This window comes from Schistocerca gregaria, chromosome 3, assembly GCF_023897955.1.
Source record: "Schistocerca gregaria isolate iqSchGreg1 chromosome 3, iqSchGreg1.2, whole genome shotgun sequence".
NCBI lineage: Eukaryota > Metazoa > Arthropoda > Insecta > Orthoptera > Acrididae > Schistocerca > Schistocerca gregaria.
This window is the reverse complement of record NC_064922.1, coordinates 689682134-689826312: the sequence shown is the minus strand read 5'-3', so window position 1 is coordinate 689826312 and position 144179 is coordinate 689682134.

Sequence of the window (144179 nt, the reverse complement as noted above, 5' to 3'; positions counted from 1 at the left end):
CACGGTGGCTCTTTTCCATCTCTTATGATCTTGCTTGGCTCATACTCATCTAATGCATACTGTACAATGGTTTTGAACCTTGTCCACTGATCCTCAACTCTATCTGTACCTGAGACAAAACTTTTGTGTTGAGCCGTCAAGTACTCTGAAATCTGCTTTTTGTCACTTTTGCTAAACTGAAAAATCTTCCTACCTTTTTTAATCGTCGATGCAATAACTACTTTATGATCACTGATTTCCTGTTCTGCGTTAACTGTTTCAAATAGTTCGGATCTGTTTGACGCCTGAAGGTCTAATATGTTATCGCCATGAGTCGGTTCTCTGATTAACTGCTCACGGTGGTTTTCAGATAATGCACTTAAAAAAAATTCCCTGGATTCTTTGGCCCTGCCACCCGTTAAAAATGTTTGAGTCTCCCAGTCTATATCCGGCAAATTAAAATCTCCACCCAGAACTGTAACACGGTCGGGAAACCTACTCGAATTATTTTCCAAATTTTCCTTCAGGTGTTCTACCACAACAGCTGCTGAGCCAGGGGGCCTATAGAGACATTAAAATTATTTTTAGATTTAATGCGTAATATAAGATAACAGACTCCTCTTTTTTCTCATCGTATACATAATATTCCAGTTACAGTTTCGTGATATATTTGAATATAATTTGTTCTAGAACATGAAGGGCAATGAGCTTAGTAATATTCTTGAAAACATCGAAATCTTGCAGTCATCATCTTATTTCTACAGTGACTTGATGGATGAGTTTATAGCATTCAGTGAGCTTCAGTGTTCTGAACTTGCAGTATATACTCATTACTATCACTTAAAGTAATGACGGAAACTATGACTCTGTGTTTATTACATTTAGCATCAGGTATCATACACTCCTTGAAATTGAAATAAGAACACCGTGAATTCATTGTCCCAGGAAGGGGAAACTTTATTGACACATTCCTGGGGTCAGATACATCACATGATCACACTGACAGAACCACAGGCACATAGACACAGGCAACAGAGCATGCACAATGTTGGCACTAGTACAGTGTATATCCACCTTTCGCAGCAATGCAGGCTGCTATTCTCCCATGGAGACGATCGTAGAGATGCTGGATGTAGTCCTGTGGAACGGCTTGCCATACCATTTCCACCTGGCGCCTCAGTTGGACCAGCGTTCGTGATGGACGTGCAGACCGCGTGAGACGACGCTTCATCCAGTCCCAAACATGCTCAATGGGGGACAGATCCGGAGATCTTGCTGGCCAGGGTAGTTGACTTACAGCTTCTAGAGCACGTTGGGCGGCACGGGATACATACGGACGTGCATTGTCCTGTTGGAACAGCAAGTTCCCTTGCCGGTCTAGGAATGGTAGAACGATGGGTTCGATGACGGTTTGGATGTACCGTGCACTATTCAGTGTCCCCTCGACGATCACCAGAGGTGTACGGCCAGTGTAGGAGATCGCTCCCCACACCATGATGCCGGGTGTTAGCCCTGTGTGCCTCGGTCGTATGCAGTCCTGATTGTGGCGCTCACCTGCACGGCGCCAACAAGCATACGACCATCATTGGCACCAAGGCAGAAGCGACTCTCATCGCTGAAGACGACACGTCTCCATTCGTCCCTCCATTCACGCCTGTCGCGACACCACTGGAGGCGGGCTGCCCGATGTTTGGGCGTGAGCGGAAGACGGCCTAACGGTGTGCGGGACCTTAGCCCAGCTTCATGGAGACGGTTGCGAATGGTCCTCGCCGATACCCCAGGAGCAACAGTGTCCCTAATTTGCTGGGAAGTGGCGGTGCGGTCCCCTACGGCACTGCGTAGGATCCTACGGTCTTGGCGTGCATCCGTCCGTCGCTGCGGTCTGGTCCCAGGTCGACTTGCACGTGCACCTTCCGCCGACCACTGGCGACAACATCGATGTACTGTGGAGATCTCACGCCCCACGTGTTGAGCAATTCGGCGGTACGTCCACCCGGCCTCCCTCATGCCCTCTATACGCGCTCGCTCATAGTGCGTCAACTGCACATACGGTTCACGTCCACGCTGTCGCGGTATGCTACCAGTGTTAAAGACTGCGATGGAGCTCCGTATGCCACGGCAAACTGGCTGACACTGACGGCGGCGGTGCACAAATGCTGCGCAGCTAGCGCCATTCGACGGCCAACACCGCGGTTCCTGGTGTGTCCGCTGTGCCGTGCGTGTGATCATTGCTTGTACAGCCCTCTCGCAGTGTCCGGAGCAAGTATGGTGGGTCTGACACACCGGTGTCAATGTGTTCTTTTTTCCATTTCCAGGAGTGTAACTTTACTCATTTTTCAACACTATCTGTCGTGACACAATGTGAGATAGCGCCGTATGTATTTGTATTATACCTGAAAACAAATCACATAGCTGCACTTTTCCTCGTGTGTTAAAGTTGCCTACACTGCCGCAAATGTCTTCCATTAACAGGGGCTGAATATTTTTTTTATTTTTTTTCAGTTGCATAAGAACTCTCAAAGGATGAACAGGTTGAAACATGTAACACAGCTCCCCTTCTCAATGCAGCAGCCAAGTAAGAAATACTTTTCAGCTGAAAACAGACAGATCTGGAGGTTACTGACACAAACATCTTGCAGGATTTTGAGAGACTCCGAATTGGCCCACTGCCTCGATCCATTATTTACGCACGAGCAGCACATTTCTGTGAGAGGACTCCTTAACGTATGACTGTGCATAAGCCCTGAAGGAAGTTATAAATTTACCATGACATATATGTATGGAATGAAGGTTACCTGCTGCAGATCACACCATCATAAAATGTCGCAGATACACTATGTGATCAAAAGAATCCGGACACCTGACTGAAAATGACTTACAATCCGTGGCGCCCTCCATAGGTAATGCTGGAATTTAGTATAGTGTTGGCCCACCCTCAGCCTTGATGACAGCTTCCACTCTCGCAGGCATACGTTCAACAAGGTGCTGGAAGGTTTCTTGCGGAATTACAGCCCATTCTTCATGGAGTGTTGCGCTGAGGAGAGGTATCGATGTCGGTCGGTGAGGCCTGGAACTAAGTCGGCATTGCAAAACATCCCAAGGATGTTCTATAGGATTCAGGTTGGGACTCTGTGCAGGCCAGTCCATTACAGGGATGTTATTATCGTGTAACCACTCCGCCAGAGGCCGTGCATTATGAACAGGTGTTCGATCGTGTTGAAAGATGCTATCGCCATCCCCGAATTGCTCTTCAACAGTGGGAAGCAAGAAGGTGCTTAAAACATGAATGTAGGCCTGTGCTGTGACAGTGCCACGCAAAATAACAATGGGTGCAAGACCCTTCCATGAGAAACAAGACCACAACATAACATCATCGCTTCCGAATTTTACTGTTGGCACCACACACTCTGGCAGAATATGTTCACCGGGCATTCGCCATACCCACATCCTGCCATCAGGTCGCCACATTGTGTACCGTGATTCGTCACTCCACACAACGTTTTTCTACTGTTCAATCGTCCAACTTTTACGCTCCTTACACCAAACGAGACGTCGTTTGGCATTTACCGGCGTGATGTGTGGCTTTTGAGCAGCCGCTCGACCATGAAATCCAAGTTTTCTCACCTCCCGCCGAACTGTCCTAGTACTTGCAGTGGAACCTGGTGCAGTTCCTGTGTGACTGGATAGATGTCTGCATATTACATATTACGATCCTCTTCATCTGTCGGCGGTCTGTCAATCAATAGACGAGGTCGGCCTGTACGCTTTTGTGCTGTACGTGTCCCTTCACGTTTCCACTTCATTATTACATCGGAAACATTGGGCCTAAGGATGTATAGGGGTGTGGAAATAGCGCGTACAGACGTACGACACAAGTGACACCCAATCACCTGACCACGTTCGAAGTCCGTGAGTTCCGCTGAGCGGCCCATTCTCCCCTCCCACGATATCTAATGACTACTGCGGTCGCTCACATGGAGTACCTGACAGTTGGTCGCAGGACAACAGCTAATATGAAAAACGTATATTTTTGGGGATGTCCGGATACTTTTGATCACGTAGTGTAGATTGGATAGATGGGGCTTTGTGGTAAGTATTACTTTACTGTGAAAGGGTACAGTGTAGCTAATATAAGTAGGGAGTAATGCCCTTTATTAAATTTAAACCACTAGATTTTCTCCCCAAGTAAGGGAAACACGGGAAAACTAGCCTTGGTGGGCAAAGTTGCTATTGGGGTTATCATGGTATATGTGTATATTTCTGTGTGTGGATTTGGCCGCTTATCACGGGTTAGTTATATATTTTTATTTTTATAATTATATTTAATGGTTTTGGTTGGGGTGGCTTTAAATACTATGGGGTAGCATGAATCTTTAAATTAACTTATACCGCTATAACACTCGTACGGACACCTGCTGCCCCGAAGTACGTACAATATAATATTTTTTAAACACAACGCGCGACTCACCGCCTTCTAATAAATTGTTTGCGTGAGCGCTGCTATTTAGAAAAGAAAATATGCGTATTCTTACGCAAACTGTAATTATTAATATGGGTCTCAGGGGTGTACTGGTTATTTATGTAACAAACTATTCAAAGATTAACTGAGATATTGCAGAATGTAATATTTTCAATATTTCTGGTTCATTATTTGCAAGGCAAAACTGGAGAGAATCTCGCCTGGCGTTAGGAGGTCAAACTCGAAACATACTGAACTCATTCAATATTCTAAATATTAATAAACGAAATCCATTTTTACTCTGTTAACATTGAGACTATTGTAATATCATGGTAGAGAAACCTCTCACATTTACATTTAATATTATGACATGAAATTTTAATTAAATAATACAGGCAGCATAATGGCCGACTAAATCCTGCTAGGGGAGATGAGCTCCCTGCACTACGAAGTTCTGTAAAAACTTTGTTAATTATAATAATGGTTGCGATCATGAGAGGTGACAACTAAGTCAATAATACACACTTTCTAATAACAATTTCTATTATATTTTTCAAAATACAGGGAAAACGTACGTTGATTATCAGACAGCACTACAATGGCGGCCTACCGCTAGACGATACAAAACAGGAGAGCTCGTCCAATCAAAGTATTGTCTCTGATATTCCTGGCCTATGTTACACAGAGGTTACACAAAAAACTATTGTTAATTACATCGATATTTGTGTCTTTGTAATAATAATTTACAATCTTTACTATTTGTTATACATCGCGCAGAAGTACCCAGTCTTTAGATAATTTATGGTTTCCACATCTCATAAAAATCCTTTTTCTTTTCTCCAAATGTCCATTTATGTGACGTACCGTCACAGGGTCCAGAGGGCTATGTGGTAGAGAAGCTAAAACGTCTGAAAAGCGAAATATAAATGTTTATCCTGGATATAGTTGTGGTCCGCGAAGTAAAATGGAAAGAAGACAAGGACATTTGGCCAGATGAGTGTAGGGAAATATCAACAGCGCAGCAGGAAAATGGCATAAAGGAAGTAGGATTCGTTACGAACAGGAAGGTAGTGCAGAGTGTGAACTACTACAAACAGTTCAGTGCTACGGTTGTTCTCATCAGAATCAACAGCAGTCCAACACCGATAACAACAGTTCAGGCAAACATGCCGACGTGGCAAGCACCAGATGAAGACACAGTGAAAGTATATGAGTATATTAACGGGTATTCAGTACATAGGCGATATCATTAAATAAATTAACATAGAATTTAAATAAGGGCTGGCTTTGGAAGAAAAGAATCTGAGAGATTGCGGAGGAATAGTTAAACCGAAGAGACGTAAATTACATCCGTAAAGCGCAAGGTGCATGTAGTTGGTAGATGGGGAGGAAGCAGTCTATAGTATGAAAGAGTGGTAGAGGAGTAGGAAATAAGAATCTGAATGTAGACGATGATTAGACTGTGTATTTCGTTTCCTTTGTTCGTGAATTTTGTTTTCTTGTAGCGATGGAGAGAGAAAGGTCAAACACTGAATACAGCACACCAGAAACAAATAACACGTGCTGAACAAGAAAATACTTCGGTAATTCATGCAATTACCACAATGTTTTCACTTCTGGCCACATTGTGCCAGAGTACACGTCTTTCTTAGGTTTTACAAGTGGCTGTTATGCATGTATTGCTATGTTTGTTGCACGAAACTACAACACCTATTGTCTCCTTTGAAATTCCATTTCCTGTAACAGACAGCCAGTGGGACGAATACACTGACAATTAACTTTTAGAAGTTCACGTTTCGGTCATTGGTTCCGAATATAACAAATTCTTGGAAGAACTCTTTGCTAAAATCAACAGAGCAATCTCTATTTCTGAACGTAAGAACACCAGTTGTCTTATAGTTGGTTTCTTCGTATTTGATGTAGCTTTTAATTCATAGTCAAGGTTCGGCCGCTGTGGTCGAGCGGTTCTAGGTGCTTCAGTTCGGAACCGCACGGCTGCTACGGTCGCAGGTTTGAATCCTGCCTTGGGCATGGGTGTGTGTGAAGTCCTTAAGATAGTTAGATTTAAGTAGTTCTACGTCTGAGGGACTGATGACCTCAGATGTTAAGTCACATACTGCTTAGAGCCATTTGAAAGATTTTGAACTATAGCAACTGCTTTTAAACGCCCGCTTAACTCCGCAGGGCAGAACACGTGATTGGGACTGTGGAAAGGGCCAAATAAGGTGGCGGTCAGTTTCATTTCAAAATTGTCATTTATTGTACTTTAATGACACATTTAAACCAAAACGGCACATGGTCGAACCTTTACAGCTACGCGTTTCAAAATCTAATTCTTTCACGGCTGAAGGCCTCCAAACAAGGTGCAATACAAACGGCAAACTGCCACAATTAAATTTAAATTTTTTAAAATATGTTACCATAATCTTTTAAAGCAGAAGGCTGCAATGTTTTTGTTTAAGGGGAAATTTTAAGATTAAGACCTTAAGCGACTGAAGGCCCACAATTGATTTTCCAAAAAATTCAAAATACCTTAAACCTTTAAGTTTGAAGTGGCTGACAGCGCACTAAATGAAAAGATAGTACAACAACTGTTACTTTCAGCAAAACATCCACTTGCCAGAATTGAAATTTGCTTATACGGGCTGAAGGCCCTTGATTTACAATAAAACAAAAACAAAAATTTTTTTAAAGCATTGGCTATAATAGATTACCAACTGACCATTAAACACCTATGAAAAGGACAGTATAGACAACGGCACGCAGACGCCTCCAGTAGGGGGGGGGGGGGGGGGAGGGAGGGCGAGGGCTGCCTTCTAAACATTAACGTTCACTTAAGTGAGACAGGTGGTGGGCCCAACTCCACTTGATCCATCTGTAACCTGTAACCCAACCAAGAGACAGTCACGGACCGACTAACCAAACGACTTGCTAGACACCAATCAGTACATGAAAACTCAAAGACCAAACTGTTACGGACGTCATTATCCACAGTTAAATATGTATTTAGCTGTCAAAACTACACACCGCGTTGGACAGCGACAGCAGGTGCGGAAAGGACACTGCCTGAAATTACATTAGTGGCTAGGGCAGGTAACCGAACACTAACGGCCACAAGGCAGAAAATTTCGCTGGCACACTTGAATTTGAAATAAGGTAATATAGTTGACTCCAACAACAAAGGACACCGCCTGAGTTTATGTCAGTGGGTAGGGCAGGTAATGCCGGCCGCGGTGGTCTCGCGGTTCTAGGCGCGCAGTCCGGAACCGTGCGACTGCTACGGTCGCAGGTTCGACTCCTGCCTCGGGCATGGATGTGTGTGATGTCTTTAGGTTAGTTAGGTTTAAGTAGTTCTAAGTTCTAGGGGACTAATGACCACAGCAGTTGAGTCCCATAGTGCTCAGAGCCATTTGAACCATTTTTTGGTAGGGCAGGTAACCAGAACACTAACGGCCACAAGGCAGATAATTCTACTGGTGCACTTGAATTGTAGTGAACCAACATAGTTCATTTCACCGCACGGCGGCTCTATTTCACCACTACAATCACTCTGTGTTGCTCGCAGGTAAAGCTCCCCAACAACGAATCACCAATACGAACGATAGAACATGAACGTAAGTGGTTTGGGTAGTTAAGACACCACTCAACTTTGACGTCCTGGGTCGGTGAGCCACGAAACTAGTAGCGATCGGACAGCTACACTCACGCTCCGACACTGCCCAGGGACCGCCAGCGGACCCAGCCGACTGTGGCGCACGGAGATATCATCCTGGTTCGCACCTACCGACCGACGACCGCACACACCCTAGCCCGAAACTATATGCACAAGACCAAAGATGGTACAAATATCGATACACACCGCTGCTGCCAGACATAGGAGGAAGAACCATCGCATAACCGCAACAACGCCAGGAAACCAAGCACAGACAGTCGAGTTCAAGAAAACACATAGTTCGGAGTGAACATGGCTCATACTTCTTCTTGAAACATTAAGATACCTGTGTAAAAGTCGACGGTTGTGGAATTGAGCTTTGGCGGCATTCTACGTAAAGGCAATATTTGTCACTGGCGAAAAAGCTTCCAAGTACTGTTAACTTCGTTTCGTTTGAATAAGGTGCGTTTCTTCCAAGACTTAGGAAGGTATTCAACACGTTTTGGGAAGACGTTTTAACACGTTTCTTAGCGAGATATTGACTGCGTTAAGCCAAGGTATGATGCGAGGCCCAGAAACACGTTTCAGCCTCAAAACCGAAGTCCCTAACGCACGTTAGTGATATGGCTTGCATACCCACATACTTGTTCTGAAGGCTAATGTATTGTCGCTGGAACCACTCTGTACTGTCAATGTCTGTTCGTTTCAGTTCCATGTGATTGCCACATCCTATACTCTTCTCTAGGTCTTCCAAATACAATGCTATGCAAAACGAAAGGACGAAATATCTTTGTTATGATAGTTATGTCACTGCCAAGTAACGCAGCTCGGAGTAACTTTGACAATTCATGGAAACAGCTACTACAGTGCAGTACAGAAGGTATCTGAAAGATATAGGCAATGAGGTGAACGGAAATGACAATTTTATTCAAACTCAACTGCACTGCAGTCAGGGGGATGTATTATGGTCCCTTGGACATTACAAAAGGCGGTACATGGCTCTTAGTAATGTGTATGATCACCACGGTCTGCAGTGGACGCACTGTCAATCCGGTCACGAGGTTCATAAGAAATTCTTTTGGTAGGGCGTTCCGTTTCCACAACGACGCGGTTGTCACCAGCCAGATGATCGTTGGCACATGTTTCCCCAATGCGTCCTACACGTACTCAGTGAGATTTCAGTCAGGAGAAGGGGGCAGATAGTCCATTTGTCAAATTTCGTCTAGTTGCAAGAACTCCTCCGCCTACGCTGTTCGATGCGGTCACTCATTGCCATCCACAAAAATTCAGTCATGGTCGAATATACTGCTGAGAAACTGCACATGGGGAATGAGTACAGTCAGAATAACCTAGACTGGTGGATGTTCAGTGTTTAAAGATTTTGAGATCTGTGTGCCGGCACAACATTAAGCCTCCCCAGACCATAACACATGGATCGCCAAAACCATCGTGTTCCACAGTGTTCTTGGGTGCATACTTGTTCCCACTTGAGGGTTCATCCAGCCCTGGTTGTTGTTTCTATGTATGGTCCAATTTTCATGGAAGTACGTTACTTGGCAGTGACAAATCGTGCAGGAGTTACTTTCGTTTTTATATACCAGTGTAGCTGCAGTCTGGTTTCTGTTCAAGTTACAGATACTTGTTTTCTTCCTGGATATTATGACTTCTACCCTTAATAGTTTTGAAGAGCGTATTTCAGACGATATTGTCAAAAGCTTTCTCTAAATCTACAAATCCTACAAACTTCACTATATTCAAATATAAACCGTTGGGTCAGTAAGACTCGGGAGTTCCTATATTTTGACAAAATCCAAACTGATGGTTCGCTAAGTAGAAATGGTTCAAATGGCTCTGAGCACTATGGAACTTAACATCTGAGGTCATCAGTCTCCTAGAACTTAGAACTACGTAAACCTAACTAACCTACGGACATCACACATCACCATGCCCGAGGCAAAATTCGAACCTGCGACGGTAGGAGCAGCGTGGTTCAATACTGAAGCGCCTAGAACCGCTCGGCCTCCGCGGCCGGCCCCAAAGTAGACTTCTACCAGGTATTTCATTCTTCTGTAAGTATATTCACGTTCGGAAAAAGCAGAACACTACCGGAAAATTTGTCTGCAGCACTAAATGTCGCTATAAACCGAAGGTAAGGGATCACTGAGACTTGAGCAGACGTGCAGGATGCCTCGCAGACGCGTGCGAGAACCGTACCGTTAAATCATCGAATTTGAAGGAGGGCGCATTATCGGCATGATAGATGTGATGCATCCATTGGGGAAATTACTGCTCATGTTGAACGATGTGTTTAGGCAGTGCAACGGGTGTTTGCAGAATGGTTCACAGAAGGCGTAGTACACGACGAGATGGATGAGATCGTATCACCTACACCACCCTCCGAGAAGACAGACATGTCATTTTAACGCCGTTGCATGAGATATTTGGGAGAGACTCGCGTTCTCTGGCACAACAGTGTAACAGTAGAACACATTGTACACTGTAGGGGTGACTGTCCGTCGCAGTTCAATCCGGCATGAGTTGCGTGTGCTTCGTTCACTTCTAAGCCTACTTTTGACGAATGTGCAGAAACATGCTAGACGTTAATGGTGTATGGAACGACATCGCTGGGGACAGGTATGGCGTCAGATGTTTTCGAACGAATCCAGGTTCTCTTTGTTTGAAAATGATGGCCGCATTACCGTTCGCCGCACAAAGAGGGAGCGGTATCACGGTGACTGCATTCGCAGAAGACGTACAACGCCACCTGAAACCCTTATGGTGAGAGGTACTAAGCAGTATAGCCACAAATCACAGTTGGTGCATATTCAGGACTCTGTTCCGCGTGACCTAAGTGAATGACAGGTTCCGACCCATAGCCATACCCTTTCTGCACAACACCCCCAGACGCCACTTTTGACATGTTGTTGTACGAACACGTGCCTTCTTGTGTGACACGATGTCAGTCCTTTGCCCTGGCCAGCCATATCAATAGATTTGTCGCCAATAAAAACCGTGCGGGATATGGTGAAATGACGGGCGCAACAGAGCTGTGACCCAATGCCAACCACCACAGATGAACTTTGGAACCAGGTGGATGCAGCAAGCTTGGCTAAGCCATAGGACGCCCATCGCGCCTCCTGCGCGTCGATGGACCCTGTGCTTACTACGCAACAGGATACACGGTGAACCGAGGTGAGTTAAATGCTAATCGTTTCTGTAAAACTTGCTAATGTACATGTCCTGCGACTATGAACGTCTTATCTCTAGCCCTTCAAGATTCCCGTTTTTTTCTAAACATAAATGTGATTCGTGTCAGTATGTTGCAACGATGTCTTGTTATGCGAGTGATTCGGAGCATGCACGCCTGTCTGTGTCTCCTTTCTTGGAGTAGGTATTATTGTATTATCAAAGTATAAGAGTTTTCTATTATCTGGTACATCTTGCACGCAAGGTAGAATAGTTTATCATGGCTGGCAACCCCAAGGATCTTAGTAATTCAGAGGAATTGTCGTTCTACTGTAGGGAACGTGATTTGACCTAGGCCTTTCAGAGCTCTGTCTGTTCTCTTAGCGACATCATACTTGTCGCCTGATTTCATTTACTTCCTCTTCTCTTTCTAAGACGGTAGTCAGAAAATTTCCGAACTAATAAAGAGAGAAGAGCTTTTTCCTTCAAATTTATATTTATTTTTCGACAGAATCACCTTGTAAGTCTACACACTTACCCCAACGATGCCCACGTATCTTTAACCTGTGAAACTTCTTTATTTAAATGAGTGTGTCTGTACCTAAATTGCAGAATGACTGAGAAGATGAAACGTCTACGTTATTTGATTCTGAAACAGCTGAGTAAAACTAAACGTACTGAACCTACTTTATATTTACTTTTTCTTGTCGTGTCAACACTGACCCACAATAATCTAACGCAAGGCAATCTGACTGCTCAAAAACATTACAACCTGTCTTCAAATAATTAATTCAAAAGAATAGCCCTGACCAGAAAGAAGCCGGCCTTAGTGGTCTCGCGGTTCTAGGCGCTCAGTCCGGAGCCGCGCGACTGCTACGGTCGCAGGTTCGAATCCTGCCTCGGGCATGGATGTGTGTGGTGTCCTTAGGTTAGTTAGGTTTAAGTAGTTCTAAGTTCTAGGGGACTGATGACCACATATGTTAAGTCCCATAGTGCTCAGAGTCATTTTTTGACTACAAAGAAATCGTAACAATAACCTATACATTTCATTAAGCACTTATCTTACAAAAATCATCATTACGCGAACTACAGCAATACAGCGAGCGTCCATACTGCCAGCTAAATAAAATATTCTAACTACTAAAGCCACTAATTACTAATAGGCATGTGGTTAGCAAAAGAAAGATTTTGTTACAAACCAAATAATGTATTTTTTACCTTAATAATGAGACCAAAAGATAAATACACTAAGCAGATTCAGAAGGATGTAGGTTGCAGTAGGTACTGGGAGATGAAGGAGCTTGCACGGGATAGATTAGCATGAAGAGCTGCATCAAACCAGTCTCAGGACTGAAGACCACAAAAACACAACAACAAGGCGACATCCAGTTCAAACACGAATATAAATCGTCATTGGCTTCTAGTACAAAGGTATATAGTCATGAGTAATATTCAATCCCCAAGTCGAACATATACAGATCGTTAGACTACGCTAACACTTCAGATCTCTACCCTCCAATAATGCTAACTTCTAGTATCTAACATCCATCACTGCTGGCTGTTTACCTCCAACTATCCAACAGCACTTCCATCACTGCTGGCGACTAACTTCCAAGTGCCCAACAGTACTGGCGATTAACGTTCAACGAGTCCGACCAGCCACAGAGTCTCTTACAATGAAAGCGCAGTCAGAGATCCAATGCAAAGCGGTACACAGCGCTGCCAACACAGAAGCAGCCCACTTACACCCGTCCAAATACTAGCGTATTTCTCTGTGAGATAGTTATTTGCGAAGGTGATGGTCTCTTCATTTCTATCCTTTCAGCTCAACCTTTAGCCAAAGTAAAATAGTCGTGACTTGCGCAATTCTATCATCAGTGCTCGCAGTTTTTGGTCGTCCCCGACATTCATTGTTACTCAGGATGGAATAGACACATTTAAATTCAACTGGTCAAAATTTCACGTCCGTGAACAATGGTGCAGGATGCCCATAAACGGCGTTCAACTCGTGTTTAATTTTAGTAGACACATTGCCTTTCAGAAACAAAAATCTGATGACAGTTCGCTACTCCATTTTGCCTATTTTCACAAAAATATCGACTCACTAAGATGACTGTCAAACAACAGCTGCACGTCCAAAATGGCTGAAAGTTTGGCTAATGCCTTACTAGGCATGAGGAAACAAATTACCCAACTTTTGTTGACAAGTGGTGCAAACTTCACGCTGAAGTCTGAAACTTTCCAGATTACCCATGTATAATATTGACTTCAAGTTTTCTCCCTTATGAATACAATATGTACACTCTCCACCTTTCAGCTCTGCCAGATAGTAGAGTTCATTTAGTAGTTAATAGAATATGCAAATGGAAGTTAATCGGGTTAGGGGTTTGCTGTGAGTGCTGCACAACTTCCGCTGGAAGCTGTGCGCCTAAGACAGGAGCGGCAACATTCTGCTTTTTGTGATCTCTAGCGGAAGGCAACTACGCTGTGGGAGTTACCGGCCACCAAAACACAGTTACGGTATGATCGCCGCGGGGATTTAAATGCTTGCCGGAAACCAATGAATCCGTCAGTTCACCACAAGACAGAAAGAGAATACGTGCCTTCCGAAACGTAGTGGGCACACTGCGCTGTCTGAGGCGGCTACAAACCCGAGACTTTTGGTAAAGAAGTACATGGCGTTACCCGTGTACGTATCTATTCCAATCTTCTTTCAGTCCAGCACATCCTCCCCCATGCCACACTCATTGTTCAGCTCGTTCACCGCCCCCACTCTCTCCCCCTCCCCGCTATCTGTGCCAATCTCCTCCTTCCCCTCGCTCTCTGTCCATGCCCTCCCACCCCTTTCCCGTTATCACGCTCACCTCACCTCAACATAAGGCTACTGGTTGTTATCCTCACAATATTTATTTCCAGATTGTGACTAACATGTGCACCAAATTTGGTAGAAATCGTAAACGTAGGCTTCTGCGACCGTTGTCACAGTCAACTACAGTTAGCAATACACCCTGAGGAAGGCGCCTTGCAACAGTCGCCGAAACGTCGGAATTTTACAGATGACAATGCGCCCTCAAACCCAGAAGAATTTTGACTTGTCAGAAATCGTTCCAGATTCATAGATTGAGATTTTTATACATGGCTTTGCCCACGTAAGCACATGTAACATTTCGCTCGTATCTGTACACACATTTCCACTGTATTTCTAGCGAATTTCGGCCTGCAGTTTCATTTTCACGCAACTCAGTGTTTGTGACGTATCTCCTCAACTATGTGCTGTAGAATGGTATAATTTTGAAAGTACATCCAGTGGTATGTGTGCATACTGTCTGCGAAATGTGTTGCGACTAGAGTTAGAAGTAAAGTAGTAATAATTTAAAAGGTCATGAATGATGTTGCAGTTTTCAAGCTTCACGATGTTTATAACATCCGTATCTCCTGAACTATTTAACTAACTACGATATAATTTTGGAAGTATATTAAGTGATACAGGTGAAGTCCGTCTGCGAAGTACCGGTATATAACGAAAACAGTTGATAGCGAAGAAGTAATAATCTGAAACGTTATGCCTCATGCTGTAGTTTCACTGCACGAACAGCAATCATCATTTTCATCAGTTTGAGAAAATGTTTCGTGAAGGTATTAAATTATTTTTAAAGTTTACGAACTTCCAACATGCTGCACTAAATTGTGTCAGCATCATCTGCTAATCAATAGAACGAAACACCACTCCAAGTTGCAAATATTTTGTCATTCACAGTGCTCACAAATAACTGTATGCACTGTGAATGCACAGTACACATTTTATTGAAATCTTCGACTTTACTATGTTGATTGGAAAATGGGTCTCGGCCTGAAGCTAGTCATCGAATGAAAAATTACATATTCGAAACTTGGACTGGTGTTTCGTTCTATGATTAAAGTTCGTTGCAAGTCTCTACGTGGTCTCATTCTCAATTACTTAAGAATGGGCATTTGTGTGTTATGGGGTACACTTATTTTTCATCCCTCCCTCCCCCCCTTCCCACTCTTCGCCTATGATAGGTAACCCATGTGATCAGAAGCATCCGGACACCCCCAAAAACATATGTTTTCATATTAGGTGCATTTTGCTGCCACCTACTGCCAGGTACTCCATATCAGCGACCTCATTAGTCATTACATATCTTGAGAGAGCCGAATGGGGCGCTATACGGAACTCACCTTCTTCGAACTTTCTCAGGTGATGGGTGTCACTTGTGTCATACGTCTGTACGCGAGATTTCCACATTCCTAAACATCCCTAGGCCCACTGTTTTCGGTGTGGCAGTGAAGTGGAAATGTGAAGGGACACGTACAGCACAAAAGCGTACAGGCCGACCTCGTCTGTTGATTGATAGAGACAACCGCCAGTTGAGGAGGGACGTAATGTATAATAAAATTCCAAACCGCATGAGGATCCCCTGCAAGTAATATGACAGTTAGGCGGGAGGTGAAAAAACTGATTTCATGGTAGAGCGGCTGCTCGTAAGCCGCACATCACGCCGGTAAGTGCCAAACGACGCCTCGCTTGGTGTAAGGAGCGTTAACATTGGAAGATTGAACAGTCGAAAAACGTTGTGTGGAGTGACGAATCACGGTACACAATGTGGCGATCCCATGGCAGGGTGTGAGTATGCCGAAAGCCCAGTGAACGTCATCTGCCTGTGCATGTAGTGGCAACACTAAAATTTGGAGACGGCAGTGTTATGATGTGGTCGTGTTTATCATGGAGGAGGCTTGCCGCTTTTGTTTGGCGTGGCACTATCACAGCACAAGCTTACATTGATGTTTTAAGCACCTTCTAGCGTCCCATTCTTGAAGAGCAAGTCGGGGATGGCGATTGCATCTTCCAACGCGATCGAGCACCTGTTGATAATGCACGGCCTGTGGTGGAGTGGTTACACCACAATAAAATCCCTGGAACGGACTGCCTGCACGGAGTCCTGGCTTGAATCCTATAGAACATCTTTGGGATGTTTTGGAACGCCGACTTCGTGCCAGGCTTCACCGACCGACATCGATACCTCCGTCAATGCAGAAGGCTGCGAGAGTGGAAGCTCTCATCAAGGCTACGGGTGTGCCAACACCATATTAAATTCCAGCATTACAGGTTGAGCGATACTTTTTATCACCTAGTGTAGCTGGTTCTTACTCCAACAGCGATGATTTACAGACAGTAAGTGATGTGTGTACCAAGTTTGGTTGACATTGGTCCATTGGTTTAGGAGGTGATGTGGGACATACATACATGCACATACATGCACATACACGTACATCCATAATTACGAGAGGCATTCAATAAGTAACACAAGACACCGTTTCTTTGGACCTATTCCGGTTGAAAAATGCGGGATTTGTTGTCGGACATCGTGCAATATTCCCGCTTCAGCTTCTGTAGTTCTTGAAGTTCCTATAGGTAGTGGCACTGTGCGCAGTCTTCAGAATTTCGTCTGTAACGGAGAAGCGTTCCAGGAAGAGAGCTGTCACTGAGTTTCATTTGGCGGAAAACGAGATGCCTATGAAGACCCACCTGTCAACAAAAGCACGGTGATCGTCGGGTGAAGCGTCTTTCGTCTTCGAGGAAACCTGTCCGCTCTCCAGAGTGTCTCAGCAGATTGAATAAACGGTTTCATCGCCGCTGAAATGGAAACGAAGTTCCCCTTTCCAATGACAACGCAAGGCCTCACGCACGCCTGCACTCCCGAAAGGAGATCGCAATACTTCATTGGACTGATCTTCCTCATCCACTCCACAACCGGGATCTCATAGTTTCCGACTTCAATTTTTTTGTCTCAATGAAGGATGCACTCCGCAGGCAGCAGTACGTGAATCACCTAGAGGTCATTGATGCAGCTCCGACATAGGCCAGTAGGATAGTACCATTTTGGCATACAGGTTGGCTTAAGGCCATCGCACTAAATGGAGATTATGTTGAAAAATAGGAATTTATAGCCAAAAGAATGGGGAATAATACGGCGTATCGGAATCCTGAATAAAAAAAAGAACAAAGAAGTTCCATTACTTACTGAAGTCCTCTCGTACAATACCTAAGGATTTATAGTGTGCCGAAACTAGGTCGGGTAGCCGCTGATTTCAGCCTCAGTCTTACTGAATACTGGTTAAGTACTCTAAAAGTGGAGGACGTTGCTGTTTACGCGGAGGGAAACTGCCTGTGGGCGCGGTGCCTGAGGGCGCGGCCCTCGCTCCGCCGTAGCTCCCGCTTTCTCCGGCAGGGCGCGTCGCCAGCGCAGGACTTTCGGTTTCGGGCGCCGCAGGACCGCGCCAGGTACCGCCTTTCTCCGCCAGATGGCTCCGAGCCAAGCGGCTGTGTGAGTCACTACTGCTCCACGGTCCATGCAATAAATAGTGGCATTTCCGACACGAAGTCTATTGACATGCATAGTTGGGTACACTACAGCTTCGTAGAAACCCACTGAATATGAGATTCACGCCTCCTCTATAAATAAAACAGCTTTTTCGATATGTTTTGAAGAGGCGAACAGGACAAACTATTACGTTTTTGTACACAACATGTAAGACGATCAGGCCAGTTGTCATACTCAGGCGGTGCAAACGACTGCTCGTTACCTGGACTGAATCCGAAGTATGTGGCGTATTTTTATATCTGAGTACGATTTCTGCCGCTCTCTGCTGCCGTAATGTGCAGTGTGTTAGGAAATACAGGAGGCGATCAAAACGTATCCATTTCAGGGCGTTGCCGCAGCGTATATCCAGCGTAGCGCGACTACGATGGTAGCATATAAGCACCGGCATGTAGGCAAGGGATTAGCGAGGCATTCATGTCTTTCTGGCATGCGTGCGATAAAAGCGGCGAAGTAATCTATGGCGGCGTTATTACCAAACGCTTCCAAACACTACCAACGTACTGTTATTCTATTCTTGTCTGCCGAAGGCAAAACGCTGGCAGACATCTATATGAGAAAGAAAAATGTGTGTGTGAAGCATGTTGTGGACAAGGGATACTGCTGCTTCCTGTAACGCACGTTCCCGCATAACAAATACGTTAAATGTATTCGCGATTATCACTATGGACAAAAACCAGCTATAGGATGGAATGACGACAATGAAAAGTTGTGGTGCACCGGGACTCGAACTCTGATTCCCGCCGTCGTCTTACCATTTGGCTACCCGTGAACGACTCACAGCCAGACCCAAACGTCTATACGTCATGAACCATGCGTCTATAACCTCTACTCGTACATTTCTATGTGTATTCCCGTACAGGCGCGACAATTTACTTGAAAAAATAGTGTCCATGGATCAATACGATAGTGCAGTATGAAATCAAATGGCTCCAAGCACTATGGGACTTTATTAGTATTAGCTAAAAACAGTCTTGGTTCCAATTTTAGTTTCCTACTTTTTTCAACGACGCGTTTCGCCTTGTTTAAGCATCTTCAGGTTACCTACATAGAAAACTGAGAACAAACATGTATTTAAGAACTGTGCAGACTTGGATAAACTGTAAGCACGTATAAACAGATCAAATATTGAAAGATCAAGTACCTTAATTTGGTATTTCTTAGAATAATCTTATAGTCAGTGTGGCACCGTCGAATATATCAGGCCAACATCGCCTTCGTTAAACTCAGTGAAAACTAGGAACATAAAATAGTAAAATCATTACCTTTCCTAGATGGACGCGAGAGGCACCAAGATCTGCATAACGCGTTCCCGTTCGCAGGAGCGAGTAACACAGTAAGATAGGGAATAAGGTAGTAAGCATAATGTTTTTACCGTAGATAATCTGAAGATGCCTAAATAAGGCGAAACGCGTCATTGAAAAAAGTAAGAAACTAAAACTGCAACCTCTACTGTTTTTAGTTAATACTGTTAAGTACTGGTTTGCTGTAAGCCACATATGGATTGGAAGAATTTCTTGCTATGAAACTTAATATCTGAGGTCATCAGTCCCCTAGACTTAGAACCAATTAAACCTAACTAAGCTAAGGACATCACACACAACCATGCCCGAGGCAGGACTCGAACCTGCGACCGTAACAGCAGTGCGGTTCCCGACTAAAGCGCCTAGAACCGCTCGGCCACAGCGGCCAGCGTGCAGCATTCGTGTTGTTCTGAATTAAGATGCAAAGTTCTTCTGGACATGCATATATGTTCGAAGGAACTTTGCATCGTAACTAGGAATAACACAGGCACTCCACTAGCGTATCATGTGACAAATGTCGTAGCGCAGAAGTTAGGCCAACTCAAGTGGGATACACTCGAGCACCCGCCCAGTAGTTCTGATCTCTCCCCAAGCGACTATCACACCTTCGGTCGCTTACAAAAAGCCTTGGAGGGTCGATGATTCATGCCGGATAGGGATGTGCAGCATGCAGTTATGGACTTCTCCGCACAGCAGTGGAACAAACAGGTATCTCCAACCTGGTGAGCTGGTCGCATTATTGCCACAATGCTCACGGAGATTTTGCCTGATCGGCATACTGATTCAGGATTGTACGGCAATGGAACGGAAACTTTTTGATAGCCTCTTATATGACGGGCGTGTTTGTAATGTTGAAAGCGGTCGATCCCAATGAAAGCTGGATATTTACTGGCTTTCTGGCAACGCAAATGGTATAGCAAGCTTCAGAGAACAGCAAAGTTCTTATCTGACTGAAGCTCCGGGGACTCTAGATGAGGTGTTGTTTTAAACATATATTCCTACTGTAGAGAATACTGGTCAAGACTAGAGAACAGCTCCTACAGTGATAGATCTGGAAACCAGTACCTGCCGAAATATGGGTCAAACTCATTCCGCTGCACGCAGTGACTGCACGGTTTGAGGCGCCTTGACACGGATTATACGGCCCCTCCCGCCGGAGGTTTGAATCCTCCCTCGGGCATGTGTGACTGTGTGAGTGAGTGAGTGAGTGAGTGAGTGTGTGAGTGTGTGAGTGAGTGTGTATGTGTGTGTGAGTGTGTGTGTGTGTGTGTGTGTGAGTGTGTGTTCTTAGCATAAGTTAGTTTAAATTAGTTTAAGTAGTGTGTAATTCTAGGGACCGATGACCTCAGCAGTTTGGTCCATTTGGAATTCACACACATTTGAACAATCTCATTCCTGTCTGTCCGTTACGTAGACGTAGACACCGTAAATAGCGCTAAATGTGGTTACCAAGCAGCCTGACGCATTCTTCAGCGATTCTTCGTAGTGAATCACTTGTTCTGTCAAATACACCTGGCTCCCTACGGATTGTGTCACATGAATTGGTCATACACTCTTGATGTAACAACTGTCTTTAAATGTTCTCATAGCCAGAAATCCAACGGATTCAGATAACAGGGAAGCCATGCTACCGGGCAGCGTCGTCCAATCCATAGACCACGGAACGTAGCGAAGCGCTGCAATAATCGTTAAGATGGTAAGGTGATTCAGCACTTTGTTGTTGTTGTTTTTGTTTTCAGTCCTGAGAGTGGTTTGATGCAGCTCTCCGAAGTTACTCTATCCTGTGCAAGCTGCTTCATCTCCCAGTACTTACTGCAACCTACATCCTTCTGAATGTGCTTAGTATATTCATCTCTTAGTCTCCCTCTACGATTTTTACCCTCCACGCTGCCCTCCAATATTAAATTGGTGATCCCTTGATGCCTCAGAACATGTCCTACCAACCAATCCCTTCTTCTGGTCAAGTTGTGCCACAAACTTCTCTTCTCCCCAATCCTATTCAATACTTCCTCATTAGTTATTTGATCTACCCATCTAATCTTCAGCATTCTTCTGTAGCACCACATTTCGAAAGCTTCTATTCTCTTCTTGTCCAAACTATTTATCGTCCATGTTTCACTTCCATACATGGCTACACTCCATACAAATACTTTCAGAAATGACTTCCTTACATTTAAACCTATAATCGATGTTAACAAATTTTTCTTCTTCAGAAACCTCTTTCCTGGCCATTGTCAGTCTACATTTTATATCCTCTCTACTTCAACCATCATCAGTTATTTTGCTCCACAAATAGCAAAACTCCTTTAATGCTTTCAGTGTCAAATTTCCTAATCTAATTCCCTTAGCATCACCCGACTTAATTCGGCTACATTTCATTATCCTCGTTTTGGTTTTGTTGATGTTCATCTTGTTTCCTCCTTTCAAGACACTGTCTATTCCGTTCAACTGCTCTTCCAAGTCCCTGACAGAATTATAATGTCATCGGCGAACCTCAACATTTTTTTCCTTCATTTTTATTTCTTCTCCCTGGATTTTAATACCTACTCCGAATTTTGTTTTGTTTCCTTTACTCCTTGCTCAATAAACAGATTGAATAACATCGGGGACAGGCTACAACCCTGTCTCACTCCCTTCCCAACCACTGGTTCCCTTTCATGCCTCTCTACACTTATAACTGCCATCTGGTTTCTGTACAAATGGTAAATAGCCTTTCTCTCCCTGTATTTTACCCTGCCATCTTTAGAATTTGAAAGAGTATTCCAGTCAACGTTGTCGAAAGTTTTCTCTAAGTCTTAGAATGCTAGAAACGTAGGCTTGCTTTCCTTAATCTATTTTCTAAGATAAGTCGTAGGGTCAGTATTGCTTCACGTGTTCCAACATTTCTGCGGAATCCAAACTGATCTTCCCCGAGGTCCGCTTCTACCAGTTTTTCCATTCGTCTGTAAAGAATTCGCGTTAGTATTTTGCAGCAGTGACTTATTAAACTGATAGTTCAGTAATTTTCACATCTGTAAACACCTGCTTTCTTTGGGATTGGAATTATTATATTCTTCTTGAAGTCTGAGGGTATTTCACCTGTCTCATGCATCTTGCTCATCAGATGGTAGAGTTTTGCCAGCACTGGCTCTCCCAAGGCCGTCAGTAGTTCCAATGGAATGTTGTCTACTCCCGGGGTCTTGTTTCGACTCAGGTCTTTCAGTGCTCTGTGAAACTCTTCACGCAGTATCGTGTTTCCCATTTAATCTTCATCTACATCCTCTTCAATTTCCATAATATTGTCCTCAAGTACATAAATTGATGTGGGAGGGCTATTAAATCGGCAGTGTGTGGTGGCGAGACAGTGCTATTTGGCGTAGGTGGAAGCAGTTGCAGTAGTTTACCTTGGACGCCGTCGATATTCTAACAAACTGATGCACAAGAATTAATAACTCTGGCATCGGAATTTGTTTAACTTTAAGTGAAAACCGATTCTGCATTGACTGTGCGACGTACACTAAAGGCAGCCAGTAAATTTCATCACTTCGTGAGTAGCGACCAACGTCAAGTCTTGCCAGGCTGAAACAGGCTAGAGAGAACATGTAAATCTTTTTATAGGATCAATTTCTATAGGTACTATGAACTAAGAGTAGAAATAAATTTTTCAAGTAACTCAATAATTATTTAAGAAATGATACACACCTTCGGACCTCGATATCACGGAGATGCTACCGAAGAAATCTGAAACATCAGCCTCACAGAACAGAAGAAGTCGTCTTCCTCTTGTCGAGAAGGAAGCACTTTACATTTCTTTTGCTTTAAAGAAAAGCACGGAGTTCTATTCCCTGCGGTCATAATTTACAGTAGCGTCTTACATTACCTCTCCACTGCGGAGGTGTACAGTGCCATGAATCTCTTTTATGGGGTGTTACACAATCCATTACCCATGAAACGCTGCGGTGAGGTATTGTCGCCCGACCCGTAGATTCGGGTGATCCTGCGCTGTGGATAAACCACAGTCGTCGGCTTCCTGCAAAGCTAACCTCTTCCAATAGCGCTAATAATTTATCGCGCAGAAATCAGCGATACTCAGTAACTGTTACTGTGCAGTGATACTCAGTAGCTGTTACCGTGCTTGGGGAAGTGTTTGGCTCTATGACACTGTCACCGACAATTCCAGCCCGTACACCGACTGATACGAAGCGACCCTGGTGCCTCACCATCATTGTTCGTGGACTTGCATCTGCGTTCATGTGCTTATTGTGGTTGTTTACTAAATCTCTTGTGAATTCTGCCAACATCAAGTACCATACATCACCCGGTACAAGTACATCGGCCCATATCTCACCAGGTATTGGTTTCCGGATATACAGGGTTTTACAAAAAGGTACGGCCAAACTTTCAGGAAACATTCCTTACACACAAAGAAAAGATGTTATGTGGAAATGTGTCCGGAAACGCTTAATTTTCATGTTAGAGCTCACTTTAGTTTCTTCAGTATGTACTGTACTTCCTCGATTCATCGCCAATTGGCTCAATTGAAGGAAGGTAATGTTGACTTCGGTGCTTGTGTTGACTTGCGACTCATTGCTCTACAGTACGTTTGGGCAGGCATTGTTGGTGATGTCTTGATTGGGCCCCATGTTCTTCCACCAACGCTCAATGGAGCACTTTATCGTGGTTTCATACGGGATACTCTACCTGTGCTGCTACACCATGTGCCTTTGCAAGTACGACACAACATGTGGTTCATGCACGTGGAGCTCCTGCACATTTCAGTCGAAGTGTTCGTACGCTTCTCAACAACAGATTCGGTGACCGATGGATTGCTAGAGGCGCACCAATTCCATGGCCTCCACGCTCTCCTGACCTCAACTCTCTTGACTTTTATTTATTGGGGCATTTGAAAGCTCATGTCTACGCAACCCCAGTACCAAATGTAGAAAGTCTTCGTGCTCGTATTGTGGACGGCTGTGATACAATACGCCATTCTCCAGGGCTGCATCAGCGCATCAGGGATTCCATGCGACGGAGGGTGGATGCATGTATCCTCCCTAACGGAGGACATTTTGAACATTTCCTGTAACAAAGTGTTTGAAGTCATGCTGGTACGTTCTGTTGCTGTGTTTTTCCATTCCATGATTAATGTGATTTGAAGTGAATAAATAAAATGAGCTCTAACACGGAAAGTAAGCGTTTCCGGACACATGTCCACATAACATATTTTCTTTCTGTGTGTGTGAGGAATGTTTCCTGAAAGTTTGGCAACATCTTTTTGTAAGACCCTTTATAATTATAGAAACTTTTATCTTTCACCAGAACTACGTCCTGTAGGAATATGTGACATTTATCAGCCTCGTTCTATAAGGATGTAGGAAAACATAGTTATCATTCGAAGACAGTGAGGTGTTGTAGTTTTAGGGAAAGCTAACGGAACTCGGGTTTGTGGTTTTAGTCAAGGCAGCGAAACAAGTTAGACCGTTGCCTGCAATATCGATTCTGGACCACGTCATCCACATAATGTTGTTGAAAATAGGATCGTTTGGCCCGTTTTAACCTTGAAACGTTACTGCCAGTCGTTCGGGGTAAACCCCATAACTCACATTAAAATATGTTATGTGATGACGCATGATTATCACTTATTCTGCCTGACTGAAATCATCAATCACCTTCAAGTAGAACAACATGTCACCATCCTATTTTTTAATTAAAATATTAACGACAGAGACTGTATCACTACACGACTGTATTCCATTTCTTTCGGTACGTGAATACAATGAAATTAGAAAAATGTAAAAACCTGTAGCACTGCTTTCATACTGTTGCCACGTTACATTAACGAAGAACGACTGTAACACTTACCACTGACAACAAACTGTTGCCCATGTGGGGTGAGCAATATGAAATGATCAATAAATGTCTGCTGAACTCTGTCATCTAGAGTGGAAAATCAGTGTCATATGTGGTTAGGGCAGTGTATAGGGAGATTAAGCTCCACCTACCAATCGGATTTATGTAACTCTCAACACCTTCAGATAACACGAGAAAGATTTTCATATTCTCTCCCTTTCTAGGCGACCACGTGTGAACTACTAGTACTACAGAAAAAAATTAACAAGACTTTTTTGTAGAAATTTTAATGTAGCTAAATTTTGCACTGGGATACGTTTTCACTAGAGGCTGTAGTTTTGGAATTATACAAAAGAATCAGTGTACTTCAAACGCGTTTTTCTTGAATAACTCGAAAACCATAGCCTCCGGTATAGACGTATCCCAGTACAAAATATAGCTACATTAAATTTCCTACGAGGAGGTCTTGTCAACTTTTCTTCTGTAACGCTACTAGTCTGCATGTAGCGAGAGAAAGAATGTGAAAATCTCATCCGTGATTTTTGAAGGCACTGTGGACTGCTTAAAACCTATGGGTAGGGACAGCTCAATCACCCTGTATACGAGATGTTATAGTTAAAGCGCAGCTACTTACAGGGGTCCAGCGAGGGCTGTAATCATGGGACGGCAGCGAATGTGTTAACGTGGAACAGATTGACGCTGGAGAAAAATTTGTTCCAATTTTGGCATCACATGCAAATCTTGTCGACGTCTCCAGGGCTCTTGTTGAGAAACTGTGTAAGCGATGGTTTAATAACATCAACATTGTGCCTTTCTCGCTTTTTACGAAATTTCAGTCACCAACTTTCTCTTCCGAATGCGAAAATATTTTGTTGAGCCCAACCTACATAGGTAGGAATGATCATCAAAATAAAATAAGAGAAATCAGAGCTCGAACAGAAAGGTTTAGGTGTTCGTTTTTCCCGCTCGCTGTTCGGGAGTGGAATAGTAGAGAGATAGTATGATCGTGGTTCGATGAACCCTCTGCCAAGCACTTAAATGTGAATTGCAGAGTAGTCAAGTAGATGTAGATGTAGATGTCGATATCCCATTTCTATTCTATTACAAATAGAAACGTTTTTATAAATCTTTCTTGCATTCACAACGCCAGATTTACTCCTGGTGGCCGAAATTGGAACTAATTCTAACATTGTAAATCTGAAATCTGCCTACCTTTACAGAGAATTTTAAAAATTTACGGGTACAGACAGAACCCATGATGTAGTCCTAGGTGATTGTAGACCGGCGACCCCATCCACAATTTTCGAGTCCTGTTGGCATATTGTTGTGTTTTCAGTCCTGAGACTGGTTTGATGCAGCTCTCCATGCTACTCTATCCTGTGCAAGCTTCTTCATCTCCCAGTACCTACTGCAACCTACATCCTTCTGAATCTGCTTACTGTATTCATCTCTTGGTCTCCCTCTACGATTTTTACCCTCCACGCTGCCCTCCAATACTAAATTGGTGATCCCTTGATGCCTCAGAACATGTCCTACCAACCGATCCCTTCTTCTGGTCAAGTTGTGCCACAAACTTCTCTTCTCCCCAATCCTATTCAATACTTCCTCATTAGTTATGTGATCTACCCATCTAATCTTCAGCATTCTTCTGTGGCACCACATTTCGAAAGCTTCTATTCTCTTCTTGTCCAAACTATTTATCGTCCATGTTTCACTTCCATACATGGCTACACTCCATACAAATACTTTCAGAAATGGCTTCCTGACACTTAAATCTATACTCCCTGTTAACAAATTTCTCTTCTTCAGAAACGCTTTCCTTGCCATTGCCAGTCTACATTTTATATCCTCTCTACTTCGACCATCATCAGTTATTTTGCTCCCCAAATAGCAAACCTCCTTTACTACTTTGAGTGTCTCATTTCCTAATCTAATTCCCTGAGCATCACCCGACTTAATTCGACTACATTTCATTATTCTCGTTTTGCTTTTGTTGATTTTCATCTTATATCCTCCTTTCAATACCCTATCCATTCCATTCAATTGCTCTTCCAAACCCTTTGCTGTCTCTGACAGAATTACGATGTCATCGGCGAACCTCAAAGTTTTTATTTCTTCTCCATGGATTTTAATACTTACTCCGAATTTTTCTTTTGTTTCCTTTACTGCTTGCTCAATATACAGATTGAATAACATCGGGGAGAGGCTGCAACCCTGTCTTACTCCCTTACCAACCACTGCTTCCCTTTCATGTTCCTCGACTCATAACTGCCATCTGGTTTCTATACAAATTGTAAATAGCCTTTCGCTCTCTGTATTTTACCCCTGCCACTTTTAGAATTTGAAAAAGAGTATTCCAGTCAACATTGTCAAAAGCTTTCTCTAAGTCTACAAATGCTAGAAACGTAGGTTTGCCTTTCCTTAATCTTTCTTCTAAGATAAGTCGTAGGATCAGTATTGCCTCACGTGTTCCAGTATTTCTACGGATTCCAAACTGATCTTCCCCGAGGTCGGCTTCTAATAGTTTTTCCATTCGTCTGTAAAGAATTTGAGTTAGTAATTTGCAGTTGTGGCTTATTAAACTGATTGTTCGGTAATTTTCACATTTGTCAACACTTGCTTTCTTTGGGATTGGAATTATTATATTCTTCTTGAAGTCTTAGGGTATTTCGCCTGTTTCATACATCTTGCTCACCAGATGGTACAGTTTTGTCATGACTGGCTCTCCCAAGACCGTCAGTAGTTCCAATGGAATGTTGTCTATTCCGGGGGCCTTGTTTCGACTCAGGTCTTTCAGTGCTCAGTCAAACTATTCACGCAGTATCGTATCTCCCATTTCATCTTCATCTACATCCTCTTCCATTTCCATAATATTGTCCTCAAGTACATCGCCCTTTTATAGACCCTCTATATACCTCTTCCACCTTTCTGCTTTCCCTTCTTTGCTTAGAACTGGGTTTCCATCTGAGTTCTTGATATTCATACAAGTGGTTCTCTTCTTTCCGAAAGTGTCTTTAATTTTCCTGTAGGCAGTATCTATCTTACCTCTAGTGAGATAAGCCTCTACATCCTTACATTTGTCCTCTAGCCATCCCTGCTTAGCCATTTTGCACTTCCTGTCGACCTCATTTTTGAGACTCTTGTATTCCTTTCTGCCTGCTTCACTTACTGCGTTTTTATATTTTCTCCTTTTATCAATTAAATTCAATATTTCTTCTGTTACCCACGGATTTCTACTAGCCCTCGTCTTTTTACCTACTTGATCCTCTGCTGCCTTCATCCCTACTTCATCCCTCAAAGCTACCCATTCTTCTTCTACTGTATTTCTTTCCCCCATTCCTGTCAACTGTTTCCTTACGCCCTCCCTGAAACTCTGTACAACCTCTGGTTCTTTCAGTTTATCCAGGTCCCATCTCCTTAAATTCCCACCTATTATCAGACGCAAAAGCAGCAGTGCAGCAGCTAGAGAGCAGCAGCGTAGCCCGACTGTAGGCGCATGGAACTCTCGTCTCGGGTTCTGTCTTCGCAAGAACATTTTTAAGGGTCACAACAAAGGCTGGGGGGGGGGGGGGGGAGCACCAAACGTTTTGAGGGTGGGACTGGTGTTCTTCGCCGTTTTATTCAGTTATGTGATGTGTCAATGTCATCCCCCCCTCCCTCCCTCCCTCGATCACGCCACTAGAGGACACGAAGTAGGACGGATGAAATGACAAAAGCACCCTTTGCTTCTGATCATGTTCAAACTTCTTCGAATGGTCTTGAACGGTTCATAGTTGTTCCAACCTGTATACGTGAGCAAAATCTGACCTCGCTCTGTGCTAAATGGGTGTGATCACTTTCGATGGATGGGGATGCATCCCCGAAACATCCTTAAAGAAGGATTGATACCCTACTAGGTGTCAGAAATGTGTAATGTTGTGAAGAACGACTTCCTGTTGCTCCTCGCATCACCAACTGTCGTTATCGTTGCGAAACCTGTGAGTGCCAACGCCCCAGAGAAAAGGGTAGTTTCATTGACGTCGCAGGGCGCCACACTTCTGGACTATTACACTGTACGCTTCTTTGGGCCAAATTTCAAATTTTTAGCAGAAGAAGGGAATCACGGGATTTCTAAAATGTTATCCTTTAATTCTGTTGTGCAGTTTAGTTGCATTGGTGCACTGTTTCGACTCCCTCCCCCTTTATTCCCACACCCCTCTCAAATGGACACGGAAGTGCAGGCCCCCATCCTGGCCCCCTTGTGGTAACCCTGAGACACAGAGCTTGTCCTTGCAGCTGCACATGACATTGTCAGCCACAGAGTACTTCCGCAGCACTGCAAACACTGGCATCGCGCTGTAAGTACTAACAAATGAAGTTAACCATGCCGTTGTCGGAGTCTCTTCCACAACATTTAGCATTTGTTATTTATAAATGTGTACAGTTCTTTATTTACACCTATGTACTATTATTAATTTTGCGTACATAAAACACATGACCATGTGCCTCGATTTCTCGTAAATATTCTGGTGGCCTACTTAATTAACTTTACGTTTATGAGTTCCTAAATTTTGATGATATTTTTCAATGTCTGTTATTGAGATTGTTTTCTGTTTCGACACATGTCAACAGTTTTACAGAGCAAGTGAATCTCACGCCGTATTACAAGTTTTTGTGACGAATGTATGCACCGATAATTTCTTATTTTTGATTGAATTTTAGAGTTCTGTGTTTGAAGAGATATCTATGTTGTTTGTATTGTGATGTACGGTAGAAATATATGTGAATGTTGATAAAGATAGTAAACTGTTCAAGTAACGAATGAATGCAATAATTGTTCAACCAAGCAATGAATGTGGACAATCAAGTGTGTCGTCATTAGAATGAGAGTGAAAATGAGTCAGAATCAGCAATAAAATGTAAATTTGTAATAATATCTAAGTATGAATGTAGAAAATGTCTGGAGAATAAGAATAAAGTTTCCTAAAGAGGACGAATAAGTTTTGTGAACTGGTGTGGCGTCGAATGTAATAAGACCTGCACTGGGCGACCGGACGTGCCCCGTAAGGGGCATACCCCCCCCCCCCCCCCCCCCCACCCCTCCTTGACACCAAACGCTCATTTCCTTCCAATGCAACTTCATCCGCACAAATTTTTGCCTGGGGGTAGTAGTGATGATATGTAGTTGTCCATTGCCAGACTAGTACATATCATGTGCAATTCCAAACTATCTGGAATTTACTTTCATCAATTAATAAAATATTCAACGCATGTAATTTATAGCGACAGTGACAGCCATGACTAAGCCATTTACCTCTTTGCTAATTTCCTCTATTTCCTGTTTTACATGTAATTTTCTCCGTATTTCTGCTGGGGACATGTTGAGCCAGGAGCAGGCTGGTGATCAGACATTTGGACCACCCGCTCGGAACTAAACCCTGCCTTTTCTGGGAAAGGCGCAAGATGAGCTGACTGCTAAGAGCACGTACTGGACAGAAACTTTGCCATTGACAGGGCTGACACCTGTGAGGTGGCTTCCTGCAGTTTTCGCTCAATGCAGTGCGGCCGCCGCGCGGGGTAGCCGTGCGGTTTGAGGCGCCTTGCCACGGTTCGCGCGGCTCCCCCCTCGTGGGAGGTTCAACTCCTCCCTCGGGCATGGGTGTTTGTGTTGTCCTTATCGTAAGTTAGATTAAGTTAATTAAGTAGTGTGTACGCCTAGAAGCCGATGACCTCAGTACTTTGGTTCCATAGGATTTTACCACAAATTTCCAAATTTTGTGTGTGGTCTATGCGATGTGAGGGCCAGTGCCGCAGTGACAGAAGTAGTTAGCACAGCTTGACGAATACCTGCACTCGTAAGATTCAATTAGTACACGGAGAGCCATCCGAACAAAACAGACTCCAAAGGAACTTTTTTGTGCTGATAAGTCGCCTTCTGGGATGCTATGTGTGTGTGGGGGGGGAGGGGGGGGGGGCAGTAAGTAATAGATAAAGATCTTGGGAGTCCGTGAGAAACAGCTGAGCTGTTTTGTGAGCTGAAATTCTTTTCTGTTTGTGAAGTACTGGGCTGACTTCTTGTCACCGTTGTACGTGAAGTGAATAATCCTTGGCGTAAAAAGTTATAAGAGGGCTCCTCATTGGGTAACGTAAACTAACAGCAAGGTAGGAGATGTCAAAACTCCAGTTTCCGTAATGTGATGATGTGGAGGTGACCGCGTTGGCAGAAACGTCAAAATTGGCTGCGGAGCGGGAGACTTACTCATAATTGTTTAAGCACTGCGTGACAAGGAGTATAATGATTGGTTAAGTTTTCCACAGCTCTGCAAAGCGGGGAGTTAGTTTTCTTGTTAGCAAAAAATCACTGGCCAGCACTCTGCAGAGTTGTTCTCATTGGCACTAGGAAATTGTGTGACATTGCATAGTGGAGAGAATGTCCTGGAGACGAAAGAGAACGCTTTGGGTCGAGATACGGTGGAATAGACTTCTGGCTTCTGGGGGGGGGGGGGGGGGGAGGGGTTGTGGCTTGAAGAGAATTTTTGTCTTAGACAACCCCTGGAGATCAGTGGAGAGCTGACATATCGCACTCTTTGGCAAACTGCGGCACTTGCTACGCTCCACGCATCTGAGTGCTGAACAAAGTGAGCAACCGCAGCTTGAGTGAGCAAGGTACGAAAATATTAACATACACTGCCTGCCCAAACGTTCACAGAAAATCTGTGTTGATGACGTGATTGCACAATTGTGTGCCGATTCTCGTCAGCCCACATATGTTGATTGTCAAAATTTACAATTTGATCACGTTGGACTGACGCCTTTTCCGTAAAGAGAACATTTGCACTGAAATGAGGATTGACACATTGTTGGATGAACCTTTCTCAGAAGTGTACCCGTGGAGGCCAATCAGCTGCTGAGAGTGCCTGCACACGCTGTACATGGTACGGAAACAACCGGTTCTCCCGTAGCACTCTGCATACAGTGACGTCGTCAACGTTACCTTGTACAGCAGCAACTTCTCTGACGCTGACATTAGGGTTATCGTCAACTGCACGAAGAATTGCTTCGAACGTCTTGCTGTCGGGACACCTTCGTTCTGGAAATCTGTCTTGATACAAACGTACCGCGCCACGGCTATTGCCCCGTGCTCATCCATACATCAAATGGGCATCTTCCAACTCCGAATTTGTAAACATTGCACTGACTGCAAAACCACGTTCGTGATGAGCATTAGCCTGTTGATGCTACGTACTTCGGTAGCTCACATGGTAGAGCACTTGCCCGCGAAAGGCAAAGGTCCCGAGTTCGAGTCTCGGTCGGGCACACAGTTTTAATCTGCCAGGAAGTTTCATATCAGCGCACACTCCGCTGCAGAGTGAAAATCTCATTCTGGAAACATCCCCCAGGCTGTGGCTAAGCCATGTCTCCGCAATATCCTTTCTTTCAGGAGTGCTAGTTCTGCATGGTTCGCAGGAGAGCTTCTGTAAAGTTTGGAAGGTAGGAGACGAGGTACTGGCAGAAGTAAAGCTGTGAGTACCGGGCGTGAGTCGTGCTTCGGTAGCTCACATGGTAGAGCACTTGCCCGCGAAAGGCAAAGGTCCCGAGTTCGAGTCTCGGTCGGGCACACAGTTTTAATCTGCCAGGAAGTTTCATATCAGCGCACAATCCGCTGCAGAGTGAAAATCTCATTCTGGAAGCCCAGGATGGCTTGCCATGAAGGGCAACGAAACGCAGAACGGCTTACATAAGGGACAGAGGTGGACCAGCGCGTTATTGACTTGCTTAATTTCATAAGCTCTTTCTCTCGAACTAATCTTGAAACGTTTCTGCAATTGTAATCATTTGTTTTCTGTCGACGTGCCGCGGTACAGTAAGGGAGCCGCGAATGACAACGAAACGGGTCGTGCTATGAACTGAAATGGCACCCCAGGCTGTCACTCAATGTTGTCGGACCGTTTGGCGAGCGAAGGTCGGGGTGGTACCCCAGCCCTGTCTTCTGCCTGAAATCTCATTGACTGGAGTAGAATTGTCTTCAGTGATTAGTCCCAATACGAACTGAACGCTAATGATCAGCGAAGACGTTTCTGGAGAAGCCCCGGACAGCGGCGGGTTACCATCCCGAATGTCGCCCGCCATACGGACGGACAACAAGGCGTGCCATTCCTTTTCATAGCAGAACCCCTTTGGTTGTCATCCGTGGCACATTTACAGCACAGCGGTATGTCGATATTCCACGCCCCGTTTTGATGCCGTTCAAGACAAGCCTTCGTGAGACTTTTCAACATGCCCGCCTGCATGTGGTGAGAATTTCTACTGCTTGTCTTAGTCTTGCCAAAGGCTACCTTGGACAGAAAGGTCGCAGGATCTCTACCCCATTTAGAACGATAGAAGCATTATTGGCAAGGGCCTTATACCAGCTCGGAATGTTGACCATCTGTTCCGCCAATTGGACAGAATTTGGCGCGATGTCCTCCAGAGCATCCAGCAAGTCTACCAATAATGAGAAGCCGAATAACTGCTTGCATAATGGCCAGTAGTGGACCAACGCGTTACTGACTTGCTCAAATTGTGTAACAGTTATCTTGAACAAATGTCCGCCCCTGGTAGCTGAGTGGTCAGCGCGACGGAATGTGATACCTAAAGGTCCGGGTTCGATTCCCGGATGGGTCGGAGATTTTCGCCGCTGTGCGACCTTGTTGTGTTGTCCTTATCAATCATCATTTCATCCCCATCGACATGCAAGTCGCCGAAGTGGCGTCAACTCGAAAGACTCGCACCAGGCGAATCGTTTACCGACTGGGGGCCCTAGCCACACGGCATTTCCATTTCTTGAACAAATAATCGATTTTTTTGAAACTGTAATCATTTGTTTACATGTACATGTACATCACATCTAACTATTTCCACCCCATTTTCTTGTTTGTTTTGGGTACGTGTAAAATCAGTATAGCACGTACAAGTCATTGTCACTTCGAATACTCACTTGCAATGGCTAGTATAACATTTCTTTTTCCTGAGTCGACCAAACTATTTGCACAATAAAATTAGCTATAACAAAAATTTGGCTCATACAGAAATCATCATACAGGTAAGCTCATGATTACTATCAAAGGTAGGACTACACAAATTCTGTACAGATTTTTGCGTATATTACTATGGACAGTTACACGGGCTTTTGAATATCGATACCACTCATACTCTTCGAACTTCTTAATGTTCGTGATACGTTTTTCCCCTCTTGTTACGACTTCGTACTGTTTTAAATTCGAAAGCTTTATCGGGTATTACTGCTGTTACCCAGAATTTATTAAAGAGATTCCTACACTTCTTAGATAATTTACTGAACCTCAAACGTACCTTGTCTAGAACAGCAAATTTAACCATCGAAATTAATTCTCACAACTACAATTTATCACATGGTCTTATTATCTCATCCCTCACAATCAACCTGTTGGACCAATACCCACATTCATTCCATTTTCTATGTACACAAACATTAACGTTTTCTCATCACATATAATCAGCCTAACGTACAGTACATACATGATAAACACTCTTCTCTACCACGCCATCAATCTGTAAACTTGCTAGTACAGTAGACATTTACTCCGAACCTGCACCAACAGATCACATTAAGGGTCGTAATCAACGTCATTGCTTTCTTCTTCATAGCTAATCTCCCTTCTCGTCTGAATCTCAATAAAAAGCAGCTCCAGATTTCCCTCACTTATTCTCAACGTAAATTTTTACTTTGGTCGTCCGCCAATTCTCATCGTTATCCTAATTGATCCTCTGATTACTGTCCATGACCTCGTCGGTAGTGGCCAATATAACAGTAACAAATCCCCTCGGAGTGTAAATATAAAAACATGGACCGCTGTCAACGATGTTGCACCCCATGTATTCAATGTCTTCAGCTTCCGACTCAGTGGTGACTATTTATTCCCAGTCACTACCACCATCATCGTACTCTCATTTGCCACCTCTGCCTCTCACATAGGTTACCCGATTCGCAATTACGTACAGCCACAAAGACCGGTGATGTAAAGCCTCTTTCCTTCTCAGGTCTTGCTTCTCCATCGCTTATATTGAAACGTCCTCTTATAACAATTATACAAGACTGTGCTTAAACTGACACAATATTTTTAGCGCAACGCAATCTGACTTTCAATAATCCCTACAAAAGATTGGCCCTGACTAACATTAACCTATACCTTTCACAAATCACTTACCTCACCAAAAATCTTCGTTACTCGAACTACTGCAATATACACTCCTGGAAATGGAAAAAAGAACACATTGACACCGGTGTGTCAGACCCACCATACTTGCTCCGGACACTGCGAGAGGGCTGTACAAGCAATGATCACACGCACGGCACAGTGGACACACCAGGAACTGCGGTGTTGGCCGTCGAATGGCGCTAGCTGCGCAGCATTTGTGCACCGCCGCCGTCAGTGTCAGCCAGTTTTCCGTGGCATACAGAGCTCCATCGCAGTCTTTAACACTGGCAGCATGCCGCGACAGCGTGGACGTGAACCGTATGTGCAGTTGACGGACTATGAGCGAGGGCGTATAGTGGGCATGAGGGAGGCCGGGTGGACGTACCGCCGAATTGCTCAACACGTGGGGCGTGAGGTCTCCACAGTACATCGATGTTGTCGCCAGTGGTCGGCGGAAGGTGCACGTGCCCGTCGACCTGGGACCGGACCGCAGCGACGCATGGATGCACGCCAAGACCGTAGGATCCTATGCAGTGCCGTAGGGGACCGCACCGCCACTTCCCAGCATATTAGGGACACTGTTGCTCCTGGGGTATCGGCGAGGACCATTCGCAACCGTCTCCATGAAGCTGGGCTACGGTCCCGCACACCGTTAGGCCGTCTTCCGCTCACGCCCCAACATCGTGCAGCCCGCCTCCAGTGGTGTCGCGACAGGCGTGAATGGAGGGACGAATGGAGACGTGTCGTCTTCAGCGATGAGAGTCGCTTCTGCCTAGGTGCCAATGATGGTCGTATGCGTGTTTGGCGCCGTGCAGGTGAGCGCCACAATCAGGACTGCATACGACCGAGGCACACAGGGCCAACACCCGGCATCATGGTGTGGGGAGCGATCTTCTACACTGGCCGTATACCTCTGGTGATCGTCGAGGGGACACTGAATAGTGCATGGTACATCCAAACCGTCATCGAACCCATCGTTCTACCATTCCTAGACCGGCAAGGGAACTTGCTGCTCCAACAGGGCAGTGCACGTCCGCATGTATCCCGTGCCACCCAACGTACTCTAGAAGGTGTAAGTCAACTACCCTGGCCAGCAAGATCTCCGGATCTGTCCCCCATTGAGCATGTTTGGGACTGGATGAAGCGTCGTCTCACGCGGTCTGCATGTCAAGCACGAACGCTGGTCCAACTGAGGCGCCAGGTGGAAATGGCATGGCAAGCCGTTCCACAGGACTACATCCAGCATCTCTACGATCGTCTCCATGGGAGAATAGCAGCCTGCATTGCTGCGAAAGGTGGATATACACTGTACTAGTGCCGACATTGTGCATGCTCTGTTGCCTGTGTCTATATGCCTGTGGTTCTGTCAGTGTGATCATGTGATGTAGCTGACCCCAGGAATGTGTCAATAAAGTTTCCCCTTCCTGGGACAATGAATTCACGGTGTTCTTATTTCAATTTCCAGGAGTGTATAAGTTCATGACATCAATTCTTACAAATTTCAAAACTCCGCCATCTCTCTCCCCACATCCATCTCTGCTGGCGGCTCACCTCCAACTGTGCAACGCTACGTGTTGTTAGCATCCAGCTGCCACTGCCCAACACTACAATGGCGAGTATTACAACAATGCAAACCAGTCACTGACTGCACACAGCAGAGCCAGTGATTTTTCATACAGAGCGCTATGTGGCGTTACCAATAAAAAAACCTAAACAGCCTACTTACATAGCCCCCATGCTCCCCACAAAAAATTTTACAAATTGTTTTGGGCAGTGGCCAATACAGATTTGAAAAAATGTTTCATAATTACAATAACAAAGAAATGAAATGCACACACTTATCGATACAATGTTGGTCAAAAGCTAAAATTTTCTCACAGTCCGTAAAGACAGTCCTGATCATGCATCACAGTAAAATTGCAGTGTTTTTCTCAAAGACTGAGCAATAAAAGAAAATGCACTCGGAAGTAGTGGATTTCTAAGCAGTCTTGAAGAAGTAGTGTTGTCCTTCCAACGGAAAGACAGTGCTGACTCTTGACATGCTGACAGGTAATGGGCCACAACAGAGCAAACCCACAACAGAGTGAGTCGAAGTTTTGAAGAATATTGGTAGGTTGGTCATCAAAGAGCAGACTCACTGTAGCCCTGGTAGAGATTATGTTATTCTTCTCGTTCTACTACAATAAAATTTAAAGCCTTTAATCACGAGTCTTTAACCTGTAACTGATGACAGTTAGCGTCTCTTTTCTCCGATATACTACGTTAGCTTTACGGTACAATAAGGTAATCGTACAACAAAATCCAACAAAATGTACCTTCGGAAATCCAAAGTTCTTTAAGCTAAGTTTCCGTTACGGTTTTCCGGAGTAAACTACTTTCTTATAAAATTCTAAGAGTAGGAGAAAAATCTCTGGACAATTTGGCACTAGCGTTGAACACTGTGCCAGTACTACTCAAATAGCAGCGGTCCTTTAAATTAAGCATATACGTTGCTTCGAGTAGTTTAATTAACCAGTTTCATCTCTCCAGCGTAAATAATCAGTTATACAGTGCGTACAGAATGAAACTCATATCCTGTAACGTTAAACATGTATAATATCACTATGCTTTTCGCAGAACACTGGCTAGAAGAAAGTACAATGTTGCTTGCTTCTCAAGCAAATGCTTAACACTATAATTATACTATGTTTAATCAATCCTTACCTATTAGGAGATCCAGACAACTTTGTACCTGCCAATCACAGGAGAAAAATACCAAAGTTTAATTATGTTTAAAAAGCAAGCAAATACTTATGAAAATTTAGTTACAATTTACTCTCTTGTTTAATAACATTTAGAAAATTACGAGCAGTCTTCCTTCTTTTGTTCCAGGCTTAACATCTTTCACAAACCAAAGTCAACTATCGACCAGTCAGCGACATAATAATAACCTCCAAGTAATTCTTTGCTCTTAAGTCAAATACATACTGTCTTGAATTTTTTTCCTCTTCCAATACGAGGTTCATGCCCCAAGTCATGACAGTTATGGTATATCTTGCGATAATGCGTCATCGTGGGAATTCCACGATGTGCGTTGAACCGGTAAGGAAATGTGTATCTGAATGCCAACATAAAATAGGGTTCCAGTACATAACGTTACAGCAAAAGATGAAATTACACAGATGCTTTGAAACTCTGTATAGATTTACTGTGCACGAGCACAAAAGGAGCAAAAAATAATCAGAATCACCCACTATCCTTCAAAATAGTATCCCAATGCGTCCACACCCAACCCTGGGGAAGGCACTGAATGCCCTTAGTATTACTATCAATATGTACCACTTGTAGAAAAGCCGTAAGTATATCCACACTCTTTGCAAAGTGCCTCCCACGTACTGGTTTCTCCAGTTGTTTAATGAGGTCGAAGCTGCGCGGAATGAAATCTGGTGATTAGGTTTGGTGGGAGAAGATTTCCCACTCCCAATGCTGTACACAGTTATTGCTGACGCCTGCCCTGTGGGATGTAGCGTTATCATGGAGAATGATTCCATTATCCAGCAGTGGTGGACGTTTACGCCAAAATGTTCGTAGCAGATGGCACAGCAGGAACGTGCTGTAGTATTGGACATTGACGCTGTGGCGGTCCTAAGAGTGTGACACTATAGAATACTGTGGCTGTCATACGCAACCTTCGTGAGTGACGCCCTGTCACCAACAGTTGCTCGTAGTTCCGACTGACAGTAGCATTTCTACCAGTGAGAAATATGATTTTCACGTGAGCTCGCTGTTGCACTCTGTTTACATCAATCTTGCAGCACAAACAAACTCACGCTGTTTCAAGAGGTGGTAACGAGCCATCTTCACATTCTGCCGCAATCTGTCGTTTGATTTCGATACTTTTGGCCGCGGGCTTTCGATTATATTTATTATGATAATTCCATACGCTGCACGATATACCACAGTTGCCATGACTTCCGAAATAACCCTCGCATATACCCCGTTTGTAATTACATCATTGATTAATGTTAATCTCTGAATATATTATGCTTAAGTTGTTATTTTTTTCTGTACATGATTATCTTTGATTCCTAATTTTGCAACTTAGTTTAAAAACTGTCGCTGAAAAACCCTTAGATCGTGAATAGAAAAACTCAGCAAATATTTCTTTTCATTTTTAAAATTTCTTTCGCACTTCCTTTTTGCCTTTTGATTTCACCTTGGAATGAGGCTGCTGAAACATTTATTTATTTTGGGAAACTAAAATAACAAGTCGGGACTCAAAACTTTCTTTTTCAGCGTTGACATAAAATGTGGTTTATATAAGAAACAGTCACATACAGGTAATGCTTCGCCGTATACATACGAGTGACGGTGTTTTGTCTAAAAGCATTACACAGGCCGTTACTTATCAGCGGGAGAGGGGGGCTGAGTGTGAGAGAGCTGTCTCTCTTCAGACGTTACAATAATTTTTCCCTGTTGTTACTTTTATATGGAGAATCGCCGTAAACATTCTGTAAGAGGACACTGTCACCATTCGCCTATCGGATTCATGGTTAACTTAGGCACAATATTACTCCACTAAAGGGTTCAGATCATGCTTTCCGATGGATAACAATGCGGTATTACGAGGCCAAACAGTTTCAGTACTATTTATCTGTGCCTGCCTACCAAATTCAGCACAATGAGTCGTGTTTCCATCTCATAGCTACCAATAAACTACAATAACCAATATAAAAGCTCCTCGTACGAGCATGTTCGCAACGAGACAAGAGTTGTGGAACTGAATCTGAAACCAAACCGGATCCAAATAATTACCAACCAAACACCACCACTGGCGGTTTGCGATAAAACTGCTTTTCGTCTAAGTCTCTCTTGGATTTACAGCAAATACATACGGCTTTACAGCTCTTCAAAGCTGCACAAGATCTTCCTCATAGAGTTACGTTACGTTACGGAAACTTCACTAGATTTTCTATTTATGGTAGCAATCACGAAGACCAATAGTAAGTCAAAATTCAGGTTGACCTTACCGAAACAATACCCTTAGTTACAACCCGACTCGGTACTGAGCGACATGCACTCACGAGCTCTCTGTACTCGTCTGTCCACAACTGCACTGCCATTATAACCATATAAAACCATAATGGAACCATCAACAATAATGAAGTGTTAGATCACTTTTAACACTGAACATATCATTACGTTCCGTCGGCGTGATGTGCAACAGCAGCCCGCTACACCTGCGTGCGTTGTACCTTTGCCGCTCGTAGCGTGAATATGCAAGCGTATCTGGTTCCACCAGACAGGACAGCTTCTTGCTTCCTCCCAAATATTTTCTTCGCTCTTTCTCTGTATCAATGTACCTCCTACACACGTAACATGACGTTACATTACTCTATCATATACGTACCTTTTAACCTTACACGTGGCTGCAATTCTATCCGTACTGAGTTGAGACACCCATGACCCGTAAACGTATTGTGTAACATTATTTTGGCATATTACAATTGCTGTAACAGCAAGATTCATATATATTAGCAGGTAATTTTATAAAAAACAGGGAATAATGTGGACCACTGTTTTATTTCGTAGTTAGATGAACGTCCTGTTCGCTGTCTTTTATAAGGTACAACACCTGTGTCTCATGTTTCCTAGGACCACCCCTGTCACATTAGTTATCTGTTGCGCGACACTTTTTCATTGCATAGGGATCTCTGGGGAGCGATCTATCGAACAGTACAAACGATGCGGATCATTCTGAGATCCACAGCGGCATCTCAAAGGCGCAGCTCTACCGTCAGATTGCTAACACCACTAAACACGAACAACGCTAATGCACTCTGGTGGTCGTTATACATGTCACAGAGAATTGTAACTGCAATCTTTTACATAACGTAAGATGGTCTGCAGTTGTAGGCCTAGGAAGTGACACTGATATTGGACCTACTTTATTTATTATTTATTTATTTATACATCAAGCTCCGTAGGACCAAATTGAGGAGCAAATCTCCAAGGTCCTGGAACGTGTCAGTACATGAAATTACAACGTAAAAATAATAACAGATTTAAAAAATTTCATGAACCCGAAAAACGTCAATCCATAAGTTTAAGTAAACGCAATGAATACAAGAGTCAGCTTACTTTTCAAGGACCACCTCGACAAAATAGGTGTGACCCATTAGGAAATTTCAGTTTCGATTCGAAAGCACGTGGATTACTGCTGAAATATTTCAATTAGAGTGGTAGCTTATTGAAAATGGATACAGCAGTACACTGCACACCTTTCTGCACAAGAGTTAATGAAGTCCGATCGCAATGCAGGTTTGATTTCTGCCAAGTACTGAGTTAAAGCTGCTTATTCTTGGGAATAAGATAATATTGTTAACAAGAAATGACAGTAAGGAATATATATACTGAGAGGCCAATGGCAAAATATCCAGATTCATGAACAGGGGTCGACAGGAGGTTCGTGGACTTACACCACTTACTGCCTGAGCCAAAAATATCCTTTCAGAATGGGAAGAGTCACCCCAAAAACATAATACCATATGACACAAGCGAATGGAAATAACAAGAGTAGACTAATTTTCGTGTCAAATGATCACTCAAATCAGATACCGTTCGAATTATAAAAATTATAGCATTAAGTCTTTGAACAAGATCCCGAACGTGGGCTTTCCACGACACTTTACTATCTACCTGAATACCCAGAAATTTGAACTGCTCAGTTTCACTAATCATATGTCCATACTGTGAAATTAAAACGTCAGGTTTTGTTGAATTCTGTGTTACAAACTGTAAAAACAGTCTTTCTGTGATTTAGAGTTAGTTTATTTTCTACAAGCCATGAACTTGGGTCATGAACTGCACTATTTGAAACAGAGCCAAGGTTCCAAACATCCTTTACTGCCAAGCTAGTTTCATCAGCAAACAAATATTTTAGAGTTACCCGTAATACTAGAGGGCATTGGGACACACGCACCTCCCTACAATATTTAAACAATTAAATATTATGAGTTTAGATTAACCAATGCGGAGATAGGAAATCACAGGAACAACTGAAATAGCGCATCGTTTCACTGCAAATTGCATTTATTGTAACACATAACAGACAAAGAAAATGTCGAATGTTACACAAGACAAATAATGGCACTACAACAAAAATAAACACCTGATTCAGTTTTCTGTACTTTAGTTGAAGTTCGACAGTGCCATACACATTAAATTCTCCCATAAATTTAAATATGCGCGTAGGCGCGTAAAAGAACTGGTTATGAAACAGTAACATAACAGCAAGGCAGGCACACTCCGTGTAAAGATAAAATTAGCAAGTTTACACATTAACTAGAACATTAAAATGAGTAACAGGAAAGTCCACCATCCACAACACTATACGGCGACAGTTAACCTCCATTAAGTTCCTTTCTTTACGTTATGACATTAAGTACAGCCATATATATATTGTACTCAAAGGAGCCGCACTCCATCTAAACACCCCAAAAATGGCAACTTAATGGCTACCTAGTGTTGTGAGTAGGCTGTTTAGGTTTTTTTTATTGGTATCGCCACATAGCGCTCTGTAAGAAAACACTGGCTGTGCTGTGTGCAGTCTGTGGCTTGTTGGCATTGTTGTAATACTCGCCATTGTAGTGTTGGGCAGCTGGATGCTAACAGCGCGTAGCGTTGCGCAGTTGGAGGTGAGCCGCCAGCAGTGGTGGACGTGGGGAGAGAGATGGCGGAGTTTTGAAATTTGTAAGAATTGGTGTCATGAACTGATATATATATTATGACTATAAAGGTAAATACATTGTTTGTTCTCTATTAAAATCTTTCATTTGCTAACTGTGCCTATCAGTAGTTAGTGAGTTCTGTAGTTTGAATCTTTTAGTTAGCTGGCAGTAGTGGCGCTCGCTGTATTGCAGTAGTTCGAGTAAGGAAGATTTTTGTGAGGTAAGTGATTTGTGAAACATATAGGTTAATGTTACTCAGGGCCATTCTCTAGTAGGGATTATTGAAAGTCAGATTGCGTTGCGCTAAAAACTATTGTGTGTCAGTTTAAACACATTCATGTATAATTTTTCTATGGGGACGTTTCATATGTCGACCCTTAGCCGAGGACACCTCTCTGGAATCTTCTGATTTTTTTCTTGTAGTTTGTGCAATAAGTGTAGATTCTGTTTATTGCTAGCGCGTAATTGTAGAGAGAATCTCCTTTGTAGTTGTAGTCTTTCACTGTTGTACAGTAAAACAATTGTGGCATGCATGTAGATTTGCACCAAGTATTTCGCAGCTGCACTTGCAATTAACTAAATATTATTTTCAGTGCTATGTTAATGTGTTCTCTTATTTTTGCTCTTCAAATTGTGTTTTTCTGTGTTGTCGTGTGAAATGTTGTGACATTATGGCGTGTGAAAAACGTAATAATATGATCCAAAGTAAACTGAGAAATGACAGTGAAAACGAAAGTAGTGTGTTAGCGACACCAAGTAATGAATTAACTAATGTTCAAAGTAGCGATTTGGTAATAGTGCATAGGGAAATGGAGCGGGCTGCAAATAATGGTGTAGACAGTGAAACAATTAGTGAACAGGGAAGCATTATCGATCGATCGGTCGGCAACAACTCGCGTCAGGAATCCGAAACGACAGGACACAATCTAGGAAATACTGTACATTGCGTCCTCACCGTTTTCTCAAATAAGCCAAGACACATTTTCTGCTTGTTAAAATGTGAATGTTGCTGGTGCAAATGCACTGCCGAAAAGCATAGAGGAACAGATTTCAGACACTAATACATTATTATTGCAATTAATGCAGCAAATGAAACAAAATCAGAGACAAACACAGCAACAGTTAGACACAATGGAACAAAATCTTCAAAAGTTAGACACAATGGAACAAAATCAGAGACAAACACAGCAAAAGCTTCAAACGTTAGACACAATGGAACAAAATCTTCAAAAGTTGGACACAATGGAACAAAAGCTTCAAAAGTTAGACACCACACTTGAACAAACACAAGAAGATTTAACTAATGAGTTACATAACATCGAATCGAAATGTCAGAAAGTCTGTAATGACGTAAAATCACAAATTTGTAAGCATTTCCAACCTATTTTTTCGCGGCATGAAAATGCATTACAGAATCACGAAGCAGCCATAAAAGAACTGCAAACTATTGTTCATGAAAATCATGAGACTTTGCAAGCTAAATTGACTGAGTTGCATGTATCGATTCGGTTATGCAACTTGCAAAAACTCAAACGAACTTAAAGGACACAGTAGATACTCTGAAAATTGGTTCAGAAAGACACACAGAGGAAATAATTTCACTATCGGATAAAGTAGCCGAACTTTCAGATCAGTTCACTAACTTATCTACAAAGGTAGATGATGATCTGAATGACACAAAACCTGTAGCCTTTACTGACACTGAAGAGTATGAACAAATTAGGAAATTCAAACAGAATCAAAATCAAATCAACACACAGTACAAAAGAGAAATGCGGGAAGTACAAGATCAGTTGGCTCAAGTAATACAAGAATTACATGTTTCAGAGGACACTCGCGCCCCAGTACGGGGAAGAGGAACATAGCAATACAGAACAACCAGAAAATAATAACACAGGGCATTTCGGGAACCATGAAAGAAATTGGCAAGGTACACTGAATTTTGAGATGGAACCGCCGAAACGATGTAACAATGACCGACATGCGACTGGCCGACATGATGATTTTGACTATAAGCTGTTCATTACGACACGTAAATCCAAAACATTAAAGAATTCTGGCAACGACATTCATCCACAAGCGTGGTTTCATCAATACTCTCATTGTTTTCCTCCCAACTGGTCATTAGAACACAGATTAGATTTTATGTGTGGCTACTTGGAGGATGAACCAGCTGTAAGAATGCGATCGGTCATTCACGATTGCCACAGTGAAGGAGAATGTTATCATGATTTCCTCTCTGCATATTGGTCTCAAGCTACACAAGACCGAGTAAAACATGGCATCATAATGATGAAACATTTCGAACAATCTGAATTTTCCAGTCTTGTGAAATATTTTGAAAACATGTTGCACAAGATCAGTACCTGTCAAACCCATACAGCCCCTCAGAACTCATCCGCATTTGCTTAATCAAATTATCGGAACATTTACGGCATATTATTTTGGCAGGACGTTGCAAAGACGTCATTGAAGCTTTTCAGGGGCTCTTACAAGAATTAGAAATTGACACAGGCAGTCGCGGGATGCGAAAACAGGACAACAATCACTACAGGTCACATCCGTCGCAATTCCGCGACGAAAGAAACAGTAACTGGACACGACAAGGCCATTCTCACAACACAAATCGTGACCAAAACAGACACTACCCATATGACAACCACTGGCAGAGTAATAGTTACAGAGAAAGATCGCATTTCCGTAGTAATGAATATCACAGAGACAATCAGAGAAACAGACAATACGGGAACCAAAATAATTATTATCAAGGGAGACGGAATAACTTCAGACGCAACGGTCCAGCGCGCAGTTACGATTCAGGGAGAAATTCTCCACCACGTGACCGACAAGAAATTAATTACAGAAATTACCGACATGACGACAGACGATATGATCGTAACGACAGACCTGAATTGCATCTGAACTGGCGGGATTCAAACAGAGCAGGGCCCTCTCGGCAAGGTGAATTTGTAGAAGTTAGGTCTCCTAATTCCAATAACGACGCGCGCCAACAAAGAAACAGACAATGACTCGCACCGTAGGCAGCCGCGTGCGCCGGCTGGCTCAGAGAAAAATAACATAAGCTAACCTTGAGCAAAATTCCAGTGTTCCTTATCGACGTAATCACATGATAATTTCTTTTCAGTTGACAGTCTGCGTACTATGAAGAGCAAAGGATTTCACCATATTTCACATGTAAAACCGTTTATTGAGAGATAATCTGCTTTTTAACTTAGTCTTTGCCATAAAGCTGTTCACTTCACGTTACTAGTTTACTTTGTCAGACTTAGAATCTGTTAACATGCAACAATGTTTTGAAGTTAACTATCCAGTCTAGAACTTAGAGAACATATTTATACAGTATTTACGAGTGCATTGTTATAGTGAACAGACGTCACAGTGTTATTGTTTGTGTACATTCTTGCTTGTTAGTTGCACGATTATGTAACGACTATAAGGCTTACATACTTAGAACATTTACCATTACTGCTAATGAGATTTTATTGCAACATTTTGGTTTAGTTGAAAAGACATTCTTTATTTGAAGTACTTTCTGTGAGATTAAAGATGACTTAGCATTTGTTTTCTTTGATAGCTACACGATTATATCCCGACGCTACTAATGTGTGACACAGTTTACATTGTTCTTTTGCGATGTCGTAAATATTTCGGTTCTGTTTTATATCTGCACAGTTTTTCTCAATTCTTCTGGAAAGGAAAACATGTTTTAGTAGTAACTTTGTGGTATAGCTACAATGAGACAGCCAACAATATGTTACAGTACAGTACTTACTTCATCACAGCAATAAGCGTAGTAACTACGATATCTATACGAATAGCATTTCACTTCTGTTTATCATCAGGTAAGTACATTGACTTCTGCAGAACTTGGCTTTCGGAGGACGATAACTACGACACTTCCACAGAGATTGTCTTATAGCAAGGCGCACATTTAGCGCTACAGGACACGCATTTGAGTGATTAAGTTTGTACATAAACCATTTATTTTTCAACATATTTGTATTGCAAAGAAAGTTTTCCGTGATACATTTCATTCCATTGCTGTAATCTGTAACACCTGAGGATATAATTACATTAATCCTCAGGGGGGTACACATTTACTTTGTGTATCCTGTGTTTGGCAAGCACAAGGAGCCCTAGCTAATATGGTATTTGCTTATACAACTTTACACATCGATACCATATTTCTCTAATACATAAATTACACAGCGATCTGATTATTTAGCAGAGAAACAAACTTTTTTTACTATGTCAGTGACAGATGTTTACGTAATTACATAGTTGGATAACTTCACACTTACGAAATTGTATTTGTCTGTACTTTGTGAACTGTTCATATTTTTTCGGAACCATTGTGATACTATGAGAACTTAGAATGTCGTATTTGGTATGGGATCATGATTTTTAAAGTACGTTTGAGGCAGATAATACTTTTGACATGAGCAGAGATTTTTTTTATATATTGAAATTATTGCAGGAAGCTACGACGATTTTGAGAGTTGACTGAGATGTTATGATGTTATTATTACGATGACTATGTGTATTATGCTGTTGCGGATTGTTTATGATCAATAAGGTGATGCTATGTGAGTTATTTGATTATGCTACGTATCTGTTATGATGAAATATTGAAGAAGTGTCGACGAATAAGGTAAGGAATAATGAGTAGTGGTTAGGGACTCTGGTTTGTGAAAAAGGTTGTTGGAAACCAAGAATTGTACTTTAAGAGTTATGAAATGTATGTAAATGCGTGAATGTATTACAATGCCGACGAAAATTTTTTGGACACTGTTATATTTATAGGATTTTATTTTCTACACATTTGTGACGCAAATTCCCAACCTGTGAAAATATTTTTATATGAGACTGTCACTGTAGCGGAAACTGCTGTCGTAAATATCTCGGTAAGAAAGGTAAGTGACCGTGGCGTAATACATTGTGAGTAGGCCAGGTGTGCCAGCCGCCTTGAGAAAAAGTCATTAGTGTGTGCCTTTCAGAGGCACAAGAAAAAAAAGGGAGGCCATTATCCTCGCTATTGACATTCCTTTGTAGAAAGCATCGCAAAAACGACGCGCTCATTACTTGGAAAAGATACTTGTTTACATCTGCACACCTGATAATGACAAGCGTCTTTCTACGAGAGTTGAGAGAATTTGTACTAACTTATGAAATGTCACATGACTATTGAATGATATTTTTATGCTTTGCTTTTCATAGTTGCTTATTTTATTTGATATCTGGTTTCCAGCTGTGTTGCAGCATTGGTTTTATAAAATAAAATTAAATGCATTTGCTAATGTGAACACTTTCTGTCAACATATCTATTAAATAATTATTTTATGATCCACATTCTTCGAAAATGGAGCTCTTGGAATGGAAAGAGCAATAAGAAGCGACTAATTACAGTAACTGTATATATAATTTTCTTTTCAAGTACTTGGGAATTTGTTGTAGCATTAGTTTTTGTGGTGCACCACTTTAATTACATAGACATTAAGATGTGATAATAACTTTCCCTTATCTGCATTGTTGTCTTTAGTATACTATTTTTTCTGCTTGTGGGTTTGTCATGTTTAGATATAAGTTATTACATTTACTGCTGCTTGCTTTGCAAATCTGGATTTTTTTGGGTCATTGCTGTTTGTGTTAATTTGTTTTGTGCTGCTGCATTGCGTCGCCCCTTAGTTTGGCATCTGAGCTCAGTAGGTTTAAGTTAGCTTAAGAGGGGGTAGACTATATAAGAAACTAACTATGATGAATTGAAAGAAAAGCATTGAGAAGCTATAAGAGAATGGTTTGGCCAAAAAAAAAGTAGTGTACAGTGGATAAAAACTATTTTTGAAATAGGATGTGAACAAAATACAGAAAGCATGCTTGGATAGGATATTTTTGGTGGAAACAAATGTTGAGATACGACGAAAGATCTACAGAATGAAGTTTTGGGTTGGACTGCAGTACCAAATGTTACACTGAAAACAAACCCTGCCCTTTCCTCTTGCGTTATCCCACTATGCGTTTGTGTACCCTTGTGTATTTGTTTTCTTTCTGTCTCTGTGTACTGTTCATAGAATTTTTTCTCTTCTAATACTAAGCTACATTCACTATGATGAGGAATAGTGTTATCCTCAAATATAATTTGCATTAATAACATGTTATTTACTTAGTAAAGATGTTTACACATCATTTATTCTGTTTTGTTCTAATGCTCATGTGTGAAGTTGATGTTTCAAAAGTTATTTTGATCTTTTATGTATGTACTTATGTCGTAATTTTTGTAACACTGATGTATTTGCTATTTCGATTCTTTTGTAAAGCCTGTACTACTGCAAATGTTATCTGTATTGTTATGTTCTTTAAAGATGTATTTTGTACCTTTGTTATTGTATTCTTATGTTATAAAATTGTAATTGACACCAGTTCATCAAATTAAGTAAGTTGTACATTAAATTTCACTGCACACGTTTCTGTTGGTCATAGTATATGGACAATATGTGAGAAGTAGGGACTGATAGTGTTTGCACGTGTGTTAATAATTCAGTAAGAGACTGGATAACAGCATTGCTGGTTCTAAGGACATTTCAAAAACAATTTTTGTGAGTGCACAAGTGGTGGTTATGGACTTGCTATATTATCTGCAAGACTCTTCAATGGTGACTGTGCGCCTGCACAGTCAAACAGATGGCTGCTGGTTATCTTTACAAGGACTACAGTGGGTCTACACCTTTGATGACCCACCAATACCATTATTTCTACAAGGACTGCAGTGGGTCTGCATCTCTGGTGGCCCACCAATAGTAATCTCTACCAGGACTACAGTGGGTCTGCTCTGTGATGACCTACCTACCGATAGTCTTCAACGTCGACTGACCCTGCTGTGGCCCATTACCTGTCTGCATGTCAAGAGTCAGCATTGTCTTTCGTTGGAAGGACAACACTACTTCTTCAAGACTGCTTAGAAATCCACTACTTCCAAGTGCAATTTCTTTTATTGCTCAGACTTTGAGAAAAACACTGCAATTTTACTTTGATGAACGATCAGGACTGTCTTTATGGACTGTGAGAAAATTTTAGCTTCTGACCAACATTGTATCAGTAAATGTGTGCATTTGAAATCTTTGTTATAGTAATTATGAAAATTTTTATCAAATCATTATTGGCCACTGCCCATAACAATTTGTAAAAATTTTTTGTGGGGAGCATGGGGGCTATGTAAGTAGGCTGTTTAGGTTTCTTTATTGGTATCGCCACGTAGCGCTCTGTAATAAAATCACCAGCCTTAATTAGTTAACACGTTAGGCTCTGGTACTGAAGCCACTCAAATTAGTAGCAAGTTAAGGTCTACAATTCTGTGTGCAGTCTGTGGCTGGTTGGCATAGTTGTAATACTCGCCATTGTAGTGTTGGGCAGCTGGATGCTAACATCGCGTAGCGTTGCGCAGTTGGAGGTGAGCCGCCAGCAGTGGTAGACGTGGGCAGAGAGATGGCGGAGTTTTGAAATTTGTAAGAATTGGTGTCATGAACTGATATATATATTATGACTATAAAGGTAAATACATTGTTTGTTCTCTATTAAAATCTTTCATTTGCTAACTGTGCCTATCAGTAGTTAGTGAGTTCCGTAGTTTGAATCTTTTAGTTAGCTGGCAGTAGTGGCGCTCGATGTATTGCAGTAGTTCGAGTAAGGAAGATATTTGTGAGGTAATTGATTTGTGAAACGTATAGGTTAATGTTACTCAGGGCCATTCTCTAGTAGGGATTATTAAAAGTCAGATTGCGTTGCGCTAAAAACTATTGTGTGTCAGTTTAAACACATTCTTGCATAATTTTTCTAAGGTGACGTTTCAGTGTAACAAATTAAGAATAGCATGACTATAGATTGACTAGAATAAAGGAATAAATAACACACACACAGCTTCTGACGGCCGACAAATTGTGTTGGGTTGTTGAACAGTGATTAATTTAAAATAGCCACAACATACACTAACCAGGTTAGCGGCGCATTTAAAGACAAGCGTCGAGCAAGGACCCTGGTCAGAATGTAATCAAAACTAGCAGGATTCCCACACACGGCAGACGCGCCAACACATCCGTTCATACCCCAGAGTCAACTAGCGCAACATAAATCATTGACACATTTCAGATAATATTTTAAAATAACATACTTAAATACCTTTGTTTACCACCAGCCTTAATTAGTTAACACGTTAGGCTCTGGTACTGAAGCCACTCAAATTAGTAGCAAGTTAAGGTCTACAATTCTGCTTTGCCATTTAACACGTGTCGTGACGAGGAAAGGACGAATCCAGCTAATTAATTGAAAGTCACTACTTGGCACCAGTATTTGACGATGCGCTCAAAATCAACAGACAAAGGTGAGAGTCAAGTTTACTCTCGCAAACAGCACACGCAGAACACAAGCATAAGGCGAACATTTAATAAACTGCTCCTTGTTCAGTCATGTACTCACCTATGAAGCAGTCTTCGCGAAATTACTGTAGACGGCGGAATGCCCAGTTGCTTGCAAATAAAGAAAAATAATGGTCAAAATGTCTTACTTCAAGTCCGACAACATCCGTAGGATAGGAGTTTCAATATATAACCAGTCATCATCCCCTTTGATCCATCTACAACAAAGACATTAACATTGGCTGCTGTCACGCCCTTAACGATGCATCACACCTGGCACGAGTCATGCCAAACATCAACAAAACGGCATGGCCTCCTGTACGCTCCTAGACGTCCGCAATTAGAGATCCTCCTCCAGATCCATTCTCTATCGCAAAAACGGCAGGCAGCCGGCCGCAGCAACGCCACAGCACCCTCTGGCTAGGGTAAGGAAACAACTGAGTGCGAATCGGGAATTTGAAAAGGAACGCGCTACATACAAGGAGGAAACACAGAGAACCAACGGTGGATTTCGTCACGGTTCAGGCATATCATTTATATAAATAAGGAACAAGAGTGGCCCCAAAACTGATCCCTGTGGCACCCCCCACTTGACCGTACCCCACTCAGACCCCACATCACAGCCATTCTCAATATTGTGAATAATGACCTTTTGCTGTCTGTTACTAAAGTAAGAGGTGAACCAATTGTGAGCTACTACTTGTATTCCATAATGGCCCAAATTCTGGAGCAATATTTTGTGATCAACACGATCAAACGCCTTAGTTAAATAAAAAAATACGCCTAGCGCTCGGAATGTTTTGTTTAACACACCCAGTACCTCACAGAGAAAAGAGACTATAGCATTGTCAGCTGTTAAGCGACTTCTGAAGACGAACTATACATTTGATAGTAAATCGTGTGATATGAAATGATCAGTTACCCTTACATAGACAGTCTTTTCAATAACTTTAACAAGTACTGATGGCACAGTAATAGGTCTAGAATTGTCTAAATTATCTCTTTCTCCATTTTTATAAAGCGGCTTTACTACTGAGTACTTTAATCTTTCAGGAAACTGACAATTCCTAAAGAAAAAATTACAAATATGGCTAAATACAGGCCTAACGTGTGCAGCACAGTACTTTAATATTCTGCTAGACACTCCATCATAACCATGAGAGTCCTTAGCCTTCAGTGATTTAATTATTGACCCACTCTCCTCCTTGTTTGCATCACGGAGGAGTGTTATATAATTCCCTGTAGAAGCTAAATTTTATTTAATTCACCAGCAATGCTCAGTAAATAATTGTTAAATACAGTACCTACATCTAATTTATCAATTTCAGAAATGTTTTTACAGCGAACTGACTATATCGTCACACAAACTTCGACATTGTCGCGAATAAAACAGTGTTACGTATATACAATAATTTTGCTTTAATTTACGTCTATGGTCACAAACTTTTTGTTAACAGATTACCGTTTTCGGTTTATAATGACCATCATAAAGTCTGTTTTATAAAATCAATGCACTGCAGCCATAGTGGCATCGTTAAATGCATTTGACGATGCCCACCTATGTTGCAAGAGATTGGTCTGGCCTGTTCAGGTGTTCATTAAACTTCAGCTTGGTCGCCTCTACGCGATTTTCTTGACTGTGGTAAGTTTCCAGTAAGTTACGCAACTCCCCAAGGCAGGGCGACCAGAGCTGTTAATGATCGCATCTTCTGCAATAACCAGAACAATTCGGGCTTAGCTCATGATACGATAAAATAGCTCGCTGTCTGGTGCCTTAACTGGTGTGATGTGTTGCCTTCGACGACGAATAGATGCGTCCCAGTCCTCTTAGAGTGAACACGGCGAAGATGACGATGATGAGGATGGAACCAGTAGCTGCTGCCTTCATCATGTGGTGGGTGCTAAAACTACTAACGTAGTATTTTGACTATCTCACGGAGCCGCTTCTCTTGAGCTGCTAATAATTAATATAGCTATTGTTGCTGTAATAGCTTATCCAGCACAAGGGCCATCGGCAAGTCCTATTTGCTCGTCGCTAGTTTTCTATTTCCGCAAGAAATTATTACACGCTCATCACAGCACGCAGTAGAATCACATTCAGAGCCCACTTGTGATCCGAAGACGAAACAAGGGGTAGTAATCACTGATATGCAGAGTTTTTAAAGTCATCCAGAACAGAGACCAAGGGACAGAGAACGGTCATTATTCCGAATTAATCCGTAAGTAGAGTCCAGGTCACAACGAAGTCAAAGATGGTGTACGAAGCTTCAGGCAGACGGAGCTCTGTGAGACTCAAACAAGAATTTCCTCCAGATTGTCCTTGCTTGGTTCATTTGCAGCCCTGGACGAACGGATAATCGGCTGCGGCCTCTCGGCTGTGTTCCGGGAACGTGGGAATTAACTTAAGGAAGGAGGCGTCTTCCATGTTGTCTTTAGCAGCGTTCGTAATCATCCCTTCGTTTACATCTGCTCACTGTACACCTGTCTCGGCTGCACGCTCTCTGTTGTTCAGGCCATTTACCGAAATTAGCTCCATATTATGGTTTTTTTCCGACTAGGAGACAAGACTCATGAGTATACTACCTCTGTGCAGTCAGGTACTGAAAAAAATGTAGCTTCACATTTTTTTGCTTAAACAACGTGGCTCTTGCACTTGTAATTATTATATCTTAAATAATGAGTAAAATTCTCCCTCGGAATCTTCACTGTGTTAGCAGTAGTTACCCCTGAAATTGACGCAGTTAATAAACCACAAATTTCAGCAACCTCTTAAACGCCAAGGATTACAAATTTCGCTTCGTTGTCACCATAATTGGCTTTATGCCTCCACGAATGCTACTTACTTATGGAATTACGAAGAGCTTAATAAGTCCTAACGTAGGGATACTATATATGCTACTTATGATAGAGTGTACTCACTATTTGCAGCTTCACATTTATTTCAGATTTCTTTAGCGTCTAAGCTATCACTGCTTGACACTGTCAGTGGCTTAATTATATGCTTTGTATGTCTGCCAATCAGGCAATTTATTTATTTTCTGCATTGCTGCGCATTAGCTATTTCATAATTTAACAAAGTACTGAACTAATTCGTCTACAGTAACTGATTCAGAATTCTGTTACAAAACGTGAGAACACTACCCACTCGTCACCACGTTACGCATATTATGTATCACTGCACTCATTGTTTGACCATTGAACAAGATGGAAACATCATCACATTGAAAACATCAGCTTAGGGTACAATTCGTTAAATTTTTAATAAGTGTCGTCAAACAACGGGAGAAATTGTAGGAAATGTATGCCACAAATGGAAACTGATTTCGCAATTACCAAACTTTTAATCAGTTTTAAAAACCAAGATGAAATCTTACTGCAATATTGCTGTAAAAAACGAAAACACAAAACATAACACGAAAACCGGAGTTAAAGATGTGGGACTTTAATTGAAATCGTTAAGAAGACTGAAAGAAGAAAACATATCGAGTTCCTCATCTGACCAGCTCGTAGTTGCAAACTAACAAGAGAAATATGACAAAAAACTCCACATTCATGATGCACGAATGATCAAGTTAAATGCCAGCTGTTCAGAATACGGAATTTGAAATATAACGGCTGATGCTATACGCGAAACTGTACTTCAATCTTAAAACTCCATAGTCAGTAAGGGAATGAAAGTCAGGAAGCGAATATGATCTTCTGCATCGTCCGCAACTGAACCCGTTGCCGAAACCCTTTTGGATGGGCAAGAGCATGCTCACTGCCCATTTGACGACGTGAATGTGCCTTGCAGCTTAATACTGAGGGGGGCGCACCTAAAATTTCTCTTTCCAGGCGTACAAATGTGTATTTTACTGTTATTAGCTTATTACTGAGAAGGAACCCATTGAATGCGAGGCCCCAAGTTCAGTCTTTAGTAAGGCACCTTTGAAAGTGTTGTGTTAACAATTATGACAGGAAGAATATTAGCTGCTAATGACTCACCATGTGAGTCAGAATCGCGACAAAATATGAGTGTCTCGCAGGTGCAAAGATCAACCTTCTATGGGATGCACATATTAAACTTAACAAAACTAGCATCGTCGGCCTTCAAGAAATGTTCAAAGCAAAGTATTAACTTGTATCATTAATACCAAATGAAAAATGCAGCACAACAGTGATCATAAGGGTTCGGTCCATCACTATTGGAGGCGAGCTGCTAGGGAGTTACAAGCCGGGCACGACGTTCCCCTACGTATCCATACTTAAAGAATTCATATAGAATCAAATTGGTGTAGAGGGAAGATAGGAGCTGATGGAATGTGATGCCATGCAATCGAATGCGAAACAGTCTGTCGTAGAGCTTATAGTGAAACTGGCTATCCTTAGGGGATAGCTGCAGATGGTGCTGTAATATGTTTTATAGGCACAGAAAAACAAACATCCAGAGGCTGAATTTTTCCAGTGGTTCCAGGTGGTATGAAATTCAGCGTCACCCCTTTTCCTGGGGGATAGGTGGCTCTAATGGAATAAGATTTTAATACGCAGACCAGAAATCAAGGAAAAGAACGTTACTTTGCACAGCTATTGACCAAAATCAGTGCTCATTCCACTGCTGTAGTTTAAATATCTTCAACATTTCGCGGTCCTGTCAGCAACTGTGTAAATATTAGTATTGACAATGTCCACTATGGAAAGACGGTAGTTACTGTCATTCTGAAGAAGCTTGGGTTATCCTGACTGAAACCTGGGTAAATTCTAGGCAAACGGTGTAACTGATAGCTGTAGTTCTTTAACACCCATTTTCCCATTCTTGCTTGCTGTGACGTAAATATTCCCTACGGCCAAAATCACCCACACGAGAAAGAATCGTAGGGAGCAGAGCACATACAAATACTCGCAGCATAATAAACAACTTTCCAGCCAATTTACCATCCATATTAATAGCAACATAACTGTAATCGAATGCGTCAAGGCATTGATGTTAGGTGATCGTGATACAACTATCTTGGTACCTCCAATTTCCAGGCTTTTCTCTCATATGCATTTCCTCTTTAAATCCTGATCCGTTGGAGCTGAAAAAAAAATTCCTTACTGAACGATGGGATAAGTCTGTTTATCTCATCAACAAATTTTCGAACTGATTACGCAGTTGATCATACTGGTGTGGACTTATTCGAAATCTGTTCATAATTGTCCTTTTATTATGCTGCGGATGTTCTTACATTTACGTAATTATGTTTAGTTCCAGCACCTTGGGCAACGTTTCTCCTTTACTACGTTTCGCTGCAGACGCGATTTGTAATTACCTGTTTGGCAAGGATGATAACGTACATGGCTTGAAATCTGTTTCAATATCACATTCACTTGTTAAGCCGTATCGTCATCATTGTACTCCTAATGTACACTGTCCGCACAGACGAGCGTATATGACACCACATATTCTACTGATTCATCTTGCAGAAACGCTAATATTTCATCTGTCACTTCTTTCTCGCTCTGTGAAATTCCTTGGGTTCCTTTCTCACGAAAGTTCAACTTCGGCACCAGTTGTTGCAGATAAAATGCAATTTTGTTTTGTTTATCTTTTCCATCGCTTAGATTTGTGGCAACACCACTAGCGCTCTATCAGTGTTGTGATTTGCTCGTCGACTAGACAGTGCAGCTATGCTCCGAAGCATCATGCTGAGCTCGCCCTCTGTTAAGGTTAGCAGCCAATATTGCGATTGTACGGTAGACAATATGTGGGGGTCTGAATGCCGTAAACATCAGTGCGCCTTCTGCGAGCTCGCACTGAAGCGGTTCCTCGTGAGCCTGAACAGGCTTTTGCTGTTGAGGATACAGGTTATCCAATAGGAGGGACAATACACTGGATCAGACGGACAGAAATTTTGTGGAGATGGTTCGAATTTTCTCACTCTGCGAGGAAACGTAAAGGCGTTGTACTTGTTGATAACCGCGCTGAACAGGTCTTGTCACAGCTCAAGTAGTCAGTTGAGGGCCTAGGTGCTCCTATGCCCATCCACAGGGATGCATGCCAGGAAACCGCCACTTCAGAATTCGGCAACGCGGCTGCCCGCACTTGTCCCTGTGAGCCTCCCAAATCTTAAGGAAAGCTGTCATGGCCCAAAAAGACAATAAACATGAATTTTACCGGGATTCACCTTGTATGCGAGAGCCTTCAACCACCTCCCAAGCGTTTGTAATGCCCACTTTTATTTATGGCATAAGTGTACAGAATCTTAAAGTGACATGTATCATTCATGACAGATTAACAAGTGGACCATCAGACTTGTTGATTACGGATTTTGATAATTTTAGATACGTTGTAGAGGTAACTGTCCAGAGTACCTGGCTAGTGGCCTTCCATGCAACGGCCCTGATTTCCAAGAAAATCGTCGTTCAATGTTTATGAGTACCTCCTCTATTCGTAACTCTGATCATGTTTCGACCGAGAGACCTTAGCACAGAGGATGAAGTTCACTGCTGCTTTCCTGGCAGTATGCCTATGTACTTTTTTTCTTTTACAGTTTCATCGAACAGAATATGTGTCATGGAAAATTATCAAAATTAATCAGTTTCGCCGTAATAATTTCACTAATAAACTGATCATTACAGCACACTTTCTTCAAAAGCGTACTCAGTTTGTGGTTCGTAGTTAAATTCCAAGTACTTTGCCACCTCCAAAGATTTCGCAATAGCGGATGAAGTATCAGCAGATGCGGAAGGATTTCAGGCAGAGACGAAAATACTCATTCCTAATTTTGACTACGGTTATATAATTAAAACTGATCAAACTGCCCGCTAGTACCAATCTACGTACAATAGATCCCTAGCGCAACAAGAAACGAAAACCGATATGAACAAGATTAATCGTTCCTTCACAACACAATCTACTATAACTGCGTCAAGAAACACTTTCCCTTGCGTTTTCTTATGTATTCAAGAACCAACCGGGAAATTTTGTTGCATTTTTCAGAACAGAGTTGAGGAGTTGATCCATAAATTAAAAATCATAATTGTGCCCTGCAACATCACGAAAGTTCACGAAAATGATTTACGAGGAGTTTGTACAGGTAGTTTAATTTTCACGAAAGAAATTTAAAAGCTCCCGGCTAGCCAACGACTAACAGGGAAATCGCTTATAACGAAGATGCCATGAAAATACTTTCTTTAATTCTGGATCAGTTTAGTGCATCTGCTTTATGCATTCCTTAAATCTGCATCAGTTTAGTGCACCTGCTTTCACAGGAATGAATACGTGTGGTTCGCATCAAAACAGATCGAAGAAGGAACAATCTTTTTGAATATAAATGCATTATCTTTCACAATAATACTTTAGAAAAATTTGGGAATCTGCAAGGCAGTGGTTTTCATTTAGTGTGAATGGTGCTTAGTGGAACAGTGTTTCGGCTACTTCTCCGACAAATGCAACCCAGAATTCCGTCCTAGCATAGCAAGCGATGCAAGCATTAGCAACTGATACGATTATGTAACCTGTTCGATGGCAAATGTAATATTGTTGTTGTGGCGTTCTGTCCAGGGAATGGTTTGATGCAGCTCACCATGCTACTCTGTCCTGTGCAAGCTTCATCAACTCCCAGTACCTACTGCAACCTATATCCTTCTGAATCTGCTTAGCGTGTTCATCTCTGGGTTTCTCATTATGCTTTGTACCTTCCAAGCTGCCCTCCAATACTAAATTGGTGATTCCTTATGCCTCAGAACATGTCCTACCAACCGATCCCTTCTTCTAGTCAAGTTGTACCACAAATTTCTCTTCTCCCCAATTCTATTCAATACTTCCTCATTATTTATGTGATCCACCCATCTAAGCTTAAGCATACTTCTGTAGCACCACATTTCAAAAGCTTCTATTCTCTTCTTGTCCAAACTGTTTATCATCCATGTTTCACTTCCATACATGGCCACACTTCATACAAATACTTTCAGAAACGACTTCCTGGCGCTTAAATCTATACCCGATGTCAACAAACTTCTCTTTTTCAGAAACGCTTTCTTTGCCATTGCGAGTCTTCATTTTGTATCCTCTCTACTTCGAACACCATCAGTTATTTTACTCCCAAAATAGCAAAGCTCCTTTACTACTTTAAGTGTCTCATTTCCTAATCTAATTTCCTCACCATCACCCGAGTTAATTGGGCTACATTCCACTATCCTAGTTTTGCTTTTGCTGATGTCATTTGGTATCGTCCTTTCAAGACACTGTCCATTCCGATCAACTGCTCTTCCAGGTCCTTTGCTGTCTCTGACAGAATTAAAATATCATAGGCGAACCTCAAAGTTATTACTTTTTTCTCCATGGATTTTAATTCCTTCTCCAAATTTTTCCTTTGTTTCCTTAACTGCTTGTTCAATATACAGATTGAATAACATCGTGGATAGGCTACAACCCTGTCTCACTCACTTCCCAACCACTGTTTCCTTTTCATGCCCCTCGACTCTTATAACTGCTATCTGGTTTCTCTACAAATTGTAAATAGCCTTTCGCTCCCTGTATTTTACCCCTGCCACCTTCGGAATTTGAAAGAGAGTATTCCAGTCAACATTGTCAAAAGCTTTCTCTAAGTCTATAAATGCTAGAAACGTAGGTTTGCCTCTCCTAAATCTATCTTCTAAGATAAGTCTTAGGGTCAGTATTGCCTCACGTGTTCAAACATTTCTACGGAATCCAAACTGATTTTCCTCGAGGTCGGCTTCTACAACTTTTTCCATTCGTCTGTAAAGAATTCGCGTTAGCAATTTGTAGCCGTGACTTATTAAACTTGCAGCTCGGTAGTTTTCACATGTCTCAACACCTGCTTTCTTTGGGATTGGAATTATTATATTCTTCTTGAAGCCTGAGGGTATTTTGCCCGTCTCATACATCTTGCTCACCAGATGGTAGAGTTTCGTCAGGGCTGGCTCTCCCAAGGCTGTCAGTGGTTCTAATAGAATGTTGTTTACTCCCGGAGTCTTGTTTCTACTTAGGTCTTTCAGTGCTCTGTCAAACTCTTCACGCAGTATCATATGTCCCATTTCATCTTCATCTACATCCTCTTCCATTTCCATAATATTGTCCTCAAGTATATGCACAAGCAAATGCAATACACAATTGAAATACGTTCGCTGTAATTATTCATTTATTAATGAAATTACTACGCCGAAAACGACTATCCTATTTTTGAATAATGCCATATGTCATATACTGTATTACTTAATGATATTTTGGAGGATGAAATTGTATAAATAACTACGTTCAAGGACGGAATCTGAACACGTACCGCCAGCATGGGGGCCTTGAACATTACTCCCTGTGCTGTGCTCACTTGTTTGAACCAGGACTAACTTTACATATATAGCTGGAAGTATTCGTGTAATTTTACAGCGATTTTCTCAGAAACTGGCGTCTGTCGCTAGAAAAGCCACTAGCCAGGTACTCAGGACAGGTCCCTCTACATTCTACTACTTACCCAAGACTCATCGAAATCATGATTAACGTGTCCGGTGGTCCCTTCCGAGTCTAATGTTATCTTCATGAGTGGCGTCTTGTGACACTACGGGCTGTGGTTGGGGGATTTGAGGAGGTGGTTTTTTTTTGGGGGGGGGGGAGAAATACGAGAAACTGACGCACAGTGTTGTTATGTAAATGATTGACAGCTTCAGGATCACTTCAGATATTTTAAATTAGCAAACTGTTTATTTTAGGCTATTTCAGTTTATTTTGTTTTCATTCGCATAATAATAAGTGCCTTTTAATGAGTAAACTCGAAACAATGCATGGAAATGATAGTTTATGTCCAATTCACAACTTCCAACACTAAATTATTTCGCTTGTTGTTAGAGCATAGTCAGACCCCAAATATGTATTCCGTATCTTTTACAAGCAGAACTATCCATGACGGGTTCATTAGGGTAGCAGGCAGGAAATGCCTTGCGCTTCCGGTACCCGCGAACTAACGAAATTCGAGTGAGGCACGCAGTCGAGCGCAAGACAGTGTGTTTGAGTGAGACAAAGAGTGTCTGTCTTGAGGAGCAGTCTGGTGGAGACATGCTTGTAACGTCTAGTTGGACCCCGCGGCGTGAGACGGCGAGTGTGATGAGATGCTTTATAGTGGTGGGAGAGATGAGTACAAATGAAGTCAGCGTTTTCTCTACACTCGCAGATATTGTGTCACTGCACGGTTTGGAGTGGTAATTTCCGCAGTACTTAGAGAATTTTTGTGTGTTCTTTCTCTGTTGAGATGTTATGTTTGTTACTTTGTAAAACGAACTTAATCCAACAGGTTTCCGTTAACTCATCCAAATACTAGGGCATTTAAGTTCGTCACATTCCCACGCAATGAGCTTCTTTCAAAATTTTCTGAGACAAATTTTCTTTGTCAAATGTTTCATATGTTGTGACTTTTTTTAGCACGTGGTTTAAGCAAAAATGTTATGTGCCATGGTGGCTTAACTATAGTGCATGTTGCTGATCCAGATCATTCATTGTATCATAGCTGACAGCTTAGAAATCTTTCTGTCCTTTCTCCTTGTTTTTCGGGGACGACCTGACCTTGTATTATCCGTTGCTCTTTCTTCCTGCTTTTTCAGTCAATTACAGAAACTTATTACTTCTTGTGAAATGGCACTGTCACTAGCAGCGCTTCACTGAGCCTTTCCTTTCTTCACAGCATGAAAAATCGCTTAACTCACAGTGATCGATTATTCATTGGGGTTTGGGCATGCTTTTAATTGTCGCTATCAATAAACTGTCTGAATGGCTAAGTAACAATAGTTAATGTAACCGTATTACCAAAGCAAATTAGAAACTACTTTTGAGCTAAAGAAGTATGTACTTACATTGTTATTATATGCTGCGACATATAACTGTGTACTCCATCAAGAGCTTGACGTCGTTGTGGTTACATACTTAACAAACAAGGAGTTTATTAAATATGTAACCACAACGATTTCAAGCCCTTGACGCAATACGCAGTTATATGTGACATCAAGCAAACAGTACTGACAACATAACACCGCAACAACAAATTACTTTTGAGCGCTACTGTAATCTGAACACACACACACACACACAGAGCTTGCGAAATAAACAAACATTATGATCGATAGCAGCAGAAACCATATAATTCAGTAATAACAGACACGGTACCAACTATTAGCCATTATAGTCGCCATCATTACGGTCTGTAAGGAGTTAGATTTTGAGTGCCAAGCATGTGCTGCAGCTCTTCCTGTATAATGCGGACTGTTCAGGATAGCTTTTTTGGACACCAGTTCTGTAAGTGCATTAATACATGGACTGACTACTAAGAGGTGATGTTCAGAAGCTCAAATTGCAAAGGTTCACGTATCAGTCTGTTTTTTCTTCCCTTAACTATAATTTTAATGACACATTACGTGACTGTTGTTTAAAATGCTTGGTGCAAATGTATCTAGCTGTCAACTACTGCATGTATTATTTCACAACCTCTTTATCTAATGTATGTGTTTTGTGTGTCTGCAAGGTTTTATCAATGTTTAGACTTCCTGTCACACTGCAAACTGATTTTCTCGAGAAGAACGCCAAATATTTGTTGTAACATTGGTTTTGTTATAGTATGATATTAATTAACTTTGAACTTTCCACGGGACGGAAGCTACTCTGCGATTCCAAATGCCATCCCGAGTAAAATGAGAGAACAATGACAAAAAGATATGAGAAACTAACCGTCCAAAATACATTATGTGAAATCATTGAGAAATGAACATTTTCTCTGTTGATGTAACGAATAGTAGAGAGAATGGATAACGTGCAACTCGACACGCTCAATAGGTCATGGGTCAGTGGGTCGCTGCACCAAGACAGAAGCGCTCTGTTCTCGGTGCGGCGTACACCACTAACCAGTCACTAACCGCGCAGAAACTGGATGAAAAGAACAGATATGATTCTCGAAAGGGTGACTGTCGTACAGAAAACATTTTTGTGGCACAGTTCAGTCATAAACTAGTCACCTGTTTGCACCGAAGAGCACACAGTGACTACCCCCTAAGTCAGAATGAAATAGGAATTCCGTTGCAAAACCCAAACCACAATTCGTCTCCCTCTCGAGAGAAACAATTTTTGCTCATGTCCTCCCGTCACATGTTAAATTGCAGCTTCCCACAGTAACGTTTCCCACTATATTGTTAAATTAATTTACTTCAATTTTTACCAATGGAATCTCATTTTACGAACAAATGTTGGCCAGTTAAGATCAATACTGTCTCACAGAGACGAAATATGGGAGACTCCAATCAAACAGCATATTTGCAGAATAAGGGGATAAACCATATGAACGACATAGTAATAATCATTCCTGGCATAAAGAAACGACTGATGAAGCGTAACAGGCAGATACCATATTTCTAGGTATTAATTAGGGTACGAGCATAAGGAATAAGTTCAGATGTGTTAGTGGCTCGAAGACTTCTTAGGTAATAGAAGTGTTCGTCAGAGGCGAGGGTATCGTCAGGAGTGCCCCAGGGAAGTGTGATACGACCGCTGTTGTTTTCTATACACATAAATTATTTGGCTGAAAAGATGGGCAGCAATTTGAGATTGTTTGCTGACGATGCTGCGATGTACGGTAAGGTATCGAAGTTGACTGACTGTAGGAGGGTACAAGATGACTTTTATCAAATTTATAGTAACTGTGATGAATGGCAGATAGCTCTCAAGTGTAGGTAAATTTAAGAAAAAAAAAACCTTTATGTTCCGATACACCATTAGTGGTGTCCTGCTTGGCACAGTCACGTCCTTTAAGTATCTGGGCGTAACTTTGCACAGCGACATGAAATGGAACGAGCTGTGGTAGGGAAGGCCAATGGTCGACTATGGTTTATTGGAATAATTTTAGGAAAGACTGATTCACCTCTAAAGCAGACAGCATAGAAGACACTGGTGCGACCAGTCTCTGAGTACTGCTCGAGTGTTTGGGATCCGTTCCCGGTCAGACTGAAGGAAGACATCTAAACAATTCAAAAACGGACTCCTAGATTTGTTAGCGGTAGGTTCGAACAACAAGTAAGTGTTACGGAGATGCATGGGGAGCTCAAACGGGAATCCCTGGGCAGAATGCGACGTGCTTGTCAAGAAACACTACTGAGGAAATTGAGAGAACCGGCATTGGAAGCTGACTGTACAGCGACCTGCTGCCAACAACATACATTGCGCGTAAGATGAGAGACGGGAAGTTAGGACTCATAAGGAGGCACATCGACAGTCGTTTTCCTTTCGCTCCATTTGCGAGTGGAACAGGAAAGGAAATGAGTTGCACTGGTACAGGGTACCGTCCGCCACGCACCGTACGACTGCTTGCGAATAATCTATGTCGATGTGGATGTAGATGAACCAGACTGCTCATTCTGACTATTCGTTATGTAGCCATCGATTCATTTAGACAGTCGTGCCACACGTTGGATAAGCAATTTTTAATGGCATAATCCAGTGGCTTTTTAGAGAGATTCAAATTAATTTAGATGGATTCAAATCAACGGCTGCTTTCTCGTTGCTAAACCAAATATGGAAGCTTAAAGGTGACAGAAGCAGTTTATACGTATAAAGGGATGAGATGCACTAGCTGTAGAAATGGGGACCACATAGACTTTATTGTTTTTCATTTGCCACAAATCAACAATTTTAAGCGACATATAACGATTTTCATGTCTGATCATTTAAAGAACCAAAACCGTAGACACACAAAATAATATAAATTTTTGTAACCTGAATATTTTTCATAAAAATTACTTCTGATTAAATAATTCTACTGTATTTGTGATCTCAGGTCCCTGTTTCTTGGTGTTGGAGAGTCACAGTTTTGGCGATGGAAGGCTGAATAATACTCGGGTACACGAGTTATTACATCTTCAGGTAACTGATGCTAGTTTCTGCAGTCATGGGCATGTGCCTTCCGCAAAGAAGGTACTCCACACGGATGTCGAATGGTGACCGGCCTTTTGTTGCCTCAGATAATCTGGATTGGTCTTAGAGCCGTTTCGTACAAAAGTAATCAACTTTGGCTAGCTGTTAGCCGCGTTAAGAGCGTCGGTGTCAAGTTCAGAGCTGTGACTGAAGCAGAAGGGTTCAACCATAAACCTCGAACACAAATGCTATCACAAAAATGTAAGGCAGAAGTGTGATGTCAAAGAGCCTGTGTGTGCCCTTTCATATCGCCAACGAAGACGGCAATGAACTTAAGTTGTATGATAACGGATAGTTTCCCTTTTATAGGATAGCCAGTATAATTATTTATTTAAATGTGTGCCATCACATTAGTCGGTAAGCATTTTGCTTCTCTTCACATTCACCCAAAAAAGAAAAAAATGTTTCCTAAAAGAAATTGAGGTGTACTATTTCATTAATATTATGTCCAGTATTACAGAACTTTCACACAGGCAGTGACTACATGAGATCTACAACAGCTTCCCTTACATCTGCAGTTTGGTCCGACTAAAATAATTTTATGTAAATAGACTGAAGCAGCCAGTGAACATTTGTACAAGGGCCAGGAATCGAAACTGGGTCGCCTTGTTAGTAAGCAGGTGCGTTAGCCACTATCCCACGTTTTTTTTTTTTTATCTCATTTTGTTCGCTTTCGTTCATTGAATCTGCTCGGGGCGGACGTCGTAAGACATCCGTTTAAGTTCGTTGTTGATCTATTAACTCAGTTTATTTTATTACAGAGGGCTGCTAACCCTTTGACCGAACACGCTTTTTTTTTTATCGTTGTGTTCGGTCGTTGCGGACGGCCCAAGACATCCTGTACATGTTCGGTGGTTGATCCGTCCACTCAGTTTTTTTATTACAGAGGCCAACCGGCTCTCTGGCCAAACACGCTGAGCTGCCGTGCCGGCTACCTCGCCACAACAGTTCACACTACTGTACATATTACCGTGTCACACATCGTTCCTGATCCAAATCCTCACTGCTGCCCCAGTCTACCTGAAATTCTCCATTACTCACTAACAGAATTGCCGAGAAAATCAGTTTTTATGAGGCCAGTCAAGTCTCTGAAATTGGGTCACTGTGTTTCAGGCTGGATCCCCCATTCACGTTCTTTGCTGATTTGCTATTCCAGAACATTGGCCAGGCGGGGTAGTCGCGCGGTCTAGGGGGTCTTGTCACTGTTCAGGCGGTTCTCCCCGTCGGAGGTTCGAGTTCTCCCTCGGGCATGGGTGTGTTTGTGGTCCTTAGCGTAAGTTAGTTTAACAAGGGGAGGCCACAACGCTTGGAACGCGGATTTACTTCCAACTTCGTACACTCGTAGCACTCCATGAGGTCAACAAAATGTGTAAGCAGTACCGCGTACTTCTCCAGCTTTACTGACAAAATCACAAGATGTTTCCGGTCGTCCAATATATACCTGTGCGTGGCTATGTTTACCATGAAGCGGCTGCACCCAATGGTGCCGGCACGGTAGCTCAGCTACCGGCAGGATAGCTCAGCGTGTTCGGTCAGAGGATTAGCTGCCCTCTGTAATAAAAAACTGAGTTACGCATGCGTTACGCATGATTTGCTTCCAAATTATCGTCTGAAAGAGAGGTTTTGAAAATGTTAACGAGGGTTGTTTTTCCACGGAAAACATCATTGTCCCGATTACACGTATTTTCCCCATTATATCAATTGTAATAGAAATAGTAAAGAAAATGACTGTGTTGGAAATAAAAAAAACTGACGAACGGGACTCGAGCCAGTGATTACGGGGCTTGAACGCTAAACACTCGGCTGCCGCCGCTTCGTTGTAAAAATGGCCACGCACGGGTGTACATTTGACGACCGAAATTATCTTGTGATTTTGTCAGTAAAGCTGGAGAAGTACGAGCTACTGCTTACACATTTTGTTGTCCTCATCGACTGCTACGAGTGTACGAAGTTGGAAGTAAACCCTCGTTCCAAACGTCGTGGCCTCCTCTTGTAAGTTAGATTAAGTAGGGCGTAAGGTTAGGGTCCGATGACTTCAGCAGTTTGTCCTATAAGACCTTACCATAAAATTCAGTTTCCAGAATAGGGAGAGCGTCGGCAATTCTGTTCGTGTGTAACGAGGAATTTAAAGTACCCTGAGGTGGGAATGAATTTTGATCGAAGGAGGGAGGCATTATAGGACAATCAGTACAATTGTGTGAACAGCTGTACCAAGATGGCTTAGTGGCTAACGCACCTGTCATAGTCAGCAGGAGACCCTGGTTCAGTTCCTGGCGTGGCTGCAAATTTTCGCATGCTGCTTCAGACTGTATACAGAAAATCATATCAGATAATACCAGTAAGGTATCTAAAATTGTGTCGTTTCATTTGTATCCGCCTAATATAGACCGTAACCTGTCTCCATTAGTGACGTAAGTGTCGAGTCGTGTTCATCATGTACTGTTGAGGCTATTTATATGGACCATCTATCATAGTGTAGCAATACAAGACTTTCTATCTTTTAGAACTCGTAAAGGAAAAGGCATTATGAGAAGCGCCTGATAGGAGGGTTGAGAAGAATATGGGATTCAGTAGACGAGAAGAATATAACCTAGTTACATGAATAGTGTTTGACAGTGGCGGCAAGCGGCTGCTATTTTGCGGCTGAGAGTACATTAGTTGTGGCTTTGAATAACGCAGTGAATGCATACGAAACGCGGATCAAACGAGCTATTCCACGAACTATACACGCCCCGCTCTCAAAACAAAAGCAGTGCGCCACAATACATGGCATAGCTTAGTGCTAACTGCTTCGCAGTGCCCCGCTAGTCGCAGCTGCGGTGCAACATATTTTGCCACTTTGCAAGTAAACAAAGCAGGTATATGGAATAACGGAGTTCCGCTCCACGGTGCTGTACCTGGCATAAGCTCAGCTAAAAGCAAGCAGAAGTTTGCCGAACGTCACTGACTGTGCTTTGCGCTGCAAGTAATAAATAGAACTGGGTTCATTATGGACATCAGTGAAAATTCACACAACTGTCTTTCTCTTGTTTCCAGTGATCCATAATGTAGACTGTCACAATCCCTATCCTTTGTGTGCACTGGAAAGTGACCAGCGAACAACATGGAGCAAAGAAGCTTCCTGCTTGATTACAGCTCTGTGCTGTACCGGGACCCTAACCCGAAACCTTGTCCGCATCGGGTGTTACAGATTGAGCTATCCAGCCACGATCCTATAAACACTCAAACCTTTACTTCCGCATTCGTGCAAATGCTTCACTACAGTTAATGCGCCCCACCCTCAAAATTTGCTTTTACTATCATCGGTCGGGTGTTTCGTATCAATTGTCAGTTATTCATTACCAGGAGTCAGTTGGTCCATATATATTGTCAAGCAGTGTATTTTTATTTTCATTTCTTCAGTGAACCGTTCCGACAGAGTCTAACTGTCGGCGTCGGATCTTCTGAAAATATTGCTACTGTTTACAAATTGCTCAAACATGAGGAGAGCACAGTCCACTTAGAAATCGTGTGGAACTTATATAACTATGTAGCTACGTAATGATTAACATCCATTCCGTTTAAAAGTGATGTCTGCGACGACCACTAACATTGCACTCGTAGTCGCGTAGAAACAGACAGTCTCCACATGTAGTTTTGAAGAATTTCTTGCAGTTTCTGAAACACGTGCTGTATTAGTTCGTAAAGTTTGAAGCCCAGGGGCTGGCAGGAAATCATTGTCTTCTCATCCCCTTGACAGACGTGTTCTATGGGTTCTATAAACCACAGACCGGGCATGTCAGTTATAGATCCGGGGATACATCAAGTCGCTTATGGTGTGAACTACAGCTAAGATTTGAATTGTTGTTGTTGTTGCGGTCTTCAGTCCTGAGACTGGTTTGACGCAGCTCTCCATGCTACTCTATCCTGTGCAAGCTTCTTCATCTCCCAGTACGTACTGCAGCCTACATCCTTCTGAATCTGCTTTGTGTATTCATCTCTTGGTCTCCCTCTACGATTTAATTCTCCACGCTGCCCTCCAATACTAAATTGGTGATCCCATGATGCCTCAGAGCATGTCCTACCATTCGATCCCTTCTTCTAGTCAGGTTGTGCAACAAATTTCTTGTCTCCCCAATTCTAGTCAATTCTTCCTCATTAGTTATGTGATCTACCCATCTAATCTTCAGCATTCTTTTGTAGCACCACATTTCTAAAGCTTCTATTCTCTTCTTGTCCAAACTATGTATTGTCCACGTTTCACTTCCATACATGGCCACACTCCATACAAATACTTTCAGAAACGACTTCCTGACATTTAAATCTACACTCGATGTTAACAAATTCCTCTTCTTCAGAAACGCTTTCCTTGGCATTTCCAGTCTACATTTTATATCCTCTCTACTCCGACCATCATGAGTTATTTTGCTCATTTACTACTTTAAGTGTTTCATTTACTAATGTAATTCTCTCAGCATCACCGGACTTAATTCGACTACATCCCATTATCCTCGTTTTGCTTTTGTTGATGATCATCTTGTATCCCCCTTTCAAGACACTGTCCATTCCATTCAGCTGCTCTTCCAGGTCCTTTGCTGTCTCTGACAGAATTAAAATAACATCGGCGAACCTCAAAGTTTTTATTTTTTTTCTCCATGGATTTTAATTCCTTCTTCAAATTTTTCTTTTGTTTCCTTTACTGCTTGTTCAATATAGAGACTGAATAATATCGAGGAGAGGCTACAACCCTGTATCACTCTCTTCCCAACCACTGCTTCCCTTTCATGTCCCTCGACTCTTATAACTGCCATCTGATTTCTGTACAAATTGTAAATAGCCTTTCGCCCCCTGTATTTTACCCCTGCCACTTTTCGAATTTGAAAGAGAGTATTCCAGTCAACATTGTCAAAACCTTTCTCTAAGTCTACAAATGCTAGAAACGTAGGTTTGCCTTTCCTTAATCTATCTTCTAAGATAAGTCGTTGGGTCAGTATTGCCTCACGTGTTCCAACATTTCTACTGAATTCAAACTGATCTTCGCCGAGGTCGGCTTCTACCAGTTTTTCCATTCGTCTATAGAGAATTTGCGTTAGTATTTTGCAGCCGTGACTTATTAAATTGATAGTTCGGTAATTTTCACATCTTTCAACACGTGCTTTCTTTGGGATTGGAATTATTATATTCTTATTGAAGTCTGAGGATATTTCGCCTGTCTCATACATTGTTCTCACCAGATGATTGCGTTTTGTTAGGACTGGCTCTCTCACCACTGTCAGTAGTTGTAATGGAATGTTGTCTACTCCCGGGGCCTTCTTTTGACTTAGGCCTTTCAGTGCTCTGTGAAACTCTTCATGCAGTATCATATCTCCTATTTCATCTTCATCTACATCCTCTCCTATTTCCATAATATTGTCCTCAGGTATATCGCCCTTGAATTATCTTACTGGCATATACAGGTCGGTATGCTGATTATTTCATCCATTATTTGTCTCTTCATTGGAACCAGTAGGCCAGTTCTGTGCTCTTGTCGCCCTATAGTCGTTCCGGCAGCACTTCTGCACACTGTTATGCTTGGTCCACCTTGTACCACCCATTCTGCAGCCGCTGCGCTACAGCAAACTGCCTGTGTAATCTGTCGCTATGATGCATATCCCTCGTGCCGAGTATTCGAACTGTCCCCAGATGCGAAGATGGTGATGAAGTTAGCATGTAAGTCCTCTGCGCATACTGTGTTGTGATTCCCACTAAACCGTTTCAGTAACGTTAATGCATACCCAACTGACATGTACACACTTAATTTTTCAAGTGTAGGTGTGACTCTTATCTGCATTGAAGACACAGATAAAAAGCTTGAAGAAAATTGATATTTTAATCGGTAGATCTCACAAATATGGAAAAACTGGAGTATCAGTTTGATAGCATTCATTGTGTAACATTTCCTATTTCCGCCGCCTCTGTATTACACTGAAGCGCCAACGAAACTGGTATAGACATGCGTACTGAACTACAGACCCGCTAAACAGGCAGAATACGGCACTGCGGTCGGCAACGCCTATAGAAGACACCAAGTCTATGGCGCAGTTATTAGATCAGTTACTGCTGCTTCAGTGGCAGATTACCAAGATTTAAGTGAGCTTGAAAGTGGTGTCATAGTCGGCGCTTCGAGCAATGGGACACAGCATCTCCGAGATACCGATGACGTGGGGATTTTCCCGTACGACCATTTCATGAGTGTAGCGTGAATACAAGGACTACTGTAAAACATCAAATAACCGACATCGCTGCTGCCGGAAAAATATCCTGTAAGAACGGGACCAACGACGACTGAAGAGAATTTTTCGCCGTGGCAGAAGTGCAACCCTTCCGCAAATTGCTGCAGATTTCAATGCTGGCCCATCAGCAAGTGTCAGCGTGCGAACCATTTAACGAAACATCATCGATACGGGCTTTCGAAGCTTGTTGACGACCAGACTATCATCGGCGAACTTAGGTAGTGTGACATCAGTGGAGCAATTCCTAGCTTACTAAATAGTGCCAGACGAGTGGTTCGCGATTGAACCTCAGCTATCGTACAGCAGAGGAAAACTTAAACCAACTGGAGGAGCTTGGGTGACTTAAAATCCCATCGTTTTCTGATATAAATGGCTCATGATGGTCAAGAAGGGGGGTTGGGGTGAATTGGTGAGGACAGAGGCACAAAAAAATATAATTTATGTCTGGATTGTTGTATCCAATTCAAATCAAGGAATTATGATAACTTATGCGTTAGCATATTGTATGAAACAGGGAGGCCACTGCACAAAACATACATCTATATTAGTCATGTGAAACGACAGCAAATTATTGTGCATCCTCTTCAGTTCTTTTCCTGAAGACTTGCGACTGAAGCAAATCGATTCCTTTGACGTCCGTTTCCCCAAATGTTTATCTTATTTTCAGTATAATGAAATTGTCAGATACTATTTGAAGAAATAATTACGTCGATCGTGATAGTGACGGAGTAAGCTGAAGCACCCGAAATTAATCAAGACATAGTAGGCCTTCTGTGCTTCCACTACAGACGACACGACCCTTGCTCTTTCATAATACTCTCCACCGTCACTTTCATGGCCTACGATGCTTTACCTGTTCTGTTTTCATCGTTTCGCCTTGTCGTTACTCGTTACCATCTGAAGTTCTTCGCCCATCGCGTTCCAACACGTCGAAGTGAAAGCATTTATTAAGATGGCACCTTGCTTTTGTTTTAGAATTTATTGATAATAAACTTTATTTCGTAATTTCTAATTGGATTTTGTTAAATACCAAGAGCCGAAATACGTAACGTGGAATACAGACAAAAAAAGTGCAAAATGAAGTCAGTAAGTGATCTATATGGTACCCATATATATTACAACCCCCCCCCCCCCCCCATGAACCATGGACCTTGCCGTTGGTGGGGAGGCTTGCGTGCCTCAGCGATACAGATAGCCGTACCGTAGATGCAACCGCAACGGAAAGGTATCTGTTGAGAGGCCAGACAAACGTGTGGTTCCTGAAGAGGGGCAGCAGCCTTTTCAGTAGTTGCAGGGCCAACAGACTGGATGATTGACTGACCTGTCCTTGTAACATCAACCAAAACGACATCGCTGTGCAGGTACCGCCAACGGCTCAAAGCAATGGGAAACTACGGACGTAATTTCTCCCGAGGGTACGCAGCTCTACTGGTATGGTTGTAGGAACAGCGCGACCGCTGCGGTCCCCGGTTCGAATCCTGCCTGGGGCATGGATGTGTGTGATGTCTTCGGTTAGTTAGGACTAAGTTCAAAATGGTTCAAATGACTCTGAGCACTATGGGACTTAACATCTGTGGTCATCAGTACCCTACAACTTAGAACTACTTGAACCTAACTTACCTAAGAACGTCACACACATCCATGCCCGAGGCAGGATTCGAACCTGCGACCGTAGCAGTCACGCGGTTCCGGACTGAGCGCCTTAACCGCGAGACCACCGCGGCCGGCTAGGACTAAGTAGTTCTAGGTTCTATAGTCTATAGTTCTAAGTCCCATAGTGCTCAGAGCCATTTGAACCATTTTTGTATGGTTGTATGATAATGGTATCCTCTTGGGAAAAATATTCCATAGGTAAAATAGTCCTCCATTCGTGTCTCCGTGAGGGGGCTACTAATGAGGACGTCGTTATCAGGAGGAAGAATACTGACGTTCTATGGATCGGAGCGTGGAATGTCATTGCCTTAATCGGACAGGTAGATTAGAAAACTTAAAAAGGGAAATCGCTAGGTTAAGCAGGTGCTGAGAGGTGTGAAAGTTTAGTAAGTCACGTCTAGAAAATACTAACACGAGTCCATTACAGAAGAAAGGAAAAAATGCTAGAAGCTGACTTCGGAGAAGATCAGTTTGGATTTCGGAGAAATGTAGAAACACGCGAGGCATTACTGTCCCTATGACTTCTCATAGAAGATTTGTAAAGGAAAGTCAAACCTACGTTTATACATTTGTAGACTTAGAGAAAACTTTTGACAATAATGACTGGAATACTCTGTTTAATATTCTAAAGGTGGCGGGGCAAAATACAGCGAGCGAAAGGCTATTTACAACTTGTACAGATACAAGATGGCAGTTATGTCGCGTCGACGGGCACGAAAGGAAATCTGTGGTTGAGAAGGGTTGTAGCCTATCCCTGAAGTTATTCAATCTGAATACTGAGCTAGCAGTAAAGTAAACGAAAGAAAAATTTGGTGTAAGTATTAAGATCCACGATGAACAATTTAAAACTATGAGGTTTTGCCGATGACATTGTAATTGCGTCAGAAAAAAAAATTGGAAATTTCTGGTAAGATCTATGAGACCAAACTGCTCAGGTCTCTAAGCTTACACAATACTTAATCTGATTTAAACTAATTTACGCTGACGACAATACATACACCCATGCCTGAGGGAGGATTTGAACCTCCGAGAGGGGAGCCACGCGAACCGTGACAATCTCTCATAGACAGCAAAGGACTTGGAAGAGCAATTGTACAGAATGGACAGTATCTTGAAAGGACGATATAAGATGAACGTCACCAAAATCAAAACGAGAGTAATTGAATGTTGTCAAATTAATGCAGGACATGCCGAGCGAATTAGATTAGGAAATGAGACACTTAAAGTAGGAATTGAGTTGCGAATTGGGAAGCAAAATAACTAATGATGGTCAAAGTGGACAAGATGTAAAATGTAGACTGGCAATGACAGGAAAAGCGTTTCTGAAGAACAGATATTTGTTAACATCGCGTATAGATTTAAGTATCATGAAATCCTTTCTGAAAGTATTTTTATGAAATTTAGTCATGTATGGAAGTGAAATAAGGACGATAAACTGTTTAGACAAGAAGAGAATAGAAGCTTTTGAAGTGTGGTGCTACAGAAGAATGCTGAAGGTTAGATGGGTCGATCGCGTAACTAATGAGGAGATATGAACAAAATTGGGGAGAAGAGAAATTTGTGATACAGCCTGACTAAACGAAGGGATCGGTTGGCAGGACACATTATGATGTATCAAGTGATCACCAGTGTAGTACTGAAGGGAAGCGTAGGGGGCTAAAATCGTAGAGGATGGCCGTGGGATGAATACATTAATCAGATTCAGAGGGACGTAGGTTGCCGTAGTTACTCGGAGGTGAAGACGATTACAGGACAGAGTAACATGGAGAGCTGCATCAAACCAGTCTTTGGAGTGAAGACCATAAAACAACAACGTATGTCATAAAAGTTGTTGTAGGAGCATATATCTATTTGCGCATGTACTCCTACATCTCCAACTGAAACACTAGGGAGATTTCAACCAGACTTGATGCACATACCCATTACACTCAGGCAACAATTTTTGCGGAGGCAAAAACCACCTATCTATCATAGTTCAGGAGATATGGCGTCATAAGCAATGCGATGCATGAAAAACTGCATCAACATGCATGACTTTTAAATTTATTACTTCTGTACTAGTAAGACTATTCGAAATAAATTTCGTAGACGGCATACACATATGCCGCTAAATTCATCTACAAAATTATAACACGGTATCACACATGGTTCAGAAGTCAAGACGTCATAAACAATGAGATTCGGGAGAAACTGCAGCACTGTGCGTGACGTTTGAGATTATGACCTCCTTGCTACTAACTCTTTCCACAACACTTTTTGCACACATCATTCACACATGCTGCTGAATGTACCTGCAAAATTAAATCATGGTATGTCAGTAGATCAGGAGATACGATGTCACAAACACAAAGATAGGAGAATAAATGCAGCATCATACGTGAAGTTTTAACGACTAAGACACCCCTAAAGTCCATTCAACTTAAGGAAATCGCTGACACCTGACAGCGCTTTGTTTCTTGAGCTGCTACACCACACTGACATCTGTCTTCATTAACAATGTAAATGTGAAAGCAAAAATTTGTAGCTTAACTTCCTGTGAAGGTGGTCATGGAAATTCTTCATTTCCAACCAGAAACGTTGCTGAAAAAGTGATTGTATCTCGTATTTGTGTTCTCAGTCACGCTTTTATTTAAGGACAGTAATTATAGTGAAGTCAACGTGATTTCCTCTGAGGTGACTACAGTGATGGGATAGCGGTATGAACCATATAGGTGGTGGTAGTATCGTATACACAAGGTATAAAAGGACAATGCATCGACAGAGCTGTCACTTGTAGTCAGGTGATTCACGTGAGAAGCTTTCCGGCATGATTATGCCCACACGACAGGAAATAACCGACATTGAACGCGGATTGGTAGTTGGAGCCAGACGCACGGGACATTCTATTTCCGAAATTGCTAGGGAATTCAGTAATCCAAGATCCACAGTGTCAAGGGTGTGTCTAGGGTACGAAATTTCAGGCATTAGCTCTGAGCACGGACAACGCAGTAGCCGATGGCGTTCGCTTAGAGAGCGAGAGTAGAGCCGTTTGTGTAGAGTTGTCAGTGCTACCAGACACTGCGTGAAACAATCACAGAAATCAATATGGGACGTGCGCCGAAATTCGGCGTTAATGGGCTATAGCACTAAGCTACTGTCGCGAGTGTCTTCGCTAACTGCATGACATCGGCTGCAGAGCCTCTCCTGGACTCGTGGCCGTATCTGTTGGACTCAAGACAACTGGAAAACTGTGGCCTTGTCAGATGAGTAGCGATTTCAGCTGATAAGAGCTGGTGATAAGGTTCGAGTGTAGCGTTGCTTACACGGAGTAGACTGAGTCCTCTGGTCCAATTGAACTGACCACTGGCTGGAAATACACTGAAGAACCAAAGAAACTGGTACATCTGTCTAATACTGTGAAGGGTCCCCATGAACACGTGAAGTGCCGTAACACGATGTGGCATGGACTCGACTAATGTCTGAAGTAGTACTGGAGGGAAATGACACCATGAATCCTGCAGGGCTGTCCATAAATCCGTAAGACTACGAGAGGGTGAAGATCTCTTCTGAACAGCTCGTTGCACGGCACCTCAAATATGCTTAATAATGTTCATGCCTGGGAAGTCAGCGGAAGAGTGTTCCTGGAGCCACTGTGTAGCAAATTGGGACGTGTGGGGTGTCGCATTGCCCTACTGGAATTGCCCAAGTCTGTCGGAACGCACTATGGAAATGACTGGATGCAAGTGATCAAACAGGATGCTTACGTAAATGTCACCTAGACGTATCAGGGGTCCCGTATCACTCCAACTGCACACTCCCCACTCCATTACAGAACTTCCGCCAGCTTGAACAGTCCCCTGCTATCATACAGGATCCATGGATTCATGAGGTTGTACCCATATCTGTAAATGTGCATCCGCTTGATACAGACGGGAACAAGACTCACCCGACGAGGCAATGTGTTTCATCAACAGCCCAATGTCGGTGTCGACGGGCCCAAGAGAGGCATAAAACTTTGTATCGTGAACCTATCAAGGGTACACAAGTGGGATTTCCACTCCCGAAAGCCGGCCGGCGTAACCGAGCGGTTCTAGTCGCTTCAGTCTGGAACCGCGCAGCCGTTACGTTTTTAGGTTCGAATCCAGCCTCAGACATGGATGTGTGTGATGTCCTTAGGTTAGTTAGGTTTAAGTAGTTCTACGTTCTAGGGGACTGATGACCTGAGATGTAAAGTCCCATAGTGCTCAGAGCCATTTTAACCATTTTTGATCCCCGAAAGCACATATCGACGATGTTCCGTTGAATGGTTCACACGCTGACACTTACTGATGGCCCAGTATTGAAATAAGCAACAATTTGCGGAAGGGTTGCATTTCTGTCACGCTGAACGATTCTCTTCAGTCGTCGTTGGTCCCGTTCTTGCAGGATCTTTCTCCGGCCGCGCCGATGTCGGAGATTTGATGTTTTTCCGGATTCGTGGTATTCCCGGTACACTCGTGAAATGGTCGTACGGGAAAATCCCCACTTCATCGCTACTGTAACACCACGTTCAAACTCACTTAAATCTTGATAACTTGCCATTGTACCAGCAGTAGTTGATCTAATAACAGCGCCAGACACTTGTCTTATATAGGCGTTGCCGACCGCAGCGCTGTATTCTGCCTGCTTACAAGTCTCTGTATTTGAATACATATTCCTGTACGAGTTTCTTTGGCGCTTAAGTGTGGTTTTATTCGGCTACTTGGAGACCATTTGGAGCCGTTCATGGTGTACATATTTCCAAACAACGATGGAATTGTCACAGGGCCACAATTGTTGGCGACTGGTTTACAGAACATCCTGCAAAATTCGAGTGAATGATTTGGCCACCAAGATCACCCCACGTGAATCCCATTAAACATTTAAGGGACATAGTCCACATGCCAGTTCATGTTCAACCTTCTGCATGGTTCAATATTTATGCAGGGAATTTGCAACGACTTGTTTAGTCCATGCCACGTGGAGTTGCTGCATTACTCTGGACAACAGAATATCGGACACGACATTAAGAGGTATCCCACGTCTTATGTCACTTCATTGTATGACAGCCCTCTCGACATTGCAAAAGGCGGTGCGGGGTCCCTAACAGGGTTTGTGTTCACCACGGACGGTGGTACATGCCCGGCGACGTGCTCCCTCCGTGGACACAAGGAGGGCCGTTTTAAGACCCGAGCGATACAAGCCGCCGGCCGCTTGGGGCGACAAGCTGAGCAGAGGACAATTGAAAGATTTGTGTGCAGAGTGTATAAAAGTAGCGGAAACTCACACAGACGACAGTGTTTGATGCAAAATAAGGCACTCGTGCGAAAAATATTTGAGACGTTATTCTACTAGGAAATAGGAAAACAAATAGGAAGGATTGGACCTTTTTTGTTATCACTCGTTTTATTTAACAATCATGTAAACAAATTCCTTTAAAGAACAATATTTTAATCCAGATTACTTTAGGTAATAAGAATAGTATGACATAAGAATTTGATGAATCTGCTACCAATATCCTTTTATGAAACAAAGTCTATCTCATATATAAGGAAATTTTAAAACCACTAACAATTATGTGCCTGACGGCTTAAATTAATTCACTATTGTATGTTGCTCTTCAGACAAAGTTTAATAAATATAATAAATACCCAAGTAACATAATTAGCACCAGAACTTATTAGCAAACAGTGACGCCACGTCGCTCGAAGGCAGAACGAAAACGCAACTGGGAGAAGTGGAAGCGGAAGGCGGTAGCCGGCTGTTCGTACAACACCCACTTCTCGAGCTTCGACTCGGAGTCACCCCCGCTACCCAGGATTTCACAGCCCCGGGACTCATAGGTGGACTGGTTGCACTTACTCCAAAACACCAGCCAGCCTGCTGTAAAATTTGACAAGGGTGCACAACAGATCCGCAGGGACAATGTAAACAATTGCCAGAAGATGTTAAATAACAGGTTAACTTATTCACTAATAAAACGGCACACTGCCTTTGCCCACTACGAGTGAACTACACAGGCAAGGTGCAACCAACAGCGCAAATCTTATCAATAACCTTAAGGGAAATTGCCTGCTATCAAAATATAAAAAAAAGTAACAATTACTAGCAAGGCTAGCGGGCACTCCAGTCTTAGTCACAATTAAACTACGTGAACTCTTGGGTCCCACTGTACAGTGAAAACCGTAACGATCACAACTCTGAAAATTTCATTATAAGCTTTACTGGGGCAGCAACAAGCCTTCCCACAGACGACAGGAAAGGATCTCCACCGAGCTGCCTCATACACGTGGTCGGTTCCCGCTCCACTACAAGCGCACTCCGGCCTCAGGTAACATCGGACGCCTACTGTTCACGTCCTTGGCGAGAGTCTCCAGGCAACTGCTCCATCAAAGATAAGGCAGCCAAGACTCAGTGCACGTCACAAGCAAAGATAAGAGCGGAAAGGTGAGGTACTTGCGAGTACGCTGGCGCGCCAGTAAAACGCCATGGCTCAATACTCTCGAACCGGCCCTGGTCCCAATGAGTTCTTATGTCCCATTCTTCCACCAGCGCGGTTGATAACTGCTGGTTGGTCGATGATGCATGTGAGCTTGCTGCAGTACGTCTCCCCAGCGCATCCCACACGAGCTCAACGGGGCTTAAGTCGAGGGAACGGGCAGGCAATCCATTTATCCGATATCATCTCGTTCCAAGAGCTCACCCAACTCCGATGTTCGACGTGGTAGCGTATAGTCACCTATAAGAGTGAAATCAGGGCTGAAAACATCCCTGGGAAGACGGACATGGGGAAGGGGTACAGTGTCACAATAATGCTGACGTGTGAGTGTTCAAAGACTTGGAGTTCAGTACGCCTATGCAATATCATACGTCAGCATACCATAACACTTGCAACACAGAATTTTCATTTTCATCAGTGTTCCTGGTTGGATTATGCTCCGAAAGGTGGGAACAGATCTAAAGATGACAAAGCCGATCTCATATATCACAGAACTGAACGAAAATATACTGTCAGGTTTATAGACGAACAATAAACAACAAAGGCACTTTTGCACAGAAACTCCTACTGCAGCTGTACGTGCGTTTGATGTGAAAATGCGTGTATGCATTCATTATTATCACGGCGGAGAGAATAGCTACTGTCGACAGAGCTTTACACACGCATCACGTTGATATCAGCGCTATTGGACGATCAGTCATACATAAAGAGAATAAATTGTGCTTAATTTTCTGTCGGAGGCAACTACTGCAGAGCACTACATACACAAGACATTTCACATGCTGTAAATTTCTATTGTACAGTAGAGGATTAAAGCATAGATGCATAGCCGCCGATAAAGCCGTACGAGCTATTGCACTTTCCAAAAGGTCATCTTGCTTCAGTTTCGTAGTGTACTCAATTTTAAGTCGCGTTTAGTTTGTATGAGAGGAAACAGAGAAGCTATGATTACTTTTCATTCGATGGAATAAAAGGGAAAAGAGTAAAGAGGATTAAAGAAAAAAAAGGAAATAAGGCGATAGTTTTTCCTAGTACTGTCTCTTGAAGTGTTTTCTTTTCAAGCAGTAATAACATTCACTAAGGGGCATTTGTTCTTCTCTTACCAGTTTTTGCTACACGTATCACGCCATCGCTATCTTATTACGTAAGTGGAAAATCTGACGATAAAAGTAATTATCCAAGAGCATCCGTACAAGGTGTCCAAGCAAAAATTGTCAAAATTCAGCGATAAAGACAGGAAAGACCATTCGAAGCAAAAAGTCTGGTAAACATGGGTTCTAAAATGCCTGTCTTAAGAGCTATTAGCACCTCACCTTCGATACTGCAAAACACATCACTTCTACTGAGCAAGTGATAATATCTCTTACGGTACACGTTTTAGAGCCCATGATTCATAGGCAACTTTTTTTGGTTTTGGCCCACATTGCCTCCACCGAAAATGTGGAATGCAAAGAGCTTGCAGTAGAAGATACCTCTTTACGGTATCGAAGATGAAGTAGTGCACAACCATATCAGCGCCCATGTCCAGAAGGCTTTTTTGCCTCGAATGATCGTTCTTGTCATATTGACCATTCCTAGATATTGACCATTCCTCTTGGAATATCCTGTATCATCTGGCAACAAACATGCTTGTTTTAAATTACTGTTAAATAACAATACGTATAAAACAATTTGTACTAAACTGAAGTAGCTACATTGTCTTCTGGCTACGCTTTGGTAGTGTAGTGCTAAAGGTTAAACGATACGTAGCTAAAGCATACAAGCAGTCCACAGCAAGATTTCGAAGCTCTCGGTTCGTGATGATTCTACAAGATATCATTTTTGATGATCTCATGCTACTGGCGGGGCTACTGGAAAATTCGTGTTTCAACTTGCTTAGTTCCTTCCAAAAGTAGCTTGCTGATCTCTACAGATCTCACGTGGGAAAAATGTGTAATTCAGTTCACATGCTGAGGTTACGTAGCACATACAAGTTGAGGAGAGTCAGACACATCATTATTTCTGAACTCCTTTCACGTATGCTGTATTTCCTGCTCGGTGTGGACTGCAAACGATAGGCCACTGGTTTAAATCTGGTCGGAGTAGTGTATTTTATGCGACACACTTTACAGGAGCACTGATTATTGGCAGAACGCTTCCAACAAATCTAAGAATTGCATTCAATATCTCCATTACATATTTTACATGTTTCCCCATTTTATATAGCTTCTTAAATTTCAAATTAAAGTATCTGAACGCTCTGAACTGATGCTATCGAATTCTTTTTTGTATGTACTGTAATGGTCAAAGGTGTCCGAACAAACTGAATTTCGTTCCGCCTGATTTTCATGTATCCCACATAACGAACTTTAATGCAGGTCCCCTAATCTATTTTCGGTACAGTCATTCGACTTGTAAGAGGGCGGAAGTGGAACACCTCAACATCTTCATATATACCGTACAGCGGAAGCCATCTAACGGTGAATGGTGGAGGGTAGTTCTGGACCACTAACCGATCCCCTTCCCTGTTCAAAACCCAGCGCCATACGCGCATTCCGCGTCCGCTGATTCCACACGCGCAGGTCGTCGGCCGCGCATAGACACGGAATAACAGTGGACCTTTTGTATCGGCTGAGGGTTCGTCGGCGCCACGTTCGCGTCGATATGCCGCCGAGGCGTTGATCGCTAGTGTGGTTGTATATGTCATGCTATGTACTGATCTCCCTGATGACCGCGCGTCCCACCACCTGTCATCTTGGACCAGATCTTTTACAAAATGGTGTCAGAAGTGGGATGCTCAGTGTCCCTTCACCCATCAACATTCCTGAGGAGAGAATGAAACCTAAAGTCTTTTCCATAGGATGTAGTAGTAAGCGGTATTACTCGCGATTCGTGTGTGGTATCCGTATGTGGAAGTACCGCAAGGCTGGTACGGACACCATTCTTCCATCGGAGCAGTTCTCTTCAGCGATGTAGTAGACCGAGACATAGCACTGCAGGCAATACTACTGCAGATACTGGATTCGCGTGACGCATTTGCGAAGAGCAGAGATGGCGAAATCTTTAATAATTGGAGTAAAGGGGTAGTTAATCATGACAAGCGCACAACGAGGTTTTGATGTACAGACTGCCATAGAGGAATTACGCTCGGAAATTCAGCAACTAAAAGGACATGCAAAAGGTAGGAGGACCAAGGGTCAAGTATATAGGATGTCAGAGTATGATCAATGAAAGTACAATGGACCTAGCGGTAGTTAAGAGCTTTTCTTTGATCTTTACAGTTCCAGTCTTCCACAGGAGATGAGGATCTTCACGTGTGTGTTAGTAAACTGGTAAATGCAACACGTTTTGGATCCTGGACTGACTAGGACAAAGTAACTGCGGAAGAAATGTGAATCCAACATGATGCAATCGATATTATCGTGTGCAACACCATGTGTAGCTCTCCAGTATAGCTATGACGAATTCAAACAGACACTTGTGCAACGGTACAAGAGGAAAAAACACAGCAAGGTTTTTCAGGGAGCAACTCCACAGAACATGCATCTACAACGGAGAATCCTTAGACTATTTTCCACTTTACATTAGAAAAATTAATCCTAACATGTATCAGCTCTGTGAGAACGATTTATGCAATGAGAAAAAATTCTTTTCAGCTGGACATGTGGCATTAAATATGATTTTGAACAGACTGCAGAGTGAAATTGGCGGAGCAATAAAATTTTCATGATGCCAAATAGAAATTTGAGCTGTTGAACAGCTATGGAGACCTCATACTGACCGCAAAATGCATTGTCTCGTGTTCGAAGCCTACTTGGGAACCAGCTGTTGTGAGAACAAGCTGCAAAGCACCTACGGAGTGAAGAGGAATATAGCGTGAAACTGTAAGGTGGAGAATGCAAGCTGGAGAGCGCTGGGTGGAATACATTAAACGTCAGGATGAACCCTGAAGGATCACCATTACTTCCGCCCATAGAAGCAGTAGTTACTGCAAGTTCCCCTGATTATAGTTCCAAAGGTCTCCTCGTTAACACGATTTACAGTGGACAAAATTTTCCATTCCTAGTCGATACAGGGTCTCAAATTTATTTGATGTGATGTCCTACAACTAAAGACAAAAAGTTAGTGGCAGGCAAGCTGTACAGTTAAGGGATTAACTTCGTGGTAGGCCAAGATGTATATGTGGGTGAAGTGTAAGTGATAAGGAGCAGAAGAAAGCGCGATGAAGATTTCCTGGGATTAGGTTTCCTGGCAGCTAAGCATGCAGGAAGAGAAATCAGATTCAGTCATAACGATTATGGTTGCAATGGGAACTACAAAGGTCAAGCTGAAACGAATGTTAGTACTGCTAAGGTAAAAGACAAGCCGAATAACGACGCAACTGAGGTGATCTGAGTCGATGTGGGTTAGTAGATACAGAGTGTAGCTGGTATAAGTGCCCGTGTTTCTGATAGTGCCTGAGTACAGTGACTGAATGAGATTACATCTGACAAAGAAAAAGTCATATATTTTTCATTTGGTTGGCACCTCCAGCTACATGTGGCAAGAGTCATACCGCACAATAAGGGTTGGAAAATGTCAATGAAAAACTCATAGAAAGTGGACCCATATATTTCGCCATTTACCATATCACTCTTTAACAACAATTATTATGACTACAAATTAAAAACCTTGTCCAAAAATAACAACACTCACAATAATTTAAAGAACTTGAACAGGATCAATTCATCAATAGAAAACATTAACAACCGGTACCATTACGGACAGAGTTTGAAACAAGGAATATACGGTTCCAAAATACAAGTAAGAAGTCACACATACTAGATGAGCCCGAAGCTGATTTACCCGACTATGTTTTACCAGTGAAATGAATCACGAATGACTGCCACTAAAGCTACTAACAATTCCCAAGCATGGATAACGCCCTAAACAGATAGACAATACCTACCCAAAATACAGAAACTATAACAAGACACACCACAGATTGAGGCAGTTGTAAATTCCTTAACAATCTAAGAACCTTAATAAAAACCTTAAGCAATAAAATGCACAATTCCCAAAAAATAAGAAAAGCTGGTAAGGCATAAACTTTAAAATGTGACTCCTAACTGGTACATACCAGCAGAAACACTGAAAATGACTCTTAAATAAATATTAAATCCCCCAAAATACAAGATAAGCTCACATATACAGCAGACGGCTATCACAGCCTACAGGCAACAAGCGGGGAAGTTTTACAACGAGTGGAGTTAGCTGAGGACTGTGGATGAAAAAATGGAAAAAGTCAACAGTTCATACCAACAAGTAAAGGGACTTAAAATCTGATATGCTTCAGAACTAGCAACAAGGGTGCAAGGTTTAAACAAGTACTTAAAGGCGGTATAATGATAAGGAACTTCGGGCTTGTAGAATATGTTTCAAAGCTTATGTGCCTGCTAAATGCACAATACTGAATTGATCAAGAATTCCAGATTAACTTGCGACACTCTACCATGGCACATATCAAACGATCAAATTTACTGAACTTGAGCCAACACGAGGCAGCTGGTAGGGGCGACAGATTGCGTGCCAACCTAGACATCGTGTGACGACCGAAGTGTCGCCGCACCAGAAAGAAAACACGGCTGTGCTCCGACCTCAGGGAACAAGAATGCGTCATCCGGTGCCAAAACTACCCCTTCAAAACACATCAGGAGAGAACAGTAATATTCCCAAATAACGCTACAGGTATAGCTCAGCATTCCTTGTAACTAGTTGAAAATTAACAAGGTGAAATATCAGTACTTGCGAGTCCAATGACTAGGGCATACTCATCTATAAAATGTGTCTTGCCTCTACACAGACGATGTTACAATTTCAATTTCATCAACTCAATTTATAACAGAGAATTCTCTTATACTCGCATGGAAGAGGGCCTGGAACAATAAATTATCGCGAGTTACACTGACCAATGACCACACACAGTCACTCAGAGGTTCAATTCCACATTAACGTGGCCTTACAATAATAAGCACAAATAAAAAACAACACTTAACTGTCCTCAGGTGTTAAGGAGCCTTGCCTTCCAGGATTCCAAGCATGGGTGTCATCGCCTCCAGTCTCTGGAGGTGGTCTTCGAGGCGCCGTAAAATATAATCTTGCAGAGTTGGCTGGGAAATTTCCGACCAGGTTGTATGTGGCGTCCACTGCTCTTCCCACATTCCCGCATCTCTCCGCTATCAATCCTTAATCCAGCCGGAAGAGCTTCCTCCGACCGATTTAAGCACTAGCGGCTTCTTGAGGACCAACCAGACAGTACGAGTCACCCAAACCCACAACTTACCAGCCACGTGCCCTCCAGGTAACTGTTACTGCCAGGCCCCGCCAAAAACCAACAACACACGCCTAGACCGAATCTCACGATATAGAATCAGGATCGATATCGATAGCCCATGTAGTTACCGCCATGCCTTCCAAAATTAGAGCCACAATGACCCAAAAAGCAAGCTATTAATGCTCATTTTCCATGGGCAGCAGGTCTGTACTTAGAGCTATAGTCCACTTTGTGGCTCAGTTAAAGCTTTGCAGAAAATCACAGGTCATGAAGTCTTTGACATGTCTGTGAGAATGCTGTTTACTCAGACAAAAACAACCAACACACTAATGGGCATATATATTAAACTTGGTGTTCTGCCTTACGGCAGGTCTGGTCATGGGGGAAACCTCGTCAGAAAAGTCCACCGCATGAGCATCTAGGGAAGTGATTCCAGTGGAGGTTTCCCGTTGCCTTCCACTGATGATGATGAAATGATAATGAGGAATGAGGACAACACCCAGTCCCTGAGCGCTGCACGGAGAAAATCTCCGACCCAGCCGGGAATCGAACCCGGGCCCCCTGTCGTGACAGACCACCACGCTGACTAATCAACTGTCGGGGCGGACGCATAGATATTAAGGTATCACATATCTGCACTTGTACCCATTACGCCCTACACACAAACACACACACACACACACACACACACATATATATATATATATATATATATATATATATATATATATATATATATATGTGTGTGTTTGTGTGTGTGTGTGTGAGAATATTTAATACACCTAGTACATGTGAAACAATAAAAAAGGGTGGTTTCGACCGACCCACGGACCACTGGATTATGGGCACTGCAAGCTTCCACTTTGCCGGCAGTGAGCACTCCTACCATCTGGTGTGGACCAAGGATTTAGACTGGGGTGTAAGCGTCTAGGCCACGAAAATATTTAACAAAACTAAACAGTCTGTTTATTGATCCTTGACAATATTTAATACACCCTACACATGTGAATCAATGAAAGAAAGGGAAACATCTCAGTACCGAATTTAGCATTCCATAACAGGGAGAACATTCCTGTCGTTGCAAGAGATGCCTAACAGATGGGTACAGCTAGGCTGGTTTTTCGCCTCTGCAATCGTACGCATTGCCTGCACACTGTTGCGAGAAATTCTTCGACTCGGCATTCTGACCCCAGGAAGTGATTTGAGATATTCATTTCTTTTATAACTGCAAGTGGATTTCAAGTCCCAAATGTCCACTGCAAGATTTACTGTTAAACGACCAAACTGCGTGCTTGTTCTCTACTCCAGAAAAGTACTATTTGAAGGAGAACTACCATAAACATACTGCGTGCGTTAATAATGTACTTGCTACCATCAATACCTGCTCATGCTGATAACTTCCTGTCGTCTCACAAACAATACGTCTTAGGTAAAAAAATCAACGTTAATGTATCCTTGAATATGGAGAGCAGTGAGAGAGTGACTCGTCCTCTCTCAAGCACCTCGTGGCGTAAATCACAAGTGATACTGGGCGCGAGGGTACACAGGTTGCACGTAGCTGAGTCAGAATGAAGTTTGCCCCTTGTAGCTAGCAGGCTCGGGTATCAGCATTACCATGGCTCTGCCAACATTCTGCACGCAACTCCACAGCCAAAGATTAACTGGTGCCGACAACAGATCACAGGAACGGGGTAGAACTTCACTGTTTCGCTTCATAGGCCGACTCCTAGTGAGTTCGTCAGCTCACCGCTTGAAGAAGCCTCGCCAAAATCCACTAAGCATTAAAAATGCTGCTTGCCTCGAAAGCTCGCAAGCAGCGGGAGTTGGAGCTTAGATTAAAGCGAGGATGATAGAATGAGAATGTCGATTATGTTTTAAATATTTATGTAGAAACAGCAGTACAACTTCAAACAGCCAAGATCGCTGTTGTACAGCATTTCCTGTGAAGACCTGCTTCAGAATACTATCTTAACCAGACCTTCTGCAGTACATTTTACTGAATCTTGATCAAGTGCATATTATACCGTGTCATATCACAGAACGGTACTTCATGAGCATGAGAACAATAGTATATCAGCAAGTCAAGCATAAAATAATATTATATATACGAATATACATACTGCACTCATTACACACGATTACGTTCGTACATTATCAGAATGAAGATTCCAGTACTTCTGTTTCTACATTATTCTAGATCGCCTGGTAAATTGTTAATGTTAATCATACATACCGAAATATTTAAATACACAATGTTTTTTATAAAATTAATGAGAGAACTTGTTATTGTTTAAGTAACAGTAGTGTATTCAAATTTAGTAGAATATGAAGTTTCATGTACCCAGTGAGTTGGACATAAGCATCCCTGGCTGGGATGTGAAATATAAAATCAGAGGATGGGATGGTTTGATAGAGAGGGGACACATCCCCCCTATCCCCCTCCCCTGAAAATTGCCCACTGAAGGGAAGTAGTCTTTTGTTCACAGAGCCATCAGTAATCGGTGACGCACAGATGTAAAACGGGAACTGTCAGTGACATTATAGAAGGGCCAAAAGGGAAGCTCTTACAATTATGCCAGTTGATGGGCCATCTTTCAAAAACAGCACTGCGCAAACATGGCGCCAGTTGGGCTGTTTATGAATGTAGCTGCACAGATTTAGCCTTATTTGTCAGCTTTTGGCCTTACGTATAGGTTTCGTAAGACTTTTGGCCTTCGGTGGCGCTTGTGACTCATGGTGGGCTTACGTCAGACACATTTCAATGGTGGTTTCAGTTCGACCACTTTTTCATCCTCACTCTGATGAGCCATGTATGACAGACGTACTGCCTTTTAACTTAGCCTGGATTTGTACATTTTGAACTGATTTTTCATATGTTTAATGTTGTTTATATTTCTGTGCCATATCTATTTTTACTAATGGTTGCATTTTATGACTCTTATAGGTCAGACAGTTGGTTTCATTTTAATTTACAATGACACAAGGAAAATGAAGCTGACTCCGCGAAATTGGATTGTGTAAGAGACTTCAGCAATAAAAATTAATGCAGCTGTAGAGGCATTTTAAATCATGAACTCCCTAAACTTCGCCCTTAATTCCTTTACGCCTGTCATTTTGAAGCTAAATGATGTCCATTCATTGTGTATGTGAGATGCTACCAACTGCCTATCCGCTTTTTGTAGCATAAATCCTGTTCTAGCCTTCTTGACAGGATATACAAAGGAAAATCTGGAAAACGAGCGATGGCAAATTGTCCACAAGTTGGAACTGGATTTATAGTACACTCCTGGAAATTGAAATAAGAACACCGTGAATTCATTGTCCCAGGAAGGGGAAACTTTATTGACACATTCCTGGGGTCAGATACATCACATGATCACACTGACAGAACCACAGGCACATAGACACAGGCAACAGAGCATGCACAATGTCGGCACTAGTACAGTGTACATCCACCTTTCGCAGCAATGCAGGCTGCTATTCTCCCATGGAGACGATCGTAGAGATGCTGGATGTAGTCCTGTGGAACGGCTTGCCATGCCATTTCCACCTGGCGCCTCAGTTGGACCAGCGTTCGTGCTGGACGTGCAGACCGCGAAAGACGACGCTTCATCCAGTCCCAAACATTCTCAATGGGGGACAGATCCGAAGATCTTGCTGGCCAGGGTAGTTGACTTACACCTTCTAAGCACGTTGGGTGGCACGGGATACATGCGGACGTGCATTGTCCTGTTGGAACAGCAAGTTCCCTTGCCGGTCTAGGAATGGTAGAACGATGGGTTCGATGACGGTTTGGATGTACCGTGCACTATTCAGTGTCCCCCCGACGATCACCAGAGGTGTACGGCCAGTGTAGGAGATCGCTCCCCACACCATGATGCCGGGTGTTGGCCCTGTGTGCCTCGGTCGTATGCAGTCCTGATTGTGGCGCTCACGTGCACGGCGCCAAACACGCATACGACCATCATTGGCACCAAGGCAGAAGCGGCTCTCATCGCTGAAGACGACACGTCTCCATTCGTCCCTCCATTCAAGCCTGTCGCGACACCACTGGAGGCGGGCTGCACGATGTTGGGGCGTGAGCGGAAGACGGCCTCACGGTGTGCGGGACCGTAGCCCAGCTTCATGGAGACGGTTGCGAATGGTCCTCGCCGATACCCCAGGAGCAACAGTGTCCCTAATTTGTTGGGAAGTGGCGGTGCGGTCCCCTACGGCACTGCGTAGGATCCTACGGTCTTGGCGTGCATCCGTGCCTCGCTGCGGTCCGGTCCCAGGTCGACGGGCACGTGCACCTTCCGCCGACCACTGGCGACAACATCGATGTACTGTGGAGACCTCACGCCCCACGTGTTGAGCAATTCGGCGGTACGTCCACCCGGCCTCCCGCATGCCCACTATACGCCCTCGCTCAAAGTACGTCAACTGCACATACGGTTCACGTCCACGCTGTCGCGGCATGCTACCAGTGTTGAAGACTGCGATGGAGCTCCGTACGCCACGGCAAACTGGCTGACACTGACGGCGGCGGTGCACAAATGCTGCGCAGCTAGCGCCATTCGACGGCCAACACCGCGGTTCCTGGTGTGTCCGCTGTGCCGTGCGTGTGATCATTGCTTGTACAGCCCTCTCGCAGTGTCCGGAGCAAGTATGGTGGGTCTGACACACCGGTGTCAATGTGTTCTTTTTTCCATTTCCAGGAGTGTAGATCCCTCAATACTTGATTCAGTCACGACTTTCAAATCTTACTCGCGTCGGCTCTCCACGATGACAATAAAATCAGCTAATAAAATATACACCCTAATAAACGGACATGCACATTTTAAATTGGTATTTTACGTTTTACGTTTTTTAGTTTACTCTTTCGCATACATTTATTTTGTTTTGATGTTTGAAAGTTTCACGGCGTACTGATTGTTCCATAAAAACAGGGGAGAACTTCCGTAAGCCAGTAACATCTTGCCACGATATTTCGGCACAAAGTCTTTTGGCCATCTTCAGGGGAGTACAGCTGTAGAAGTACTTCTACAGCTGTACTCACCTGAAGATGGCCAAAAGACTTTGTGCCGAAATATCGTGGCAAGACGTTACTGACTTACTGCAGTTCTCCCGCGTTTTTATGAAACATGTATTTTGTTAATCAAACACAATAAGTAACTCATTGTTATGGTAAAAATCATTACAATAACGATTATCTGCAAGGAAATGCTTAAATTATAACGGTTTTTATACCACGAAAATAAAATGAACTTAATTTCTTCAGGTAATATGCTCGACGGAGAATATTTTATAAAACAAAATTCAGAGAGATATCAAATAGTCGCGGGCGATTCTCTAAACACCCCGATTTCTTTCAGTCACCTTCCAGCATATTGGAAGGCCTTGGCGAAGGGTAATAGTGACTACACCTTGATTATAGTGTTTCTCAAGTGGAGACTGATATCATAATCACTCAGCACATCTAGATCTGACATTCTTTTCGCAAGGTTCTTCCAATAGCGACAGCCGTGTGTGTCCCACGGCTGTAACTGTGCCGTCGAGCCCTTTATGATCACCAGGTGAACAAGTTTCCTCTCCTCAGGTGCGACCATCAAACCGATTTTTTCACTTTTTACCCGATTTTTCATAATGCTAAGATAAACTAATGCTGATTTAGGGTCTAGATTTCGAGAATTTCTTTCTGAAGCGCCAAATGTTCTTGTGGAGGCATCGAAATCTGGTAAACAAACGTTTGAGCAGATCAAAAGGTATTTGACAAATGTTCTCCATCCCAGTGAGATTCTGGGGAAGATCAGTGTGAAAGAATCATTGAGAGCACCGTAGCTGAGGACAAGGTTCATCTGGTGATTCTAAAGGGCTCGACGGAACAGATGTAAACGGCTTTCGATGTTGAAAGAAATTTGTGAGAAGATTTTGAGTCCAAGCTTATAAGAGAATTTGTTGCTAGCGCACTCGAGCAGATGTAATTTCGATGGATTGCTCACGCGCTGGCTGCGATATGTAAGCTGTAAGATAATCTCAGACCAGAGAGCAGTATTGACTGCAGTAGGAACTGTGTAGCAGTTGGAGTAAGTACAGGATGTTTCAAAAATGACCGGTGTATTTGAAACGGCAATACAAACTAAACGAGCAGCGATAGTAATACACCGTTTGTTGCAATATGCTTGGGACAACAGTACATTTTCAGGCAGACAAACTTTCAAAATTAAAGTAGTTACAATTGACAACAACAAATGGCGATGCGGTCTGGGAAACTCTATAGTACGATATTTTCCACATATCCACCATGCGTAGCAATAATATGGCGTAGTCTCTGAATGAAATTACCCGAAACCTTTGACAACGTGTCTGGCGGAATGGCTTCACATGCAGATGAGATGTACTGCTTCAGCTGTTCAATTGTTTCTGGATTCTGGCGGTACACCTGGTCTTCCAAGTGTCCCCACAGAAAGAAGTCACAGGGGTTCATGTCTGGCGAATAGGGAGGCCAATCCACGCCGCCCCCTGTATGTTTCGGATAGCCCAAAGCAATCACACGATCATCGAAATATTCATTCAGGAAATTAAAGACGTCGGCCGTGCGATGTGGCCGGGCACCATCTTGCATAAACCACGAGGTGTTCTCAGTGTCGTCTAAGGCAGTTTGTACCGCCACAAATTCACGAAGAATGTCAAGATAGCGTGATGCAGTAATCGTTTTGGATCTAAAAAATGAGCCAATGATTTCTTTGGAAGAAATGTCGGCCCAGACCAGTACTTTTTGAGGATGCAGGGACGATGGGACTGCAACATGGGGCTTTTCAGTTCCCCATATGCGCCAGTTCTGTTTATTGACGAAGACGTCCAGGTAAAAATAAGCTTCGTCAGTAAACCAAATGCTGCCCACATGCATATCGCCGTCATTAATCCTGTGCACTATATCGTTAGCGAATGTCTCTCGTGCAGCAATGGTAGCGGCGCTGAGGGGTTGCCGCGTTTGAATTTTGTCTGGATAGAGGTGTAAACTCTGGCGCATGAGATGATACGTGGACGTTGGCGTCATTTGGACCGCAGCTGCAACACGGCGAACGGAAACCCGAGGCCGCTGTTGGATCACCTGCTGCACTAGCTGCGCATTGCCCTCTGTGGTTGCCGTACGCGGTCGCCCTACCTTTCCAGCACATTCATCTGTCACGTTCCCAGTCCGTTGAAATTTTTCAAACAGATCCTTTATTGTATCGCTTTTCGGTCCTTCGTCTTGTTGCAACAACACTGTGTTCTAGGCGGTGGAATTCCAACACCAGAAAAATCCTCTGTTCTAAGGAATGAACCATGTTGTCCACAGCACACTTGCACGTTGTGAACAGCACACGCTTACAGCAGAAAGACGACGTACAGAATGGCGCACCCACAGACTGCGTTGTCTTCTATATCTTTCACATCACTTGCAACGCCATCTGTTGTTGAAAATTGTACCTACTGTAATTTCGAAAGTTTGTCCGCCTGAAAATGTACTGTTGTCCCAAGCATATTGGAACAAACGGTGTATTTCTAGCGCTGCTCGTTCAGTTTTTATTGCCGTTTCAAATATACCGGTCATTTTTGAAACACACTGTAGTTGCTAGCGAGCAGTCGTGTGTATCGAATTGGCTCGGCCGGTCGTGGTGGAGCGACGGCGGAGCCTGAGCGATATAAGGTAAAAGCAGCCTCGCGCATATGTAGTATTGTTATCAAGTCCCATGTATATGTGTCTAAAGAACCTCTTAATATTAATCTTTCTAATAAAAAAGTAACTTTTGACAATCAATCATCTCAATTTAAAGAATTTACTAATTTCTCCAATCCATGGTCATCCCGATTATTGCAAAGGACAATCAGTTGTTTTTTTTTATACATGACAAATCTATCGGGCAGCATTGCACAGAGCTGCGCCAGAAAAATTTCTTATAGGAGCAGATATATACGCGATATCCAGCGACCTAATTGAGGTAAGATTTTTCAATTTATTCAGAATGAATTTTCAGGGCCATGACGCAGCACTGCTGACGTCCAAAATTTACCAGTGTAAATTCACAGTCAGTTATTGAAAGGTTACATGTGAGCGACAATTTTATCGAGAGGTCTGTCACATTGTATTATTGGTAGGTTACGCTAAATGTGAATGATATAAATAATTATTGTTCTTACTGTTGGGAGGTTATGGAATATATTTTGTGGGTTACTGTTGGGAGCTTACACTAAATGTGAATATTATTCATATTGTATTTTTTGTGGGGAGGTTACACTTGTCGACAACCGGGCAGGATCGTATTTTTGTGAATTCCTGAGAAGTAGTCAGTTATATATCTGCTCTTATTTACTTAATGTTAAAGGTAGTTTGAATCTGGCGCAAAGCATTTACTAACTTGTCACTCTTTCCTTCACAGATCATCGGCAATTTATTGCTCTTTGTTGCAACTGTATTTGCTCCATTTTTGCTTTACTTTGTTTGATTTTTTGCTTAACCTTGAGTTGTGAAAATGCCGCGAAAATCTGCTAACAGTACATCGCGATCCGTAGTGAGTGAAAAAGCCGACTTGAATAGTTTGACTGATAATACTAGCGACACTCAGTGTCTTGATGATAATCTTCCAGTTACAGACAACCAGTGCGTACCGACCACCAGTAATGATTATAATTTAAATGATGAGCAAACAAATTCAATTGTGTCCACTGTAAATTTAAGGACAATTGATGACGCGGCACTTTCCGTTACAATGAACGCTGTCCAGTTTGACACGGCTGATTTGCAAAATATACGTAGCGAACAGATAATTGTTTCTAACGAAGTTGAACAATGTAGTCAAAATACGTCAGATTTATTTTATCCCGATGTAGTGACCAACAGTGCACATCGGATTGGCAAACCTTTTCAAGTATCAGAGAATTACCAAATGGTTACACAAAACGTGACAAATGCAGACACACACCATCACACAGCACAGAGCATAGAGTAGCTAATTTTGGCATAGATCAAGTTATGGCAATATTAGCGACAACTTAATGAAAATCTCAAACAGTCTGAGAAGGAATGAGGCAACAATTTCAAACGACTTAATGAATCGTACAGAGACCTTAATGAAAAACAGGGCAAACATAATGAATCGTACAAACAACGTAATGAAACTCTCAAACAATGGAATGAAAAACTAAACAACAGTTTCAAACCACTTAATGAAAAACAAGACAACAGTTATAAACAATTTAATGAATCGAACGAACAACTTAACCAAAGTTTCAAACAGTCGAATGAAAAACACGACAACCTTAATGAACAGAACAAACAACTCAATGAACAGATTACAGCCGTTGCCATGCAACGTCATGATACTAAAGAATAATTACGTGAGGAAATTAAGGCTTGTGCTAGGAATAGTAGTGAAGAAATTAGATCCGTTGCACAAGAATTAAGTAATACACATGTAGCCACAACGAAATTACTTAGAGATGAAATTAGTGCAGTCGCTAAACAATGTCCTGAAAACGCAACACAGTTACGCGACGAGTTTAAATTAATGTCAGCAGAACTTTCACGCACTCTGGATGCGAAAGTCGATAAGAACTGTGAACAACAGAACAGCCAAATTGACGAACGTTTTAAAGTGACAGAATTGAAAAATGTTTCAGCCTCTAACGCGTCACGGCATATGCCACATCTTGAACATTTGTCACAAGCGCACAGCCAGTATAATTTAGGTAATTTACAGAAAGCACGTGACTTAGATTCCGAACAGTCACAGACAGTCACAGACAGTCTGAACCTGTTCAGACATTCCGAGACGATAATTTTGATTATAAGCACTTTCTATCCGTGAGAAAATTTAAGGTATTTAAGAATGACAGAACGCAGATTCACCCCTTGGATTGGATACAACAATTAGTTTTTGCTTTTCCACCGGCTTGGCCTGTAACGCAAAAACTCAAATTTAGTTGCAGTGCTTAAGCGACCTCAGGGGATTCATTACACTTCGATGAATATGTGCCATAGCGTGCACAGGGCCCCGAGCCGTAGTAGTGCTATTTCATCTTTAGTTTTCTGCACTGCTGCCTTCTCTTTTACTATCCTTTATATGTATCAAAACATCTCTTCAGCTATCGCTCTATCTAGGATTAAGAATGAGTAAAGAAAAACTGATATGACAAGTTTTAGCGAAAGTGACAGTTTTCATTAGACACTCCCGAAATGGCAAAACTACCAGCATAATTTTAATAAGTGACAAAATTTTAATTATCAGTACCGTCAAAATTATCCGTAACAGCAAACGCATTTTGGTAACAATAGAGGCTTTTCCCCACAACAGCAGCAAAACCAGCCGGTTAGCATACCTAACCAACAATGTAGTCTGCAAGGTCAGCCAAGCTTTAATGTTTCGCCGCCTACACGTATAGCGTCGGCTCCACCAAATAGTAACGCACAGCAACAAGGAAATCACTACGTACAGAAAACACATCATTTCAATTCCTATCGCAATGCGCCGTATAGCAACGATTATTATGACAGACGTAAAAGTAATGAGCACAGTTTTCAGCGTAACAGTCGGTCTAACCAGCAGCATAATCACCCGCAACAACAAATTATCATGAGCGAACCAGACAGTCGATATCGTCCCGAACCTAATACGTCAGGAAGAAATAACAGAACAGTACAAGTAGTTGAAATGCCACAGCATCCTCCCGCAAATAACGGCACGTCATAAAGAATTTGACTAGATACAGTACAGGTTGCATCTTCCAACAACGTAAGCGTTACTTTTGATACGCAGAATGTTGTTCGCGAAAATGTTATTACTTTTGACTACATCCGAGGCACTCTTTTGCATGAAAAACCAGTTATTCAAAAACCCATTTCTCACCCTGTCATTGAAGTAAAGATCGGATCATCCACATTTTCAGCAGTAAACGATTCTGTATCACCTATGTCAGTTATAAATGAAGAAACCTTCAACGAATGCAACAAAGAGAATATTTATCCTACGTTAGCATTAGGCAAAAGTAAAATAAAAGGAGCAGTATCGGGCAAAGGAGTAGATGTAAAATTCAGACACACTTATCATTTTGTATTGCAGGTCATACGTTTCACTGAAATTTTTGGATTGTTCCCTTATTGACAACAGACGCAATTATTGACTTTCAAAATTCCTATTTAATATTAAAGGATGAAAATGTACAACTGGCGTTAGAACTTCAGCACTCTTTATCTGCAGATGAACAAACAATTAATCGGACAGAGATCATTTCTGCATCACGTAACATAAACTGTCATTCCACATTGTTCACAGATACGTATGTTCACAACTACAATACAACAGACGAAGCCGACTATGACGTTATACAAATGATTGCTGATAAAGTGAAACAGAGCAGTGCAAATACAGACGACGAACGCAAAATTCTTTTACAGCAAGCTCCAGTTTTTGACAACTTCCCTGGTACTATGCCCGGTTTTATGTATGAATTTCAAGTTAAACAGCACGACACGTTTAAAGCTAAACGTTATCCCATTCCATATCTTCACAGAGAACAAGTTAAGAAAGAATTGCAAGCTATGCTTGACCAAGGAATTATTGAACCGGCAGTTAGTCCGTACATAAACCCGCTCCATATTGTTAAGAAAAAGGATGGCTCACTTCGGCTCGTACTTGATTCGCGTCACATCAATCACATTATTATTAATGAAACAGATCGCCCTCAAACACTAGAAGAACTTCTACCGAAATTTCATGGTACTGCTGTTAATTCCACATTAGATTTGAAATCGGGATTTTGGCAAATTCAGCTCCATCCGAACTGCAAAAAGTACACAGCATTTCTCTGTTTTGCTGATTGTTATCAATTTTGCAAATTACCATTCGGTTTAACAATTTCTTCAACAGCATTTATTCGTGGTTTGAATACTATACTTCCGACAGAACTTAAAGACCGAATCACAACGTATGTAGACGACATTCTCATTGCAGAAGCTAACTGGTCTGAACACAATTTGATTCTTAAACAACTGTTGCAAACTTTTCGTGCACAAGTGCTCACAGTTAATCTTAGCAAATCGCTTATGCATAAATTCTATGCCAATAATTAACTCATTTTGAATGATGACTTCTGAATAATGCATTAAACAATGCTTTGTAACTGGCCAATGAGTGCCAATAATTACTGTCATGAGATGACTTATGCATAATGATCTGTAATACTCCATACATACTACTTAAATGCTGTGTAAATTTCCAATGAATGCCAATAATTGTATCCTTCACCTTCTGACCTCATTACCAACAATTACTGCTATATCCATATGTCCTGTCCATCCCCATGATCATGGAGCACTACATTTTGTCTATGCACTAATTCTACGTTGGTGTAAGAGTATGGATTCTACAAGAATGTGGTTTTGACATACTAAACTGTCCATCACCTTGAATGACAGAGATGTTACTATGGTTCTACTGCTTGGTGTACCTAATGTACTACCAAAATGATAACATACAGTATTAATGCAACATTTCAGTGTCTTGGGTACACTGATAAATACTTCAGGGAAGAGATCTTCAGATTTTCTCACTTGGTGTTGTGCTTCTGTGGAAAGATATGGACTTCCAGTACAGCTACGTGCAACCTACTGTGCTACAACCATGATGCAATCCTTCCCATTCCTTTCCTAGTTCTTATAAAATGGTAAAGACTTATACAGTGCGTTTAAATTCTTGTATAACGATAGAGACATACACAGTGCGTGTGCACTTCATTTCATTTGTTAACATGATCAGTTGTCCTAAATATAGTAAAGATTTCTACAGAGCGTGTGCACTTTATTTCACTTCTTGATATGTTTATTTGTTGTAAAAAGGCTAAAGACTTACACAGTGCATGTGCACATTATGTCATTTGTTAATATATTTTGTACTCATTGCGTATATACTTTGCCATTTCTGAATGTTTTGTACTCAGTGCATGTGCACTCTATTTAATTTCTTAATATGTTCTGCACTTATCAATAATGTATATACTCTGCGACTGTAGACTTAGTTAATTAAATAGATTATACAAAAATTTGTTGCTCATGGCAAGTCCAATTGACTCACCATCGCTGGCAAATTTTTGCCCCCCCCCCCCCCCCCCCCCCCAGTGGAGGGTTATGTAAGAACCCCATGACTAAAGAATTTGTTGCTAGCGCACTGGAGCAGATGTAATTTCGATGGATTGCTCACGCCCTGACTGCGATATGTAAGCTGTAAGAGAGTCTCAGACCAGAGAGCAGTATTGACTGCAGTAGGAACTGTGTTGCAGTTGGAGTAAGTAGTTGCTAGCGAGCCGTCGTGTGTATCGAATTGGCTCGGCCGGTCGTGGTGGAGCGATGGCTGAGCCTGAGCGATATAATATAAGGTAAAAGAAGCCTTGTATTGTTATATCAAGTCCCATGTAAATGTGTCTAAAGAATCTCTTAATATTAATCTTTCTAATAAAAAAGTTACTTTTGACAATCAATCATCTCAATTTAAAGAATTTACTAATTTCTCCAATCCATGGTCATCCCGATTATTGCAAAGAAAAATCAGTTGGTCTTTTTATACATGACAAATCTATCGGGCAGCATTGCACAGAGCTGCACCAGAAAAATTTCTTATAGGAGCAGATTTATACGTATTATCCAGCGACCTAATTGAGGTAAGATTTTTCAGTTTATTCAGAATGAATTTTCAGGGCCATGTCGCAGCACTGCTGACGTCCGAAATTTACCAGTGTAAATTCACAGTCAGTTATTGAAAGGTTACAAGTGAGCGACAATTTTATCGAGAGGTTTGTCACATTGTATTATTGGTAGGTTACGCTAAATGTGAATGATATAAATAATTATTGTTTTTACTGTTGGGAGGTTACGGAATATATCTTGTGGGTCACTGTTGGGAGCTTACACTAAATGTGAATATTATTCATATTATTTTATTGTGGTGAGGTTACAAGCTTACTGCATGGTTACACTGTCAATCTCCACTTGAGGGGTTATATAATGAAGCAGTAGTCACTAGTACATAACCAGTTCTCTTCACCAGGTGTTACCGGCGTACTGAAATTTGGTTGATACAAGTAGTATATTTAGAGGTTCACTCGTGACAATTAGATATCCTGCTGAATTTTGTTTTGTATTGTGTTCTCTGCAATGTGCATTGTGTGAAGAAATTTCATTCATTTTATGTGTGTAGTGCAAAAAGCGTTATATCTCTTGCATTTTCTTACATATTCTCATTACTGTAATGATTTTGAATCATAATGATGAGTTACTTATTACTTTCAATTAAGAAAATATACTTAGTTGAAACGATAAACAAAATGAAAAAATCATTGTAAAACGTAAAATAACAATTTAAAACATAGAACAAAAATACGTAAAAGAAACAATTGGAATAATAAAGGATATACATATTTTAGTTAGGTATAATGAACATACTGTGACAGCACAATGTGTACAGTTTATTTTCTAAAAGTGGTATTTAAGCACGGAGCGTTATTGCACATTGGTGCATGTGGCTTGATAGTTTTAATTTACATTGTAACAAACGCTTTCATTTTTTAAAATTAATTAATGGTGGTATGATATTTTGTAAAGTTTAAAATTATTACAGAAGCTGATTATACAGTTTTCAGGAACGTTTGCTACATATGAACTTTTATATGGAAGACATTTTATTCTCTCTAAACCTAATATGCAAAATCAGCTTCTGGTGTCTGTTTTACTCTTTAAAAGTGAAATTGGACACAAGCAGAAAAATACGTATTATATTCTTTCACCCACTCTACACACTGCCAAGTTTCATGAAGATCGTTTATTGACACTTGAAAATGTTCGCTCGGCAGTGAAGACATTCTGGGACTGATGCACTCTGCCATAGAATAGAAACCGCAAGGCATGACGTGCTCATATCTATAGGAGGAAGGTTAGCGATATCGTGACAGCGGCATCGTGTTCTATGCACTCCCAAATACTACAAAATTCATTACGTACACTGAGATGACAAAGTCATGGCATACTTACTAATATCCTATAGGCGTAATGCAACAACTCAAGTTGGCATAGGCTTGACAAGTTGTTGGAAGTCCTCTGCAGAAATACAGAGCGATGGGTGCCTCTACAGGTGTCCATAATTGCGAAAGTGTTGTCGTTGCCTCTCGATTATGTCCCATAAATGTTCGATAGAATTCATTTTAGGTGATCTGGGCAGCCACACCATTCACTCGAACTGTCCAGAAGTTTCTTCAAACGAGTCGCGAACAAATTTTCAATCAATGATCTGTTCATTGGACCAGAGAATGGAGTCCATTTCACGTAAACACAGCTCACACCATTATGAAGTCATCACCAGCATGCGCAGTGCCTTGTTGACATCTTCGTAGCGTGAGCGCCACGCTCTAACTCTACTATCAGTTCTTAGCAACTGCTATCTGATCTGACTAGGCCACACTTTTGTCGTCGTTTAGAGTCTAACAGCTATCGTCACGGGCTCAGGAGGGGCGCTTCACGCAATGTTGTGCAATTAGCAAAGGCACTCGAGTCGCTCGTCTGCTGCCCATTAACGCCAGGTTTAGCCACACTGTCCTAACGGTTACGTTCGCCGCAGTCCGATTTCTATGTCTGTTAGCACTGACAACGCCTCGTAAACACAGCTGCTCTCCGTCGTTCAGTGAAGGCCGTCGTCAACGGCATGACAGTGGTGGGAGGTAATGGCTGACACTGTGGATCCCTGAATATTGAATTCCCTAACGATTTCCGGAATGAAATGTCCCAGTTGTTTAGCTCCAACTACCATTCCGCGTTAAAACTCTTTTAATCTCGGTCGGTCGGCCGGCCAGAATTACTTCGAAAACAATTGCACGTGAATAACGTGAGTAAGAATGACAACACCGCCAATGCACTGTCATTTTAAACCTCTTATGTACGCGATACCACCGTGTGCCATCCCCATGAGGTTATTGTAAAAATTTACGAAACTAGTGCGACGATATGTAAACAATAGTAATAACGAAAAGATTGAAAACAGCCATAAAGATGACGTATTGTGATTATTGCAGTGAAATATTGTAAAATGATATAGAAAAAGAACAACGAAAATTACTATTAATACGAAAACAATGTATTTTAAGGATAATCTGTGAACAAAGATAAAAATGAATAGAAGAAAGAGAAAAAACTAACTACTCTTCGTTTGATTCTTGATTGCAGAATGACGTCATTGACGATTCGTGTTGAGAATTGTAAGTGTTCTTCACTAATACTGTAAGAAAAAGCATTCTTATGCTAATAATAGTTAATTCTATATATGTGTAAACTTGTGTTTTCCTTTCAATAGTGTAAGGAAAGGTATCCCATAATTATTACTGAATAATTTGCAGTTTTCATATACTGAGCAGATGTTGTTTCAAAGACGCCAAAACGGGCGAGAACATATTTTTAAGTTTTTTTCATTCCGCCACGCAACTTAAAAATAGGGACTCACCAGCTGAGAATTATCTGCTTAAGTGTTTCACTTGAAAATGGATTAATATTTCATTGTAAAAACAGTTTTTGTGTTAGATTGGACCAGTCAGCACAGATCAGGTCTCACAAAATCCACTACATAAAAATAATTGTAATTCAGATGTAAATAGGAAACAGCTTTCAAAGAATTTTAATCACTTCTAAAACAAGATATCAATGCGGACCTCACAGAAAGACCAGAGTCTCTTCTCATTAACAGAACAATGAAGCTGGTTGGATTTTAATGTGCGCGACATTTAGCTTTGCTACATTTCGTGTCTAATATGTTAAACACCAACTTGCTAGACTGCTTAAACTCTCAGTTGAAAATGAATTGTCCGCAGCTCGTGGTCGTGCGGTAGCGTTCTCGCTTCCCGCGCCCGGGTTCCCGGGTTCGATTCCCGGCGGGGTCAGGGATTTTCTCAGCCTCTTGATGATTGGGTGTTGTGTGATGTCCTTAGGTTAGTTAGATTTAAGTAGTTCTAAGTTCTAGGGGACTGATGACCATAGATGTTAAGTCCCATAGTGCTCAGACCCATTTGAACCATTTGAAAAGAAATTAACATTACTCGCAAAACAATCAAAGCTTTTCACGAAACCGTCAGTACTTTGGTGCACCTTAAGGCAGCATTTCAGTTTCGTGTTAGAGAGCGGCACTTTGCGTCTGCAAACGACGAATGGTTTGTGAGACATAATACACTACTGGCCAATGAAACTGCTACACCAAGAAGAAATGTAGATGATAAACGGATATTCATTGGACAAATATATTATACTAGAACTGACATGTCATTACGTTTTCACGCAATTTGGTTGCACACATCCTGAGAAATAAGTACCCAGAACAACCACCTCTGACCATAATAACGGCCCTGATACGCATGGGCATTGAGTCAAACAGAGCTTGGATGGCGTGTACAGGTACAGCTCCCATGCAGCTTCAACACGATACCACAGTTCATCAAGAGTAGTGACTGGCGTATCGTGACGAGCCAGTTGCTCGGCCACCATTGACCAGACGTTTTCAGTTGGTGAGAGATCTGGAGAATGTGCTGGCCAGGGCAGCAGTCTAACATTTTCTGTACCCAGAAAGGACCGTACAGAATTTGCAAAATGCGGTCGTGCATTATCCTGCTGAAATGTAGGGTTTCGCAGGGATCGAATGAAGGGTAGAGCCAAGGGTCGCGACACATCTGAAATGTAACGTCCACTGTTCAAAGTGCCGTCAATGCGAACAAGATGTGACCGAGACGTGTAACCAATGGCACTCGATACCATCACGCCGGGTGATACGCCACTTTGGCGATGAATACTTGCTTCCAATGCGTGTTCACCGCGATGTCGCGAAACACCGATGCCACAATCATGATGTTGTAAACAGAACCCGGATTCATCGGAAAAAATGACATTTTGCCATTCGTGCACCCAGGTTCGTCGTTGAGTACACTATCGCAAGCGCTCCTGTTTGTGATGCAGCGTCAAGGGTAACCGCAGATGCAAACGTCGTCGAACTGTTCGTGCAGATGGTTGTTGTCTTGCAAACGTCCCCATATGTTAACTTAGGGATCGAGACGTGGCTGCATGATCCATTACAGCCATGCAGATAAGATGTCTGTCATCTCGACTGCTAGTGATACGAGGCCGTTGGGATCCAGGCCGGCGTTCCGTATTACCCTCCTGAACCCACCGATTCCATATTCTGCTAACAGTCATTGGATCTCGACCAACGCGAGCAGCAACGTCGCTGTACGATAAACCACAATCTCGATAGGCTACAATCCGACCTTTATCAAAGTCGGTTACGTGATGGTACGCATTTCTCCTCCTTACACCATCACAACAACGTTTCACCAGAGAACGCCGGTCAACTGCTGTTTGTGTATGAGAAATCGGTTGGAAACTTTCCTCGTGTCAGCACGTTGTAGGTGTCGTCACCGGCGCCCACCTTATGTGAACGCTCTGAAAAGCTAATGATTTGCACATCACAGCATCTTCTTCCCCGTCGGTTAAATTTCGCGTCTATAGCACGTCATCTTCGTGGTGTAGCAATTTTGATGGCCAGTAGTTTATTCTAATAACGACATGTCCTCTGGGGCCAAGACGCCCAAGGAGAAGTACAAATGGTTCAAATGGCTCTGAGCACTACGCGACTTAATTTCTGAGGTCATGAATCGCCTAACCCAAGGACATCACACACATCCATGCCCGAGGCAGGATTCGAACCTTCGACCGTAGCGGTCGCTCGGCTCCAGACTGTAGCGCCTAGAACCGCACGGCCACTCCGGCCGGCGGAAAAGTACATTTCTTTTTACTGAAAATAGCAAAGCTCCATTAAGGTGGCGTTAATGGTGTTGCACTTTCTAATTTGCAACCTTTCAGATTAGAGAACATCATTACGTGTTAGCAGAATTGCGTAGTCTGCATTTAAAACTGCATTTACCATTGATACTGAGAATAAGTCATCTTAACTATTTCTTGTGCTAGACGAACATTGACAATAACATCATACAATTTGGATATTAGTACAATCACCATATGTATATGTGTATATCGCTACCGCCTGACTTTCGCCACCTCAGTATATTCATCCTGCTATATTGTATAATTACATCAAGTAAAATTTGCTACACCCCCTGTGTTACATTATTAATGGCTAGCAGTGTATATCTGTCTTAAAGTTGGCTGCATTGAGAACAGAATTTTTGGCCTGTAAATACAGTGTCAGACAGAGACGCTCTGTCCCACCTTTCCCTGGTTAGGCTTGGAGACATTCGCAACCCTTTACTTGTCCCAGCTAGAGGTGACACTTCACGGAGCTGAGCCACGTAATCTGACGTGGCAGGTGGCCTCGTGTTTTCGCAGCCGCGCTCATCGGGCCGTGGCGCCAGCCCCCTGGGCCGGCAGCAGCTAGCTGGAGCTGGTAGCCACTTCGGGCTCCAGCCGGGCTTTTTGCGCGCGCGGCCGGATTAAGCTCCGACAGCCAAGTTTGCAGCAGTCTCCGGGCTGGGCGGCGCTGTCTAATCGCGGCCCTGCTCCTTCCGCGCACTTTGCATAAGGGAAAACTTGGCGCTGGCGAGGAGGCGGCCTCGGTTAACATTCCAGAGGCGTCGAGCCGGGCACGCGGCCGACACCCCACTGGCGATGCGCGGAGCCGAGGCCCGCCGCCACGGAGGGCTACTCGGCGGTTATGGGCTGCCTGCTGGAACAGGTTTGTGCTATTCGTACCTTTTTACTGTAAAAGGGGTAACGCCATGTTGCTGCCAAAAAGACACTGAAAATTCAACGCCAAAAACTTGTTAGAAAGTTCTGTCACTTTTACTGTAAGCAGAAGTATTGATGTTGCAACTGCAAGTGAAAAACTTCGCAAAGCGCCACGACTAAGGCTACCCGTATGAAATTTATGAAGTGAGTTTCCTCAGTGCTACTGAAACTGGACATCTCTGTCGGTAGGAGAAGGTTCACATCCAGTCCGGCCGTCTTGATTTAAGTCTTTGTGTTTATTCTTAACCAGGCGAATGTCGTGATGGCGCTTTCCGAAAAATGACAGCCATCCTTGTCTAGTGAGACGCATTGAGGCATCTGTGAGAAAGAGTGACCAGAAGTTTGTTTTAGTATGCCACATACCGATGAAGCTGCATATTGATGGGTTAGATTATGTAGAGCTACACTAAATATGCCAACAGCAAAGGAGATCGATGGCTTAGAAATGTTAATTTACCACAAAATGCTTAAAATGCCATAAACGCCAAGAACAACTCAAATGGCTCTGAGCACTATGGGACTTAACATCTGTGGTCATCAGTCCCCTAGAACGTAGAACTACGTAAACCTAACTAACCTAATGACATCACACACATCCATGCCCGAGGCAGGATTCGAACCTGCGACCGTAGCGGTCACGCGGTTCCAAACTGAAGCGCCTAGAACCGCACGGCCACACCGGCTTGCCAAGAAGAACTAACGCTGAAGTATTGCGGCGAAAAAAACAAACAGTAAGAGATAACAGTAATGTTTAAAAAAAGAAAAACTGCATATTTAATCATATCTTATAGAACACGAGTTATATACTTCTACAGTTGTCAAGAGAAGGAAAGGTAGGGAGTGAACGGAGAAGAGGGCGATAAAGAACATCTTGGTTACACAGCGTAAGAGAAGCTGAGAGCTCATAACAATCGGGCATAGAACTAAATCTAATGGCGACAACTGAAAATTTGTGCCATAAGCTGCTTCCGGAATCTAGCGGGAATCAGGTGAAGCTCCTAGTAATGAGGACAATTGACGGTTGACGATACGTTTGTAGTGTGCGACAGGTTGAGAATTTAGGTTGGACGGTAAGTGTGCTCAGACAGCTGAAGCTCTTAGGACAACCGCTCGCTTAAAATGGGAAATCCGGGTTTGAGTCCCAGTCCGGCACAAATTTTCTCTTGTTGACAATGGATTTATTTCAGTGACGCATTAAGTGAAATTTGCTACACCTCCCTTTGTTACAGTTCTAATGGCTAGCCGTGTGTATCTACTTTAAAGGTGACTATATCGCGAAGTGTATTTTTGGCCTGTAAATACAGTGTCAGGTAGGGACGCTCTATTTCATATTAAGCAGTGGACTGGATTTCCAACTGCAGATTATCTACTATACACTTCGGTTTAATTATGTAGATGGAAGGTTCATGACAGTCAAAATACAAGGTATGAAGAAAAATATAATATAATTGCGTAAGTTTCCGTGGTCAGTCAGTCAACATAAAAGTTTTCTGGGTATGGTACCGCGTCATATTATCTAAAACTACCACCGGAGAAAAAATTCTAGTGATGACACACATTGGCATGCCGACGAGGAAGTAAACGAGACAGGCTGGACAGTGAAGGGGGAGGCGTGTTTATAGCTATAAGAAGTGCAATAGTACCGAAGGAAATTGACGGAGATCCGAAATGTGAAATAATTTGGGTGAAGGTCACGGTTAAAGCACGCTCAGACATGGTAATGGGATGTCTCTATAGCCCCAGGCTCAGCAGCTATTGTGTCTGAGCACCTGAAGGATAATTTGGAAAATATTTCGAGTATATTTCCCCATGTTATTGTTCTGGGTGGAGATTTTAATTTGCCGGATATAGATTGGGAGACTCAAACATTCATAACGGGTGGCAGGGACAAAGAATCCAGTGAAATTTTTCTAAGTGCTTTATCTGAAAACTACCTTGAGCAGTTAAACAGAGAACTGACTCGTGGCGTTAACACATTAGACCTTCTGGTGACAAATAGACCCGAACTATTTGAAACAGTTGACGCAGAACAGGGAATCATCGATCATAAAGCGGTTACCGCATCGATGATTTCAGCTGTAAATAGAAATATTAAAACAAGTAGGAAGATTTTTCTGTTTAGCAAAAGTGATAAAAAGCAGATTACAGAGTACCTGACGCTCAACACGAAAGTTTTGTCTCAAGTACAGATAGTGTTGAGGATCAGTGGACAAAGTTCAAAACCATCGTACAATATGTGTTAGATGAGTATGTGCCAAGCAAGATCGTAAGAGATGGAAAAGAGCCACAGTGGTACAACAACCGAGTTAGATAACTGCTGCGGAAGCAAAGGGAACTTCACAGCAAACATAAACATAACCACAGCCTTGCAGACAAACAAAAATTACGCGAAGCGAAATGTAGTGTGAGGAGGGCTATACGAGAGGCGTTCAATGAATTCGAAAGTAAAGTTCTATGTACTGACTTGGCAGAAAATCCTAAGACATTTTGGTCTAATGTCAAAGCGGTAGGTGGATCAAAACAAAATGTCCAGACACTCTGTGACCAAAATGGCACTGAAACAGAGGATGACAGACTAAAGGCCGAAATACTAAATGTCTTTTTCCAAAGCTGTTTCACAGAGGAAGACTGCACAGTAGTTCCTTCTCTAGATTGTCGCACAGATGACAAAATGGTAGATGTCGAAATAGACGACAGAGGGATAGAGAAACAATTAAAATCACTCAAAAGAGGAATGGCCGCTGGACCTGATGGGATACCAGTTTGATTTTACACAGAGTACGCGAAGGAACTTGCCCCCCTTCTTGCAGCGGTGTACCGTAGGTCTCTAAACGAGCGTAGCGTTCCAAAGGATTGGAAAAGGGCACAGGTCATCCCCGTTTTCAAGAAGGGACGTCGAACAGATGTGTAGAACTATAGAGCTATATCTCTAACGTCGATCAGTTGTAGAATTATGGAACACTTATTATGTTCGAGTATAATGACTTTTCTGGAGACTAGAAATCTACTCTGTAGGAATCAGCATGGGTTTCGAAAAAGACGATCGTGTGAAATCCAGCTCGCGCTATTCGACCACTAGACTCAGAGGGCCATAGACACGGGTTATCAGGTAGATGCCGTGTTTCTTGACTTCTTCAAGGCGTTCGAAACAGTTCCCCACAGTAGTTAAATGAACAAAGTAAGAGAATACGGACTATCAGACCAATTGTGTGATTGGATTGAAGAGTTCCTAGATAACAGAACGCAGCATGTCATTCTCAATGGAGAGAAGTCTTCCGAAGTAAGAGTGATTTCAGGTGTGCCGCAGGGGAGTGTCGTAGGATCGTTGCTATTCACATTATACGTAAATGACCTTGTGGATGACATCGGAAGTTCACTGAGGCTTTTTGCAGATTATGCTGTGGTATATCGAGAGGTTGTAACAATGGAAAATTGTACTGAAATGCAGGAGGATCTGCAGCGAATTGACGCATGGTGCAGGGAATGGCAATTGAATTTCAATGTAGACAAGTGTAATGTGCTGTGTGTTGAAGTTTCGAGAACATACCATCACTGAGGAGTCAAGCAGTATATTGCTGCCTCCTACGTATATCTTGCGAAGAGACCATGAGGATAAAATTAGAGAGATTAGAGACCACACAGAGGCATACCGACAATCCTTCTTTCCACGAACAATACGAGACTGGAGCAGAAGGGCGAACCAATAGTGGTACTCATGGTGCCCTCCGCCACACACCGTCGGGTGGCTTGCGGAGTATGGATGTAGATGTAGATGTAGATGTAGATGTAGAACTGAGATAAACCTGGTAGTCAAGGACGGCAGGACTCGGTTAGGATTGTGGACGGGGCCGTAATCTGTTACTACTGGTTGGCTTTTCTTTTAATCACACACAATCTATTTAAAATCAACAACCCATTAAAATAATGGCAATAATTTAAGAATTGTTTCACGCCTAAAGGCCTTAATTGGAATAAATTAAGAATTGTTTAAACTTGTTGTAACTTACAATTACAGCTAAAAATATACAAGACTAATCACCAAAGATCTTAAAGCTTATTGCTAAAATAGAATTACCAAATTAGGAATTTAAAACAAGTAACCATGCTCACGGCTGAAAGCCTTAATGGCAATAAATTAAGAATTGTTTCATGGCTGAAAGGCTTAAACGCCAAGAATGGCAATTATTAAAAAAAATTAACGTACATAAAATACAGACACAACAAATGATGTTTTGTAACCAAGCCAATGTGGTCGCAATTAGAATTTTAAGGCAAGTAGCCACAGTCACGGCTGAAGGTCTTTAACCTCAAGAATCGCAATAATTAAAAAAATGTAACAACATACAATAAAAAACAAATGTAACAACAGAGGTTAATTCAAAAGGACAAGCAACTGATCACCAAACAGGTGAGACAAATGATGGTAATTTGGTAGAAGAATAGCCAACCGACTTACAACCAAGAAAGCTCTCAAACTTACACACCTCACCAGACAGCAATGGCAAGTAAAACGAAACGAACATGCTGTTATATACACTAAATCCCACGGCTGATAACTGGGGCTTTATCTGTCACCAGGCAGAAAAATACAGCTGTTGAACTTAACAATTGTAACAAGCTGAAGGTAGAAAATAGTAATTAGAAGCCCAGGAAAGCTAATCAGCTCCGCCTTCACCAAGCACTCAACCCGCTGCTCTTTGCCTCGGCGACACTAGGAGCAGCAACACGAACCCTAGTCACTGGTGAATCGCAAGATTTCCTAGTGGTGGAGGTTTGTCTACTCGAATTGAAATGCACTCAACTTAAAACTTGCAGGATCCGGTTTGGACGAGGTCGTGAACCCTCGTGAAGACAGCTCTTCGATCCGGCAGTCCATGGGCACTGCCAGCAGTCCCGGTGTGTTCGTGCTCTGTGCGGACCTGGATTCTCCCAAAAGCTCACTCACATGACACCGAAGAACGACGTCACCCCAAAGATAGGGCCACAGTTACTACATATCGATAACGCCACTGCTGCCACTGGCGGACAGGCAACGCTTGCGAAACCAAGTGGCGCCAGCCAACACAAGAAGAAGACAAACAACCGCAACCATATCAACTAAACGATACAGTCTGGCCTCCAACAGAGGACGGAAACCTACAACAGCATCAATGCGAGCCAGAGCACGGCTCAGTGAAGATGCAACAGAGAAAGAGAAACAGTGTGCCTATATGAATGGGAATGTGTTAGTTGGTAAAGGTCAAGATGAAAGAACTGTTGGGAAAAATGATTTAGAGAAAAGGAATGTGCAAGGAGAACTCGTTGTGAACTTCAGAAATAAAGTAGAATGAATAAATCATATATGCGAGTGCAGTCTTTCTCGGCGAATTTCATATATGAAATCTTCACGGGTTGTCAGCCGAGTAGCATCGTCGTCTCGTAGCAACGTTTTGATGGAATGCGTCTGCATCATCTTCAGGCGATTATTTAGATTATTCTGTATACGTTGCCACTCCTTATTATAAGTTTCCAAATTTCTCCGTTAGTGATGTTATCCAGGCCCTCCGACTGTCTGGTAACGGAGCTGTTGGGTACTCAGTGCCTGATAACAACCAACTTCGCCTGAAGATGATGGAGACGCATTCCATCGAAACGTTGCTACGAGACGACGATGCTACTCGGCTGACAACCAGTGAAGACTTCATATATGAATAAATCGTAATTCAGTCTGTGAGCTGTGCATTCCCACAGGTGATTACCTGGCGCCCCGGTTCTCCCATATTCATAAAGTACCTTCTCTCTATTTTATGGAAATACGAAAAGGACCCAAGGCCAGACAGAAGGTATATTATGCCTCTTGTCTCATTTATTGTGGCAAGGTTTGCATCTGATGTACGCTTGTCAACCTTTCTTCCCCTTATTTAGATTATTCTGTATACGTTGCCACTCCTTATTGTACGTTCCCAAATTTCTCCGTTAGTGATGTTATCCAGGCCCTCCGAATGTCTAGTAACGGAGCTGTTGGCTACTCAGTGCCTGCTAGCAACCAACCGACAACTTGCAGGTACAACATTTTGATGACAGTTAAGATCGACTTTTCGGAAGAGACATGGACGTGAACCCTGGCTTCTGGCACGCGAGCTCTTTGTGGCGTGGTCCAACGTGTCCCTCACTAGAGCAGGAAGCTGCAGGTAGCGTGGGTACGCGGGACGGCCTGCATCTGCTCTCCGCGAGGGCGCATTATGCATGGAACGCAGCCGCGCCACAGTGGCAGCCTCGTCCGTCACGCCGACGTCATCACGGTAAGGCACGGCCGCGCGCCAGCGGTAGCGAGCAGCGGCTAGCCGCCTCCACGGTCGCACCTGCTGCTCGACAACACGTTCTGGCTCCAGGCGTGAAGCTGCTGGTGCACCGAATGAACGCGAGCATCGGACTTCGTATGTGAGGTGATCAAAACACAGGACGTTCATAAATTATTCTACAACGAAACACTTCAATAACTTTGAAACGATATTAGAAATGACAAATGATTTTCAACATTTAATAAGGTAACTGATGAAACTCTTTTCATCCTCCAAGTGACGAAATTTTGACGTGAAACTGAACTTGTAAAATTGACAAAATGTGGACGCCACAGGAGACAGCTCAGTGTGTGACGTGGTGCATAGGCCTACCGACGACGTCCGATATCCAAGTGCAACGAAACCACAGTTCCAACCAGTTCTTCGGGTTTGGTCGCTCGTCTGTTTCAAATGTCAATGTGGGCATGGTACGGCAGAAGTTTGCAAGGTGCGTACAGCGGTCACAGAGCTGAAAATGAGACGATCAACAGTACACAATGTCGTGTATAACAGGTGACAAAAAAATGGATCTGAGCACTATGCCACTTAACATCTCAGGTCATCAGTCCCCTGGAACTCTGAACTACTTAAACCTAAGTAACCTAAGGACATCACACACATCCATGCCCGAGGCAGGATTCGAAACTGTGACTTTAGCAGTCGCGCGGTTCCAGACTGAATCGCCTAGAATCGCTCGGTCACCACGGCCGGCAAGAGGTTACAGATATATCCCTATAATGTACAGTTGCTTCAGGCATACGGCCGCGGTGGTCTCGCGGTTTTAGGCGCGCAGTCCGGAACCGTGCGACTGCTACGGTCGCAGGTGATGATTGGGTGTTGTGTGATGTCCTTTGGTTAGTTAGGTTTAAGTAGTTCTAAGTTCTAGGGGACTAATGACCACAGCAGTCGAGTCCTATAGTGCTCAGAACCATTTGAACCATTTGCTTCAGGCATTAAACCCTGTAAAGGATATGGTGTGCCGATTCAGAGTTAGAGACCTACAGGACTTGAAGGCACGCATTCACAATGCTCTTAAACATGTCAAAAATGTTCAAATGTGTGTGAAATCTTATGAGACTTAACTGCTAAAGTCATTAGTCCCTAAGCTTACACACTACTTAACCTAAATTATCCTAAGGACAAACATACACTCCCATTCCCGAGGGAGGACTCGAACCTCCGTCGGGACCAGTCGCACAGTCCATGACTGTAGTGTCTTAGACCTTAAACAGGCATTGAGAGAATTGAAATTCCGACTAGACACTACAAGTGCCGTTAAGGATGCATACATTGATGTGTATGAATGAGGAAACAAAACTTTGAGTTATCTTACCACATTTTCGAAGCCAGTTGTTAATATCAAGCATGGTTTCAAAACTATTAACGTCTTAAGCTGTAACGATAATTTGTAGACACCCTGTATTTCGAGTGCTGTATGTTTACATACTATCACCAGGATACTGAGCCAAGATCCGTATCAAAAGTAAATAAAGTGGGATTGATGTTATAACGTAATATGAATCTTCTCTGATTTCACTGGATACATGATATGATGTAGTGTGATAATCTACAATCCTCAGATAGCAGATAAATATATATTTCCCAGTTCAATGACAAATGTTGTTGCATTTCCCGCGTTATCCACTGGGAGCTAGAGTTACTACCTCCATACGAATGAGTGAGTGAATAGCTCTAATTAAAACCATTCAGCTGTCCTAATTATACAGGAAAAATGTTACGCTAACTGTCACAATGTGAAAAACTCTTGTGTAATGGGTTTTTATTCTACATATTGGGTGAATAGATGTCGTGTTACGCTTATTTCTGAAAATAAGGATATAATCGGTACCACATGAGAGCAATAAAGTTCCGTTTAACTATAGCTTACTTGTGCCACCAGTAAAACTGTCTTCTACTGATTTTTATGGGTAACTAAAAGGCTGTAATTCAAATTTTACAAGAAAAAAAGTCATCTGCTATACGATTAATAAAGCTAAAATAAAGTTACTTACATTCTGTCATTCAAGTTAATTATCATGTATTCATTCCTTACATTCTCTCGTAAATTTTTCAATGATTAATGCTCTTTCCCTCTTAAAGCTTCATAGCAAAACCTTTTCTGAGTCCATTATCTCCTGGGAGAAAGCTCATTTCACTTCTCCATTAAAGAAAACGAGAGCATTCGTAATAATAATAAAATACCTCGCCAGATCAAAGAATAATAGTTAAACCTTCGCCGCTGATTTTTTTAAAAAAGACTCTCGCTGACGCTGCTTAGGTTTTTTCATTTGTCCACAGATGTCACTCTCGTCAACAGCTCATGTCCTCTCGAGTCCTCCTTAATCCCAACAGATACCCGTACTCTTCCCGTTTGTCTCTATCGCTCTCTCTATTGTTTGTGGCATGAGAAACGAAATAAAACCCGCTTTACCTACTACTTACTCTTTGTCCAACTAATTTAAAACATTCTGCTTAAATTATACTCCCGTTTGTATGCGCAAGAAATTATCGACATTTCATGGGTACAAGAAAGATCTCGATTGTGAACGAAATTCGTGTGAAATAATATACGGGAAAAAGTTTTACCTTACAAAACGTTTTCGTCGCGTCGCCGTGACGATACAACTGTTTAAAATTTGCTTTCTTTCCTGCCACAGGAGCGTTTTAGTTTGACTGTTAATGTTCAATACATAATCTTAACGATTTTATTGTGGAAATTATGTGGAATGAGTCAGTTTATAGGACATGTATACATCACTAGATTTAATGGATGGCTACATTCTGGTCATCCACAATTTCCTAAATTGATCAGCAACCACACCTAACACTAGTTTCTTTTCATTTTCTTGCAGACCATCAGCTTTTAAATGAAATTAATCCTTAGAATAAATTGAAATGTCCAAATAAAATGTTTTAAGGAAGATAAAAGCTCGCTTTTTTATCTATAAGACATTTTATCTTACTGGACAAAACCTCAAAAAGTTTTGTTGATATATATTTGTCTCCTTTCTTTTCTTTTAGTGTTACATATATAGCTATGGACATCGATATTTCTCTCAAATTATGAAGAACTAATTATGATGATTACGTGAGATGGTAGACAGTATCTCAATGTTATCGCATCAGACGTCTAGGGACGATAGGTCACGTAATGGAAAATAACGTTTGTTAGCGAAAAAAATGTTTAGTGACACTTCCTGGCGACACTAGGTGTGTTTTGTAATTGATTCCGCTCTTGAGAGGCCACAAGACGTAGCCACTCTGTGACGTGTGTATCCAGTGTTTATTACCTGTAATACAGTAATCTACTCCACGTGAAAGGTGATAGGCCGAGATTCTAAAATCTCTTTCTCCCCTTAGAGATTCTCATTTTTAAGGTTCACTGTCAATTTACTCGGTTAGCAGGATGCAGATGCGACACACCTTATTAGCAGACACTGCTAGATCACTGAAATCTCGTCATTCCACGTCCAGAGAATTTAATAAAAAATGCGTAGCTTAATCTAACAAGTGGAATGTGGTCTCTCACCCAAAGACGTTTCAGGAAAATTCTTTAGAACACCTAAGAAATATTGTGATGTACAGTTAAAATGACTAACTGTGAATGAACACCACATATTATTCTTACTGATCGCTTTTATAGAAATAGTACTTTCTCTCTAAGTGATGAGTTACCCCGGAAGATTAGTCTATAAGACATTATCGAATGGTAATATGCAAAATGTATTGGGAGGTTTATCCTTTTTTTTCAAGACTAGATATTACATGAAGAGCAGAAGCTGCTGAACTTAGTTCTTTGAACATCACAGTAACTTGTTCTTTCTAGTTCACGTTTTCATAAATATGTCCATCCAAAATTTGGAATATTCTACGCTGTTTACTGACTTCATGACATACGTCAGTTTATGGTACGGCTATGTTGCTTGTTCAGGATTAAATACAGTTGAAACGTCCCCTTAGAACAATTTATACACGACTGTGCTTAAGCTGACATACAATATTTTTTAGCGCAACGCAATCTGACTTCCAAAAATCCCTACGAAAGAATGGCCCTGACTAACATTAACCTATGCGTTTCGCAAATCACTTACCTCACAAAAATCTTCGTTACTCAAGCTACTGTAATACAGCTAGCGCCACTACTGCCAGCTAAATAAAAGATTCAAACTACTGAAGGCACTAACTACTGATAGGCATAGTTAGCAAATGAAAATTTTAATAGAGAACAAACAATGTATTTACCTCACTAGTCATAATATATACAGCAGTTCATGACACCAATTCTTACAAATTTCAAAACTCCGCCATCTCTCTCCCCACGTCCACCACTGCTGGCGGCTCACCTCCAACTGCACAACGCTACGCGCTGTTAGCATCCAGCTGCCGCTGCCCGACACTACAATGCCAGACAACAATGCAAACTAAACACAGACTGCACACGGCAGAGCCAGTGATTTTTTCATACCGAGTGCTATGTGGCGTTACCAATAAGAAAACCTAAACAGCCTACTTACATAGCCCCAATGCTCCCCACAAAAAATTTTTACAAATTGTTTTGGGCAGTGGCCAATAATGATTTGATAAAATTTTTCATAAGATTCCAGGTTCGTATCCTGGCAGGGTCGCCATATGAAACGTCCCCTTAGAACAATTTATACACGACTGTGCTTAAGCTGACATACAATATTTTTTAGCGCAACGCAATCTGACTTCCAAAAATCCCTACGAAAGAATGGCCCTGACTAACATTAACCTATGCGTTTCGCAAATCACTTACCTCACAAAAATCTTCGTTACTCAAGCTACTGTAATACAGCTAGCGCCACTACTGCCAGCTAAATAAAAGATTCAAACTACTGAAGGCACTAACTACTGATAGGCATAGTTAGCAAATGAAAATTTTAATAGAGAACAAACAATGTATTTACCTCACTAGTCATAATATATACAGCAGTTCATGACACCAATTCTTACAAATTTCAAAACTCCGCCATCTCTCTCCCCACGTCCACCACTGCTGGCGGCTCACCTCCAACTGCACAACGCTACGCGCTGTTAGCATCCAGCTGCCGCTGCCCGACACTACAATGCCAGACAACAATGCAGACTAAACACAGACTGCACACGGCAGAGCCAGTGATTTTTTCATACCGAGTGCTATGTGGCGTTACCAATAAGAAAACCTAAACAGCCTACTTACACAGTGTGTTTTCTCAAAATTAAGGTACAATCCATTTTCAGTAAACCACTTGATAATTCCTTGCAAAATTTAAATACCAATTTATTCTGTTGCCTTCTTTATAAGGACTTTATTCTGACACTAGTATCCTCTCCAAAAAACACCAATTCTGTTTGATTAATGATAAGTGGAAGATCATTTACATATTCAGGGTGGTCAGAAACAGTCTGGAGAGCTTGTCAGGGAGTTGCTGAAAAGGTTGTGCTCAGAAATAATCACTAAGGAAAAAACTTGATACTATGCGACGTTTTCGAGATAATTAGCATTGATGTTAACCAATTAGGCCGTTGCGCTCGTAAATTCAAGCTACCTGCCAGATGTAATTAGTATCTGTTGTCCTCATCTTAGATGACAGCGCACAAGACTATTCAGCCTTTGACTCAGGTTCGATCCTTACTACTGTCCCATATCCAATTTTTGTGTTTCTGTATTGTTCGGTTTTAGGAAACCAAGCGAAGAAAACGTTTGGCGAAACCGTCTCTGGTGGACAGCTTGTTTTTGCATGCGCAGCATCCCGAGTGGCTAACTTCAGTGCTAATTATCTAGGAAATGGCGCGACATTAAGAATTTTTTTCTTAAGAATTATTTCTCTGCGTAACATACGCTGCAACACGTTTATAATCTTTTCAGACTGTTTCTGACCAACCTGTATACGAAATGCGAGTGGGATCAATACTGAATCCTATGAGACTTCGTTCGTGAAATGTCCCCACTCACTGAAATTTGCTCTCCTTGCAACATTGGTTGAATTATTTAATACAAGGTTTCTGAGTTTTTTTTCTTATGTATGATTGGTGGAACCTGGATTCATGCGAAAAAATTACGTTCTGCCATTCGTGAACCCATGTTCATCGTTGAGCACACCATCGCAGGCGCTCTTGTCTGTGATGCAGCGTCAAGGGTAACCGCAGCCATGGTCTCCGAGCTGATAGTCCATGCTGCTGCAAACGTCGTTGAACTGTTCGTGCAGATGGTTGTTGGTTTGCAAACATCCCCATCTGTTGACTCAGGGATCGAGAAGTGGCTGCACGATCCGTTACAGCTATGCGGATAAGATGCCTGTCATCTCGACTGTTAGTGATACGAGGCCGTTGGGATCCAGCACGGCGTTCCGTATCACCCTCCTGAACCCGACGATTCCACATTCTGCTGACAGTCATTGGATCACGACCAACGCGAGCAGCAATGCCGCGATGCGATAAATCGCAATAGTGGTAGGCTACAATCCGACCTTTATCAAAGTCGGAAACGTGATGGTACACATTTCTCCTCCTTACACAAGGTATCACAACAACGTTTGACCAGGCAACGCTGGTCAACTGCTGATTGTGTATGAGAAATCGGCTGGAAACTTCCCTCATGTCAGCACGTTGTAGGTGTCTCCATCGGCGCCAACCTTGTGTGAATGGTCTGAAAAGCTAATCATTTGCATATCAGAGCATCTTCTTCCTGTCCGTTAATTTTAGGGTCTGTAGTACGTCTTCTTCGTGGTGCAGCAATTTTAATGGCCAGTAGTGTACATTGGCAAGTACATTATCTGATCTAAGGTATCCGGACATACGTGTCCCCAGGAGTTCAGCATTCATTTGCTGAGTACGGGCTTGGCGACCCCGGGGTTCTGAGCTGGGGATGGTCAGCGCCGCCAGTCTCCTGTCACCGTAACCCCCGGACATGCTTCAGCGACCACCGTGTGGCGCGGTGGTGGAATGTTGTGTTCTGCGGGAAGTGGTAATCTCTGCTTGACCGCCTGGATTGCGAGGAAGGTCAACCTCTACAAAAAACCCTCAATCTTAAGGAGTGCTGCGCGCCTGTAAGATGCATGGCTGTTGGGGTGGAACAGTCGCAAGCGGGTAACCTCTGGGGCACCTGCCACATCCCAGTTGTATAAGGCTTACTCAAGCACGAGGGGCTCTGTCTGAGAGGACCGTTAGTGCCATAGGTGCTCGTGGGACCGCAATGGTCCCTTGGGCCTCTACGTTTCCCCCTACCAGTGGACTGGGTGGGCCACTTGTAGGAAAACACACCCCATCGAAAAAGGGACTTCGTGCTGCGCTTGGTGTTACTAGAGATTTATCAGACTGTCGTAACAGGGCACATGCTGATAACCAGAATGTGTTTTTGATTGTCAAACGGAAGGAGGGTAGCTTTGAGAGGGTTTCTCCCTTTTACATCCACAAGGGTCTTGAGGGAACTGCAGAAACACTGAAATCTGTGAAGCGACTGCGCCATGGGACTCTGTTAGTTAAGACTTCTAGTTCCCGCCAAGTCGCTTCTCTTCGGGAAGCAACCTGTCTCGGAGAGTACGCTATCGAGACCGCTTTGAGCTATAGTAAGGGTGTTGTGACATGTAGGGACTTGGTGGATATCCCCAAAGACGAGTTGAAATCTGAGTGGGCTGACGAAGGTATTGTTGACGTGCAGCATATTATGAAACGAGTCGATGGGGACCTAGTCAAATCCGACTCGTTTATTCTCACGTTCAGTTGCCCAAGACTCTCAGAGCATGTTAAAGCTGGTTTCTTACGTTTGCCAGTACGGCCATATTTCCCCAACCCAATGAGATGTTTTAAATGTTAGCGCCTTGGGAAAACTACGTTGGGGTGCAATGGGATAGCCACTTGTGGTAAATGTGGACAGCCTGCTCATGAAGGAGCCGATGGATCATCGCCTGTGAAGTGCGTGAATTGCTCTGGGAGTCACCTTGTCTGGAGCCGGGTCTGCCCCATCTATCTCGAGGAGCGGAAGATACAGGAGATCAAAACATTTAAGCGCATCCCATGTGGTGAGGCCAAGAAGCTCTTTAAGGCCATGCAGCCTCATGTGTTTACAACATCTTTCGCTTCCGCTCTGCAGAAACCTTTACAGTTGGCCACTGTTGCTACACAAACGGAGGTTGCTAGTGTCAGCACTAATACCTGCGTTTGCCAGTGCACTTGTGCTGCTGCGGTTGTTTTGCAACCTGCAGCTCTCCGCACAACGTCGGACAGGGCCGTGATTGCTGACATTGGGGTACTTCCTGCCCCTCCCCATATGGCGCCTTCTGCCCAGGGAGTAAAGCTCCAACTGTTGACAAGGTTCTGCATTCTAAGCCCCCCAAGACAAAGACGCCGAAGGTGAAGGTTTTGCCACCTGAGGAGACTAGTCAGGTTTGGTCCGATTACGAGGCCATAGTACTGTCTGATGGACATTGATGTCGACCGGGGGCGATCTTCTCGCCCCAGAAATAAATCTGCAGGCAGTACAGGCTCTCCTCCAAAGCACAGAGGCGGAATGAGCGTTCAACCACCCTGATGACTGGCTTCCATATTACAGTGGCCGCATTACAACTCTTTGTACGAGAGCGCCCCTTGTGCTTATGTCTCCAAGAGACACATTTTCGGGCCACTGATGCTCCTTCTTTACGGGGCTATACCGTGTATCGAAAAGATGATCTGATGGGGGAAAGGGCAAAGGGTGGTGTTGCGGTTTTTGTCCGTGACATGCACCCCTCATCTGAGCTCCCTCTCGTTACGGACTTGAAAGCAGTTGCAGTTGACCTTCTTTTGGGGCGGAGGCTCACAATCTGGCCCGTTTACTTACCGCCTCAGGATGCTATAGACTCTGAGGTGTTGAGTGGTACTTAAGTAAATAAATTAGTGAAATCAAAGTGAAGTAGAAATGAGAATATAAATGAAAAACTTAGTTTAGTTTAGAAGAATTACACACTGGCAAACAGCGGGCAAAACAGCAGATCAGAAGAGACAATGACCATGAAGTCAGTAAGTTCCACATAAGCGGACGCTGACACGATTCAGCCGTCAGGGCATCGCCTGACCGGCTCACGTGTTTCTCAGTTGTCACATGTGAGCAAAGGCCCTCGCCTACATTCCAAGAGCCAATGACCGACGTTAAGAAGGTTCTTCGAGACGCTTTTCAACGTGACAGAAGAGGCAATGACAGTGAAATCGTTCATCTCCAGTAAACTGAAGTGAATAAATACGTTAGACGCAGTGGGCCCGACAGACGACAAGAAGTGAAGAAGAGTAGCACTAGTTTTCAGTCAGTTTCGGTGCTGAAGACCGTCATGCAAGAAGAGACTACATCATGCACAGACGCACCAAGTCCGCCGCTGTAATGGAATAGCAAACAGCACCCTCGGCACCAGAAGATAGAAGTTAAAAGGTATTTGAAGTCTCATTTTTAGGTACCTGGGTGACTCGTGAGGACGGGAAGGAGACGGCCTCACATCAGCAGTCACCTGTGAGCTGGGATGAAGATCTGACAGCCGAAGACTGGCAAGCGGGAGTCCGCGGTTCGAGTCCGGGACACTGGCCTTCCCCCGCCGCGCCGCTCCGCTGGCCGACGCACAACACACGCGGCCGCTTAGAGAAGAGAAACACTGGGAAGCCACATCCAAGGTATCACCATCCGATGCACGACTTCGCTTGCAATAATTAAACGGGCCACCTCACGCTGCGCGTCTCCAGTCAGCTGGGCGAGACGGCGACACGAGATACACACTGCCACACGTAATCAGACGCCGCCGCTGCCGCAGCAGAAGGCTTCGCAAACGATACGGCTGCCGTTCTCCGAGCCAGAACATCCGATTAAGAAAACAGTTGTACGAAACTTGCAATAAAAGTTATATTATGTAAAAATGCTGTTTCATTCTACCTCATACCCGAGACAAGGAAGAACCCACCCTGCCCACATGTTGTGAAGAGAGAAAAATTAATTTATCTAGTATTTTCACCCTGACATAATGCTTTAAAATGCTCATCCTGACAATCGACTTGCATCGAAAGGGAAAACTCAGTTACATTAAGTAGCAGAAGTGCTACATTTAGTAGCAGAATTGTTACAGAGGCTCTCACAGACCTTATTAGCCAATCCCCCGCTCCCCCGCCCATCTCTCCTTTTGGGGGACTTCAATGCTCATAATGTCTTATGGGGCTCTACGACTACTTTCCCCAGATGTCGCGTTCTGGAAAGCCTAATGACGTCCGAAGAACTGTGCACCCTCAACTCTGGTGCTCCCACTCATTTCTGTACTGTTTGTGGTTGGTCGTCAGCTATTGACCTTTCCTTTTGCTCTCCAGTACTCGCGGATTCTGCTCTGTGGAAGGTTGCTGCTGACCTCCATTCTAGTGACCACTTCCCCTTTGGATTCGCCTCCTGGATGAGACTGTGGCATTACCAGTGCCGCCCAGGTGGCACCTCTGCAGAGCTGACTGCACACTTTTCAGCCATTTGGCTGTTTTGGAATACCGTGCCAGCGTCCACGAATGTGTCGACCACGTTACAGCCGTGATCTCCCATGCTGCTGAATTGTCGATACCACGGTCCTTAGGTCATCCCAAGAGGCGTCCTGTCCCGTGGTGGACCACTGAGTACCGCTCAGTCCATCCGAGCCCGCCGTGCAGCTCTGCGCCGCTTCAAGTGCCGTTCCTCAGCTGACAATCTTGCGGCCTTTCGGGTAGAAAGGGCCAAGGCGCAGCGAGTGATTAAAGAGAGCAAATGATGGTCATGGCAATCGTTCTTGAACTCCATCTCCCGCTCCACTAGTTGTGAAGTGTGGGAAGCCACCAGGAGGATTTCCGGGAAACGCAGCCAACTACCTGTCACGGCATTGCTGCAACAGGGATGTCTCCTCACGGCGCCGAGAGACACTGTCCAGACACGGGCCATACATTTTGCGGACTCTACTGCCACTATTAACTGTGATCCAGATTTCTGCCGCTACCGCACTGCCATCGAGAGGGCTCACTTGGACTTCCGGTCTCCAAATTCTGAACCCTAAAACTGCCCCTTCACAATGTGGGAACTGGATTCGGCGCTGTCTATGGTTCATGATACTGCGCCCGGTCATGATCAAATCCGGTACAGCATGCTGCGGCACCTGTTGCTGCCATCCAAGGAAGTTCTCCTAAATTGTTTTAATATGATATGGTTATCCGGCTCGTTTCCTGACTCGTGGAGGGAGGCGATTTTGATTCCCCTCCCCAAACCGGGGAAGGACCGAACGCATCCCAGTAGTTATCGGAGTATTGCTTTGACAAGCTGTGTCGGGAAGACATTGGAACGCATGGCCAACCGTCGCCTGGTTTGGCTGCTCGATACCAGGCAGCTCCTTAGCCACTCTCAGTGTGGCTTTCGGAGATGTCGTTCAACTATAGACAACTTGACCTTTCTTGAGACGCCATCCAGCAGGCCTTCCTACGTAAGACAGGTTTTACCATTTTTGCAGACAAATGTGTGTGTGTTCATTTTAATCGTTCTCGACGTCTTTTTACCTCCCCTGAATTGCGTCGGAGGGACACCATTCTTCCTTTTAGCGACACTGTGAGGTTCCTGAGCCTCACTTTTAATTCCAAGTTGTCGTGGTTGCCGCATCTTAAAGACCTCAAGGCTCAAGGTGCGGGCCCTGAAGGCACTGAATATTTTGAAGTGTCTGAGCCATCGGTCCTGGGGAGCAGATCGGGCACGTCTGCTGCAGTTTTATAGGGCTTTCGTCCGGTCGCGTCTTGACTATGGATGCACCTTGTATGGGTCAGCGAGGCCTTCATATCTGAAGATTCTTGACGCAGTACACCATGAGGGTATCAGGCTGGCCACTGGTGCATTCCGTATCAGTCCCATCCCCGGCCTGTGTGCTGAGGCAGGAGAACCGCCGTTCGCCATCCGGCGGAAACTCCTCATGGTGCGACGGGTGTGGCAATTCCTACCGTTACCCGACGCCTATGGAACGTCTCTTTTCCAGTCGTCCCAGGGCAACGAGACCATTTGGGATTCGTGCCATGTATTTGCTTGAGTCCCTTGGTGTGGAGCGTGTGGCCCCCCAACTCCAAGGCTGTACCCGCCTGCCTCCCCGGTTGCTCCAGAGGCCCAGCGTCCTTTAGACTTGTTAGAGTACCGGAGGAGCTGCACTCCAGCGTTTGTTTTTATCTCCTTATTTTACGATATTTTAAACCAGCATCCCGACCATGTACCAGTATTTACGGATGGCTCTAAACAAGGGGACTCTGTTGGTTGTGCTGTTGTTTTCCCTGATCGAGTCGTCATGTTACGGCTTCCTGCGGCGTTTACCATCTTTGATGCCTAATTGTTTGCGATCTTGCGGGCATTGGAGCAGATGAGATGTGTTCCCAGTCTTAAGTTTCTCATTTGTTCTGAGTCCCTGAGTGCCCTTTAGACCATGCAACACTTGTACCCAGCGGATACGGTCGTCCAGAACATCCATGATACCCTACTTCTCCTGCAACGGCGGGGGAGGGAGGTTTATTTCTGCTGGGTGCCGGGGCACGTGGTTATTAGGGGAAACGAACTGGCGGATGTGGCTGCCAAAGATGCATGTTCCCTCCCTCACGTTTTTGAATGTGCCGTCCCCCGCCATGCTGTTACCTCCCTTTTGAGTTTTCGTGTTATGCGTCAATGGCAGTCGGTGCAAATAAGCTGCGTCTGGTCAAGGCCACCATGCGGCCATGGCGTACGTCCTACCTGTGATACAGGCGGGATGAGGTTCTCCTCACTCGCCTCCGCATCGGGCACAGTCCCTTAACGCATGGTTTTTTACTCCGGCGGGAGGACCACCCAATCTGCAGGGCTTGTGGCGTCCAGATTACTGTCCGCCACATTTTACTTTACTATCCTTTATTCTCTGACCAGAGGGCGGTGGTTTCCTTGCCACTGGATTTGCCCTCTATTTTGCAAGACGACGCAACGACTGTGGTTAAGGTCTTACGGTTTTGTGTTCTGTCCAATTTGTTGCCTCAGATTTTAGGGCGAGGATTTTAATGTGCTGCTGGGTGACTGGCTCACCCAGGTTTAGGTAAGAGGTCCGCCAGTCACGATTACCTACTTGTTTCACTTCGATTTCTGTTCTCTTTTCCTCGTGTTTCCTTTCCTTTTTTAGTGCGATTGTTCTCCTCTTGTTTTGCCTCTGTATGTGAGGATATGGAACTGCGTCAGGTCTGTGTCTTTTAGCCGTTCTTCTTGTTCGCTGTCTGTCTTCGTCCCTTCACCGCATGTGTTCCTGTTTCTATGCGTTTGGGCGCTGATGACCACGCTGTTTCTCGCCCGAAAACCTCAAACCACACACACACACACACACACACACACACACACACACACCGCACGGAATTCCTCACCAGATGTCAAGAGAGGCTGGCCCACCAGCATAAGTGGAGGGGGAGGACTATGTGGTGTCAGCAGAGACGCACTAACAGCATAGTGCTTCGGTCACGAGACATCAGTAACTTCCAACCTGGACTGCTCGTTCAGAATCACCCGAGCAACAAATCCATCTGGAACTTTAATTCTAAGGCTGACAAATCAACTGTTGGTGATGTAATCCTGCAGTGGAAACACGAAGGAACAATCACAGATCAACCAAGACCGGGCTTTATGGGGTGCAAAGAGAGACGTCACTCGACGGTGGAGTTAGTGGGAGTGATGAATCTCACTTCAAGCATAACCTGCGGCAAAATTCAAGGAATGGGTGTGGCTTTGGCGGATGTCTGGAGAACACAGCTGGCCATCACGTGCAATGCTAACACCGATGTACCAAAGTTTTTTTAGCCATATGTGATATGGGTGTGTTTTTCCTGGTTAGTGCTCGGTCCCCTTGTTTGAATGATATCAACACATTCTGTAGTACTGAGTACTGTATGCAACAGAAGTACAGATCGTGGAAGATGACTGTATCAGACGTAACAATGTGCTGTGTCATTTATGAGGTAGTGGTGTTTGGACAGTAGTGTACTGAAATTTACTGGAATGCACAGAGTCCCGACCTGAACCCAACAGAACACCTTTGGAATGCATTACAACGTTGGCTTCGCTCCAGAGCTCAGCGTCCAACTTCTCTACGTTCTTTGATTTCGTTTCTTGAGGAAGTAAGGGCTGCCAATCCTCCACAGACAATGACGCTTCATTGAAAGAAATCCCAGCAGAGTTCAAGTCAACATAAAGGCGAAAGTTGGACGCAAACTATGTTAATTTTCAGTAATAGGTGTCCGGATACTTTTGATCAGATAGTCTATATAGAACTCTAGCTAATGGCAAGGCCGCCGGCCTGACTCGGTTATGACTACTGAGAATAACACTATCCAGTACGACCAAGAAGTACGAACCGACCGAAATGTTGCAGTTAACAAGCCTAACATTTTTTTTTTTCAACATGAAACTAAACAGCAAACTAGTTGTACATAAACGTTACGTACATTGACCAAGGTTTCGGCAACTACTAGGGGTGTATTCATCAGAATGAACAGTTGTTAAATCGTAAAACCTTGTCGTTCGTTAGCCAGATAAAAGATAGTACCTTTTAATCGATGAGTCGCTACCTTCTGATGAGAACATTACTGATAAGGTGGCTCAGACGAAATTGAAACACAAGGACCTGAGCATCGAGGGCGGTCGAATGTGGAATAGTAAAACTGATGTCATGTCCGTCATCATTGGTGTCCTGCGGTCAATGCCACACAATCTGAAGAGTCCTTTCTGGAAGCCCAGGATACATTAATACAGTGTAATACAAGATACAGTACTGTTCGAAACCACCCGTTGCTTGCATGAAATATGGAAAAGTCACTGAAGTCATAAGGCGAATTTCTGAGGAAGCTACGAATAGCTTGACTGTATTCAACAAGGTAATGTCTGCCGTGAGAAATATATGTAATAATAGCCATAGATCGCAGAAACTTATTTAATTTGAAATGTTTTGACGCTGGGGAACGAAGGGGGAAGGAGTCCACTGTGGCCTACTACCAGAAAGCATATCAATGACAACTTGCAATCACTTGGGAAAGCAATGGAAAACGGAATCAAAATAGTTGTAAGATGACCAATCATATCCTCTTTACGTGAGCAGTTTCTATACTTTCAAATGCAATTAATGACTTACGCTGTAACATAACTGTTAAGCAGACGTAAGGCATTCGTAATGGAATATAATCGTGTCCATTCCATTCAGTGGAGGTAACACTCCCATGGCATAATTAAAATGATTTATTTTTTACTATGTGGAGACGAAGTGTGCGAGGAAACCTTTCATTATTAGTTAGCGAGATTTTGGTTCGCACCAACAATCATGAGCTCTTGTGGAAGCGAGACATTGAGCTACAATTCGTGGAAGAGAAATTTCAACTTTACATGCAAAATTTTCCTGGTAATCAACCGAGGTGAGATGGACGGGTTGGATACGTTGAAAAAATTCCATTAGCATGACGAATAGTCGAGCATGTAGATTTGTACGGATTTGATAAGTAAGTCGTTGTGTAACCACAAATGGCCACAGTATGAATATTTTTTTTCTTAAATGAGGAGACAAAAGAAGCTCTGGGAAAAACTTCAAAACAAAACTCAAAATGACAGATTTGGAGCTATGAAGCTTTAGATTCGTGTGATTTATCGTGTAACTGAAACTTAATAGATTCCACACACGTGGGTGAGCTCACAGCTTACATTATTTGTAGTCAATTGCCATTTTCGCCCTTGAAGGGTGAAGCTGAGGAGAAGGGTTGACAGAGAGTATCAACAAACCCTGTTTCCAAGTAGCAAGGCAGCGTCACCTGCTACTTTCCAATCAACCAAAAGCCGCGGCCGTTAAGTGGATTCGAACTGTGACTGGCTAGTCCTCGGACTCACAATATAACTCTCTACTTGCCATAATATACAAGGAGGTCTCATTCGTTATGAAGTAACGAAAAAATAAGGCAAATATGTCAAAAAAGAGAACAGGAAGTCAGCCACACTTGTGGCACTAGAGCCAGCATCTTGGTGCTAAAAATTGATCCTTCGTCAGACAGAGCCGTCACGTTACCTCAGTGAGCAGCCAGCTTTTCTGGTGACTCACGAAGAAACTGAGGTGAAGGCCAGCAAGTGCCCCGGACAAGCTGCAAACCGTCGCTAGAAACCCATCTCTCCATTAATGTTTGCAAAGGCTAAAGCATTAAATTTTTCAGCTAGATAAATGAGCACTATGACTAGATTCAAACCCAGCGAACCTCGACAAAGCACCAGTTTACGGCAGGAAATGCGTCATACAATTTTATGCGCATGTTCTGCATCCACGCAGAAGGAAAAAACTCACAGCACAAAAAAGTAGAGTAATGAAATTTCGGGAATACATTTATCGAGGTAACAGATCTAAGGGATTAATACTCAAGATCAGAAGTTAATGTAAGGGGGAGATAGGCCACTGCAAATGTGTAATGCTGGTACATTAATACCGGGTGCAACCGCAAGAATCGTGAACACAAGCATTCAAACGTACATGTGACGGATGTCAGTTTGTGGGTATTGAGTTTCTTGCCTGTAACAATCTGTCGGTCAACGCAGGAACGGTTCAGGCTGATTGTGGATGACGCTCAAGTTGTCAGCCGACGATATCCCGTATGTGCTCAATTGCAGACAGAGCTGGTGATCGAACAGCTAAGGCAACATGTGGACACTCTGAAGACCATGATGAGTTACAACAGCGGTATGTGAGTGAGCGTTATCCTGTTGGAAAGCATCCCCTGGAATGCTGTTAATGAATGGCAGCATAACAAGTCTGATCACCAGATTGATGTACAAATTTGCAGTCAGGTTGCGTGGGATAACCATGACAGTGCTCATGCTGTCACAGGAAATCGCACCCCAGACCGTAACTCCAGGTGTAGTAGGTCCAGTGTGTTTACCTCACAGACAGACTGGTTGCAGTCCCTCAAGTGGCCACCTTCTAACCGAAACATGTCCTTCACTGGCACCAAACCTGAAACAGTTTCCATCAGAAAACGCAATAGACCTCCGCACTGCGCTCCAAAGAGCTCTCGCTTCACACCTCTGAGATTGCAAATGGCGGCGGTATAGGATCAGTGGACTGCACGCTACAGGCCGTCTGGCACAGAGGTGTTCTTCGAGTAATAGATAAGTAACAGTTCTTAGTGTCACTGTGGCGCCAACTGCTCCGATTGCTGCTGCAGATGCAGCACGATGCGTCAGAGCCGTACGCCGAATACGATGGTCTTCCCTCTCGTTCGTGACACGTGGCCGACCGTAGCCCGGCCTTCTTACGATCGTATTTTCTCCTGACCGCCGCTGCCAGCAGTCACGTACAGTGACATTTCTGCCAAATCTTTCGCAGAAGAAACATCCAAAATCTCGTAGCTCTATTACACAACCTCGTCCAACTCGGTGCAGTGTTGATAAGGGCGTCTAGTCGCCTTAAAGGCACTCTTGGATAACACCAACTCACAACACCCAGTCTGAAAGGTAACTAACGCTCACAACCATGCATGTGTTTAAATCAAATCTGATTTGCATTCTCATAATGGCAGTACTATCGCCACTCTTACGCTACTGGTGCGCAAATTGATAGACACCATCTTTTATTTATGTCGCACAACCCGTTTTTGGTGTTGCGATTTTTTTCCGACAGTATATTTCAATAAAATACTTTTTCACTGACAGAAGAATAATGTACCGTAAACAAAAAAAAAAAAACTGTATTTTCAGAGGTTTTAGATGATGTTGAGACACAGCCATACAATATTGTTTAAAAGAGTAAACTACCATCTGTGTATTACTACATTTGTAATATCTAGATATCGGCTTTTATGCCATTATCAAGTACAATGCTTAAGTTTGATAGAAAACTCTTTAATGAACAAAGTAAGAGCATATGGACTATCAGACCAATTGTGTGATTGAATTGAAGAGTTCCTAGATAACAGAACGCAGCATGTCATTCTCAATGGAGAAAAGTCTTCCGAAGTAAGAGTGATTTTAGGAGTGCCGCAGGGGAGTGTCATAGGACCGTTGCTATTCACAATATACATAAATGACCTGGTGGATGACATCGGAAGTTCACTGCGGCTTTTTGCAGATGACGCCGTGGTGTATCGAGAGGTTGTAACAAAGGAAAATTGTACTGAAATGCAGGAGGATCTGCAGCGAATTGACGCATGGTGCACGGAATGGCAATTCAATCTCAATGTAGACAAGTGTAATCTGCTGCGAATACATAGAAAGATAGATCCCTTATCATTTAGCTACAAAATAGCAGGTCAGCAACTGGAAGCAGTTAATTTCAAGAATTATCTGGGAGTACGCATTAGGAATGATTTAAAATGGAATGATCATATAAAGTTGATCGTCGGTAAAGCAGATGCCAGATTGAGATTCATTGGAAGAAGCCTAAGGAAATTCAATCCGAAAACAAAGGAAGTAGGTTACAGTACGCTTGTTCGCCCACTGCTTGAATACTGCTCAGCAGTGTGGGATCCGTACCAGATAGGGTTGATAGAAGAGATAGAGAAGATCCAACGGAGAGCAGCGCGCTTCGTTACTGGATCATTTAGTAATCTCCAAAGCGTTACGGAGATGATAGATAAACTCCAGTGGAAAACTCTGCAGGAGAGACGCTCAGTAGCTCGGTACGGGCTTTTGTTAAAGTTTCGAGAACATAGTTTCACCGAAGAGTCAAGCAGTATATTGCTCCCTCCCACGTATATCTCGCGAAGAGACCATGAGGATAAAATCAGAGAGATTAGAGCCCACACAGAGGCATACCGACAATCCTTCTTTCCACGAACAATACGAGACTGGAATAGAAGGGAGAACCGATAGAGGTACTCAGGGCACCCTCTGCCACACACCGTCGGGTGGCTTGCGGACTGTGGATCTAGACGTAGATCTAACAACTTTGAGCATTGCTTGATAATGGCATCTTAGTACAAAAGATAAATACAGTAATACACAGTCAAATAGCGGTTTGTTATTTTAAACTATATTTTATGTTGATACATCGAACTCTGTTAGCCGGTATTAGACTAGTTCCTGTTTCCATAAACCAAATTTACTCCATACGTACATCTTTTTATTTTCATCGTTACTTTCGCCGGATCTTCACAGTATCGGCATGGTAATTACGGATACGGAATGGTTATCTTAAGGGGTGGCCGGACTCCCCTCTTGTTCCCCCATCCTCCTCCCTAAGACGGAATAAGAGAGACATCTCATAAATAATGTCCAGATTGGTGCTACTGTGGGTTGTTTGATGCTACAACAACGAAAATTACGTTAGATGTACAGGGTGACAATTATTCAATTATATGAAATTAAATCATCATAAATTCTGAACGTTTTGCGTGGGACGTTCAAATTGCACGGTTGGCCGCGTGCCATGCCCACGTGCCTTGTAGTTGTCGGCCATCTGAACGTGAAAATGTCACGGTACAGCGTGCCCGAGCGTGTAGCGCTTGTGGAGTCCTGCTGTGCGAGCAATAGCAGCCCATCTGCGGCTCAGAGAAAGTTTGCTACCGATTCCAAGCTGAAGACAACCGCTACAAGTGTGCTAAGAACCAAGAACTGGATTTGCAATATCAGAGAAAGCGTAGTGTTCGTGATGAAAGCGTTGGCAACGTCGGTCGTCCAAAAAAGGTTGAAAACGTCTGGAATATAGAGAAGACAATCGCTGTGTTTCAAACTAGCCCCAAGAAATGGATCAGACGCTGCACGATACACGCTGCGACAAATTGTTGTTGAAGACTTGTATCTGTTCCCATAAAAAACTCAGATTCATCAGCTATTGAGCTGAGGGTCCGGAGCAGTGCTTGTGTTTCGCCAATACTATTGTCCACAGAATTGACGAACAGGACTTTGCTGTTAATATTGTTGGTTTAGCAACGAAACACATTTTCATTTTCATGGATTCGTCAATAAGCAAATTTGGCCACTTTGGGGGACTGATAATCCGCATTTCGCGATTGAAAAGTGTCTTCGCTCTTCCTTCTACCTTCCAGGTATTCTGGGTCTTAGATTATCGTCTATAGTCATACGTCCACAATGAAACCGATTAACCCAAGGTGAAACTGCATCCGGTTCACCGTAAACTCACTATAAACTTCAATTAACGCACTGCTGGGTTCAGCTGAACACAACAGGACAACGAGAAACGGATGGTCCTGAGACCCCTACTGATTCAAAGTAGTTGTGGGACTGGAAAGTATTTGCGCAAAATTACAGCAGAGTAAAATTAAACTGTGACGATTTATTCCACATTATAATGGCGTGAAGAAGCAATAATGGTTATCCACATCAAACATTGTTACCAGTACTCTCGATTCTACGTTTATGGTCAGTCCAAAACGAGGTGTGAACTCGTTATTTGGAACGAAGACTCACATCTTCACAAATGGAGAAATATCACGACTTTAGTCAAACACATATCTTATGCAGTTGTGTGTTTTCTGATATGAAACTTTCCTGGCAGATTAAAACTGTGTGACCGACCGAAAATCGAACTCGGGACCGAGTCAGGAGACGAGGTACCGGCGGAATTAAAGCTGTGAGGACGGGTCGTACGTCGTGCTTGGGTAGCTCTGTTGGTAGAGCACTTGCCCGCGAAAGGCAAAGGTCCCGAGTTCGAGTCTCGGTTCAGCACACAGTTTTAATCTGCCAGGATAGTTTCACATATTATATGCAATTCACATACAATTAGTTCACAGAAGGGTAGGCGGTATGAACCTGTAGATTTGGATGACGTGCTTCAAATACATTGAGAATGTTTCTCATCGTTTGAAAGAGCAAAAGATCGGGTTGGGGAAGGATGAGAAGGAGATCGGCATTACTTTCCAAAGGAACAATCTCAGCATTCGTTTTAGTCTACTTAGGGAAGTTCAGGTAAGTCTAACTCTGGATAGGTGGACGATGATTTGAAACTCCGCCCTCCAGAATACGTATCGAGCGTGTTACTACTGCGCCACCTCACCCGATGGTGGGCAAATTCAGGAAAGAATCTGATGAGAAGTGCAGTACTAGGCTACATAGACAGAGGAAGCATTCTGCAGATCTACATGAAGGAGATCCCAGTACAAATGAGATAGACCCCTACCCAAAGGTAAGAATGTGACTTACCACACTTTACATTCGAAATGTCATTAAAATTTCAATGAAAGTATTCTCAGAAATGAACGTAAATGGAATATTATTTAATGATGAATGCGTCAAATGACTGTTTTACACATGATTTTCCTTCGTGGACAAAGATGAGCTACAGAAGACGATTCACTAAGACATGAGAGTCTTATTGACGGCTAGGAACTGATTCTTAAAGAATTACGTGTGGAACATATGTACATACGGTCGGAAATTTGGATACGAAGAAAGGCGGAAAAAGTCCTATAGACTCATTACGTGATGTACTGGAAGAGCACTTTGAGGACAATGTAGCAAGACAGCATTTCAAACTTTTATAACAACTGCAACAAACGGATACTGCACAAATATAGCAATTAACTGCAAGCACAGTTCGAAAATAAACCTAATGTTCTTAGTGGATACTCATAGTTGGTTCAACACTGTGAAGATTCCGGTTGGGGTGGTCCGGCAGCCTTTTGGTATAGCAACTTTTCGTAAACAGCACTAATAGAATCAGTTCCAAAGAAGTCCAAAACCAAACTCCAAAGGTGCGCGCAGTCGTAGATGAAGAGCGGCAGTGAATGTTGCATTCGCAGTACACCACCAAGTGGCCGGTGCCCGATGCGCTGCCCTGTGTAAGGCCACACAGTCACGAGGGACTGCAGTCTCGTGTCGGCGAGGACGTCACAACGGGTGCTGACGTCATCGAGGCTGCAACACCACCAGTGGCCAGGCTTTCTCCACGTATGGATCGATATCGTGATGTAAGGGTATCGGCAACAAATATTGATTGCGAGACACCACCTGACCTCACTGCAGAAATTTGAGATCTGCAATCACAATCACGAGAAGGGAGGAGCTTAAGAGATGTGACTGAAAGCGATGACAACCGGTTACAACAATTCTCTATAAAAGCACGGAAGAAATGAAATGCATCATAGCAAGTGCTCTGTGGCCGCGCTAACAAGCTCAGACAACATAGACATGAACTGGTGATACATCTTGTTAATAAGGTTTGGCGATGTTTAGTCGAACCTTAAGACAAGATTTCCTGCAGTGTAGAAAGCATGATCAAATAAATGAACGATACGTCCACAACAACAAGACTGGAAATTAAGGCCGCGGGTCCCTGATAAACTGACGAAATAGGATGGTGGTGAGAGTTTCAGAGGGAGCATTAGGCACTGTTTGTCTGGAATAGAAGACAAGTGGATAGCTTTGAGAAATGAAATAGTGAAGGCAGCAGAGTACTTAAGAAAACAGAAACAAATTCTTAGATAACGAAGAACGTACTGAATTTAATTGACGAAAGAAAAAAAATATAAAAATCTATCAAGCAACAGAAACGTCTAATCAGTGACTGAAAGAAAATGCAAAATGGCTACACACCAATTGCTAGTTGCACAAACGAAAGACTGTAGAAGCAAGCGTGACTAGGGAAAAGCCAAACGCCGGCTTCATAAAAATTTAGTAAATCTTCGAAGGAAAGCAGTATCAAGACTTCAGATAACAAGCCAATACTAAGCAAAGAGGGATAACAGACAGGTGGATGAAATGTATAGAATATCCACACAAGAGAAAATAACTTGAAGGTAATATCACAGGCAGATGCGGAAGTAAACGACAATGAGAGAGCAGATAGGATACTGCGAGGAGTTGACAGAGCACTGAAAAACCTAAGCCTAAGGCCCCTCAAGAAGACGACATTCCCTCAGAACTGTTGTGAACCTTAGTATAGCGAGCCATGATAAAACTATGCCGTTAAACCGCAATTGAAAAGTAAAGCAACTGTATATAATATTGATAATTTATTTGTAAAGTTCAATCTTCATCATACAAGTTTTACAATTTACAATTACCATTTTCGGCTACTGCCATCTTCAGATCTGTACAATTGCAAAAACAGTGGTGTAACCAATCAATTTCAACTAGCTGAAGCAAAATCTGTAACAAGCCTACGATACATAGGAAAAATAAAAAATATTTACTTAAACAACAGCCCTGCATACCAGCAGCCATGCATACCATAAAATATTCGAGCTGTAGGTATCACGTCAAAATCTATTAATGTAGGTACATAGTAAGTGCTGGCGATGGCCTGGATGCGTCCAGCATTTATACCGATAACTGAGGCCAACAAAGAGCACTATTTCTAGGAAACATGAGTTACCAGTATCGTAAATTTACTAGTTAGAATGAAGTATGCGTAGTTATTAATTAAAATTGCTTCGTATGGCAAAATGAGTGTCTGACAATAAAACATAAACTGACATACAACATATGGAATTATATCCATACTTCAAATCCACATAAAACGTGTAAAGCGTTATAATGGGAAGCTCCTAGCCCGGCAAAGTAAATAACACACATTTGTGTAAAATCCACAATACAAAGTTTCAAAGTAACATCAAATCTAAAAATCTAAACTTTTCAGCACGACAAAACTATTAAACATAACTGAGCCGTGGCACGAATCGACCTGTCACGCCAGGCTTTCGTCTGAGCTAATCCTTGGCTACAGGGCATTCATTGGCGGCTTCCAAGAGCTGGCTCTCTTGCTGACAGACCGCGGAGGAGGCAGGAGGTGCCTTGCGGAGCAGCTGCTGGTCAGGGGTTGGCGGCTGTGCTTTCGACGGCGGGCGTGTGGGCCACGACCCGCCGTAGTTAGTTATATTGCGGGAGGAGGGGGCTTTTCCACCGCGGCGTAAGGACTGGTGCTGCAAACAGCCATCTGTGCCAGAGCTCTACTCCATGTGCCGCCACGGGACTGCAAGCTGCATGTTTACCTCTCTCCTTTACTACCGGTGAGGAGCTTGTAGCTTTTGCTTACATTTAGCAGTGGAACAGTGCTGTTGTAACTGCAATTACAACACGTTAAACCAGCCGAGTGTCTTGCAAGGTGCGGTAACCTGAGCAATGTTCGTTAAGTGAGCGGACCTCTGGAAGAAGCCGATACCTGCTAATGATCGTCTTTCGGTTTAAATCGTTTTGATCTGTCTGACGAGGTTCAGCCTCCCGTTGTAAAACTTCCTTTTAATTACATGCTTACGGGGATATGCTGTTGACAACGCGACATTAAATCGATTTCATTTTGTGTTACCATTTATTATTGCAGCTATGGCAGCTATCCACTTATTCTTTATACGTCAAACTGTTTGTTGCAAACAGTTTGCAGTACCAAAAGATTGCTCCGAATATTTTGCAAGAACTTCACATTAAAATTTCTTAATACAGTAGTCGTATAGGACAAAGTTTCGCCACCAGTTTTATTGTTACAATTGTTGTATATGCCTTTTCTTCTTCTTTAAACTGATTTAAATGTTACTAGATGTGCGCAGTTAAGGTTCAGCTGGGTGTTGCTGTGAAATTGTATACATTATTTTACGCATTGCTAAAAAGTTTTAAGAGTTGTCTGACGTTATGTAAAGCCTATACCGTCAAGAATATGTAATTTTAGTCCCAAATGCTCGTTGATGTAAAGAATATTTGGTAAATTTCAATATAACTAAATCTTTGCCTTGCAGTGCTCTTAATTTGGAAATAGTAAAAATACGCTTTGTTTTTGGGGGATACCCTATTACGTTTGCTGATTTATGTGGAATTCTGTAATCTTAATAAATTGTAGTTGAAATGTGCATTAACGAATAATGTTCAGTCCCCATTCGTCCAGGACTTTCTCGTCCTTCCTCTGGAGGCGTATTAAGGTCTCTCAGTAAAGTTGAAACGTCCCCTTTGAAAAATTTATACATGACTGTGCTTAAACTGACACACAATAGTTTTTAGCGCAACGCAATCTGACTTTCAATAATCCCTACAAGAGAATGGTCCTGACTAACATTAACCTATATGTTTCACAAATCACTTACCTCACAAAAATCTTCGTTACTCGAACTACTGCAATACAGCAAACGCCACTACTGCCAGCTAACTAAAAGATTCAAACTATGGAAGTCACTAACTACTGATAGGCACAGTTAGCACATGAAAGATTTTAATAGAGAACAAACAATGTATTTACCTTTATAGTCATAATATATATATATATATATATATATCAGTTCATGACACCAATTCATAAAAATTTCAAAACTATTTATAGTCATAATATATATATCAGTTCATGAGACCAATTCTTACAAATTTCAAAACTCCGCCATCTCTCTCCCCACGTCCACCGCTGCTGGCGGCTCACCTCCAACTGCGCAACGCTACGCGCTGTTAGCATCCAGCTGCCTCTGCTCAACACTACAATGGTAGACAACTATGTAAACTAAACACACACTGCGCACAGCACAGCCAGTGCTTTTTCATACCGAGCGCTAAGCGGCGTTACCAATAAGAAAACCTAAACAGCCTACTTACAAAGTAATTAAGAAAATGATGATTGTTAATTAACACCTCGATAGTCGGACTTCATCAGTTAGTTTACTGCCCAAGTACCAAAACACATATACTACTTTTGATGTCTTATTTCTTAATCTTAACTCCATCAGCATCACGTGAGCTAATGCTCACAGATTACATTACCCTTGTTCATCTTAAAACATCTTTACAGGACCACCCACTGAATTGCTCTTCCAGGTACCTTGCTATTTTGAAAGAGTCACCCAGCCATCGACTAACCAAAGAGTTCCAGTTTTTTCTCCCAGAACTTTAATCCCCTTTCTAAACTTTTCCTCGGGTACCTTTACTGCTATTTGAATCTACACGTCGAATAAAATGGAAGGCAGCTACAATCCTGTCTCACTCACTTGTTAACTTCTGTTCCCTCTCATGTCTTCGACATTTATGACGACAGTCTAGTTTCGGTGCAAATTGTAATTAATATTTCGTTCCCTGCATTTTATCCCTGCTAATTCAGTATTTAAAACAGTGAACATTAATGTGATAAAAGTCATGGGATACCTCCTAGTATTGTGTCGGAGCTCCTTTTCCTCGACATAGTGCAGCAACTCGACGTGGCAGGACTCAACAACTTGTTGGAAGTTCTCTGCAGACACACTGAGCAGTGCCACCTTTATAGCCGTCTATAATTCGATTGTGCTGTCGGTGCAGCAGTTTATGCACAAAGTGACCTTTCGATTATGTCCCATAAATGCTGTATGGCAGTCAAGTCGGGCGATCTGGGTGGTCAAATTGTTCGCTCGAATTGTCTAGAATGTTCTTTAAACTAATGGCGAACAACTGTGGCCAGTGTCATAGTACATGGTCATCCATAAAATTCCATTGTTGTTTAAGAATATGAATTCCATAAGTACTTCAAATTGTTTCTGAGTAGCCGAACATAAGCACTTTCAGTCAACGATCAGTTCAGTTGGACAGAGGATTCAGTCTATTCCATGATAACACAGTACACACCATTATGGAGACATCACCAGCTCGCACAATTGAAACGTATCTGTGAAGTCGTTTCACAAGACGCTTGTCGAATTAGGTACAACTTATTCACTTTACTACCTGATTTTAGCTCAATTTATGAGCTCTTCCAGAAAGACTGAGCACTGAAATAAGGCCTACTGATTATTATATGTGTGTTTTAATGTGGGGTTTCGGTTTTGTTTTGTGGGAAACGCTGAGTTGGTCATCGTCTGCTGGGAGTAGACGATGTTGCTTTTCGTTCGAAGGAGAGCACAGGATGACCAACTTAGGTTTACAATACCTCAACAGAGAGGTTTTCCCATCTTAGTCGAAGGCTGTTTTTGTGTGTGAGGTTGGTGTGAACCCCTCTGGTAGTTTCCGCTGCACGGGGAGCTCGGTAATCTGGGAAGAGAAAGGGGCACTCTTCGGTGAACGCTTGGTGGGTACGGATCGTAGCTCTTAAGGGGAGTTTCAGGTGATAGTAATCATGTTGAGTTAGGAGTTCGTTATGTTTAACTGGTGAAATACTTAAGAACTTCAGATTAACTGAAGCGTGTGAAGCAAGTTATTTTTTAACGATTTTAATCTTATATTTTGTGGAAATTGCTTTTGTCTTTGTGTGTCGATTTTTCGTCGAGTGTCTGGTAATCAGTGACCCTTTTGGTCCACCACGGCACCGCAATAGGTTTTCTTTTAACAGTTTGCTTGTTTAATGAACCACAGTTTCTGCAAGATTATCTGTTCTTTCGTGCGCTTTCTGCAAAGCAGCACAACAGTTTGAGTCAGAATGCACCACGTGCTCTAGTTCGGCCGTTTGCAAGCAGCAGGCGCAGTTAGTATGTTAAACAATTATCACACAGCCTTGTGTATTGGTTAAACCTCTGTCCAGAATAGAGCATGCGTAGAATTGTAATGCATATCTCACTTAGATATTTTTATCGTATTAATGCAAAGGAGATGACAGTATAATTGTCTCCCACCCCCGTCTTTTGTGTTTCTTCTTGCTTTAGTTAAATTGTGCTCTGTTTCAGTCTCACGTATTTCTTACTTAAATATTTCGAGTCGGGTACCAGTTATGTGTAGTGAGGATGTCCAACCAAATATTTACCTACAATAAATAATTTATGTGAAAGATAAATTCTTTGGTGTCGATCTTACCCCCTTACTCTGATTTCCATTCCTGAATTCATCAAGTTGCTTCATGCACGACATGGAGTGCTATTTATCTGGCTGGTTAAAAAAATTTGCGTACTTTAATAATTTAATTACAAGTACGCAATAATTTTCCAGCTCCGTTTTTTCTAAATGGTTAGGAAGGTCTTGGGCTGGTGGTGACCCTTAATTTCTGAATTTTTATCATTATTTGTGTGAGAGAAGCAGCTAGAAATGCGAAATAACGTATATGGCTCGATGAGAAACGTCATAAACATAGTAATACGTTACACAGTGCCTTGTTGACAACTTGAATCCATGGTTTCGTGGAGTCTGCGCCGCACTCGAACTCTGCTATCAGCTCTCACCCAGTGACTCATTGACCAGGCTACAGCTTTCCAGTCGTCCCTACGACAAGGTACAGAGCCGAAGACAGGCGCTGCAGGCGATGTCGTGCCCTTACCAAGGGCACTGACCTCCGTCGTCTCCTCCCATAGCCCATTAACGCCCAATTTCGCCACACTGTCCTAACGGATACGTTCGTCGTCCGTCCCACATTGATTTCTATGGTTATTTCACCCACTGTTGCTTCTCTGTTAGCACTGGAAACGACTATGCTATCCGTCTTGAAGTGAAGGCCGTCGTCAACTGCGTTGCCCGTGGTGAGAGGTAATGTCTGAAATTTGGTATTCTCGGCACATTCTTGACGTTGTGTTTCCGGAATATTGAATTCCTTAACGATTTCCGAAATGGAATGCCCTATGCTTCTAGCTCCAAACACCATTCCGCATTCAAAGTCTGTTAATTCCCATCGTGCAGCTATAATCTCGTCGGAATCCTTTTCACATGAATCCCCAGAGTACAAATGACAACTCTGACAAGGCTCTTTTTTACCTTGTGTAAGCGATAATACCGCCATCTATATAGGTACACAGAGTAACGGCAGCCGCCGAGCCGAGAGGACGCGCAGCAGAGCAGCAGCAGAACTGTAAATTAGTGTAGTATTTGTTTAATGTCCATGTGCTTCTGCAAAGAAGTGAACTGTCCGTGTGTATTTGCTGTGTAAACTAGTGGTCACAAAATTAATCGTAGTTTTTGTTGTGCGTAAGTCTTGTGAATATTCTTGTGTAGGGAGGCTTCGTAGCGTAAATTTTCTGTGTAGACAAATTTACTTCTGTTTAATAGCTTGCCGTCTCAGAGTGCAGTGAGAATTGTGCACACCAACCTTTAGTTTTAATTTCTTCTCCTTTGATATATTTTCAAACACAGCAGCACCATTTGAGACGTTACATCTATTTTATACACAGTACGATATGGCTAGGGACTGTGCTTGTTGTGAGCGGACACAAGGAGAGTTTGGCTGCTGTCAGTAAATAGCTGGAAGTTGCGTTGGCTACCGTCGACAAGCTTCCAGCTAATGCTCGAAGTTGAGGTGACGTCGAGGCGCCAGTGATCAGACCTCCGACACCTTTGGTGACAGAAGAATCCCCTGGTGGGCCAGACGTCACTGCGGCTTCCGATACACATCTGACTGGTCCGTCCTCACCCCGGAGTGGGTGGCAGACAGTGGTGGGTTCGCGTGTCACTTGGCGGAAGGCGAAAGTGGGAGCAGGCCGTGTGGTTGGCTCCCTACGTCTTAGCAACATGTACGAGGTGCTTCCTGGTGTTGATGAGCCAGCACGGGATGCCTCTCCTGTTGGACCAGCGGTCGATTTTCTTGCCCAGTCCAGACAGTACAGAGCGTGAGTATGCTAGTCATCGGAAGCTCCAATGTTAGGCGGGTGATGGAGCCCCTCAGGGAGATAGCAGGCAAGACGAGAAAGAATTCCAGTGTCCATTCGGTATGTTTGCCAGGAGGTCTCATCCGTGATGTGCAGGAGGTCCTGCCGGCGGCTATCGAGCGCAATGGGTGCAACCGGCTGCGTGTAGTGGCACATGTCGGCACGAATGACGCCTGAGTCTTCGGTTCTCAGGCCGTCCTCGGCCCCTTTCGTGGCTGGCTGTTTTAGTGAAGGCAACTTGCACGTGGGGTGCAGACTAGGTTGTCTCTTTGTAGCATCGTAACTAGGGTAGATCGTGGGCCTCTGTTTTGGAGTAGAGTGGAAGGTTTAAGTCAGAGGCTCAGACGGCTCTTTGACGGTATCGGATGCGAAGGGTTCCCCTTAATATGTCAGGCGTGCACTAAACGCAGGAAGCGGCTACTAGGGTAGCGGAGTATGTGTGACAAGCACATAAGGCTTTTTTAGGTTGGAAGACCCTTCCCTTTGGAGCAAACACGATTTGCCTGTTAAACAAGGCACAGCGACCTCTGAGAATTTGGGCCTCGCAGATCAGAGATAGGAAAGATTAATATGATTTTAGTAAACTGCAGGAGCATACTTGGAAAGGTCCCATAAATAGTATCGCTTATTGAAGGTTATAATGCGCAGATAGTATTGGGAACAGAAAGCTGGTTGACGCCAGACGTCAATGGCATCGAAATCCTCAGTTCCGACAGGAATGTTTATCGTAATGATAGGTTAGTAGCCATTGGTGGCGGCGTGTTTGTTGCAGTTAAAAGTTCGATAAAATCTAGCGAGATAGTCACGCATTCCGAATGTGAATTAATCTCGGTGAAATTGAGCATCAAAGAAAAGTAAAAAGTGGTGATCGGATGCTTTTATGGACCACTTGGGTCAGGACCTGTAGTTGCAGAGCGCTTCGGACAGAGCTTGCAGAATATCATTAGTAATTTTCCTAATCGTGCCGTTGTAATAGGGGGTGACTTCAACTTGGGAGTGTTATACCATCAAAACTGGTGCTAGTGACAGGAAATCGTGTGGCATTGTTCTTGGTGTCTTGTCCGAAAATTACCTTGAGTAGATAGAGAACCAACTCGTGTAGGTAAGGTCTTATACCTCCTGGCAACAAACAGACCTGAACTTATCGAATCAGTTAACGTAAAGGAAGATATCAGTGATCATAAGGCTGTGGCGGCATCTATGACGACGGGTCCTACAAGGGAGTTATATTTGCTCGGCAAGGCTGACAGGATGCAAATTTCAGAATATCTTAGCAGTCAGAATCAAATATTCGGTGATGAGTATAGTAGAAATAAATTGCAGAGACTTAACAATGGAGAAGAGTTATCTGTGCTGTCAGAATTACAAATATTATTACCTGTGTTTTGTTGTAGAAGAATGATGAGTGGTTTTCGTTTCGGCGTATCGTCGGTCCTGCGGTCCTCACTGGAGGACGTTAAATTTTCACAGTCTGTAACTGATACAATTATTTGTAGTGGGGATATAATTTTGTGAGTACATGTGAGTTTAGTAATTGTAGTGCGTATTTTTGTGAGTAGCTAGTACCTATCCTGTATATGTATCAGCACGTAATAATTAAATGCCTCCCTGCGCATTTCTGAGTAGGCTCATTGTGGTAGTGACGCCATTAATGACAAATTATACAAGTTCTTCCGACAGTCATATAATACTAAAAGCATAAAAAGAATAATTTTAATAATCTGAAAACGGCGTCTTGTACGGTGCCATTGCATATAGGCAGCTATCCTGAAACATGCAACCCCTCAGAAAAAACAATTAAGAATTGTTTAGATATATTATCGCGTAGTAGTTAAAAAGAATTTTAATTCGTCGTGAGTAGGGCGGATGTCTCCACGTTATGATATGTATGCTATTGTTAGTGATAGCACCCTGAGAAAAATCTGCCATGGCTTTTAACATACATAGCCGCGTCGGATTAGCCGAGCAGTCTAGGGGGCGCTGCAGTCACGGACTGTGCAGCTGGCCCCGGCGGAGGTTCGAGTCCTCCCTCGGGCGTGTGTGTGTATGTGTGTGTGTGTGTGTGTGTGTTTGTCCTTAGGATGATTTAAGTTAAGTAGTGTGTAAGCTTAGGGACTGATGACCTTAGCAGTTAAGTCCCATAAGATTTCACACACATTTGAACTTTTTTTTTCACATACATAACAGAGAAAAGAGTCATTATTTCTATTTTTCAAAACTATTTCATACAATAAGAAGAAAGGCACGGTTATCGTTGCATGAATTATTCAATAAATCATTTATTATCATTTAAAATTACGCAATATCTGGCGCCAACGTGGGGCTCGAAGTTCCGGAAAATTTGTGAACATGGAAAGAATGTATTATTAATATAAGAAAATTAATGCTTTTACATGTAATCTGTTTCATTTGGGCGAAGATTATTAGTTTCGATATTAAGAGCAACGGAAGACCTGGAACCTACGGCACAACTGAATAAGAATAAAGCCGACAGCAAAAACGAAAGGGCTTCTGAAAATATCTCTTGCTTTCGTGTGTCGTGTTGTTTGCCAATATTCATGGTCCGTACCCTGTGGTAGTGTCTTAGTAACTCAAGTAGGCAAGAAAATTTATATTTGCTGTAAATTTTTGTAGAAATAGAAATTTTATATTGTAGTATTATTGTTTGTGGTGATTCCTGTATGAAAATAATTGTGGTAGAACAATGTCTGATGATGGTCGAAGTAGAGAGGATATAAAATGTAGACTGGCAATGGCAAGGAAAGCGTTTCTGAAGACGAGAAATTTGTTAACATCGAGTATAGATTTAAGTGTGAGGAAGTCGTTTCTGAAAGTATTTGTATGGAGTGTAGCCATGTATGGAAGTGAAACATGGACGATAAATAGTTTGGACAAGAAGAGAATAGAAGCTTT